Source organism: Panthera pardus, unplaced genomic scaffold (genome assembly GCF_024362965.1).
Source record: "Panthera pardus isolate Hobbes unplaced genomic scaffold, ASM2436296v1 HiC_scaffold_13, whole genome shotgun sequence".
NCBI lineage: Eukaryota > Metazoa > Chordata > Mammalia > Carnivora > Felidae > Panthera > Panthera pardus.
The window spans coordinates 51,555,093-51,699,271 of record NW_026526688.1 but is presented as its reverse complement, the minus strand read 5'-3'; the positions used below and the strand labels follow the sequence as shown (position 1 = coordinate 51,699,271).

Sequence of the window (144,179 nt, the reverse complement as noted above, 5' to 3'; positions counted from 1 at the left end):
ACCCTGAGCCAGCCCTGTGCCACCTTTGATGGGGAAAGGAGGAGAGGAGGGGTTACTCTACCTACTATGAGTTGTGCTTCATGTTTTGTATGCTTTAACTCATCAACCACCACAAAAGTTCTCCAGTGAGTATTAATATCCCTACTTTGAATTTCAGGAAATTTGGCTTTGTCCTAAGTCACATGTCCTAAGTGACTGAGCAGGATCCTAGCCTGGGTTCCCCTGGCTCCCAAGTCCTAGACCAACATCTCTCCAGCCCAGCTGCAAAATGGGGATGATTTTGTAGTCCACTTTCAGTACCATTGTGAAAATCGCATGAAGGAACTCATAAGAGTGAGTCTTTGAGCTCTAGAGCAATGTGCTGTGTGTAAGGGCTTCTCAGAATCCCTCATGTTGAGCCTGAGCAGAATGCAGTCCTTCTTTCAAATACAGCTGGTCTCAGTCACTGTAAAACAGGGGCTTCCTGGAGAAAATCAAACAGGCCAACAAGGAGCCAGAGGAAACCTTTGAGAGAATGGAATGTGGGGAGTTGGGTGCCCTTACCTGTTCCTGGGTAAAACTAGGTACTTGGTGTGCCATGGCCACTCAGTGGCAAAGACTCCTGTGTCCCGAATTACAACCTCCCAATTCTGGCTGGGCCCAAGTCCCTTCCTCACCTCATCCCGGGCACTTGGCCACTCATAGTACACAAAGGCACACACACACACACACACACACACACACACACACGCATATATGTGCACACACATGTATGCACACACACACGCACACACAAACACACATTCACACACAAACACATATGTGGGCATATACACGCACACCCATGGCAAGGGTTTTGGGGGAGAGGCTGGCTCCCCATCAGCCATCTGGGCATTCATGGGAAATCTTGCTTACCCTATGGTTTGTGTGGCCTCTATGGGTCAGAATTAACAGACTTTCTGGGTATCATTAATCCCTAAATGTACCAACCCCATATGTCCCTCCCTGCCACCAGCTAGGCTACTTTTCTCAATGTACTATCCATTTCCCAAAAGTGGCCCTGACCTCCATTCAGCCTGTTTCTATCACAGTCACAAATATCATTATCCTTGCACCCAGGCCTTACTGACTTACATGAATGTTAAGAGACCTTAAGAGACCTTAACCGAGAGTCTGTGGATGGCTCCCACATGCCAATGTGGGCTCCCATGATGCCAATGGGCTATATGCTTGAAGAGACAGCTGAGGTGGTGAGACATGCTTCTCTGAGGGTTCTGTTCTTCAATTTCAGATCCCACTGTCCTTTCTTTCTATTTATTGTTCTATTTCTCTTGCCACTTGACTATTCACAGAAACAGTGAGCTCCTGGAGATGATCTTAAAGAAAAAGGCACTCCAAATCCCACTGTTATGGGCTGAGCTGTGTTTCCCGAAAATTTGTATGTTGAAGTCCTAAGTCCCAACACCTCGGAATGTGACAATATGTGGAAATAGGGCATTTAAAGAGGTGATTAAATTAAGATAAGGCCATGTGGACGGGCCCTAATCCAAGATGACTGGTGTCCTTATAAGAAGAGGAGATCAGGACACACGCAGGACAGACTCACACAGAAAGGAGACCATGTGGGGACCCAGAGTGAACCCGGCCACCTGTAAGGAGAGAGGTCTCAGAAAAACCCAACCCTGCTGACCCTCAGATGTCCAGCCTCCAGAACTGTGAGGAAATAAATGTCTGTTGTTTAAGCCCCACAGTGGTACTTTGTTATGGCTGCCCAAGCAGATCAGTACACCCCAGAATGCACAGACGACTCAGGATGTGCACTCCATCATGTGAGGAACAAGACTGTTGAGGTGTGTGCTCAGCACTGTGCAGGCTTCTATGGGGAGCACAGAGGATGCTGTTGATCTGTGGACTTCATAAAGGTAGGGCCATTGTCTTTCTTGTGTCCTGTCACAGCCCCCAAATGCATGATTGGAAGTGAGGCTCTATCTTCTGAAAACTTCCTCTTCAACTGCAGAGTTGAGACCTAAATGTCAGAAACTGCTCAGGAGCACCAGGGACACAATCTCAGTCAGGAGAAATAATACATTGCAAAAGGGGGTTGTATTGTCACAGAGCACAGGGGTAAGAAATTCTTAGAGCCTTTCAGACAGGGGGTTGGAGGGTGTAAGTGTTGGCAGGTGGAAGGTGGAACAAGTGGGCTGTGAGTCCAAAGCCTATGCATTTTCTGAGCTGGTGCCAAGATGCAAGGAGAGAAGGTATGAAGGATGAGTGACCAGGTCAGAGAATAATGGATATAAATGTGCAGGGTGTTAAGAAGGAAGAGCAAGCAGAGTAAAAGGGTGAAGCCAAAGAGTCATTGAAGCTACAGATCTTAGTATGGAAGGAGCCCTAAGCTCCCTTGAGACTCTCTTTCATCTGCAGGCTTGCACCTCACAAGGGCAGCCAGCCTCAGTCTGAACATGTGTGAGGCAGAGCTCTGCTCCAGGAGTCCAGAGCCCTCACTTTGGGTACTGACTCTGCCCTGTGCTCCCCGTGTGGCCCTGAGCTCCCTGTGTGCCCTGTGCCCTGTGCTCCCCATGTGGCCCATGTACAGGGTGAGCCTCTGCTTCTTGGCCCCATGATGCCTGGTCTCAATGGTACACAGCACCCTCTGTCTTTCCCTGGCCTAGGCTGTGCTTTTAGTGATGAGGTTCACTGCTTTCCCAGGGCTCACTTCCAATATTGGGGACTGTCCTTTATTCACAGAAAGTAGACCTCCAGTAGTTCCCTCCCTAACCCAAATTCTGCCCTTTCCTTACTTAGAGTAAACTCTCCCCTCTGCTTTGTGACAGCCCCTAATATGCCAGAGAACCCTGATATGGCCCCCTAGTCTTCTCCAGGCTGGAAGTCCCATATCCACTCAATTGCCCTGCCCTTGACACAACTTCCAGGCCTTTCTTAGTTTGCAGCCCCTTCCTGCATCGCCATGTTTGGTCAGTGTTCCTTTGAAAGTGTGTGTGCTCTCCTCATGAGTTCTGTGATGGGTGACATGTCAGCGCTTTTTCAGGATAGCCCCAGTCCCTAATATCCCATCCTCATGTCCCAAAATTCTGGCACTTCAGTGTCTAAATGCGTGATCCCAAACTGCTTCTCTCCCTGGCCTTTACTGGAACCATGTGTTTATGTCTCCAACAATACTGGGGTGATGGGGTGGGGGTGCCAGGCCTGCTTGGGAGGCCCGTTGTTGCAGGAGAGCCCCCTTCTCCTGCTCTCCTAAGGGTTAACAGAGTCCCCAGCCAACAAGGTCAGGATAGGAAGCGGGCTCCAGGAAAGGGGAAGGATATCTTGCCTTTTTATCCGGGTTACAATGCTGAAAGTGAGCCAGTTGGGGGGAGGGGCTGGAGGCAAAAACAACCGCCCCCAAATAAAATTATGAATGGGCTGCCTCCACAACAATACTGAAGATGTGGGGTGGGGGGAGCTGCGGGTCTGTTGACAAGCAGCAAGGTCAGGGCCCCCCGCCAGGCACCGTAAACAAGGGCTCACAATGCCCTCCTTTCCTCCAAGAGCCAGCTCCTCTCCTGGCCCTGGTCCCCTGGGCCCCCAGCCTGCCCTGTCCCTCATCCTTGTAAGAGTCTGTCACTGAAAAGCCACTGCTACTTCCTCAGGGAAAGGCCCAGGCTTTTGTGAGCTCTTACTTCCTCCTCCTGTGGGAACCACTCCTGGGGCTATGACATCTGCTTCAAGGCGTCTTTCTCAGGGGGCCCAAGGTGGGAAAAGAGGAGGGGTGCTGGCTGTGGGGCAGGGGAGCTGCAACCTGTCTGGGGCTGGGATTGTCATCACAAGGCCTGGGGAGGGAGAACAATGAGGGGAGCCCCAGGCCCCCCCTCAGGGTAGATGCTGGTGCAAGCTTCCTCTTCCCACAAGCCTGCTCTTTTGTGTGTGTGTTTATTGGGGGGTCAGGGGAATTCTTTTGTTTGCTTTTGTTTCCCTTTTTTTTTTGTTTGGCCTTTGGCTAGCCCCAGGCTTGGGCTCTAGAGTGTGGAGGGGCAGTGATGCCAGCAGGCGAGACTGGAGAACTCTCTGAAGGAGCAGACAGGGAGTTGTCATAGGAATGGGGATAGCAGTGGCTTTTGTGGGGAGACTTTGTGAGGGGAAGTTTTAGGGCTTTGTGAGGCCAGGAGAGTAAGATGCTGGGACATGGTCACCAGATTTTTCATGCCAGATAGACCCAGCCTTTGAGCTGTACCTGTGAGGGCCTCTGCACAGTGTACCTGAGACCCTGGGCAAAGACCACACACAAGGTAAGTGCTTGATGACTGGTTGAAGGGCATGTGGAGGGATGCAGGGCCAAGAGCTCTATCTGCAGGGACATCTGGAAGTGTCATGGGGTCTGTGACTCAGTCACTCCTTGGTTCCATGCTTGGGTCCAGAGAAGCCCTGCCAACATCCTACTGCAAATGCCACCCTGCGTGCTCCCTGTGGCTGAGACAGATATATCTGTCTGTGGTAGATTTATCCCAGAGCACCCAAGGGAGCCCAGAGAAGTCACACCACTTGGGAGAGAAACTTCCTTGATTTTAATTATCTACAAGAGCTCCAGGGTGGGGCTCAGGGTGCTGAGAGTCTCAGCTATGACAGAAGAGCTCCATTTTCTAGAAAACTTCTAGCCACCATGAGATGGTGGCAGGAGTCAAAGGAACAATAGCTCCCAGCTGCTAAATTCAACTTAATTCCCCAATCAGAAGAACTTAGGCTGGCTTTCTACCACATACTGAAGTTTGTATAGATGTAATGTGGATACTCCCGTTCTCTTGAGCTCCTATTTGAGAGGACATACATAAATAATTAAGAAGGAAACAGCCCATGTTTGTCCTCAGGGAAAATTTGGAAGTTTTCCCAGGAATTATCTTTGAAAAACTGGAGTGTGAGACCTCAACTCCACTAGCTAAAGTGCCTGTGGCTCCTGGGAATGCCTAAGTTTCCTTCCAGAGCCATGATTCTTAGCCCTGGCTGCACAGTACAGTCATATGAGAGGAAAAACCAAATATTAGACAGCCACTCTGGAAAAGAGTTTGGTAGTTGTTTCTTATAGAATTGAACATGGAATCATCATGTGACCCAGGAATTGCACTCCCCCTGGACATTTATTCCAGAGAAATGAAAACAAAAACATGTAAATGAATGCTCCTAGTAGCTGTATCCATCATAGCCCCAAACTGGAAATGACTCAGATGACCTTTGATGGACAAATGGATAAACAAACTGTGGTACGTCCACACCATGGGATACTGGTCAGTGACACAGTGAGTTATCAACACAGGCAGCAACTTGGAGGGCCTCAAAATCATGCTGAGTAACAGAAGCCAATCTCAAAAGCCAATCTTTTTTTTTATTATAAAATTTATTGTCAAATTGGTTTCCATACAACACCCAGTGCTCATCCCAACAGGTGCCCTCCTCAATACCCGTCACCCACCCACCCCTCCCTCCCACCCCCCATAAACCCTCAGTTTGTTCTCAGTTTTTAGGAGTCTCTTATGTTTTGGCTCCCTCCCTCTCTAACCATCAAAAGCCAATGTCAATAGACTGCTTCATTCCATTTGTATCATTCTTGAAATATCCACACTATAGAGATGGAGAACAGATGCATGGTTGCCAGGGGAAGGAACAGCAGTGATAGGTGAGTCTGTAAAGGGATGGCACATGACAGCCTCCCAGGGAGGGAATGGCTCTGTATCTTGATGGTGGCGGTCACACAGATCTACACGTGGGGTGAGATTGCACTGAACCACACACACACACACACACACACACACACACACACACACATGTATGCATGTAAAGCTGGTGAAATCTGAAGAAGTTCTGTGGATTATACCAATGTCAACATATTAGATTTGATATTGTCCTGTAGTTAAATGATGTTATCACTGGAGAGTACTGGGTGAAGGGTACACAGGACCTCCTGAACATTGTTTTGCCACTTTCTGTGAATCTATAATTGTTTCCAAAATAAGAAATTAAAATCACAATAAAAAATGAAACATTCTGGGCTTCATCTCTACCATTGAGTCAGATGCTTGTCAAGCAGACACATAAGGCAAGGTCAAGACCCAACTAATATAAAAATCCACTATTTGTTTATTTCTTATAATGATGGTGAAAAGAAGAACAAGCAAAGGATGTCATCTCCTAGAGAGCCCTGTCCCACACACTGGAAGGAAAACATGGATACAAAAGAGGAGGGATGACTGCAACAAGGGATGTGGGGCAGTCTTGTATCAGCTCCTCCCAGGCTTCCATCCATGGACTATCACGACCTGCTCTGCCAAGACTCAGATATAGCTGAGTTTGACACCTTGCCTGCAGAGTACTGGGCCTGGGATATCTAGGGAAGCCCGGTTCCTCCCAGTTGAACAGTAGCCTTTGTATAGGACTCTCTAGAGCCTTTACTGTGCTAACATGCACCATGTAGCCCCAGGTTGGAGATGTAGTCAGAGGAATATCCCAAACCCATTTGAACACAGAGCATTTCATGAGACCCTTGGAACACTCTTTGGGAAATGTTTTCTGATGCCAATGACAAGATCTGTTGGAAAAGGGAGGGCTGACTCTGGACCTCAGGAGATGCCAGGCTCATGTGAAGAACAGACAGGGTCAGGTGGCCAGGTCAGGGGCAAGAGATAGGTAAAGGAAGACAAAATGTCATTTAGGAGATTTTTTTGGGATTTGGGACAAGTGACCTAAAAGCAACAGGGAGGCATCCCGTGTACTTTGGAGGAGGAGACTTCTTCTTCCCCCTGGGGTCTTGGGGACTATGGGACAAGGATTAGACAGAAAGTTTGGCTTAGAGGGGAGGTCAACTAAGGAAGAACCAGAAAAGGAGTGTAAATGTCACAACTGTTGAACATAGAGAATCTGTGAAAGAAGGGACAGCTCCGGGGTAGCTGCAGAGGCTTCCTCAGCTGAAGAGCTTCTAGATTTAACAGCTCAGACAGCATGAGGCCTGATTCCCAATCTGAACTAGAATCTTCCCTTCCTGGTAAGCCCTAGTCTCCTAGGAAGTCCCAGAAACCACGAACATCTGCCACCTAGTGGCTGAGAAAAATGCTGCATGACAATGGATTTGCATACTGCAGATGAACATTTCACAGATTTCATGTGGTTAATAGAATCTTATTTCATGCAAGGCATCTGCTGCACAATTATGAGTTGCTGATCTGTTCCAGATGATAGCATCAGTACATTTGGAAATGGCACTGCTTACTCCCAGACCTGTATATCCCCATTTGTCCTTCTGTGTTTAGGCCCTTGGATTCACAGGAATCCAAAACTCTTCAGGAGCAGGCAGACCAGGAGTCCATGTCCCAAGCCGTCCCACTAATTCTGGGGTTCACTCAACGGGGATCTCATGTCTTTATTGTCCTCCAAAGTCCTCTTAGGTGATGAATATATGCTCCCAGTACAGATGTCGGAGTTAGGGAAAGGCCTTCTTGGCTCTGGGCTCTCTTTTCTCCAAAAAAATTACCCAATTATAGTGGAACTATCAATCTATATTTCCACTGTGGAATGCCAGGAGACTTGAAGGTACTTCAAGTTTTTAGTTCCTGGGTTTTAGTTTCAGTTCTTTGCCAGTGTATTGGGAGACTTTCTTTGTAGTTAATCACTAGGACATATGACTCTTCTCCTTGGTTTTGCCACTGATGAAAGCACAGCATGAAATTCTGCCAGTGAGGAGACTTGCTTCTTCACCTGCCTAGCCGGACCTGGGGAGCACCTTCTTCAAGTACCCTTCACTGTGCCTTAAGCAACAATACTTCATTCATGCACCCATTCATTTGTTCATCCATGCTTTTATTGCATGCCTACCAGGAGTGGCGTGCTGAAGAAAGGATAGTAGTCCCAAACAAGGATAATCGGGTAGTGAACACAAACAAATTTATAAGCAGTTACAATTAGGGTGCTAGAAGCCACACTAGAGGTATGCGCAGTTATGGAGGCTTGGCACAAATGCACCCAACCAGTCTTGGTAGACTATACAGGGTTCCAAAGGGAGGTGACGTCCTAGATGACACTAAAAAATGAATAGCAGCCAGGCATGCAAAAAGCTGGGGAAGGAGAGAAAAGATTGTCAAGGCAAGCTCTTCCCAGTTGATCTGCAGAGTTAAAAAAGAATATGAACTCCCAAGAGCCTGATCTCATGGGTGAGAGTGCAGAGGCTGACCTGAGCATCATTCCTTATTTTCCTCTTGAAAGTATAGACAAGTCTTCAGGCAGGTCTTGGTGAAATTTGGAGACCTCACCTGAATGGTCCAAAGTCTTTAATGGCCTTGAACTTGAACATATCTCTTAAAGAATCTTATGGTCTGAGGGTAACACAAGAATTGGTAGGACACTTGGGACTTCTCCAGAAGATGGGGCTTCTGAAATGGAACAGATGGGAAATTGGGGAAGGTGGGTATTGATGGCTTCTCTAGTTCCAGTCTAAATGGGTTGATTAAAGATACAGGCTTCTGGATAAACTAGCTAAAGATCTCCTTGGAGAAATCTGTGCATGCAAGAATCTGAAGTGTGGGTCAGAACATTGGGTTTGGTAACCTAAGAATTTGACTCCCAATATGAGCTTCCTCCCCTAAATTTCATGACTTTTTCCCTCTGTTGGTCTTGGTTTCCTCATCTATAAAATTTGAAGATTGGCTTAAATAATCTTGAGGAACAACCCGTGGAACAACCTGGAACAATTTTTTATTATAAATCAATGACTTATCAATGTATTCTTTCCTCTGAAAATCATCCCTTTCCTCCCTCCCCAGAACAGCAAAGGCCTGGCCCAGGATACAATTGTCACACTCACAGGCCTCCTGCATGGTGTCTCTGACATCCATCCCCTTGCCAAGTGTTTCTGTTGTGAGCAAGTCATTGATACCCTACTGGGGGCTTCAGGTTCAAGAGCTGCAGCCAAGAACTTGTTGTCTCTCTAGTACACACACATTGCACTCCAAGAGGCTGTGAGTCTTACACTTCCCCCACTGGAAGAGCAGAGAGCCCAGGCCTTCAAAGGGTAACCTGGGACTCTGCACTGATGGGGGTGTGTAGCACTCTATGGGAGCAGACACCTGACCCCTGGGACATAGGATCAGTAGGAACTGTTCTGTACCACAGGACTGCTCCATGTGAAACCTAAGAGTCATTTCATGCTGGCCTCTCTGCTGGTCCCAACCTTCTGGCTCTGTGTATGGCCAGCATGTGGCATAATAGAGGAAGCTTATAGCCAAGGGCCAAGTCAGTCTGGGAAGAGAGTTCCTGTACCCAGATATTCCCAAGGGTAAGCCAGAGGGGCATGGAGTGGAATAACTCCAGGTAATCAGAAAAAGGCCAGAAAACAAGAGGACCATCCAACTAAAATCCCAGGCAGGCAGCTGGAATTAGGAGAGTGTACTAGAAGGATATGGAGGCCCCACTGGAGAGTAGTTGAAGAGAGGAACCAACTGCAATGTCTGGGGATCATTTGGATCCTTGTCTCCCAATCTGTAAATGAGGATAATGATTGGATATTAATGGGGATAAGTAACTGTAAATGGGATGGTGATTACAAGAGGTCAGCACTTGGAAGTATCTGTTAAATGGCTATGTGAGTTTCCTGTGGCTGCTGTAACAAATGACCACGTCTGGGTGGCTTTAAACAATGGAAATTTGTTCTCTCACAGTTTTGTAGACTGGCATCTGAAACCTGTTTCACTGGAACAAATGAATAAACAAACAAATAAGCGAAAAACAGAAACGGACTCATAAATACAGAGAATAAACTGATGTTTGCCAGAGGGGAGAGTGGTGGGGGGATGGGCAAAATAGGTGAAGGGGAGTGGGAGGTGTGTATATATATATATATATATCAAATTAAATCAGTATCACTGTGCTGAAATCAAGGTGTCAGAAGAGCTGTGCTCTCTCTGGAAGTTCTAGGACAAAATCTGTTCCTTGCCTCTTCCAGCTTCTGGTGCGGCTAGCATTCCTGGGTATGTGGTTTATGGCTCTAATCTTCAAGGCCAGTATCTTCTAAATCTCTCTCTGGTCTGTCTTCATATCCCCTTCTCTTCTGTGTTTGTCACGTATTCCCCTACCTCCTCCTGTAAAGACACTTAAGATTGCATGTAGGGGCCACTCTGATAATCCAGGGCAATCTTCCCACCTCAGGATCCTTACCTTATTCATATGTGAAAAGACTCATTTTCCAACTAAGATTACATTCACAGGATTCAGGATAAGGACCTGATATCTTTTGGAGCCATTACTCTCTTGACCACATAAGGATGATGATACTATGTGCTTGCAGAATTGTTGGGAGGGGTATATAAGGCCAGGTTCTTGAAAGTGCCCAGTACTATGCAGGGCACTGCATACTATAGATGGAACCCAGCAATTGCTCATTGGCTTCAAGATGAAGCTTGGGAGGTGCAGGGGCTGATCCACCCCTTAGAGCAGAACAAGGAGCACAAGAAGGAGCCCAGTGTTAGGATTAGGCCTGCACATCGGGTGGGATAGGAACTAGGGAAATAGTTGGTGCTATCAGTTGGTGCTACCTATGAGGCCAGTGCAGTGGTTCACTCCAGGCGGAGACAGATGGGGCTCTGAAAAGATGAGGGCATTATGAGTTCCTTAATAATGGCCTTGCCTGGCCATAAGACTTCATTTCGCAGCTTGGGATTTAAGCTAAACAAATGACCCCTTCTCTACAATCATGTCAGAGCTGTCAGGATTTCAGGTGGAATTCAGGTGCGGATTACATTTTGAATCAGGCCCTAAAGAACTTATAAAGCTAGCAGGTCTGGGCCTCCACTGGTAACCAAGATTATGGGCTGGGGAGGCCAACCTGACCTGCTTCCATTGGTGACCATGGGGCCAAATTCTTCAGTAAATGGTGACTCTTGGTTCTGGAAGTCTTTCTCATTATGAGCAATTGGGGGAGTGCTACCAGATGTTAAGCTGCTTTATTGGCTCTAAAGGTGTGGTATAAGGCCTAAAACTGAGGCTCAATGTTATGTGCTCCTGTTATGGATTGAATTTGTCCTCCCACCTGCCCCCAAATTCATATGTCGGAGCCCTAACCCTCACTGTGACTGCATTTGGAAAGAGGAAGTTTAAGGAGGTAATTAAGGTTAAATGAAGTCATTAGGATAGGGTCTTAACCCAACAGGATTGATGTCTTCATGAAAAGAGGAAGAGATACCAGAGGTATGTGTGCAGAGAGGAAAGGACATGTGAGGACACAGCAAAAAGGTGGCCATCTACAAGTTAGGAAGAAAGGTCTCACCAGAGACCAACCATACTGATCTTGGACTTCTAGCCTCCAGAACTATAAGAAAATAAATTTCTTGTATAAGCCAGCCAGTCAATGGTATTCCGCTTGAACAACACAATCCCATCCTCCTTCGAGAACCAGGGATCACACAACCCTCTTGTTGATACAAAGTCTGCCTCCCACAGCCCCTGATTGTTGATGCTGTTTCTGGTCAGTGTGGCCGATGTGGGTGTGGGGGGGTCTCCTTCTTCCCTGGGGTTGTGAGTCTATGTCAATCTCATCAGTTCAGTTTCAGTTGTTATGTAAGGCTTTCCCCATAACTCTGGGGTGGGAAACCCTCCTTCCCCAACAGAGTGAAGAGGAGATGATTAAAACAGGAGGTGGTTCACAAGCTAAGAGATGGGGGTCTGTGTGGGGGTGGGGTGCTCCAGCACTAGAGAAATTCCAGCATTTGTTTCCTCCTAGAGCTGGGGTGGGCAGCAGTCACTTGCTCTTAGGGGCCCTTTCTCAAGTTTCTCCAGGTTCAGGTAGGCTGTGGGGTCTGCTGTGCCAGCTGCAGGTGTGGCCTGACCACAGCTGGGATGAGACTCCTTTGGGCCTGGGCACCTAGCAGGGGCCAAGCTTCTGGCTGTGGGAACTTTGACCTTAGATTCAGAGGCTCCAGTGAGTAACTGTGGTGTTCAGAGTGGTTGATGTGCAGAGGTTGTCCTAACAAGATTTTGTTGGGACTTCCCTGGGTCAGGACAGAAGTTGTTGGGGTTTTTTTGTTTTGTTTTGTTTTTTGTTTTGGATCAGATTCTGTGCCTTCTATTAGGCCACAGGCCTGAATTCCTCTAGTCTTTAGGAAGAAGCTCTTGGAGATGGGTGGGAAAAGGGAGGAGATGGACCCAATAAAATTTCTCTCTGAGGAGTCAGAGAATTACACTGACCTTGTGGCAGGTCTCCATGAACAGAAGGAGGTTCTGGAACTTGAAATTAGCTGAGACCTAATTTCTTAATCCTGGCTGGGACCCTAGAATATGGCTTGCAGCTCTGGAGGTCTTGGGAAGTGTCAGGGCCTGTGGACACAGGTGAGCCCAGGTATGGGTTCACTGGGACAAATGGCCTCAAAATTCTGACATTTTAAATCTCAACCAGGAATTCCCACAGCAACCTACAGGGGGTGCCAATCACCCAGCTTGGATTCTGTACATTGTTGTCTTTCCTTTCAACCCTGAGAGAACGTGGAGGCATGGGATTTTTGATAGATTTCAAAAGAATTTGCTAAGAGTCCAGGAATTTTCCAAAAATGTAAGCTTCTCTGCTCCTAGTATCTGCCTTTATGTTGCATATATTACTTTATTGCATGTACCTGGTTGTGGGTGGTGGGTTGGCAGGGAGCAAGAAGATGCTAAACATCATGGAAATAGATTGAGGACCCATGGATGGAATCTAGTCAGTAAACACCTCAGCAGTGGCCAGGGCCTTTCCTGGATGCGTAGACTTGTTTCTTTAAAACCCTCCTGAAGTCACTCAAAATAGAAAGGCATTAGAGTCTGTTAACAGCTGGCTGTGCTTGTCAATGGGGAAGCAGGCTGGCCAGGTAAATTTGCGCCAGATTAGTTGTGCATTCTGTCTCTTTCAAGGAAAGTCAGAGGCAGTCTAGCTCACTCTCTTTCTTCCCTGTATTACAGAATTGCATCCTTCTCTATCCCGAACTCTAGATTACTTCCTTACCCCTCAACCCTTGTCCAGCCCATCATCAAGTCCCATCAATTTGGCTTCCAGACTATCTCCTGAGCCTATCAACCTCACTCCCTCACCTAGAGTGTTCTCCTCCCACTTCCCCCTATACCACTGACACCCCTCCAAGCTATCAGCCTCTCCTCAGTCCACATCACAGCACCTGGCTAACCCACAGGCATCTACCGTACTCTACTCCTGACACCAACCCCTCCTGCTATAGCCATACTGGCCTCCCCCGAAATAAAAATTCCATCACATCACCCTCTGCTTAACCCCATCAGTGGCTTCCTCTGGCTCATAAGAGGAGAGCAAAACTGACTATGCCTTCTTGGTCCTGCCTGCTCTGCCTCTGCCCAGCTGTCAAGCCTGGCCAGAACCATGCACATCCTTAAGTTCTTTCTCCATGGCCATCTGACCTCTTTCAGACTCCAGGACTCGCCATGTTCATCATGTTCCCTCTTGCTGAGCCTTTTGCACACATTGCTCTTTCCTTCAGTGTTCTCTGACTCATTCCCTTCTATCTCAGTTTCAATGTCACTCACGCAGGAAGGCTTCCAGGATATCCTACAGGGCAGATCCTCATCTTTTCTCCTCCCTGTCATCGGTTCTCTCTCCAGCATCACATTGATCGCAGCTGCAACCATTTTAAGATGACTCTCTTCCCCACACCCATACAAGCTGCACAGAGTAATGGCTGCTGCTTTTTTCTCACTAATTCCCCAACACCTAGCCTGTGGAAGCTTGCTCAGCAGACATCTGTTAAATGGGTGAAAGACAAAATGGAGGTTCTGAAGAACAAATAAAATGGGCAGTGTAGGCAGGGGTGAACATTTAGAGTGAAAGAGATTATAATTAGCACTTGTCTCTCTCTTAGATCCTTTTTAAAAAATAATTGTTGGTTTCTTTTCTGCATGATGCAGTGATACATATTAATCTTTTTTTCAATGTGTGCATCTCAGTTGGAGGATCTGGAGGCTGAGGGGATGCCACAGGAACAAAGACCATGAAACAAGGGCAGAAGGAGTTCTTAGAGCCCCGTTCCCTGAGGTGGGAGACCACATGCAATTCTGAACCAAAGACTGGCCAGCTCTGTAGGGCTTGCATTTTCCTAGGTGGTTCTCAGCAACCTCATGGGTATGGCCTAGGAGCATCAAGTTCAACTTGCTCCTGTGTGCCCTTGGACATGTTATGAGACCTATGTGTCTTATTTTCCTCATCTGTCAAATGGAGATCAATAGTAGGGTCATATGGAACTTTCAAAGAGATTTTATAGCACACATGGTATTTAAGAGTATATAATCTGTGTTCAACAAATATCTTTATTACATTAATCACTATCCAAAGGTTCATCAAAACAGGTTCCTGGACCCCTCTTTTGCAGTGGACCAAAACCAATAGAGTCACAATGTTGAAGAGACCTAATTCTCCTTATCAGTGCAACATGTTCCTTTTCTTGGTAATTGTGTGAAATTTCATGATTAGGCACGAAAAATGACCTCATTTTTACACTTTTAGGCTACTTTTACCACAAAGTACAAACATTATCAAAATGGAGAGGCTTTACTTGATTTTTCCATTCATTTGGACAGAAGTTCTTGAAGATTTTCAACTTGAGACTGTGCCTAAGGAATGTGTTTTCTGCCTGAAAAATAGCTCACATAGAAGAAAAAGAAAAGCACAAAATTTGCAGATGAAAGGCATGGGATCCAAAAGGCCCTTGTTTGCTAGCTTCCTGGATTCAGTTCTTGTAAAGTGGGAAAACAGCTTTGCTTTTTCAAGCCAATATTTGGTAGATTATAGTAGGAAGATGTTCCCTGGAGCCCCTCCAGTCATCACTGGCTTTGCCATTATTAACACTCTCATGATTTCACTCTTTCAAAGAAAGGGATTTCTCAAAAGTTCCAACTTCAGGGCATTAGTAAGTTAGAAATGAGGTCTCTGGTTTAAATTAAATAGTCCCTAGCCTTCGTACTAGGGAGCTTCTTCAGGAGTTTCTAATATATTTTCTTCTAACACAAGAAGATACTCTCTTTTGCACAACTCACATTAAGGCTTACTGAGGCAAGGCAGGAGAACGACGCTTTTTTCCCGGTAACCTCCAGCCATTTTCTCCAGTGCTCCACCCCTTGGTTGCTCCATTACCCAATTACCCAGTGCAGTGGTTCTGTCATTTAACTGTCCCTCTGGGTAAGAACATTTGAAAGCAGGGATTTTGCAAAGGTTCTGCTCCTGGAAGTTATTTGTTGGTACCTATCAAACAAACACATTGAATGAAAAGGGAATCTGGAATGCTTTATAGTGAGGATAGTTGGGGACTTGACCAGGACAAAGCAATATGCAACTGTTTGTTTGCTTCCTGAAAGGATGGGGTAGGGTCTTCTATCTGGTCACTGAGAGCCTCTGGGCCAGTGCAGGATGAAGAGACACTGCAATCATTCTTGGCAGTTCTCTTCAGCCCCTCTTGTTTGTGCCTTGGTCAGCATTACCAGGATAAGGAAGTGAAGGCCCTCTCTGCAGTTCCTGAGTCTTGAACAAGCAAGGCAAGCACAATCACAGGAGACCTTAGCCTCAGTCCTGGGACACATTGCCTTTAGTTCATGCCTTAGATTTGGTGCTTCTATTACTGCATCCATTGACTTGTGATGCTGCCAGTAATTCTGCCTCTCCCACCAGATGTTGAGTTCCCCCAAGATGGTAATCATGGACATCCTGTCACTTGGTTTCCCAGCTCAGAGAAAGGCACTCAACACTAGTTAGATCCAATAACACAATGAAGGTGTGAATGAATGGATGGATGAATGAGTGCATTTTAATGACAAAGGTATTTTTGTCTCACAAAGTCATTGTCTTATGAGGAAAGAAAGCAAATAAGAAAGAGATCAGTAAGAAGTCTTGTGTGCAGAATTGCTTCCTGTGCCTTTTAACCTTGAGTTATGAAGCATGACCTTTACTGCTTGTTGAGCACAGACTGCTTTTAAAGGATATCCTTCCACTGCCCTCCTAGAAGGAAGGGGAGATTAGATTAGGTTCTCAAAGCCCACCACTTTCAGGGCCTTCTTAACCTTCTCTGAAATAAGAAGACAATAAGGGAAGGTGACAGCAGTAGGGAATTTCCAAGCAGTCCCGGAGGGAGGCGGGGTCCATTTGGGCTGATGGGGTAGGAAAAACTCTTAGTGGAAGTAGCTGATTCATTAAGAGCCAACTGAATGTCAAAGAAGACAGGATAACTGAGAAAATACCTTTCCCTCGAGCTTTTCCTACACCCCCATGCAAATATGTGCACCTGTGTGTACCTATGTGTACACATGAATGCAAGCACACACAGACACACACACACACACACAAACACACACACATACACACACACACAATAAATATAAACATATCATGTCCTCTGGGAAGTAAACCATGTGGTAGACACAGGTATTTAATGGAAAGTTGCTTCTTCAGAATAGGTTAATACACTAAGAGCCCAAGAAAACATAGCCTAGGTAACAGGAATTTGGATATAACAAAGTCAACATCAACTATTCTCATGGAGGGGCAGGCTGAGAGGAGAAGGAAGAGCTGCATGGGCAAACCACAGGTAATCCTGATTTACAAAACGAGGAGGCAGAGGATGGGTTCCTGCACTTCAGCTTTCTCCAAAAGGGCTAACAAAATGGTATGAATTAAGAGTCCTGGAATCTGCATCTGTCTTGAGTTTCCCACCAAAAGTCCCAGGACCCCAAACCATTGTTGATGGTTAAACCAGAGCAGATATCTGCCACCAGTGGTGTCAAACCAGAGCCTGGGCTGAAACAGACCACACAGTGCCATGGATCTGAGGTGCACCCAAGCATTCATTGACTTCACAACATCTCAGTCTTGCATTTTAGGAGCTTGGGTTTCTCAGCCTCCACTTACGGCTTTATGTTAGGATTTTACTAGAGTGAATCTCTATGGGATAATGATGATCCTTTGCATATCTAAAATACCTTGTAGTTTATCAGGTGCTTGCTTTTGCTCTACCTCATTGCAAGTAGGCTGACAGTTAAACAGGGTGGGGTCATTACTTTCATCTTGTAGGCAAGAAAATTGCAGTTTAGAGAAATCACAGAGGAAAGGAATGCCTGGCCATGCTTCAGCTGCTTCATGGCCCTGAGAATTCTATCTTTTTCCTCACTGATCTGAGGTGTGTTTGCAATGTGTAAAGGCTCTGTATCAGGGGTTTCAAGGGACCCAGGGGTGAAGGAGTGTGTACCTGCTCTCATGAAGCTTTGAGCCTGGTCACCCATCTTGCTGTTGTAACAGCACAAAGAGCTGGGCCCTCTCTCTTCTGGGACCTTGTTCCTCAGGGCTGCAGCCACATTCTCATTGTCACACCCTGGATCCAGTCTTTTTTCAAAATGAGCCTCCTTTACATGGTTAAGCCAGGGATACCTAGAGCTACACAATAAATCTGAACATTCTTCTGAAACATCTTCTTAGAACACCAGTGTTTTTTAACAAGTAATTTAAAAATTTATTCTATGTCAAAACACAAAAGATATATTATGGAACAGAATGCAAAAATCACCTGAATTTTAAAGAAAACCTGAGGCTTCAGAAGCTCCTCATACTTGTGGAAGTCTTGTGGATAACAGAGTCCACCTGCTATCTCCACTGTGTCACTGTGGGCACTCTGGGGGAAACAGGCTACTTCTCTGCTTTCTCTCCCTTTTATCACATGCCTTAAACTGGAATGTGCTGGGTTTTCAAGACTCCTTGAGTTCACACAAACCCTGGTCCCACCCATAGAGCATCCTGACAGGCCTATGCTTTTGTCACTGGTTAGGAGACTCTTGGAAGATACTGAGTACTCCATCAGGTGGAGAGAAGCAGCCAGAAAGGGAGAGCAGAGCACTGACACTGACTTCAGGATGCCCCTGCTTGGCATTTCTAACATAGCCACTAACCAGCTGGAGGTCTAACTGTAGACTTCATTTCCCCATCTTTGAATGAGGGGCTTCTTTTGATTATCCACATGGTTACATCCACTGTTGAATTTGGCAGGGCTTGGTGAGCTCCTGTGTGACCTCAGAGTGCTGGGATGAAAGCTAGACATTGACTCAGGCCTCACCTTCGTTTTCCCTCCTTCCCAATGAGATGTTGTTACCCAGCCTTCAAGATCTTTCCAGCATTGCCTTCTCCATGTCCACAGCTCCTGATCCATTCAGGTTCTTCTCTTCTCCCTTCTGGACCATCACAACAGTCTCTCACTGGGCCCCCTTGCTCTGCTGCTGTCTTCCTCCACTTTCCATGCACTAGTTTCGGGAGGTGATCATGTCACTCCTGCTCAAGTCTTTCAATGGCTCCCCATGGCTGCTTCAGGGAATTTTTGAGACCCTAAAGGATATAACCACCCCTGGACCCTCCTCCATGCTCCTGCCTGGCTTCATCTCTTACCTGCTCACCTCAATCATAGCACTGTTATAGTGATGCAATCATCTGTTTACTTCCCTGTCTCTTCCTCCAGACCAGCAATCAGCAAACATGTTCTCTTAAGAGCCAGATAGTAAATACTTTCAGATTTGTTGGCCATGTGCTCTCTGTTACAGCTATTCAACTCTGCCTTTATAGCACAAAGCAGCTATGGACAATATGTAAACAAATTGACAAGGCTGTCTTCCAATAAAACTTTATTTATAGAAACAAGCAGTGGGCTGGATTCAGCCCCCAGGTTGTACCCACTCAGGGACCATCAATGGTCTGTTTAATGACTCTCTCATGGGCCCCAAGGTCCCCAGCACACTGTCTGGCCCATGTTGATGTTTCATAAAATATGTTTGTTGTTGTTGTTATTATTATTATTCTATGAGAGAGAGAGAGAGAGAGAGAGAGAGCGCAAAGGATAGGGACAGAGGGAAAGAGAGAGGGAGAGAGGAAAAAAAAAAACCCACGCAGGCCCCATGCTCAGTGCCAGAGCCTGCTAGGGTTTGATCCCATGACCCTGGAATCATGACCTGAGCTGAAATCAAGAGTCAGACGCTTAACTGACTGAGCAACGCAGCCACCCCATAATTTGAATGAACATATGACCAGGACAGCTGTGTGGAGGGAACAATAGGGCATGGCCTGTTTTTCCTGCAGATCCAAGTCTAACACTAGAGCATCGTCAGCAAGCTCAGGCTGCAGGGTTAGACTCTGCTGCCAGATGAGGGTTTCTGCTTCCAGCATTGGATCTCAGGAGGAGAAACCCCAGGCTTCATAGATTAGCACTGGGTAAGCTTAGAGTGAGATTCCTATCTCTATGGCATAGGGACAGGAAGGCCCCCAAATGACTCAGCCATAGAGTGAGGGAAGCCACTCACCAGCTCCCAGTATTGAGCAAGACCTCATGGGGCCAGGCTGTCTCAAAAATGTGTTAGCTATGACTGCTCTGGGCCCAGAGCTTCATGGTAGCCATTGGGAGAGTGGGAGAATCCAATGACTCCCAGAAAACTCCAACTATATGTGAGGCAAGAAAGCTCTTATTCCCTTTCACCCTTTAAAGCTGTATCTGTGGCTCTCTTGCTTCTGGGATACCTTGGGGCCTGTCCAAGCACTCATTTGGAGAAAGAAAGAACTTTCTTCCTTGACACCTGGTAGACCTTTTGTCTGAAGCCATCCTACCACCTGGTGGCAATATCTAGGAATTGCATCCCATCCTGGCCAATCCAGAGAATCCTTGTTGGCTGGGTTGCCCCACCTCCAAAGCCCTCTCCAACAACATAATAGGACTCCAATCATTCTGCAAACTCTGTGAAGCTCTATCTTGTAAAGATACCTAGCAGCATCAATAACGCTCTTTTCCCATGTAGTAGCCTGGCTCTGTCCCTCACCTCCTCTAGGTCTGAGCTCTCAGTGAAGTCCTCCCTAATAACTGCTGTGAAGGAACCCCATCCTCCTCCCCACTCCTCTCTACCTTCTTTCCTTTCCTACACTGTGCCGTCACATCCTGTAATTTTTGATAACATCTGTTTGTTTATTGCATCTGTCCACCCTACTAGAATGTAGGCTTTCTGAGGGTGTACATCTTATTCAAGTTTCTATCCCTGTGGCTAGAACAGCACTGACACACAAAGGCTCCCATTAAATGTTTGATGAATGAATACACAGTACCAAATACACACTAGTCCATGATTTTGCTTTCTTTGAACACTTGACTTCAGGTCTGTGAACTGTATTCCATTATGTGCTATCTTTACATAGCATTAAGTATGTAATCTCATATTTTCTCCTGGATTGCAAATTCTGGAGGATATTATGTTTGCATTTTCTAACTGAAACTGAAGCTCAATAAATAAATATTTATTATGAATATGGTCATGTTATTATCATTCATAATAATCCTTCACATTTATAATCTGTTTTATAGTTTCTACCCTTGATCTTCTCAACAATCTATGAAAGATTAAAAATAGGAATTACGAATCTTATTTTTATATAAGGAACTTAAGGCTCAGTAAGGTTAAATGACTTGCCCAAGATCACACAGCTCCTGAGTGGATGTGCTGGGACTTCTGACTCCAGACTGAACATCTGTTCCCTGTTTTTCTTGATTAGCATCCAAATGGAGAGACTGTCCCTGAGATGAGGCTGTTGGGAAAATGTGACATCACAATGTGGACAGAGGGGATCTGTACAAAGGGCCTGTGATCTGTAGAAAAGCTGATTCTCTAGCATTCCTTGCCTCTGCTGTATTAATATGCTATTGTAACAAAGTACCTGAGACTGGGAAGCTTAAACAACAGAAATTTATTTTCTCATAGTTATGGAGGTTCGAAGTCTGAGATCAAGGTGTCCACAGAGTTGGTTTCTCCTGAGGCCTCTCTCCTTGGCTTGTAGACAGCCACCTTCTCCCTGTGTCCTCACCTGGTCTTTCCTTTGTGTGTGTTCATGTCTTAATTTCTTTTATAAAGACACCAGTTATATTAGACTGGGGCCCACCCTAGTGACTTCATTTGACCTTAATTTCCTCTTTAAAGGCCCTATATCCAAATATAGTCACATTCTGAGGCCTTTCAACATATGAATTTGAAGGCACGCAATTCAGCCCATAATATTCCACCCCTGGTACTCACCTCCATCAGACAAATATCACCTTCTTTCTCCACAGGTCTGTGCACTCCTTGGAGAGTCTTTGGATATCTTCCTGCCTGTTCAGAATTGTGGCTGGTTGTCTGATTACTGGCTTGTGGCAGGACAAGATCCCAGGCTGCCAGTGGCTGAAAGGGTGGAAAACCCCATAAACCCAAGAGACCCCTGCAGGAAAATCAGCTGTTGTGAACTACGACCACTTTGCCTGCCAACAAATTAACATCCTGAGTAACAGAGTACTTTCCTTCTAAGAGGAAAGCCTTAGGGCCAACATCTAGAACTTTCTGTGCACATGCACAGAGGAGGCAAGCACTCAGAATTTAATTTTAGAGACCTAAGGAGCTCTCCAAATTTTTTCCAATTAACTGGCACCTGAAATTTGTTCAGCTTATTTTGGAGCAAACCTCTTTGTGACCCTGGACCTCAGTTTCTTAACCTATAAAGTGAGGGGCTTGGACTAGACCTAACAGTAAGATTTAAAAGGAAGGTTTGGGTCCCAGCTCCAATACCAGCTAACTGTATGACCTTGGTCAAGTCACTTAACCTCTCTGCAACTTAGTATCCACATCATAAATAAAGAGTAGGATCAGGTAATCTGGAATTCAGCACTGTTTCTAAAATTCTCTGTTTTAAAATATTTTCAAGCAGTTATAAACTTACAAAAACATAGGAAGTACAGTTATATAACAAAACCTTTTCCTTCCTGATCACATTTGAGATAAGTGTGTTTCCACAAACAAGGACATTTGCCTCTATAAGTACAACACAACTATCAGCACCAGGGGATTGGCATCGACACATTGCTATCATTGTAATCTTCAGACCTCGTTGACGTTTCACCAATTGGTTCAATAAGATCTTTCAAAGCAAAAAGACCCGTTCATAATGATGTGCTGCCTTAGGTTGTCACTTCTATTTAGTTGTATTCAGTCTGGGACAATACCTCCATTTTTTCCTTGATTTTCATGACCTTGATACTTCTGAAGATTGTAGTCCAGTTATTTTGTAGAATGTTCTTCATTGCCAGCCCCCCTTCACAGGGACACTTCACTTGGACTCTGACTTCCCACATCACTCATCCTGCTGCATGGACAGCCTGTTTCCCCCTCCAGGCTCTGATTATCACCTTTCCTTGAAGATATCCTCATTGCGTGGCTTTGGCTCCACCATCCCTGGCCAGGCACCTTTCCTTGTGTGTGTCCTCCTCACTGGTCTCCTGCAGCTCTGAGACTGTGGCTGTCCTGTCCCTGAATTGAGGACACAATAGGTACTCCATCACACATCATGGCTTCATGACCAAATAGTTCTTTGTGAAAGGGAAGATAGTAGCTTAGGACTTTAGTCATGAGTGTGTCCTCTGAGTGTGGATGATGCCTGCTAATTGGGAGTCAATAAGAAGGAAGAGAAGGACAAGGAGGTCCCAGGATTTAAGGGAGGGTTGGTAGTGGGGTCAGGAACAGAAAAACAAGGAAGCCGAGGGCACTAAGTCAGGTGTTGCACATTCCAGGGCTCGGGAAGAATGCCTATGAAGTTCACTTTTGGGGTCTAGAAAGAGAATCCCAGAAGAGCAGGATAGGTATGGGTCTCACTTTGGGAGGCTATCTCACATGGGGATTTGTTCCCAGGTGAGTGACAGAATAGTTCAGATTGTAAAACTATAAACAGGAGATGTGGGATGTGCAACTTAGTGAGGTCAAGACTCTGTGAAGCCAGAAGCATCGTCTTCAGGCACACACACACTGTCCACATGAGCTACTAGGAGCTGCCCCTGTAGAAGCTGCAAAGTCCCCAAGGAGCTGCACCCAGTGCTTGTGTTAAAGAGCTACAGGGAGGCTGATGTAGTTCAGCATGGGACTTTGTTCAAAGGTGTGTAAAGCTGACAAGAGCTGCCTGTAAGTGGTGAGTTCCCTGTCATTTGTGGCATTCAAGTGGAATAACTGCTTGCTGGGGTTGATATAAAGAACTTCAAGGGGACCCAAGTCCAGGCCAGGGATGGAGTGAGGGGAGGAGAGGAAACTCAGTAAGGACCCACTCCAATCTGAGATCTTATCATTCAGCTTGCCCTATGATGGGGGTTTGGTTCTACTGAGTGTTAACTGTGTGCCAGGCTTTGTGCATCACTTCATCTGCATCATTATTCCCTGGTATTGGCCTTATGCAGTCCATGTGACAATTCTTCCCATTTTATAGGCAAGGAATGTGGAGCTTAGATGCTCATGTTCTTGGGGATAAGCCCTAAACCTTGGCCAGTGTGATTCTGGACCTGACCCAATAGCGCAGGTCCACTGCCCACTACTATTCCCAAGGCCAACTCAGGACAAAGGAGCCCAGGCCTGCCAGCTCCCCTGGGGTGGGTCACACTGAGGTCTGGCTCTGCTCTCCACATCTGTGCCAGCAGCTGCTCACACAGCATCTGAGCCCCTGGGTGATCTGGGGACAGTGCTTTGGAAAGTTGCTCCGCAGGGAGGGGCAGCCCATTCACATACGCAAGCAGAGAGAAATGAGCCAAGAACCAAAGATAGAAAATGCCTCTTATTGGGCCTGTTCTGATGTAAAAATGCAGAACTCAGAATTAAACAGGCACTTTGCATTGCAGAGCAATAGTGCCTAATTAAGCTATTCTGGGGCCTAGGGGCACTTAGGAATTTTGTGAGTTTTTATTGCTCAAGACAATGAATAATACATGAGTCTGTACAGTCTCAATTCAAATGATGACTCATCAGTCACACCGAAGGCTTCCTTCCAATCCTGTCCACATTCTGATGTGATCTTCCTATACTTCAAAAACCCTAGGCTTCGCAGCCTGGGCTCCTCTATTTCTTGGTGATTAAAGTTTGGCTCTTTTGGAAAAATTCCTTTCAAAGGTGAAACATGGACCCTTGCTGGTCTGCAAACTACTTTTCCTGGTCCATGAAGAGATAAGCACAGAAATGGGGAGTAAATGCTTAGAAGCCTTTATAATAATTTAACAGAGTGACTTTGTGTGGGTGGAATCTAATAATGAAAGTTTGGGCTTGCATTTTATATGTTTGTTTTTTAGTTCATTTTTCTAGTAATTCAATTTTATTATGTTTTATGACAATATTCGTTTGCAATAAGTTAGCAATTTAAAATTTTTAAAAAAGCCCTTGTTCTTCTCCCACAGATGGTCTAAGAAGTGTGGGTCCAGGCCATGGTCCTTCCTGCTCATTGCAGACTCTGCATAGCACATGGTCAACTTCATGACTCTCAGTCCCAGTTACTGCAAGGTGGCAGGCAGCGGTTCAAGCACCTGGGGAGGAGGGCTGTGACTTGTATTCACTGTGAGGTTCTCGGTGCTGAGCACCAACTGTGTGGACCCTTAGCTCAAGACCACAGTTGATCTTCCTGGAGCCACAGTGTCCTCCTGGGGCTTGCAGACCAGTCACGGAATCAGGTCATCAAAGTTTAAAATCCTGACTTTGCCATGAAGTGATTGGTTGACCTTGGCCAAGTCACTTCTCTCTTTGGGTTTCAGGTTTCTCATTTGTAAAATGAAAAAAAAAATTCATTTCAAAAGCCCTTCCCATTCTTTCATTCTATGACTCCAACATCTCTTGGGAACCGCCACGATGTCCATTTTAAAACAAGAAAATCAAGGCCATACTTCTTAAAAATTTTTTTAATATTTATTTAATTTTGAGAGAGAGAGAGACAGAGTGTAAGCTGGTAAGGGGCAGAGAGAGAGGGAGGCACAGAATCCAAAGCAGGCTCCAGCCTCTGCACTGTCAGCACAGAGCCCTATGCAAGGCTCAAACCCATGAACCGAGAGATCATGACCTGAGCTGAAGTTGGATGCTCAACCAACTGAGCCATCCAATCAACCCTCAAAGCCATATTTCTAAATAAGTTCTCACAGCATATTGAAAGCAGTTTCTCAACCTGGACCCAGAAGAAGCACTGACATCCAACACTCAAATTTTCTTACACATCTATTAAGGTTTAATTTAATATAACAGCTGCATATATCTGAAGTGTATATTGTGGTGAATTATAACATATGCATTCACCTGTGAAGCTATCATCTCAACCAAAATACAGTTGATTCCTGAACAATACAGGGGTTAGATGTACCAAGCAGTTGAAAATCTGTGTATAACTTTGACTCTTCCAAAACTTAACTACTAGTAGTCTAATGTTGGAAGATTTATCGATAACATAAACAGTTGATTAACACACGTTATATGTATTATATATTGTATTCTCACCATAAAAATAGGCTAAAGAAAGGAAAATGTTATTAAAAAATTGTAAGGAAGACAAAATACATTTACAATTATATACTGTACAAAATCCTCATAAAGTGGACCCACATAGTTCAAACCCATGTTATTCAAGGGTTAAGTGTACTGATCATTTCCGTCTCTTCCAAAAGTTGTCTTATGCCCCTCCAAAATCCTCTATCCCCTTAACCTCTAGGCCCCAGGCAACCAATGATCTGCTTTCTGTCACCTCAGATGGTCGCATTTTCTAGAATTTTACATAAATAGAATCACATGGTACGTACATTTTTTTGCCTGTCTTTTGTCACTCAGCATAATGATTTTGAGATTTATCCATCTTGCTGTGTGCATCAATCTTTTTTATTGCATTATATGGATATACCACAACATTTTATCTGTTCAATAGTTGATGATAAATTTGGTTGATAAAATTTGGGTTGTTTCTAGCATTTGCTATTACGAATATTACTAAACATTCATATGGAAAGTCTGTGTGAACATGTGCTTTTATTTCTCTTGGATAAATACATAGGATTTGAATGGCTGGATCATAAGGTAGGTATATGTTAAACAATTTAAGAAATTACCCACTGTTTTTTTAGTGGGTTGTACCATTTTACAATTCCATCATATTTGTTGAGAATTCCAGTTGCTCTACACCCTTAACACTCAGTACTGCTGGTCTTAAATTGTAACTGTCTGGAAGATGCATAGTAGTGTCTCAGTGTGGTTTTAATTTGTACTTCCCTTATGACTAATCAAGTTGAACATCTTTTCATGTGCCTATTGATTATTTGTAAATCTTCTTTTGTCAAGTGTCTGTTAAATCTTTTCCCATTTTTAAACTGGTTAATTTGGTTGCAAGAATTCATTATATATTTTGGATAAAAGTCTTTTGTTTGACGTACATGTTGCAAGTATTTTCTCCCAGTCCCAACACTTGATCGTCAGTTTTTTGATCGTGTACAATTTCAAGGAGCTTTACAACTCTCTATAAGGTCATCCATGTGACTGAGGCCTAGTCATGGACCCAGGTGAAGAACATACGCTTTAAGTTTCCAGGCCTGGAAAAGGATGATGAGGCTGGTGTCAGTGGCAGAAATAGGCCCAGTGAAGGTGGAATACTTTTTGTGAGTAGGACAGTGTGCATAATTTCAGGTCTATTGAATTTTAGGAGATGATGATAAAGATAAGTGGAAAACTTCAGCAGAATATGGACAAATGAGATTCATACTGTCCCTACCAACTATCCAGAGAAACTATAGCCAAGGGAAGAGGTTTGGTAAAATCATCAAGGGAGATCTGGTGGACTCTGTTACATGAAATGCAGATCAAGTCTGTAGAGGACATGAAAAGAACAAGAGACCAAGGGCTGAAGAATGAGGGAGTGATTACCCCCAGCCAGAGAGAGGAAGAAGGGGAAACATGGGAGGCCTGATGAGAGCTCAAATTGTTGTATTTGACTTTTGTGATGTTGACCAGGGAGATGTGTGCACAAGCAGATTTGAACAAAATGAAAGATTTAAAGTGATATGCATAAGAAAGGGCTTCTAGATACCAGAGGAGGAGAAGAAGAGGGTAGGAAAGGAAGTTTGCCAACAGAGGAGAGGCAGAAATGAGAAGGAAGACCAAACAGTCCAAGGACTTGAAGAGGAGGAGAGATTAATTTGAGCAGTTTTTGTGAAATATGTATTTGTGGAAGAGACAGCTGATACCAGAGGATCCGTTGCAAGTTTTAATGTGTGCATATAGTGTTCTCTCTTCTTCATCTCCCTTTCAAGACAATTTCCAGTAAAGACCTCTGATGCACCTCAAAATTTTGGATGCACTCCAGAATTCTGAATGCAACAGTATGCTGAGGTTGGCCTCAAGGCAGCCCCTTTTTTTCAGGTTACAAAAAGCTTCAATGGTGGATGGTGAGTAGCTCTTGAATCAGGGCAGGGATCTTGTCTGTCTCTTTTTTGGGGAAATGTTGGCGCTTCATGTGTTCTCATCGAATGTTGGTTGTACATTATTGTAAAAAAGCCTATAGTCAGGTGTTATATATATTGCCTGGGGAATAAGTGTGGGGGAACCAGTTATTTCTAAAGAAAGCATTAAGCAGTTTGTCTCTGCCCCCCAACTCCATCTTTTCTTCTCCATGTGACCACATGCCTTTTGTTATGTAGATCATTTTGTCCTCTTGCTTTCCACACATTTGCTTATTACCCCCAAAAACCTAGCAAACAATTCCCATTGTTAACGATGCTCAGACACATGATGTCAGACTGCAAACAAATATCTTAAAACACAAAGACTTCTTTTTGGAGTGCTATAGGAATTGGAATATGTTAGCACACAGTAAGTTCATTGGTCTGAAGAACACCACGTGTGAATTACAGTCAGGGGGAAGAAAGGTTATTACCTTGGGAACTTGTCTTACTCTTCATCTTTCAGGTTTGTCTTCCTTAACCCTAGAATTGGTTAAATTTGCCATAGAACACTGGACTTCCCTTCAGTGAGATTTGCCACTCTTTTATTGCCTGTCCAATGTTGGCTTTCCCTACCAATAAAAGCTGCAAGAAGGCATTCACCAATGCTTACCTTAATCATGGTGATGTGCTCATACCTAGGGACACTATAGATGCTTAATAAATGTGTGTTAACTGAATAGTTTATTGACTGATGGCTTCTATGTTCCTGGTGGAAGAGCCACAGTCTAGAAAGGAATGAGAAGTCTCCTCCATCTCCCATTGCTCTTCCAGGAATCGAGGAAATGGCTTCCCACCCAATAAAGAGCTGAGGTTCTGCCTCAACATTATTTTCAAATGTAAAGTCATGAATTTTTACTCTGTAAGAGGCTTTTAGAGTTTTTCTAAAGATCCCTTTTACCAAGGAGGACACAAAGTTTAAACATACGCCTGAGAATGGTACCTGAACCCAGGTATCAGAGCCTCAGGGCAGAGTCCTCACCTTGAACAGTGTCCAGAAGCTGTGTGACCCCGTAGTTAAATCTGCCTCCATTTAGATCAGACTGTCTGCGTGTGAATACTAGCTCTACCACCTCTTACCTGCATGACGTTGGGCAAGTAACTCTACCTTTTTCAGCTTGGTTTCTTCAATCTGTAAACAAGGCATAACAATAATACCTACTGAGGACTGATGGGTATTGAAAAACATATAAAAGTATTTAAAAGTGCTTTTGGCATATAGGAAACACTATGCAAATATTATCTGTTATTAACAAAAAGGGTTGCGTGGTATTTCTTAGTCTGTTCAGAGCCACCCAATCCAATGATTGGAGGGGATGAAATCTGAGACATTCCTGATTTCAGTGGCAAGTGAGAGGTTGAATTAGGACTTAGGAAACTGAGGCTCATGGGGGTGTTTTCAGGGCTTAAGTATGGCTGTCCCTCAATAATCCTGATTCTTAGCACTTCACTCTGAGTGAATACCTTCTTTTCTCTGAGCCTCAGTTTCCTCATTTGAAGGGAGGAAATGGTCATCTCTGCCCTGCTACCTACAAGGGCAACAGAGATGGGTGAGAAGGTGATTTTAAACAGGAAAAATGAAAGTTTTCACAATCATTTTTCCAAACAAATTGTCAGGGGGAAAATACCAATGGAGTTTTGAGTCTAAAATACTCTTCCTGGAAGAAATTGCTGTGAATCTGCTTCTTAGGAAACCAGATGATATCGAGTGGCAAATTAACAGTTCATTTCATTGGCTACATCTGTGCCCAGGGTGGGCACTGCCAGCGGAGGTGGCAGAGTGCCCAGGCCAGTGACACCGACACTGGGCAGCCGGGAAGAGGCAGTGACATCTGTGTGCGGGCAGGAGCAGATGCATTTGTCAGGGTTTTGCTCTTTCTTTTCTAAATTCAGAATGTTTGGGGAGAGAACAAGAGAGAGGAATACTGATTTCCCCGCCAAGAAAGGATGATGGATAGCAGGAGATGGTGGAAAACATGGCCACTTCCTTCCCTCCACTCCCTATCCATCCCATCTCCAACTCTTCTGTGAAGGCTCTCTGCTTTCGTCTCTCTCCCTTGACCTCTGCTACCTCCCCAGGCTACTTCACTCCACTTCTCACTCTGTCTTTCCTCGCTCCCTAACCACAAATGCTGTCTGGGTTCAAAATTATACCACGTTGTTTCAAAAGGAGTTATTTCCCTTGCGTGTAATGGAATCTCTGCGACCAGAAAGGTGCCAACCCTAGTCCGAATCATTTGTGATGCCTGGCAGCAGAGTGCATTTTCCTGGGGGGCCAAATGGTCACAACTGTGCTGTGAGCAGCAATAGAGACTGGACAAGGGCAGAGACATATGGCTGGGAGGAAGGAAATGTGAGGGCTGGAGGCTGTTACTGGGGACAGTCCAAAAGATAAGAGACAGTGTAAAGAGAGAAAAGGCTGGGGTGCAGGGGGAGGGGTTCCTTAGAACAAGGGCTGGCCTGGATATCAAGAGCCAGGACTCTGAATTCCAGCACCGACAGCATCTACCTGACTTTGAAGAGCCACACCACCAATCTGTTGACCACTTAAGAGAATGAAAATCTACAGTAGGGTTTCTCAACCTTTGCACTATGGATATTGGGGACCCTATAAGTCTTTGTTGTAGGGCTTGTCTTGTGTGTTGCAGCATCCCTAGATAGATGCCAGTAGTATCCCAACTCCAGTTCCCAGTCGTGACAACTAAAATGGTCTCCAGATATTGCCAAGTGCTTCCTGAAGGCAGGGGCAGCAGTGGGTGGTGGTGGGGGTGAGGTATGTGCAAAGTCCCCATTAGGTTGAGAATCATGGAAAAAAAATTGTTTGGAAAGTACCCCAATTGGGCAATGGGCCTTTAACATTTTATCAACAAGTATTCAAATCCTGAATCAATGAAGAATACCTCTGAGATTTATGTTGACCTTAATTCTGCAGGTAACAAACAAAATGGAGACAGATTTGGTACTGAGCAGTACAGCTGGCTCATCATAAAGTAAGATGGGACAGCTGAGTACCCACTGCACACCATGACATATGCTTCAATCCATATGGATTGCACTGCTTAGGTTTTGTGGTTTTGTTTCGTTTTGTTTTCATTATAATGACAGATATTCTGGAGCTAATTGAGAAACTCCACTCATGAAGCATTGAATATTGAACTCATAAGATTGAAAATTAATTCAGGTAAACTGAGGCATAGAAAAGGAAAATGCTTAAGTAACCCCAGTTAGAACTAGCCTTGGGTTTCTGACACAGATATCAGCTTATGTGCTGAAGGAGGGAGGAATACATAGAAGAGGTTCTCAGAGCCCTGTGTCACACAAGCCAAACAAATTGAGATACCTGGTTTCCTATAGTCAAGAAAATGGTACAGGGAGAAAGAAAGAATCTGGATTTTAGGGGACATATCCACCATAAACTGCCTATCTCCAGACTTTCTTTACAACAAAGAATAAATGTTGTGTGTTTACTCACTGCTTTTTCAATTCCTGTATATCTTGGACAATTCTATAAATTAATCCAGTCACAGAAGCTCAGCTCAGTCTTTGATGCTGGTCTTCAAGATCTTGTTCAAATGTTACCTCCTCACCAGAAAGATTTCCTTGATCCTTGAAACCTAAGGCAGACTGACTATCCTCTTACTTCTCAGAGCCTTTGGTCAGTTTGTCTCTCACAGCAAATCTTCCCCATTGCACTATTATCCATATCCATAATTCAATTGTACCACTGTCTTTACATCTTACTTGTCAGCAAAAATCCAACTCTGGACCAGTTCAACTGTCTCCTCTCCTTTCCTTCTTCCTTCCTTCCTTCCTTCCTTCCTTCCTTCCTTCCTTCTTCCTTTTTCTTTGTCACTCCTTCCTCCCACTTTTCCCATTTCTCTCTTCTTTTTTCTTTTATTTAGTCATTTAATTAACAAATATCTAGTGAGTACCTGTTCTATTAAGTGCCAGGATGGGCTCTGAGTGTTCAGTGGTGAAAAAAACCCAACATGGTTTATGCCCTCATGGGCCTTCACTGAAGTTTACAGTCTAGTGAAGGTGATAATCAATAAGTAAGTGCAATACTACGATAACCATAAGAGGATATTTAACTGAAGAGTAACAAGGGGACCAAGTTAGATAGGACAGTTAGAGACATTTCCTTTAATAGGTGACATATCACAACTGAAGGGTGAGAAGTATCCAGTGATGCAAGGCAGGCAGAGAGGTGGAAGGAGGACATTCCAAGGGCCAAATGTCTTAAAAAACCAAGATGTAGGAAAAAGCTGACTGTGTTCAAGGGGTGGAAAGAAAACAATGTAGTTGGAGTAGTGTGGGTGAGTTGGAATAGAGGTGTAAGCTGATTCAGACCAGGCAGAGCAGGGATAGACATTGATGGAAAGAAGTTTGGACTATATGCTAAGCATATTTGGAAATCATCAGAAAGTTTTGAATTTGGGACTGACATAGTCTGATTTACATTAAAAAATATCACTCTGAGACTTTCAGAATTGTAGCATGAAAAGTATGACAAACCTTCTCCTTGAGTAAAACAACAATACAACTACTAAAAATTATGCTTTAAAATACAACTACTTAAAATTTGCACAAAATGGTCCTAAAGGAATACCATAAACGGAGAAAGTTACTCAAGGAAATATACTAAATATTGCTAAGAACCCTGAGAGTCTGTGACCTTTGAACCGTGACCTACTTATATTTCCTTCACACCTTCAGTGTGACAGGAGTTCTACTTCCAGAATATGCAGCCAAGAAGTTGGGGCTCCCTCTCTATTTAGCTCCCAGTCTAGGGCTATGGTTTCACACTGGGAAGGCAGGCCACTTGCATCTCCAATTCTCTGATCCCTACATTGCAGGAACTATTCTGGCTAGATGTGCTGAGAGGACTGGTGTCTCTTCTCCCACCCAGTCCTCACTCAGGGTGGAATCTCTACTCTAGGTGCAGTAGGCTGAGAACACTGGAACCCACCCCAGATCATTTGTAGGGCAAATTTTCCATTCTGGGAGGGGGAAGCCAAGGAACCAGAGACTACTATCTCCACCCAGAATCCTGCTTATAGAGCAGGGGTGTCACTCTTGGAGAAGCAAGCCACTGTCACCACCCCTCACTACCTTACAGTGTGGCACAGAGGTTCTGTCCAGAGAGGGGCAGGTGTTAAGAACAGTTCTGCCTGATAGGACTGACTTATTTGGAACAGAATTTAGGGAAGTTCTTGCCTAAGAACATCATTTAAAACAATGGATATCTTGGCTGTAAACAATTAAGGAGGCTATAATTACATGGTACTCATAGCAACAACTGAACCAGGGTACAGACCAGAAGTTTGACAGAACCAGAAAAAGAAACAGCAAGGAAGAGCCTTCTTGGAGTCAGAGCAGTTCAAACACTAGCAACATTCCACCTCTGCAAAAGGGATCTACTTTTGTTGAATGAGACTGTGGAACATTTTATATCCTAGAGTGTTGTCAAAAAACAATAGAGTAACCAGTTAGCAGTTCATGGAGGCTAATAGCTGAGTGTGATACTAACAGAGGCTCCAGGCAGACTATGCTCATGGTTAAGTCCACATCCTTTGAGCAGGGACATCAGAGGCTTTACACTATGGGGGAAACAGACTTCACTGAAGTAGTCCAACCAAGTCAATAAGAAACAAGCAGACAAGCAAACAACTGTAAGCCCTGGGATCAGTACCTAAAGTTGATATAACATATTGTCTAAAATGGCCAATTTTAAACAAAAAAATTGTCAGACATGCAAAGAAATAAGCAAGTATTATACATACACAAAAACAAAACAAGCAATAGAAACTACCTGTGAGAGGGCCCAGATGTCAGGCTTATCTGGTAAAGATTTCAAAGTAGCTATTATAAATATGTCCAAAAAGCCAAAAGAAATCATGTCTAAATAATTAAGGAAGGCATTAAGACAATATAACACCAAATACAACATATCAATAACAAAATAGAAATGTTTTAAAAGAATCAAATGGAAATTTTAGAGTTGAAAAGTAAAACAACCAAAATAGGAAATTCACTAGAAGGGCTCAACAGTAGATTTGAGCTGGCAGAAGAAATAATAGATAACTTCAAAATAGGTTGATAGAAAGTATAAAATCTGAAAAAAACAGAAAGAAATAATGAAGGAAAATAAACAGGGTCTCAGAGAAATGTGAAATTCCATTAAGGGCACCAGTATCAGAAGGAAAGGACAGAGAAAAATAAAAAGAAAAAGTATTCAAAAAATTAATAGTTTAAAATTACCAGCCACACCCAGACACATCACAGTTAAAACACTGAAAGTCAAAGGCAGAGAGAAAGCCTTGAAAGCAGCAAGAGAAAAATAACTCATTACACACAAGGAAAACTCACCAAAATTAATAACTTATTGTCAAAAACAACACAGGTCAGAAGACAGTGGGATGATATGTTAAAAGTGGCAGAAAAAATTGCTAACCAAGAGTCTTATATCCAGCAACTATCTTTCAAAAATGAAAACAAAATACTTGAAGTGAAAATGACAGAATTAAAAGGAAAAAAATTAGAACAATTTAACAATATAAGTTGAAGAATTAAATATCTCATATTAAATAGTAGCTAGAACAAATAGAAGATTGATGAAGATATAGAAGACTTTAGCAACACTATAAACCAATTAGATCTCACAACCATTTATTGAATACTCCACCCAATAATAGCAGAATACACAGTTTTCCCTACAGTTTCTACAAGAAACGCTCTCTAAGACAGACATATGAGATGAAACTAAGGCGTACTTACAGGGAAATTTATAACTTTAAATACTATGTATATTAATAATGAAGTAAGATCTCAAATCGGTTGTCTAAGTTTTTCCCTTAAGAAACTGTGAAAAGTGGAGCAAACTAAAACCAGAGAAAGAAAAGAAAAAGAAATAATAAATAGCAGATGAAAATGAATGAAACAGAGAATGGAAAAAAATTGGGAAAGCCATTCTTTGAAAAGATCAACAAAAATGACAGGACTTTAACAAGATTGACCAAGGAAAAAGGGAGAAGACTCAAATTTTAAAATCAAAAAGGAAAGATAAGACATCACTATTATCCTTATAGGAATAAAATGAAATATAAAAGAATCCTATAAACAACAATATTCCAAAAAATTAGATAACTTAGATGAAATTGAGAAATTACTAGAAAGACACAAACTACCAAAACTTACACAAGAAGACACACATAATCTGAACAGACCTATCACAAGTAAAAGATTGAAAGAGAAATCTTAAAAATTTCCACAAAGAAAAGAGCAGGCTCAGATGGCTTCACTGGTAAATTCCATCAAACATTTTTTAAAATCCAGATTAATTATTCACAAATTCTTCCAAAATTTAGAATCTCTCTAATTCATTCTATTAGGCCAGTGTTACCCTGATGCCCAAACTAGAAAAGATAGCAAAAACAGAAAAAAGTATGGAAAGAGCACAAATACATGAAGGTTAAATAACATGCTACTAAAAAATGAATAGGTCAACCAAGAAATCAAAAAGGAAATTGAAATTTACATGGAGGCTAATGAAAATGAAAACAGAAAGATCCAAAATCTTTGGAATGCAGCAAAAGCAGTTCTAAGAGGAAAGTTTATAGCAATACAGGTCTACCTCAAGAAGCAAGAAAATTTTCAAATAAACAACCTAACCTTACACCTAAGAGAGCTAGAAAAGAATAAAAAACAAAACCCAAAACAAGCATAAGGAAGGAAATAATAAAGATTGGAGAAGAAATAAATGAAATAGAAACTAAAAAAAACAAATAAAACAGATCATTGAAACCAAGAGATGATTCTTTAAAGATGAGCAAAATTGATAAACTTTTAGCCGGACTCATCAAAAGAGAGAGAGAGATTCAAATAAACAAAATCATAAATGGGAAAAAAGAAAAATAACAGCCAACACCACAGTAATACAAAGGATTATAAAAGAATATCATGAAAAAGTATATCCCAACAAATTGGACAACCTAGAAGAAATGGATAAATTCCTAGAAACATATAACCTCCCAAAACTGAGTCAGGAAGATATAGAAAACTTGAATAGACCAATTATCAGCAATGGAATTGAATATGTAATAAAAAAATTCCCAACAGACAAAACTCCAGGACCAGAGGTCTTCACAAGAAAATTCTACCAAACATTTAAAGAAGAGTTAATATCTATTCTTTTCTAACTATTCCAAAAACTAGAAGAGGAAGGAAAACCTCTGTATTCATTCTGTGAGGCCAGCATCACCCTAATTTCAAAACCAGATAAAGACACTACAAAACAAGAGAACTATAGGCCAATAACTCTGATGAACATGTATGCAAAAATCTTCAACAAAATATTAGCAAACTGAATCCAACAATACAATTAAAAAATTATTCACCACAATCAAATGAAATTTATTACTGGGATACAAGGGCAGTTCAATATTTGCAAATCAATGTGATACATGACATCAATAAGAGAAAGGATAAAAACCGTATAATAATTTCAATAGATGAATAAAAAGCATTTGACAAAGTACGTCAATTCATGATAAAAATCCTCAACACAGTGGGTTTGTAGGGAGCATTCTTCAATGTAACAAAGACTATATATGAAAAACCCACAGCTAACATCATACTCAATGGGGAAAAACAGAGCTTTTCCCCTAAGGTCAGGAGCAACACAAGGATGTCCACTCTCACAACTTTTATTCAATATAGAAGTCCTAGCCAGAAGGAAAAGGAAAAGGAAATAAAAGGCATACACACTGGTAAGGAAGAAGTAAAACTTTCATTATTTGCAGATGACATGATACTATATACAGAAAACCATAAACACTCCACCAAAAAATCTAATGGAACTGACAAATGAACTCAGTAATGTTGCAGTATATAAAATCAATGTACAGAAATTCGTGGCACTTAAATATCCATATAATGAAGCAGCAGAAACAGAAATTAAGAAAACAACCCAATTTACAAATTCAGCAAAATAATAAGATACCTAGAAATAAACTTAACAAAGGGGGTGAAAGACCTGTACTCTGAAAACTATAAAACATTGATGAAAGAAATTACAGATGACCCAAAGAAAAGGAAAGACATTCCATGCTCATGGATTGGAAGAACAAATATTGTTAAAACGTCCATGCTATCCAAAGCAATCCACAGATATAATGCAATCTGTATCTAAATATGAACAGCATTTTTCACAGAACTAGAACAAACAATACAAAAATTTACATGGAACTGCAAAAGAACTTGAATAGCTAAAGCAATCTTGAAAAAGAAAAACAAAACTGGAGGTATCACAATTCCAGATTTCAAGTTATACTACAAAGCTGTAATAATCAAAACAGTATGATACTGCCACAAAAATAGACACATCAATGAAACAGGACAGAAAACTCACAAATAAAACCATGATTATGTGGTCAATTAATCTTCAACAAAGGAGGCAAGAATATGCAATGGGAAAAACACAGTCTCTTCAACAGGTGGTGTTGGGAAAACTGAACAACTCTATGCAAAACAATGAAACTGGACCACATTCTTACACCATACAAAAACAAACTAAAAATGGATTAAGGACTTAAATGTGTTACCTGAAACATGAAAATCCTAGAAGAGAGTACAGGCAGTAATATCTCAGACATAGGCTATAACAACATTTTTCCAGATACATCTCCCAAGGCAAAGGAAATAAAAGCAAAAACAAACTATTGGGACTATAGCAAAATAAAAAGGTTCTGAACAGTAAATGAACTTACCAACAAAACTAAAAGACAACCTACTGAATGGGAGAAGATATTTGCAAATGACATACCTGATAAAGGGTTAGTATCCAAAATATATATAAAAAGCTTATACAACTCAACACCAAAAAAAAAAAAACACAAAAAACCCTAAATGATTTGATTAAAAATGGGCAGAAGACATGAACAGACATTTCTCCAAAGACATCCAGTGGTCAGCAGACATATGAAAAGATGCTCAACATCACTCATCACCAGAGAAATTCAAATCAGGACCACAATGAGATATCACCTCACACCTGTCAGAATGGCTAAAATCAAAAACATAAGGAACAAGTGTTAATGAGGATGTGGAGAAAAAGGAACCCTTGTACACTGTTGGTAAGAGTGCAAATTGGTGCAGCCACTGTGGAAAACAGTATTGGGTTTCCTCAAAAAAGGAAAAATAGAACTACCTTATGATCCAGTAATCACACTACTGGGTAGAACACAAAACACTAATTCGAAAGGATATATTCACCCCTATGTTTATTGCAGCATTATTTACAATAGCCAAATTATGGAAGCAGCCCAAGTGTCCATCAATAGATGAATGGTTAAGGAAGATGTGGTATAGGTACACAATGGAATATTATTTAGCCATAAAAAGACTGAAATCTTGGTACACCTGGTGGCTCAGTCAGTTGAGCATCAGTCTTCGGCTCCAGTCATGACCTCACAGGTTGTGAGTTCTAGCCCTGCACTGGGCTCACTGCTGTAAGCCCAGAGCCTGCTTCAGATCCTCTTTGGATCCTCTGTCCCCTCTCTCTCTGCCCACCCCCCCACCTCAAAAATAAGTAAAACATTTTGAAATCTTGCCATTTGCGACAATATGAATGGATCTGAGAGTATAATGCTAAGCAAAATAAACAAGTCACAGAAAAACAAATACCATTATGATTTCATTCATATGAGGAATTTAAGAAACAAAGGAAAAATAAGAAATAAACCTTAAATAGACTCTTCACTATAAAGAACAAACAGATGGTTACCAGAGGGGAGGTGGATGGGGGGGATGGGTGAAAAAGGTGATGGGGATTAAGAGTACACTCATCTTGATGAACACAGAGTAATATATAGAATTCTGGAATTACTGTATTGTATGCTTGCAACTAATATAATACTGCATGTTAACTTACTGAATTAAAATTAATTAAAACTTAAACATTTAAAAAAGAGATATTGCAAGTAAAGTAAATTACAGGCCATAATTCTTTATAAATATAAACACAAAAAGTCCTCAACAACATGCTAGAAAAACACATCAAAGAATACACAAAAAGATTATACACAAGTGGGATTTATCCCAGGAACGCATGTTTGTTTTAATATCTATCAATCAGTGTAATGCACTATATTAATAAAATAAAGGACAAAAACAAATCATTTAATAGACACAGGAAAAGCATTTGACAAAATTCAACACCCTTTCATAATGAAAACACTCAACACATTAGAAATAGAAGGGAACTTCCTTAATCTGATGAAAGACCTCTACTAAACCCTGTAGCTAACATCATATGTAATGGTAAAAGACTGGGTGCTTTTTCCCTAAGATCAGGAACAGAACATGGATGCTCATTCTTACCATTATATGCCTTTACCATTATATTCTCACTGGGGAAATTCAGAGATTATTCCTTTAATCTAGGAAATAAAAGTCACCCAGATTGGAAAGGAAAAGGAATAGCTATACTATTGGTAGATGACATGATCTTGTATATAGAAAATCCTAAGAAGTCCATTTAAACACTATTAGAACTAACAAACAAGCTTAGCAAGCTTACAAGATATACGATCAGTATACAAAAATCAATTGTATTTCTATATCCTAGAATGAACAATCTGAAAATAAAATTAAGAAAATAATTCTGGGGACACCTGGGTGGCTCAGTTGGTTAAGTGTCTGACTCTAGGTTTCAGCTCAGGTCATGATCTCACGGTTTGTGGGTTCAAGTCTCATGTCGAGCTTTGTGCTGACAGTGGGTTTGTGGGTTCAACCCCCATGTCAGGCTCTGTGCTGACAGTGCAGCAGCCTGCTTGGGATTCTTTCTCTCTCTCCCTCTCTCCCTGCTCCACCACCACTCGTTTTCTCTGTCTCTCTCAAAATAAATAAATAAACTTAAAAACAATTTAAAAAAAAAGAAAAGAATTCTGTTTAAAATAACACCAAAACATCAAATACTCAAGAATAAGTTTAACAAAGAAGTGCAAGAGTTGGTGAAAACTATAAAACATTGTTGAAATAAATGAAAGAAAATCTGAATAAATTGAGAGGCATACTATGTTCATAAAGCAGAGGACTTGATACTGTTAAGATGGCATTACTCTACCGCAGATTTCATATAAATCTCCCGCACACACAAAATCCCAGATGCCTTTTCTGCAGAAATTAACAAACGGATCCTTAAAGTCATATGGGAATGTAAGGTACTCAGACAGCCAAAACAATCTTGTAAAGGAAGAACAAAGTTGAGAGACTTACACTTGCTGATTTCAAAACATACTACAAAGGTATAGTAAGCAGGACAATATTGTACTGGCCTAAGGATAGATATATAGATCAATGAAATGAAACTGACAGCTCGAAATAAACGTTTACATTTGAGTTCAATTGATTTTTGACAAGGGTGCCAAGACAATTCAATAGGAAAAGAATAGGGTTTCAACAAATGATGACGGGATAACAGAAAGGAATGGAGTTAGACTCTTTCCTTATATCATACACAAAAATAAACTCAAACCAGGCTATAAATCTATATGTAAGAGCTAAACATATTAAACTCCTAAAAAGAAAATAAGAGTAAATCTCTGTGAACAGGGTTTAGGCAATGATTTCTTAGATACAACACAATGGTTTTTTAGACACAAAAGTGACTAAAGGAAAAAAATAGATAAGAAAATATTTTCAAATATCTTCAAATCATGCATCTTATAAGAGACTTGTAGAATATATAAAGAACTCTTACATCTCAATAATAGAAAAAAATTCATAGCTCAACTTAAAAATGAGGAAAGCATCTGAAAAGGCATTTCTCCAGAGAAGATATCTAAATGGGCAATAAGCACATGTGAAAATGCTCAATGTTATTTAGTCTCCAAGGAAATGAAAATCAAAACCATAGTGAGATACCACTTACATACACTAGGATGTAAGATTAAGAAGATGAGCAATAATAGTGTTGATGAAAATGTGGGAGAACAGGAACTCTAATACATTGCTGGTAACAATGTAAAATGGTGCAGTCACTTTGGAAAACAGTTTGGAAGTTCCTCAAAAAATTAAACATAGATTTGGTATATGACTCAGCTATTCCCCTCTTGGTATATACATAAAAGAAATGAAAATATATCCAAACATGAATTTGTCTATGAATGTTCTAGTAGTATTATTTGCAATAGCCAAAATGTGGAAACATCCTAAATATTCATCAATTTATGAGTAAACAAACTAAATGTAACATATCATGACAATGGAATATGATTCCACAATAAAAAGGAATAAAGTTCTGATACACGCAATAACATCATTAAACCTTGAAAACATTATGTTAAGTGAAAGAAGACAGTCACAAAAGAACACACATTTTATGATTCCATTTACAATAAATGCCAGAATAGAAAAGCCTATAGAGACAGATCCCATTTAGTAATTGCTGAGGGCTGAAAAGGGAAGGCAGCTGGGAATGGGGTGTGACTGCTATTGGGCATGTGGATTCTTTAAGGTTACAAAAATATTCTAAAATTGGATTGTGGTGATGGTTGCACAACTGTGTGGATATACTAAAAATCACTGATGTATACACTTTAAATAGGTGAACTGTGTGGTATGTAAATTATATCTTGATAAAGACATTTAAAAAATTCCTCCGGTATGTAGTAAATGAAAGGCTAGAGAGTAGAAACACAGAACACACACACACACACACACACACACACACACGCACACACACACCAGAGTGATCCAGGAAAGAAATAATGGCTTAGCTTAGGTTGGTGGTGGAGGTAGAAAGAAATGGAAAATTTGTTTTGGAAGAAATATCTAAAATATATGAAAATGGGTTTCACATGGGGAATGAGACATTCAAGAATGTTTCCCAGATTTTTGAGCAATTGAGTGAATAATGGTGTGCCATTTACCTACCTTGAGGAGACTGGAGGAAGTAACACATTTGGTGGGAGAGTAAAGTGTTCTATTTTAGTGTGGGATTTGAGATATTACTTAGGCACTTAAGTTCATGCACCTGGCCTTCTGAGTCCTGCTGAAAAAACTCAGACTCATTGGAATGAACCACCCCTACACACAGTTTCCTACTTCTACTAAGTGGTCAACGGTACCTGAATTTCTTCTCTCATTTGCCAATTTTCTATTCTAATCTCTGCAGTAGCTATTTCAAAACTTCCCATTCTCCTAAAACTTCCTATCCCACTCTCTTTCCCTTTACTCTTAAAGCTGTATCTTGGCTCTTACTTCACCAAAGATTAGAAGCCACTAGGTGAGAATTCCCTCAGCTTCTGGACACACTGGCTACCAACTCCTCTCCCCAGTGGCTCCTGAATACTACCTTTGAGCCCAGCAGTGTGCTGGGGCTTGTTCCTATTGACCTGTGAAAGTCATTTGTAAAAAAATATGCAAGAATTTTAAGACCTGGTTGCTTTAAAATCAGCCAATGTGGTAGTATTACATAACAGAAATCAGCATAAACAACAAATCAGTGCTTTTTCTTTTTTCAGAGGGACCGTTTGTTAAAATGCCACCTGTACTCTTGTTCCATCCATTATCCCCATTCCGATACCTACGGATACATTCATATGAGAATTTAAAAATATTCTCCAAAGGGGAAAATACTCTTTCATCTAAAATTTCCCTCTGTTATTTCTCTGTTTCTCTCCTGACCTTACCAATCAAGGTTCTTGTGTTGCCCGCCAACACGGTCTCCAGTTATTCACCTTCTAGCCATTCCTCAATCCACCACAATGTAGCTCTGTCCCCACCATGCCGTGAAAACTGACTTTCCCAAGGTCATGAATGACCTCCTTATTAAGTCCAATGGGCATTTTTCTAGTCCGTATATTCTCTGATCTCTCATCCACATTGGGAGGAAATGACAACTCCCTCCATCTAGCTGCTGGGACAGCACATTTTCCTGGCTCTCCTGTCACTTTCCTGGCCCTGGAGGCCACTTCTCAGTCCCCTTTACCAGGTTTTCTTCTACTGCTCATTCTTCAAATGTTAATTTTTCTCTAGGACTCTGGTCTTGCCCTTATTTATTTTCATTTATATTCTCCCTTGACAATATCTTTCACTCTATTCAATAGAGTCTGCAATCCAATCTTCTCTTTACTGTGGGGGTACCCTGGGAAAGGTGGATGCTCATGTCAAGTCCCCTTGTAAACAGAGTAATGCCAGACCTCTTGGAAAATACACGAGTGATATTTTCTAGTGGGATATTTTCTACTGAATGCATTTGGTAGGATGCACCTGTCTATCTAGATATAATTATAGTAAATAAACCTAGAATCTATAGGTATGATGCTCTGGAAAATATCATGTAAATCATGTACCTAAATGAATAGAAAATGGAGAAATTTCTTAATGAAATAGTTCTTTGTTGTGTAAGTAATGTTCCTACAGATATTATTTAGAGAACTTATATGTTAAATCCAGGCCAGAACTTATCTCATGGCAGCCAGAAAAGATCTGGAAAGCATCCTCAGATTGTCAAGCTTTGCCTGTGCCCTTCAATTACTTGTATCTTTGAAATTATCAGTAAAACTTGTAACTTGTTACTGGGTAAAAGATCTGAGTCATGAAACTGATTTGACAATCTTCCCTTTGTCATGGTTTCAATTGACTTTTTATGTGAGTGACTGTAAAATTTATTTTCTCCTATTCTGTGTTCTCACCTGAACTCCAAACCATATATCCAAATGCCTATTAAACATCTCTACTGGAGGTCCCACTGAGAGCTTAAATTCAACATATCAAAATATGAACTTGACATTTTATCTCTTCTCCTCCCTTTCCCCTTCCTGCCTTCCCACTCACCTTCAATCAGTGGAATGGGAACTTCAATTCCCCCAGATGCTCAAACAATAGCCTAACACAGAGCCAGCAAAGGGCCTGGGGCTGAAGATGCCTTTGCTTAGATTTAAAGTGCTGAAGGCTCCTACATCTTGTCTAGCTGGTTTGTCATGGTTTCCAGACTCAAATGGCACATGGGATTTTCCTATCTTATCAGCACCTGCAGTTCAGTGTCATGGGAAAACCCTTTGAGTTTAAAGTGTGCAGACTGGAAGAATTAATATTGTCAAAATGTCTGTTCAACTCAAAGTGATCTATAGGTTCAATGCAATCTGTATCAAGATTCCAATGGAGTTTTTCACAGAAATAGGAAAAACAACAATAAAATTCATATGGAACCAGAAAAAACAAAACAACAACCAGAAAATAGTCAAAGCAATCTTGAACAAGAACACAGCTACAGGCATCACATTCCTGACTTCAAACTATATTACAAGGTTATAATAATCAAGAGTATGGCACTTCCATAAAAACAGACACAGACCCCAAAGGAACTGAACAGAGAGCCAGAAACAAAACCATGCATAGACGGTGAACAAATTTTAGACAAAGGTGACAAAAATATATAATGGGGGAAAGGATAGTCTTTTCAATAAATGGTGTTGGGATTACTGGATATCTATATAAAAAGAATAAAATTAGACCCTTAAAGCATACATAAAAATCAACTCAAAATGGATTAAAGATTTAATCATAAGACTGATATTGTAAAACTTCTAGAAGAACACCTAAGGGAAAAGCAAAATTAAGCAAGTGGGACTACATCAAACTAAATGTTTCTGCAAAGCAAAGGAAACAATCAACAAAATGAAAAGGCAACCTAAGAATGGAAGAGAATATTTCCAAACCGTATATGCAATAAGAGGTTAATGTCCAAAATATATAAGGAACTCATACAACTCAATAGCAAGAAACCAAGTAACCCAGTTTAAAAATGGGCAGAACTGAGTAGACATCTTTCTAAGGAAGACATACAATTGGCCAACAGATATATGATAAGATGCTTAACTAGTCTTCTAGTCATCAGGGAAATACAAATCAAATACAATGAAATATCACCTCAGACCTGTTGGAGGGCTATTCTCTAAATGTCTAAAGAAAACAAGTGTTGGCAAGAATGTTGAGAAAAGGAAACCCTGTGCACTGTTGGTAGGAATGTAAACTGGTACAATAACTTTGGAAAATAGTATGGAGGCTCCTCAAAAAATTAAAAATGACCCAGCATCCACTTCTGGGTATATATATATATATATATACAAAGGAAATAAAATAACTATTTCAAAGAGATATCTTCATTCCCACGTTCATTGCAACACCTTTCACAATAGCTTAGATATGGAAACAACCTAAGTGTCGATTGACAGATAAATGAATTAAAAAATGTGGTATACAGTGGAATATCATTCATCATTTAAAAGGAAAGATATCTATTTGCAACAATATGGATGAACTTGGAGGACATTATGCTAAGTGAAATAATCCAGACAGGCAAATATCACATGATCTCACTTACATATGAAATCTAAAAACAAAAATTTTTAAGTCAAACTCTTAGAAACAGAGAGTAGAATGGTGGTTACCAGAAGCTGGGGTACAGGAGAAAGGAGAGGTATTGATTAAAGAATACAAATTTTCAGTCTCAAGATGAATAAGTTCTGGAGACCTAAATTAAAGCATGGTAACTATGGTTAATAACTATATATTTTACCCTTGAAATTTGCTTAGAGTGAATCTCAAGTATTCTCACCACACACACCAAGAGGTAACTATGGGAAGTGATGGCTATGTTCATTAGATTTTGGTGATAATTTCACAATGTGCACAAATGTCAAAATATCACATTGTCCACCTTAAATATATACAATTTTATCAAAAACGAATAAAAATATTTTTAAAATAATGTGCAAGAGTAAGGCTGGTCCCGTTTGTATCAGTCAGAACTCTTCTAGTTGTAAGACACAGAAATCAAACTTTAACAAAAAGAATTTCACGGGTTCATAATAAAAAGAAGTCTGTGCTCTCTTTTAGCATCTTGCAGTGCCAGGATGACGTGTGCAGCACACACACACACACACACATTGATAAAGGTATGTCATAGGAGCACAGAAACCAACAGAGAGTTCCCAGTGATTACAGCTGGATAATTTGAGCAACAAAATAAAAAAAAAAGTTTTGGATTAAACCCAAAGTAAAGAGTGAGTCCATATTGGTATATGTAAATGGCTAAATAAAATAGTATACAGGGTACAAAAGGCAAGTTTCCTGTGTAGATGAATTCCAAAAAAATACACTCTACATTATAGGAGGTGGAGTATAACTCCATATTCCTTAAGACTGGGCTATGTATTGCAACTGCTTTCAAAGAGTACAGTATGGAAAGGAGAGGATAAAGAGCAACTTTATAGTAAAAAGACCTGACAAACATTGCCTCAGCCAGGTAATCAAAGCCAAGATCAAGAGTCAAAAAATCGTGTTGATAGTATGCCCTCTTGTTATGATATGATAAAGATACACTTAATCTCTGTGATCTTCCTCCCGAAAATCCATAGCTCCAGTATAATCATGAGAAAAAGATAATACAAATTCCAATAGAATGACATTCAACAATGTACTTGACCAGTATGGCCAAGGTGCACAATATTACTAAAAGAGCTCATACTTTTAAAACAAAATATTCACATAGCACTGCATCAGAGGTTCCCAAACTTCCCCAGTTCATGGGCCCTTGGTGTCTTAGTAATTTTATTCACAGCACTCCTAGGCCAAAAGAAATACCTAATGACTGCACTTATTAAGTAGTTGGGTCCAAATAACTTAATAGTAGTAGCCTGCTCATTGTCCCACAGATGTCTCTGCTTCCACTTGTTTCCCTACAAGTTTGTAGTAGTGCCCTGGGGCACCTCAGTACAGTTTAGGAATTACAGTCTAAGGTTTCAAAATTCTGATGGGACATACATGACAATCATGTAGCACAACTAATCACAAGTCAGTTGACTGGATAATGTTTAAACTTATAGTCTCTGTATCAGGAGGAAGCATTGCATTGGTTGGTTAAATGTTAAATGGCAACATTGCTTCCACCTCATTTTCTTAGCAGCTCCCTTTACTATACTGAAGATAGTCCTCACTGTATTCCTTAGGGTTCTCTAGAGAAACAGAAACAAATGGAAATGCATACATATATAAAGAAAGAGAGAGAAAGATTAGTTATAAGGAAATGGCTCCTCTGACTTGGAGACTGGCAAGTCCAAATCTGCAGTGGGGTTGGCATGTTCAAGACCCAGGAGAGCTGATGCTACAGGTGAAGTCCAAAGGCAGTCTGCTGGTGAATCTCCCTTTGATCAGGGAGGTCAGTCTTTTTTTCTTTTTTTTTTTTTTCTGTTCAGACTCACCCACATCATGGAGGGAAATCCACTTACTCAAAGTTCACTAATTTAAATGTTAGTTTTATCCAAAATATCCTCAAAATTGGCACATAAAATTAATCAACAGAAGTCCACCCTTTATCACTCACATATATCTCCTTAAGTCAAACCTAGTCTCCAAATAAAGGCAACAAGTTCATACTTCCATCTAACATGGTACAACTATTCTACATACAATAGAAAATACACTAAGTCTTTCTCCAGAAGAGGATGTAATGTTTTTGTGATGTTTAGTTTTCTCTTGATATCATGTAATTAAGTGCTTTCATATAAAGTTCCATATAAAGTTAACTATACTTAAATACTATGATATAAAGTAAATACATCTTGTGTTACATAATAAGAGAAGAAGGAAGAAAACAAAGATATTTGTTTGATATATACATACACATTCATAACAAAATAAAGGAAAAATACTCATAAAATTACAGTTTTTATTTCTGTGACAGGTCACATGGTTATATCTGGTATTTATAACTACCTTCTTCCACTATCCATTCTGTAGTTCCTTTGCCATCAGCAGGAACTTCAGCTGGCCATGGTTCTTTACCTGGTGGTAAATCTTCATTCCTGAAAGGTTAGGGCCATCAGCAGTCTTGTCTAGATTGGGTTGTTTTGGTTTTCCATTAACCTTAATTTCATGGATTGCTGGGGTTCCAGACATACTCATCCTGACCTCCATTATGGAGTAGTAGTCCAATTTCCCCTTGGTAATCTGGATTAATTATCTTAGCCAGCACAGTAACACCCTTATTTGTCTGTTGATTCAGAGGTATCCATTTTGAGGAGTCCAAAATGGCCATATGTCAGTCTTAACTTCCAGTTCAATGAAATCATTGTTATGTCTCATGGTGGAAATATTCCTCCAGTTATAACTACAACCTCTATGTATAAGTTGTGGGGACAGGAAGCAAAAATTTTATTAGCAGGTGAGTTATGCCCCTTTTATTTCTAGCCCCATCCATGATGGAAGTAGTCCAATGTAATCAACCTGAGAGAAGTAGCTGGCTGATCACCCTGGTGCCATATTGGGAATATTATTGGTCTCTGTCATTGGTATGTTGAGCACTCAGCAGTGACCATAGCCAGGTTGGCCTTGGTGACTGGGAGTCCATGTTGCTAACCCCATGCATAATCTCTATCCCTGCCAACACAGCCACTTTGTTCATGAAGTCATTGGTAGATGATAAGGGTGGCTGAGGAAAGAAGCTGACTGGTATTCCCAGAAAAGGTCATCCTATCCTCTGGATTGTTAAAATCCTCCTCTGCCAAGGTCTCCTTTTGGTGAGCATTGACATAGAACATAAGTATCCTCACTTTTTCACTCATTCAGAAAGGTCTATCCACATGTCTCTTTTCCAGACTTCTTTGTCACCAATTTTCTCAACCATGTTCCTTCCAAGTCCCTGATTCTCCAGCCAAACCATTTCCCACAGCCATGAATCAGTATATAATTGCACATGTGGCCATTTATCCTTCTAAGAAAAATGAAGAACCAGGTGCACTGCTCAAAGTTCTGGGAGAATTTCTCTTCATCACTCTCCTTCAAAAAGGAGATATATCCCAAAAAGGAGCTATAATGCTACAGCTGTCTACTTTCAGATAGTGCCTGCATATCATGCAGAACCACCTGTAAGGCAAATCTGAGTTTCCCCTTCTTTGGTCAACTGATCATGGAGAACTCCTCATGAGGCCATAGGTACAGACTGGGAGAGAGAAGGTAGTGTGGCTGGGTTGGAGTGAACCATGGGCATTGGGGCACTTCTCGATATAACTTGTGTCTTCAAGGGCCACTTGAGTCCAATCTCATATATACTAATGTCCATTGGATTATGGAGTGCTACCGTATGTACATGCTCAATTTTATGGCTTGGTGTGACAGATTATACACAGTTCATGACGGGCAACTCAGGTCATATGTTAACTTGGTGATCCATGGTTAAATGTTCAGTATCTACAAGTCTCGGTATCAGGCCAAAACCTGCTTCTCAAAAGGAAAGTAGTTATCTACAAAGGATGACAGTACTTTGCTCCAAAACCCTAAATACCTGTGCTATAATTTACCTTTAAGGGCCTGCCACAGTCTTTCAACAGTGTCCCTATCTGCCACTGATATTTTAAGCACCATTGGACTTGCTGGATCATATGGCCCAAGTGTAGAGCAGTTTTATGGCAGGCTAGATCTGTTGCAGAGCCTTATCCTGTTTTGGGCTTCATTCAGCAGCTTTTTAGGTCAGTTGGTAAATAGGCCAGATTCCTCATTCCACCCAAATGAGTAATATGTTGCTTCCAAAACCCAATGAGGCCCACTAGGTTAAACCTCTTTCTTGGTTGTAAGAGGGGACAGATGCAGCAATTTATGCTTTACCTTATAAAGGATATCTCACCATATCCCACCCACTGAATCTCTAGAAATTTCACCAAGGTAGGAGGCACTTTAAATGGGTTAGATTTTTTTTCCTCACCCTCTAGCATGTAAAAGTCTTACCAGTAAGTCTAGAATAATTGTTACTTCTTGCTCACTGGGTCCAATTATCACAATGTCATCAATGTAATGGACTAGTGTGATATCTTGTGGAAGAGAAAAGGATCTTATGATCCAATATCCCTATGAATTAAATTATGACATAGGCCTAAAGAGTTTATATGCCCTTGAGGCAGGGCAGTGAAGGTATAATTCTGGCCTTGCCAGTAGAGAGCAAACGGCTTCTGGTGGACCTTATGGATAAGGATGGAGAAAAAGTCATTTTTCAGATCAATAGCTGCATAGCAGATACTAAGCAATGTGTTAATTTGATCAAGCAATTAAAGCACATCTGGTAGGGTCACTGCAATGGAGTCACCACCTTGTTAACCTTACAATAATCCTCTGTCATTCTCAAAGATCTATCAGTGTTCTGTTCAGGCCAGATAGAAAAGATGAATGAGGATATGGTGGGAATCACCACCCCTGCATCCTTTAAGTCTTTTATGGGGCACTAATATCTTCAGTCCCTCCAGGAATGCAGTATTGCTTTTGGTTTACTATTTTCCTAGGTAGAGGCAGTGCTAGTGGCTTCTTCGTCTTTTCCATCATAATATCTCTTACTCCACAGATCAGGGAACAATGTGAGATTCTGCCAGCTTCTCAGTATGTCTATTCCAAATATGCATTCCAGAACTGGGGAAACAACCACAGGGTGAATTCTGGGACCTATTGGGCCTCCTGTGAAATGAACCTGAGCTAAAACCCCATTGATCATATGACCTCCATAAGCCCTTACTCTGACTGGAGGGCTACAGTGATGTTTGGGCCTCCTGGAGTCAGTGTCAGTTCAGAGCCAGTGTCTAGTAGTCCCCCAAAGGGCTGATTATTTTCTCTTCCCCAGTGTACAGTTATCCTTGTAAAAAAGCTGTCTATCCCTTTGGGAAAGGCTGAGAAAATTAACAGTATAAATATTTGGTAATATACTAGGATCCTTCATCAAGGATACCAGCTTCCCTTTAATTTAAGAAGTTCTGGGTCTATAACTTGTTAAAGTCTGAGAATTGATTAAGGAGACACAACTGTCTGTTTTTATGATTCAAGTTAGACCTTTGTTCACTTGACCTAGAACTTCTCTGCTTATACAGAACAAGTAAGAATTTAGTAGGCTTCCTATCTATTTCACTTCTAGGTACACCATGATCAACTAGCTAACACTGCGGGTCTGTGCATGTCAGCCTGTTCTGATCACTGTGTTGACTCTGCTGTCTATTATGGTACCCATGCTCTCCTTTGCCTTGGGTAGTTGAGTGCCACCATTAGGTATCTGCCACCCCAGGTCCCAATTAATCTCATTATGGTTAGGCTTCCCAGTTGAGTGACTAAAGTTCCCCTGTATTTTAAGGACACTCATTTTTACCCCCTTTTTTTAAAAATTTATTTATTTTCAGAGAGAGAGAGAGAGAGAGAGAGAGAGAGAGCAGGGAATGCGCAGAGAGAGAGGGAGAATCCCAAGCAGGCTTTGCCCCGTCAGCACAGAGCCTGAGGCAGGGCTCAAACTCACAAACAGGAGATCATGACCTGAGCTGAAATCAAGAGTCAGACACAGCCAACTGAGCCACCTGGGCACCCCATTTTTATCCCTTTCTTGAGCAACCTTAATTATTTCTTAGGACCCTCTTTTTAAAAATCATATTTTTATTTTCTACCTTGGAACTGCTCTCTTGCATGACAGAAGGGTCTACTATCTTTCCCCCTTGCTTTCAGCTTGCTACCAATTTTCAGTTCCAGTTTATTCTTGAGTCAAATTAATGATGCTCATCTCACACTAGTCCTTCATTTACTCTTCTTTCCATGCTTGGAAAAACTTCACTTCTCCCTCAAGCTGTTTCAGTCTCTCTGAGGACACCTCTAGATCCTGCCAGCCTGTGAAGATGCCCCCTCTGCCCAGGTCCTTTCTAGCACTCAATTGGGAGGGGCAGGTGTGGGACTTTTAACTATTTTCCAAGAAGCTTCTTGAGGATGTGGTCCTGCCTTATGCTAAATCTTCCAACATCTGACACTGTGAGCTGTCAATCTAAGACTGAATTACTGAGTGTTGCTATGTGCCTCTTTCCTCTGGCTTTGGTCTCCTTTGGATTCTCTGGGCCACACTAAAGATACAGTGGCAATTTAGGAAATTCAAAACTTTAAATGGAAGGCTGGACCTTTTCCATCATCTACAGCATGGCTGATACTTCTTTAGAAATAGATTATGAGACAAAACACCTCCTAGTTCTATTTTCCCCCACTCTAACCCTGTTCTTCCAGTGGTCCCGAAGCAGCAATTTCTGGCCATATAATTTCTTCACAAGCTCCTAGGAGCCTGGGATTTGGTTGCCTTGGAGGCCAGCCAGCCAGAATGTCCACCATCAAAGGACATGTTCAGTACACAGTCCCCTTTTCCTGTTAATATCACCCTTATTTCTGTGTGGAGTGCCACCTGCACCCACTATCAGTGAACATAGTTCTGAATGGCTGGCCCTTTGCTGGCTCCTGGAATGGACTTGTGACTTGAGCCTCTCATCTTGGAGAGTGCCACTGTTGGCCACAGTAACTGGAATAGTGATGGACCATAGGCTTATAAGTCACAATAATTAGACCATAGACTTTTGCTGGAAGTATGATAAACAGTTTCTCTCTTTCTACTGGGGATGTTAAGTTAGTAGGATGCAAACTGGACATACTGGTTGTCATTATGGCCACCACTTGGAGGCTCTTTCTGATGGCTATAAATAAATAAATAGTCCCTGTCAACATCTGTTGAGCCCCTAGTTTCAGCCATGCCTGAAGCCAAACACCACTCTAGGTATTTTTCTCTTATGTACATCTGTAAATAACTGTTTTTGCCCTTAGATGGTTTGAGATAGATAACTCACCTGCAATGGAAAGAATCCTGACTAATGGGGGGACCCAAAGCCCACTCCCAAAACCAGTGATCCAGCCTATCTTTCTGGTCCTACTTTCTAATATCACTCTCAATTTCTGGCCCTTAGATCTAATCTCATAGCCAGTCCCTCTGCTGGTAGCACACTTTCACACACTTTCCTTGTAAGGAATAGCATCTGCTTTATTATCAGTAGAAAATGACCTAGAATAGCATATAGGACAGAAGAGAAATCAGGAGCCAGAATCTGGGGCTGCCTGTCTCTGGAAATTCTGCAGTGTGGGACCTCAGTCGTTTCCTATTGGGAGGAGATTGAATTTCCTCAGCATTAAAGGGCCTTCCCTCTATCTCGGTCACATTCTTGATCCAGAGGTTGTAATTTTCTAACAAGGTGTATATTCCTGGAGTGTTCTTCTGTCCACAGCTCCTGCCCCAGCTGATGATGCCTACCTGGTACCAGTTCTTGTCAGATTTTGTGGTGCACACCAGAGGCCCCCCACTGTCACCCTGTGGACAGAGAACACAGTTTAATAGTGAGTACAATTCTTGACTGTTCATTTGATACAGAGCATAGCTTATGAATTGAGAGAATGCACTGGTCTACCCTGCTCCTGGATGCCAAAGGAAATCTTGCCATTTTTGACCAATGCCCACCCCTTTCCTGGGTCCAAGGGAGCAGCATGCAGCTGTCAAGCTGGCTCTGGGAGTTGCAGGTGTAAATTATAGACAGTGGAGAGGATAACACTGAAGAGGGAGGAGGACAGAGAATTGATGAGAAAAATAATTGCATCCACAATGCAGTGAGAGGGGATGGAAGACAGAGAGAATGCTACACAGATGAAGAAGAAGAGTGAGGCCTTATCAAATCAGAAGCTCCACGAAGGGCTATAAAAGAAAGGAATGAAAATAGGATACAAGAAATATTATTAGAGTTGTGGAAATGAATTGAGTCTCCTTTGATGTACTTCCAGAGCCATGAAGGAGAATGATGTTCCTTTTTAATTCTCTGGTGTGGGTGTCTTCAGGGCACAAGTGAACTAAGCTTTTCTGAATGTGTGACCCCTCTGGTGTGGAATCCCATGGGTCCATGACTCACATGATTATATATAGAGAAAATATATACCAGGTCCCTAACATGTACCACACATATATATGGCTTCCTTTTATCCATTTTGATACATGGAAAATGAGGTTTAAGTGGGAATGAAGGCTTGATCAGGGGTACAGAGTAGCCCAACCAGAGTTAGAACGAGAACTTCCTGATCCCAAAGCACACTTTCTTTCCACCTTTCTACTTGCCTTTCATGGAAGTTGCTGAGTGGCTACAATCATTCAGGAGGCTTTTCTTCAGTGGAGACATAGCTTCCTTTACCAATGTCATAAACAGGTGACTAGAATGAATGGAATCTTATAACAAGCTCTAACAGGTGGAGGTGAAAGATTAATGTTTCCCAGGCATAATAAGTGAGGCACAGAGCTATCCACTTGACTTTTGTTTCTCATCAACCCCGCTACTCACATGAGGTGGGTATTTTGATGCCCATTTTATAATTCAAAAATTGGTCAGAATTTATCAAAAAGTGATCAATTTTTAACAAATCTTCACTGTGGAAAACTAATTGTCAGGCCTTCGGAATACAAGACCTTATGCTCTATGGAAGAGAGAAAAATGTAAACCAATGGGATAAACTGTGTTTGGACAGAAGTATGAACACAATATAAAAGCAGTACAAAGTGGGGAAGAAATTGATTCTGTTTATGGGAAGGTCTGTCAGGATAGACTTCAAAGCACTTAGTTTGAAGGATGAATAGGAATTTGACAAGAAGACTGTGTGTGGCAATGACTGGAGGGAAGTCAGACAGGAAGTAGCGGGACTAGTTAAGAGGACATGAAAATGATGAAGATCTGAACCATGGATGACTTTGGGGGTATAAATGATGAGGACTAGTTCCAAGGTCATAGGGTGTGGATAACAGAGATAAAGTGCAGAGGAAGATGAATAAATGTGTTCAAATGGAGTTTGGGTTGACTGAAGAACACATCCCCAAGCAGAGGGATATACAGAGAATTAACAAAGAGGTCAAGGTTCAAGGATACCCAGTAAATGTGGGTCAAAACCAAAACTGTCCTTTCCAGTACAAAACACTACCTCTAACACTTGTTTGGTTTTTGTGGGTGTGTGTTTTTCTTTGTGCTAGTTTTGTTTCAGTCATTGGGCAAGAACCAGATCAACAGGACTTCCACTCAAATAACTCCTTCCATAAATTTTGTTTTTATAACTTTCTTCATTTATGAAGGGATGAATTTATAAAAAATGTGACTAATATGTTGCCTTGGTTATTTGCTATTTTCTTACACAACATGGAGAGAACAGTCCTTGGGCAAGCAACTCTTTTAAGCCTCAGTTTCCACATTGTTCAAATGGAGATAATACCAACCACTTCTCGTGATTGTTAGCAGATGAAAATTTAGAATCTATAGATCACTTGGCACAGGGTAAATGCTACGTAGTAAGTGCCTTGAAGTGTATTAATATTGTTATTTTACCCTTATGTATTACAAACATTGCTTGTAGATTTAGGAAATAGAGATTGTCTTCACAGACTCCTGGGACCAAGAGGGACATCTATAAATACATGTCCTTTTATGCATAAACTTAATTTCTTTCTTTCTATTGGAAAGAAAAAGCAAAGATTGCTGCTGCATCACTGTCATCTTATTAACAATAGTTAAGTGACTAAGGGGGACTTTCTTCCAAGGACTAAGTCCGATAGCTAGGGAACTGTCTGGTAAGAAACATACTGACCACAGAAGCCTCTCAAGTTCACCACAGTGAGATAATTACACCATGTGATCACTCCTGTCTGTTTTGGGGTAGAACCAAATGACCTGACTTCCAGCATGGCCACATTACCACCTGGACTTCAGGCAAATCACTTAAATTCTAAATCCCTGTTTTCTCATCTGTTAAACAGAGATAGTGAGCACTGCCCAGCCCATGGTACAGGGTAATGGAAAAAATGAAATTATTGAATATGTGTAAAAGAGCTAGGAAGTTATTACACTGCTTTGGATCCATTCAGATAGTGAAGGGAATGATTGATGATTGAAATAAGCATGTTTTGTCATCTGTGAAACAGAGTCTTGATTAAATATTTCTATATATTCCTTTCCAGCTCTGAAAAGTCTGTGATTCTAAAAGTCAAAGATTCTGTGGAGTGAAATAAGACTTCTGTGAAAGTGTCATGCGTGATGAGCTCAAGATAACACAGGACAGTGAAACTACTCTTTATGATACTATAATGATGGATGTGTGTCATCATATTTTTCTCCTAACTTAGAGGATGGACAGCACCATAAATGAACCTTAAAATACGAACTTTGGGTGATAATGAAGTGTCAGTGTAGGTCCATCAGTTGTAACAAATGTACCCTGGTACTGGTGGGGATGTGGGTAGTACAAGAGGTTAAGCATATTGTGGGGACAGGGGGTAAATGGGAAATCCCTATACCTCCCTCTCAATTTGGCCATGAACCTAAAACTGCTCTAAAAAAATAAAGTAGTTGAAAACAAAAAAGCAGCTCAGGTCTAAATCCAAGTCAGTTTGGCAATCCCATGACCAGACTTCCCAACAGCCCAGCTGATTGCCAGCTCTTTATCTCCTCTCCACCTGCAGACTCTTAGCCTCCTTGAGGACCTCTCTCAGACGTCCCCTCCACTAGTGCTACCTTACTGATACATAGTCCCTGGCTTACTTGGAAAGTTCATCTATTTGACAAACATTTGTTGAGCATTTTCACGTGCCAAGCGCTGCACTAGGCACTGAGAATTTACACACGAATAAGACAACGTTTCTGCTGGAGCCAAGACATATAAGAAAACAGTGCATTTCTTTCTTTTAGTTTTTAAGTTTAACTATTTTAGAGAGAGTGTGAATGGGGCAGAGGGAGAGAGAAAGAGAGACTGAGAATCTTAAGCAGGCTCCACACTCAACGTGGAGCCTGATGTGGGGCTTGATCCCACAACCCAGGGATCATGACCTGAGCCGAAATCAAGAGTGATATGCTCAACCAACTGACCCACCAAGGCACCCCTAAAAATTATTTTTTAACTGAACTCTTTATTTTTCATAGTATAATCTTTGTAAGGGTATTACAAATAGGAAAAGTGTTGGGAAGAATAAATAAAAAATTCAGTTGTTTTTAATTATAACATTTAATTAAAATTTTTTAAATGTTTATTTATTTTGAGAGAGAGAGAGACAGAGCCTGAGTGAGGGAGGAGCAGAGAGAGAGGGAGACACAAAATCCTAAGCAGGCTCCAGGCTCCGAGCTGTCAGCACAGAGGCCAATCCTGGGCTCAAACTCATGAACCATGAGATCATGACCTGAGCCAAAGTCAGAAGCTTAACCTACTGAGCCACCCAGGCACCCCTGTAACATTTGATTTTAATTTGTATTTTAAGTATAGCATGATCTATTGCTATTATTTTGAACAGATTTAAATATTTTCATTATAAAATTATCATTTCCCTGAGTTATGTGATGGCATGTTTTTTTAGAAATTTGCTAAATTTAAAAGTATGATTTTCCTTTTAAAGGCAATTATTTTTAAACCATAGGGGACGGTCTGCCTGGTTTATCTATTTAAGTGATGATAATATTGTAGACTTTCAGAAAAATTTCCTTGACGCATCACTGTCAGCTTATTGTTAGCAATAGAAAGCTATCTGAACAGAGAGCAAGGCTTCTCACTTCACAATTTTAAAAACAAGGCCTAAAATGATAACAGCACACTCATTTATAACACTCTTAGGTAATAGATACTTAATTTTAGAAGCTTTCACTAAAGTATATGTTCATAGGAGAGGTATTATAGCAAAAATCCTAGACTCTAGATGGTAGATCCAGCCATTGAAGCAAAGGGTACCAAAAATGTCCTCAAAAATGACACTTGATTATTTTAAATTTTGTCATAGTTGGCTTTGGCCATTTGAATGTGGGATAATGTTGAATCAAAGAGATTGAAATAGGAGGTGGGAGTGCCCATGGGTCCTGATTCTTATATTCTTGGGTGAGCAGTGGGAGGGATTCCTGGGGTAAAAGCAAGTCTTTCATGCCTGGCACACACCTCCCTTGGTGATCTTGCTCTGTCCACTTCCCCAGACTCACCTTTTATGACTTTTGGCTTCTGAAATATTGGAAATTCCCTGAACATATGAGTTGTTTCAAGCCTTTGTGATTTTTCCCACATTCTCTCCAAATGCTCTACCTTTCCAATCTTATCTATTAAATGTTATTTCCCCTTTTCTATTGATATTGGAGTCCTTTTCCTCCTGCTTCACTATGAAATGGTTGCTGTCTGAGTCTGTGGCCTGGCTATGTTTCAAAATCTTTCTGTAACTGCTATTACTGGGAAGCTTTGTCTTCTCTTCATTATTTAATTTTGATATAGTTGTAGAATTATGTGCAGTTGTAAGAAATAATACAAAGAGATCCCATGTTTCCTCCAAAAATAACATCTTTACATGTTTCCTCCAATAATAACATCTTGCAAAAGTATAGTACATTAGCACAACCAGGATTTTGACATTGACACAGGGATCCCTCATGTTGCCCTTTTTGTGCTACATCCACTTCCCTCCAACCTGCAACCCTTTCTTAATCCGTGGCAACCACGAACCTGTTCTCAATTTCTATAATTTTGTCATTTCTACAATGTTATGTAAATGGAATCATTCAGTGTGGGACCTCTAGGGATTGGCTTGTTTCACACAGTATAAGTCTCGAGAGATCCATCGACATTGTTACATGTACCGATAGTTTCTTTTTGTCATAACTGACTGGTATTACATGGTATTGGTGTATCACAGTTTAACAGTCCACATCTTTAAAGACATTTGTTTTCCATTTTTGGCTATTATGAATGTTATAAACACTCCTGTACAGATTTTTATGCAAATATATGACTTCATTTCTCTGAACTAAGTGCCTAAGAGTGACATTTGCTGTGTTGTGTGGCAGGAGTGCATCCGGTTTTTTTTTTAAAGAAATTGCCAAACTGTTTTCCAGAGTGGTTGGATTATTTTAAATTCCCACCATCACTGTATGAGCGATCCAGTTCCTCTGCATTTTTGTCAGCATTTGAGGGTGTCACTGTTTTTTATTTTGGCCATTCTGAGAGGTATGTAGTGATATCTCATTGTAGTTTTAATTTGCATTTGCTTAGTGGCTAATGATATTAAACCTCTTTTCATGTTCTTATTTGCCACCTATATATCCTGTTTAGTGAAATGTCTGTTCATGTCTTTTGCCCATTTTCTAATTGGATTTTTTTTTCCTACTGTTTGAGAGTTTGAGAGTTCTCTATATATTCTAGGTAATTCCTTTGTTGTGTATTATCTCCCAATCTGTAGTTTTGTTTCCATCCTCTTGTAAGAGCAATCCAACCAGTCATAAGGGTTGACTAGCTTCAAGTTAACATACTCCTTACTTGCTGACCTAAGTCCCTTGATGTGTAGCAGAAATAATTTACTTTCTTTGAGATTTGCAGACCATGGATCTTGAGGAGTTAAAGGACTAGAACTTTCCCAGGCCACAGAGGCCAGCAATTCTGTTTGAAGTCTACTTGGCTTTCTGATTAGCTAATAGGTTTTTTAACATTTTTTGTTTTGTTGTTGTTGTTGTTGTTGTTGTTGTTTTAGGTCCTGCAAATGATTGTTTTTTTGGGTTTTTTTAGGTCACACAAATGATTTTACTAACCTCCCTTTGTGCATCTGTACACCTGGTCCTCTTTTGCAGAAAGAATGGAGTACTCCTGTACATCACAAAAAAAGAACCAGACCCCCTTGCACAACCTCCAAGCACTGAGATAACATCTATAGCTGGCATCATTGAGTCTGCACATGATCAAGAAACGTTGCCAGCCACTGCACTCCCTTTGCTGATTAACTACCCTCAAACCCTTCAAAAATCCCTGGGCCAGGTAGAAACCTTAGACTTGGCTTTTGGTCAAGAGTCCACCTTCCCCCTGGGTTGCTGGATAAAGCTCAAATTTCTTCCCAATCAAAAACTCGTCTCTTGAGTTATGGCCTTTCAAGTGACAGGGCAGCTGAACTTGGATTTGGTAAAACTCTTAATAGGGTCTTTCACAGAGAAAAAATATTTAATTTTGATGAGGTCCAGTTTATCAGTTTTTCCTTTTATGAATTGTTTTTGAAGTCACTCTATGTCTTAAAGATTTCCTGTGTTATATTTCTAAAAATGTTTATACTTTTACTATAAAACTATAGTTTTAGTGCATAATACACTTTGAGTTACATTTTAATTGAACTTATTCTAGGAATTAATGGTTCTCAATTTTAAAAAGATTTTTTACTCAGACTTTTGGCTTTATTTTTCTTTATTTCTTTATTTTCCTTATCCCAGGTTTATCAATAGATTAAATCCAACTCTCTATTCTAGTGATGACAGATCCTGCCTTGAGTATTAGGTTATAACACTCTGGTTCTCATTTAAATATTCAGTTTTAACAGGGCTCTTTGAGATTGGGAGCAGAGGAAGGGAAATAGCAACTCTTTGCCATTGGATTGGAGTGGAAGCCCAGCAGACCAGCGATCACAGCCAGAGGAGGAGCAGGAGTGTCCAGTTATACCTGGGTGGCACACCTGGGTGTGGTGGAAGCTCAAGTTCCTCAGGTGGCCTCCACTGACATCAAGAGAGGAAGAGGGTGGTTTGTTACTACTAGATGATAGTTAAAGCTAAGCTCCACTTAGCTTCCTCTGTAACCACGGTGGAGGGCAGGGGAAGGGAGGAAGTCGAGGTTGTCCACTTGACCTTGGTTGATGGGGTAGAGGGGCTATCAGTTTTTTTCCTGTTTTTTTTTTTTTTTTGTTGTTGTTGTTGTTGGAATACAATGTTTAATATTTATTGTCAAAAATGTTTCTGCCTTGCTAGGTTGCTTGTCTCCTGGTCCAAAGAGAGGGAAGTCTTTCTTGTTTTGTTAGTTTCATCTGTGATCATTGGTATTCTGGGTTGCAGGTTTGTCTAGCATCCAGTGTGGGATATATAAGAGGCAAAAAGAAAACCCAAGGAACACACTGTTGTGTCATTCCTTAAGCATTGGGATATCTAGTCAGTCCATCTCTACTTTTCAGTCTTTATTTTTGTTTTACAATATAATGTCCAGTACTTTTAGCTGTACTAAGTGGGAGAGATTGGGGTAAATGTGTCTACTCCATCTTGTCTGGAACCACAAGTTCCAATTCTTTTTGTTTGTTTGTTTTAAAATGTTTTAAATTGTCCAGAATGTGAAGAAAACACAAGGTTAATGTGACATGGATTTTGTCCCTCCTTTTGGTCCTCACAGTATTCACCACATGGGAGACTCCTAAACTCGGCATCATTGGGGCACCTGAGTGGTTCAGTCAGTTAAGCATCTGACTCCAGATTTCAGCTCCAGTCATGATCTCATTTGTGAGTTTGAGCCCTGTATTGGGCTCTGTGCTGACAATGTGGAGCCTACTTGGGATTTTGTCTCCCTCTCTGTCTGCCCCTCCCCCATTTGCTCTCTCTATCTCTCTCAAAGTAAATAAATAATCATTTAAAAAATAAAAAATAAACTCGGCATCATTGCTGCTGGAGGCCATTCTTTCTTACCTCAGAGCCCCTTCTCCATTCTCTTCTCCCTTGATTTCTTCAACCCTATCCAAGCAACTCCCTCCTAAGGCCCTATCTCAGAGCCTACCAGGGTTAAACAATAATAGATAATTCTGTAGATAAATACTCTCCCCTTCCATGAGACAGCTTTTCATTACTCCATAGAATATTTAACATCTGCATTCATAGTTTTATACCAGTGACCAGATCCATTGCCTAGCAAATTAGTAGGAGTAAGTGGGCTCATCAAGGTGATTATGAAGAAAGCATCTCCCAAGACAAAGAGAGCATCCTTAAGCTTTAAAGACAAAACCCATCATTCATCCTTAGAGCCATAAAAAACTAATTTCTGAGTTTTTCTCTATTTTTTCTAGCATCAATCAAAAATATTTTTCTTTTTACATTGTTGCGTTCATTTTATTAAAGCTAAGTCATCAGCTTTTAGTTCATTGACACCCACATGTATCATCCTAAATATTATACGTTTACTCAACTTCCTTCCCAGGAGATTATGGGTTCCTTTAGGTGAGAAACTATATCTCATTTATGGATAGATTCCCCAGGGCTTAATGTGCACAACAGTAGTTGCTAAATTAATGAAAATACAATAGTTCCTTATATGAATCTCAAATTCTGTTTTTTAAGAAGTCCAAGAAATGGAAAAATCTTGGAGTCCTATTTATGTAGTATATCTGTAGAAGAGCAGAAATATTTATGCAGTGTTGCTGCATACTGAATCATGGGCATGCACTAATATTCCAAAGACCTGGCAAAAAGTACTCCACAGTCCATGCCCATATTGCCCTGGCTGAGCCCTGATTCCTACACATTGTCCAGGCTCTTATTGTCTATTCTCAGTGAGGAAAGGATACCCCTGCATTGGCAGTCTTGAGATGACAGGACCCTATAGGATGAGGGTGGGGTTACCTCCTAATTACCTGGCAAGCATCAAAGCTCTCATTCTCATATCCAGCACACAGCATATTCTTGGTAAGTCTCGGAAATGCCTTTGAACATTTCTTCCAATCCATGATGATCATTGGCACTTTCATCAGATCAGTTTTCATAGAGTTTTTGTCATCTAGCCCACAGAGAAGGCACATTAGAAAACTCATTAGACAGCATCCCAGTGCTGATAATGCAACTAGATCACCCTGTGCCTCCCCGTGTCCCACCAGCCACTTGTCCACCTTCCACCACATCCTCCATTCTCCACTTCCTTCCAGTAATCCCATGCAGTTCACTCACTCTGCCACCCCAGGCTTTTCTAAACAATTCTCTATCTACTTGAATTATTCCTCTTATTCAATATCATATTCCTGCTTCTAAGCAGGCTTCCTGCTTGACTCCAACCAGCCTTACAGACTTGACTTCTTGGAACTGGCTATTGATCATTTTTTAGCATAATCCTGCCTCTTCAGCATGTGTACCTATTGCTACTTTTTTAATATGTGAGTATGGCACTTCCCCAACACAGGGCTGCTGAAAGTGGGTTTGCACTCCCAGTGAAAACGCTTTCAAGTCCTCCAGATGAGGGGTAGGTTGGTTAAGATTCTTTATAGGGGATTTGCCAAGGCCCTCTTTGGACTGCCAGCTTTCAGGAATTTGTCTGGACGTCTATCTCATTAACCCAGACCACACAGATTTCCAAATTATTCTCCTTATTGACTAGTTTTAATCTTAAAGGTACTCATCTGCAACCTCCTCACTTCTAACTCTCCAGTAGTGCCCAGAGCCCAGAAACAGTGCTACTCTAATTGTTCTATAGTTACCAAACTCCTGAAATACTTACCATCTTCCAGACCCCAGCTGGTTGCAAAGCTCCTTATGGACCTAGAGTCTTGTTCAGGCCTGAGACTATGCTGTACTGTTCTCATACCTTCCCTTACCTATTTTCTTTGGGGATAATCCAATGAGGCTTTCATAATCCCTTTCTACCCTGGTACAGTTTCTCCTATTTTGGCCAAGTAACAATGTAACAAGTAACAACAGATTCATTTCTAAGAATGGTTGGGCAACACTCCAGGACCATCAAAAGTCTGGGCCAGGGCAGGCATCTTAAATGCCCATAGGAACCAGGTGAGAAACATCAATGTGTGAATCAAGGGAGATGTGAGTGAATAAAAAGTGTAGGGGTCCCTGGCAAACCAGAGAGTTTAAATTCAGTTAAACAAACAAACAAGGCTGCTCTGTGCTGGCTGAATATGACCACACCCAGGGTTTGGCTTGGACCTAACATCTCAGCTTGGGGCTTTGAGGAGATGCTTCCTTGGCACTAGGAAGAGCTGATATTTGGCATCTATGAACCTCAGGTATGCAGGGATTTGCTCCAATCCAAGTCCTTGTCTCCTCCCTCCTTCCTTGGCCCTCTCTCCTTTCATGCTCCTGCCCATATCTTTTGATTTACTGTCCCATCCTCAGATGCCAACGATATGGCTTTTCCCCCAGAAACTCTCAAGAAATGCTGAGCAGTCACGTACCAGTGTTGGTCTGACCCCATCCTGCCACCCAGCATTTGTGCCACATGGAGGGGCTGAGCTTCCTGGGCAGGCAGATGGGCCCTTTCAAACCGCTGAAAGTGATGGGCAAGGCCAACAGCAGCAAGGCGATGTCATTGTCCATGTTGGCTCTTTGAAAGTCCTTGTGAAGAATTATGCTGGTAACCCTCTTTATTTCCAAGGATGGGCTTCTTAAGTCATTTGTTCCCAACACAACACTCAAGTCCATTGGACTGGTGGCACAGAACCAGACAGGGGGAGGTGGGAGGAGAAGAGAAGTCACAAGGTACAAAGAATTTGCTATGCCCAAACAACCTAATCCCATATGGCTCTAGGGGCCACTAGGACTTGTCCTCTTGGGGCTGTTGTTCAGAAGATGTGAGAATTTGAAAAAGGTAGAGGGAAGTGAAACAGCAAGGGTGGCAGACCACAGCCACATTGCTGCTCCAGCACAGTCCTAGAGATGTGAATGAGATACTCCTGCCTAATGCTACAGACAAAGTTCTTAGCTCTGGAGACTCCAAAGATACAGAAAAGGCCACTTGGCATAGATCAAACATGCTTCAGATAGGTAAGGTGTTATTACATTGATTTGTCTACCAGCAACTTAACAGACCCAGCACAGAATTTAATCTAGACCTACCATTGATTAAGCAGAAAGAATATTCAATAATAATTAAGGACTTCCCTCCAAGCAGAATGGCCAGAAACTTCCCAATAGCCAACCTTAAGTATATTATGGAAGCATATGCAACAAGTTTCCTTGGTTATGCCATGGTGAAACTTTCCCCTGTTTTTTATTAACTTTTAAAAGTCAATCTTCCTGTGTATCTTCAAACTTTCTTGGGGTAGTGTAGCAGATATAGCAGAAAGCATAAGCTCTGGAGCCAGAATTCAAATCCTATTTCTGTTTACTCTATGTGTATCTTCGGTGAGTCACTTAGCCTTATTGGATTTGTTTCCCTCTCTGTAAAATAATGTTGTTCATTCTACCTGCCTCAGAGGGCTGTTGTAAGATTGAATGAGTTAAAATGGGGTTATTCATCTACCTTCTTCAGGGTTGGTGTCTGAATGAATAAGTTAATGCAGGTAGTTTCTTAGCAAGTAACAGAATCATGATTACACTAGATTTACAGCCAGTCTCCTGGAGTGCAGAGAAAACTCCACAAGGCGCAAGTAAATAGGGTGTCAGCCCAGGATCTCAGACTTCCAGAATTAGGAGGATTTCTTCCTAGAAGGACTTAAATGTCCTAGAAGAGGTGAATGGACCAAGCCTTTTGATTCCACCAAACCACAAATTTTCCTGAAAAGGACAGTGTGTGACCTCATGGAAACCATAGTTATTAGTCCTAGGTGACCATGAGGAGGGCACAGCAGATGCCAGCCTCAGGTTCACTGTCTTATCTTCCATGGGTGGTAGTCACTCCTGTCTGATTCAGGACTGACCGGGTCTAGGATTTCCTTAAGAAATTGAGTCTTGTTGAGTGTGGGTGTGTCCTGGGGGTGAACATTGTCAGAAGCAATGGGCTCTTGATACTCACGATAGCTCTTCATAAAATAAGCAGTGAGCAGCAGTGACAATCCACCACTCGTTGATGATTGCGCCACCACAGAAATGTTCGTTTCTTGCCTGAATACTCACCTGCCATGGGAACTCACCCACCTCAGCCTCCATCCCCCCTATGATTCTGGAATACTGAGTTCCTTCCTCAAAAATGGGTCTTTTACCACATTCTGGTTGAATGAAAGAGACAAAAAGGGAAAAGATGCAACATTTGGTCAGTTTCCATAGAGGCTTATAAGTAGCTATCACTATACCCATTCTAGAGATGAGGAAACTGAGGCTGGCCCTGTGAAGCATCTCTAGGAAGATGAGTAAGCCAACAGATGGTTTATTTTGTTAAACAGAGTCTGGAACTTGGGTCAGAAGTGTTGGCTCTGTCCCCTCTTACAGCATTGTGATCTCAGGCAAGTCAACTCACTGAGCTTATTTCTGCTCTAGTCCAAGAGAAATCAGAGTAAAATACTTGGCCCAGAGCCATCCCTGGAGTGGTAGGCAGAATAATGCCCTCCCCGCCACTGTTGATGTCCATGTCTTAACGGACCACACCCTGGAACTTGTGACTATGTTACCTTCCAGGGCAAAGGGGATTTGGGAGATGGAATTAAAGTTGCTAATCTGATGACCTTAAAATAAGGTGGTTATTTATGGATAATGGTAGGGGGCCCAATGCAGTTACAAGGGTCCTTAACATGGTGGAAGGAAGCAAGAGAGAGATGTGACTGTGGAAGAAAAGCATGCAGAGATGCAACGTTGTTGGCTTTGAAGATGGAGGGTCCACAAGCCAAGGAATACAGATGACCTCTAGAAGCTGAAGCAAGCAAAAATCTCCCCTAAAGCCTCAGATTAGGAACAAAGTCCTGGTGACAGCTTGATCTTCACCTGGTGAGAACTGTGCTGGAGTTCTATCCTACAGAACTGTAAGATGAAACATGCATGTTGTTTAAACCACTAGGTTTGTGGTGGTTTGTTTCAGCAGCCACAGGAAACATACATGCAGGAAACCAGAAAGGTGGCCCAGAAAGGGCTGGGACCTACTGCAAGCCCTGAGCTGTGGTAGGTTAGAACATTTGTGTTCCAGGCAAAGCAGCTCCATGCCCCAGCAAGCTGAGAGCAAAGGCTGTGACTGCTTGTGCAGAGAAGAGAATTCACCTCTGGAGAGAATATGTGTCCAGCTCCTTGCCCCAGGAGGAGGAGATACTCCATTTATATTTGTTGACTTGAAGTTCCACCTTGTGTTCTGGAACAAGGAATGAGTTTGACTCTAAGGAGCCTTAGCTTTCCTCTTGTCTCTTTCTCGATGCCACTTTCCCAAATTTTCACTCAATGAACATTTTGAGGATTTTGTAGTGTAGGTTGGAGTGACCTGTAGTGGTCTGTTTTGTTTTGTTTTGTTTTGTTTAAAAAAAAAAAGCTAGAGTGAAAATTTAGCAATATGTGTCAAGAAACTTCAGCTGTCAGGAATCTATTAAGGCTCTTTGCAGAACTTTGTTTTTTAATTTTTTTTTACATTTATTTATTTTTGAGAGACAGAGAGAGACAGAGTGTGAGTAGGGGAGGGGCAGAGAGAAGGAGACAAGAATCCAAAGCAGTCTCCAGGCTCTGAGCAAGCTGTCAGCACAGAGCCCAATGCAGGACTCAAACCCACAAACTGTGAGATTATGACCCGAGCCGAAGTCAGACACTCAACCGACTGAGCCACCCAGGCACCCCTCTTTGTGGAACTTTTGAGTCTGTACTTCCTCTTTTATTTGCTAAACACACATAGAGTGCTTACCATATGTCACACACAGTTACACTCTACAAAGACCAATTTACTTAATTTTCATAACAATACTATGAGGTAGGTACTATTATTACCATCCTCATTTTACGGTTGAGACAGCTGAGGGACAGAGAGTTTAATTTGCCCAATGTGACACAGCTAATCATGGCCATACCCAGTTTTGAACCTAGAGAGTCTGCCTTCAGGCTTGGTTCTGTTAGCACTACTCAGTGCCATTCTTTGGAGTATTCTTCTCTCCTATGGTTGCATGGCTCACTTTGTTCAGGCCTTTGTTCAAGAATCACTTCTTTGGACAGGTCTTCCCAGCCCCTCCTGTCCTGGCCCTTCTTTATCTCCTACCCTGCATTATGTTCCTTCATTGCTCTATCATTGTGTTAAGTCAGACATTATTCATCCCTCTTTGCCTGATTATGACATCAGAACATAAGAAGCATCTAGGGAAGGAGACATGGAGGCCTTGTTGCTAGTGGAACTACAGCTGGCAGGCAGGAGACACTCAGCAATGGTGAATGATCCTCTAACTCAGTGGCTGCACTGCTAGGAACTTAACCTAAGGTAAGAATCTGCAATGCAGAAGTATAAAGATGTTCACTACAGTGATCTCTATAATGGCAAGAGATTGAAGACATCCTCAAGGTCATGACTAAGTAGGGCATATCCATTCAGCCATGAAAATTATGCTTATGAAGAGCTTTAAATGATGTGAGTCATGAGACAATGTTATGGGGGAAAGTCAGGATAAAAAAATCATATACAAACTTATGGTTTCAATCATGTGAACAAGCTGGCCTTATGCATGTAGGAAGAAATGTGTCACAGTACTAAGACTGACTATGAACTTCAGGTTTGATTGAATGATGGATGACTGCTATGGGTGCCAATTGTGTGACATCTCTGAAAAGCAGAATATGGCATTTGCTAAGAGGTAGACCCTGGGCTCCCACAGCCCAAGATCCAAATGGTGACTCTGTTGTTTACTGATTGAATGATTTGTAGGCAACTTAAAAACATTGCTTATACTCCCTTTCTTCATTCCTAAAGTGGACCTACCCTATAAAACAGATACACAGGGGTCCCTGGTGGCTCAGTCAGTTAAGCATCTGACTCAGTTTCAGCTCAGGCAATGACTTCACAGTTTGTGAGTTTGAGCCCCATGTGGGGCTTTGTGCTTACAGTGTGGAGTCTTGGGATTCTTTCTCTCTCTCCCTCTTTCTGCCTCTCCCTTGCTTGTACTGTCTCTGTCTCTCTCAAAATAAATAAACTAAAAAAAAAAAAAACAACCCAGATGCACAGATTAAATGAGATAATGGGTGTTAAAGTGCCCAACACAGTGATTGGCATACAGTAAATCCTCAAGCCACATTAGCTGTCAGAATTTCTCCTATCTTCTTGTACCAAAGTCTCCACAAGGCTGGCAGCTGGGCTCCATTCTCCATCTTTGTCCTGAGAACAACCAATATCACCAGTGTAGAATCGTGTGGACTTGTAGATTAATACCAGAGCACAAAACCCCTAAGCTGTGATGGAGACAGTGGTGAAATGGGTGAGAATCAGCTGCAACTGAACACACTGGCAGAAGGGTGCATTCTGTTGATTCTCTCCCAACACCATGCACCATCCCCCAATCATATTTCAGTCAACCCCAGGCTAGAATGAGGGAGGCCAGGTGAATAGGCTGTGTTCATTTCATGGGGTAGTGTGCAGAGAGGGAAATGTAAGCCTTGGAGTCAGATGGGTGCAAATCCCAGCTCTTTCACTTCCCCACTGTGTGACTTGGGACAAATCTTCAACCTTTGTAAGGCTCAGAGTTCCTAGCACATGCATGGGGATGAGAGTGGAGACCCCACTGTGGGGGTGTGTAAATTAAACATGGAGAATTACGTGACCCATAAAGGCAGCTAAGTAACCCTTCCTTCCAACCTCAGCCACCCTTGGAGAGAAAACCCATGAGGGAGCTGCCTACTGATAACAGAAGACCCTGGCCTCCTGCCCGCCTGCCCGCCTGCACACATGTGAGTGTGCCTAGCTATGCTTCTGCTCTGCATCTGCAGTTCATGGGAGCTCTGTAATACTCCCAACCCCCACACTCTTCTTCCTCAGATTTAGAGGTCTGATGTTCAGCTCATTCTGGGCATTTGCTTCTAGGTACTCCATTACTCATTCAGGGATAAATTCTAGGATTTCAAAACTGAAACTTAAGGTCAGACAGGTTGAACTTTGGGCTGAGGAAGAGAAGAGAAGAAAGGGAAGTATTTTCAGGAAGGGTTTGTGGGAAAACCTGAAGGAACTGCTGTTGTGCTCTTTTGGGCCAACCTCTTAGTGGCCAATTAGCGAATCAATGAACTCGCTAACCAGATCTGTACCTCAGCCCTTAATGCTCACCATTGACTGGATGAAAGTGATGTGAGCAGGGCCATTGTCATGCCCAGCCCCACCTGGGAGAGCTACTCTGACCACTGGGAGAAGGGTCCACATACCGAGATGTACACCCTTGGCTTGGGACATGAGCAGCAGAATTGATAACAGAAGCATGGCCCTTGACTTTGATGTTGGCATAGGAGGTGATGGAGGCCAGGGCTGAGGGAAATGATGCTGACAGATCCTCCCTTATTATAGCCAGTCCCTGGCTGGTGATGTCACAATGGGCTGTGAGTTTGAGAACTCAGTCAGGTCATGCAGCCTTCTCCTCCTGCCATTTTGTTTTCAAGGTGGTTGCACAGAAGGACCTCATCCTTGAAGCCTTCTTGTCTAAGCTTCCCTTCCTGCTGATCTGGGCAGGACCTGTCCCTCACTGAGTCCTTGGTAGGCACCTTGCTTTTGTCTCTGTCACTCCCACCCTTTTTAAAGCCTCAAATGCCTATTCCACAAAGCTCGTCATGTAAAGGGTTCTCTGTGAATCTGTGTATAAGACATCAGCAAGGGGTTGCCAGGCTGGATCTATAGATTGGGCAGAAGTTCCAGGAGGCCAAGAGGCCTCTCCCAGCACTAATGCTCTACCCAGTACATTTGCCCTTAAGGTTTTCTGCTCAGGCCTCTGATCTGAAGCTGCAGGTGTGACCCTCCCATGCTGGGTTCAGAGGCTCTGGCATCCCCTCATGCCCAGCCCAGCCGGTGACAATCCTTGCTCCCACCACTTTCTGAGTTGATTATGCATGGCCTCCAAATCTCCAGATATGCCCCTGTCCATTTCTAAAGATGGAAAGGTCAGATCTGAGGTGTAAATTCCTGGTCCATGGCTTCTCCTTATGTCAACACCTCAGTCATGGGATTTAGACCTTACTATTTTCCCCCTGAACTTTCAGCACACTTATTTGGGACTTTACCTAACCATCCTCAGTACTGCCTTTCTGGCCACTGGCCAGGCCCAGTGTTAGGAAGTGAATCTCACTAATTTCAGTTCCCAAAGTGACCACAGGTCATTTTCCAGACCACGATGTCTACTCTGTCTAGCCTGCTCCCTTGGTGTTCTTACTTCCAAAAAAAGGAATGATAGGGTCCACCAGTAAAGTTATAAAGCCCAAAATAAGATCACGTGACTTGGGTGGTGGCCCCTCTTTACTATACCCAGAATGTGGCTCCAGCTACTTCCTGAGGGGAGAAATTCCAGGACAAGTCACTCACTCCTCCTCTTGTCCTACCCTTGCAGGTAGCTGCTCCTCAGCATCTAGGTGTCCTTTCTGAGGGTGGGGCCAGGGCCTGTTTTGTGGCCATGGGATGGTGCATTCCCCATCTGTTCTTTATGATAATCTGCCTCTTCAAACAGAGGAGGCCTGATGAAGGGCTAACTTTTTTTTTTTTTTCTTTTACTTGCATATGGGTAAAGGTACCAAAGCATACCGGGTCACTGGGCCCTACTCACTGGGAAGCTCCTGCTTTCCCTCTGCTCTTTCTTTAGACTCAGCTTTCTTCCTCCCCTGGCCCTGCTACTCACACTGCTACTGAATGCTGGTGGTTTTCCCCTTTGCTCAGGTTCTGGGGATGTGGATGTAGAGGGGAGGAACCTGGACCCTTACTGCTAATCTCTACTTGTGGGGAGGCAAGGATGATGGGCACATCCCCTAAACTGCTGCTCATTTTCTACAAAAATATCTGGACACAAGCACAGCTCACCTCTAGGAAGATCCATTTCCTTCTGGGTCTATATCTTTCCTGTTAATATGACTTGGGCCCTGTTTCTTGTGAAATACTCATTCACTGCCCAGCATTTTTTCTCTTTTGTCAAGCCTTTTCACTATAACAGGAGATTACAAAATGCCTGAACTGATGGAGGGGAACAGGTGGGGACAGAGCCACTGTACACAGCCACATCTCCAGTGGGTACCATTCCTATAGATTACAATTGAAATACCTCCCCCTGAATTAGGCAAACATGGGGGCCCAGATGTGGAGAGAAACCTCAGTGCTCTATAAGGAATCTATAGAAGTCCAAAGAGAAAAGATGGCACATGGTGACATAGGTTACTTATGGGACTACTGCCTGGTTGATGCTTCAGAGGTTCCCAGGGTGGCATTATCATAGTAACTTTATTTACCCCAGTCCTGGCCAATAGATCACTGACTTTGATGTGCAGCCTGGGGAACTCATTCAATGCAGATTAGGGTTGTAAGATTCATCAAATAAAAATACGGGATGCCCACTTAATTTTGTTTGTTTGTTTATTTTTGAGAAAGACAGAGAGAGACAGAGCATGAGTGGGGGGGGGGGTGGTAGAGAGAGAGGAAGACACAGAATCTGAAGTACTCTCCAAGCTCTGAGCTGTCAGCACAGAGCCCGATGCAGAGCTTGAACTCACAAACCGCAGCTCATGACCTGAGCTGAAGTCAGATGCTTAACCATCTGAGTCACCCAGGTGCCCTAATTTTGAATTTCAGGTAAAGAATGTATTTCTAGTATATGTACCCCATGCAATGTTTGGGGCATACATGCACTAAAAAAAAGTCGTTTGTCTGAAATCTTAATGTATCTGGAGTTCTGTATTTTATCTGGTAACTCCAATGTTGATTTCCATGTTTCTTCCTTCAGATGCTAATCCAGTGGATTGGGAAGTGGTGGGGAGCCAGATCTAAGCATTTTAACAGTTGCTTCCAGATGATTCCAGTGTGAATCATCCTGAACCACATTGAGAAATGTCAATTAAGACTAAGATAGAGAGCTTCCTGGAGTCCCTGGGAAGCTGAGGCTGGAGTATGACTCCACCTGGGAGTTCTGGAAATGAGACAGTGGTTGACCAACAACTTAGGCTCTGGAGTGTGTACAGTTTGTGCAGTATGGATTGCACAGGGGACCCACCCATGGGCTTTCCTGGAGGAGGCAAGGGGACCCCCAAGGAAAGAGGCCGGGATATGCTACCAGGCCTAGGGGCTGCAGGAGAAAGGAGGCCAGCAGGGAGCCATGGAAGAGCCCATGAAAACACCACCCTAAGAGTCAGCAAGGAATGCCTCCTATGCCCAGAGGTCAGGAAGCTGATGTTTGGGCTAGCTCACCTTTATTTGCACACTCTCCCCAACTTTGATCCCTGCCAGGAGTGAAAGAGCAGCTCAAGATGGGGGAAGATGAGCAGAACCAGAGGTGAGTAAGGCCCATGTCCCTAACTGGACCCAGACTGGGAGAAGGAGACTTAACAGTCAGATTCAGCCTCTGGAGTGTGACAAGGGTTTATATATTCTAATGCCTAAATTGAAACTGGGTTTGGGACTCAAGTGCCTGTAGGACTATCATCTCTGAACAACCAGAATGTGTACCTAGAGCTTTTTTTTTTTTTTTTTAATCAGGGAAGAACAAATCATCCCTGCTGAATGGAGTTTTAAAAATGGTGGGGGACACAAATAAAGCTGTGGTTTGATCACAATTCATGCATTGCACTTGTTCAAACATAACAGTTGCATTACCCATTGTGTTCTTCAATTGCCTTTACAGTTGGCAGGAAAGGTCTGACTGAAGCTTCATGATTTCTCCATTTACACCAGTTTGCTGAACAGTGACTGTGGGGAACATACTCATCCATACAAGCATGGGCAAGTCACCTCAGTCAAGGAGGCTGATGTCTGGTATGACTGCCATGCTTCACCCACTGCCACCCACAGCCCCCAGCTCTTATGACAGATATGGCCAGTTGATCATAACTCCTCTCTGCTGAGCCAAGATTTGGTTACAATGTGGCCATTTAGGCAGCTGTTACCAGGTGATCAGACAAAACCCATTGTCATTGTTGGACTATGACCTTTATGGTTGCAAGAGCCTCACCAATATCCAGTAATGACATCGTTAGAGACTTTGGAGGATGTTATCTGGTCTCCTCTCTGATATCCATGCAGGGACTTGCATCCCCTAAAAATTGTGCCTCCATTTATATTGTGCTATATAATTCAGGAAGTGGTCTGCATGTTATACTAGAAAGTGATTTCAGTAAAAGGCAAAAGATTTATGCGATCTGAAGAGAAACCAGAGTATTCAGATGGCCAACAGGCACATGAAAAGATGTTCAATGTCACTCCTCATCAGGGAAATACAACTCAAAACCACACTCAGATACCACCTCATGCCAGCCAGAGTGGCTAAAATGAACAAATCATGAGACTATAGATGCTGGAGAGGCTGTGGAGAAATGGGAACCCTCTTGCACTGTTGGTGGGAATGCAAACTGGTGCAGGCCCTCTGGAAAAGAGTGTGGAAGTTCCTCAAAAAATTAAAAATAGATCTACCCTATGACCCAGCAATAACAATGCTAGGAATTTACCCAAGGGATACAGGAGTGCTAATGAATAGGGGCACTTGTACCTCAATGTTTATAGCAGCACTGCCAACAATAGCCAAATTATGGAAAGAGCTTAAATGTCCATCAACTGATGAATGGATAAAGAAATTGTGGTTTATATACACAATGGAATACTACTTGGCAATGAGAAAGAGTGAAATATGGCCTTTTGTAGCAACGTGGATGGAACTGGAGAGTGTTATGCTAAGTGAAATAAGTCATACAGAGAAAGACAGATACCATATGTTTTCCCTCTTATGTGGATCCTGAGAAACTTAACAGAAGACCATGGGGGAGGGGAAGGAAGAAAAAAAGGTTAGAGAGAGAGCCAAAACATAAGAGACTCTTAAAAACTGAGAATAAACTGAGGGTTGATGGGGGGTGGGAGGGAGAGGAACGTGGGTGATGGGCATTGAGGAGCGCACCTGTTGGGATGAGCACTGGGTGTTGTATGGAAACCAGTTTGACAATAAATTTCATATTAAAGAAAGAAAGTGATTTCAGAAGTCAGATGTAATTAGCTTCAAATCCTGCCTCCTCCACTTCTATAAAGGGTCTTGGGCAAGTTCTTTCTCCTCTCAGAGTTTTCCTTATTTCTACACAGGGTATAAGAGGACCTATCTATTAGGTTTGACAGGATCGGGCTACGGTCACAATGTGTCTTAGTCACTTCTGGCTGCTATAACAAATACAGTTGACCCTTGAACAATACGGGGTTAGGGACACAGACCTGCCTTGCAGCCAAAAATCCCCATATAACTTTGACTCTTTAAAAACTTAACTACTAATAATGTCCTGTCCACTGAAAGCCTTACCAATAACATAAACAGTTGATTAACACATATTTTGTATGTTATGTATATTATATACTGTATTCTTATAATAAAGTAAGCTAGAGAAAAAAATCTTACTAAGAAAGTCATAAGGAAGAGAATATATGTTGACAGTGCAGTACTATATTTATTAATATTGTAAGTTTACATCATCTGTTTACAAGATGAATTATTTGTCAGTGCCTACATCAACACTGTCTTATATGATATAAAACATTGTAAATATTATAAATATTACTAACACTAGACATCAAAAATGAAAATATAAGGTGAAAAATAAATTCATATTTCTTTAAAGGTATAATGATCCATGCATTGAAGCAGCAATATGATTGCTTTGTAGCCTAGTATAATTGATATGATTGTATCATGGTAGCCTTGCTTATACACTAATGAGTGAATTGTTTTAAATTTTTTATGGCAAGTAGTATTCTAGTAATATTCATAATGCAGTATTAGTAACATTGTTACAGTTTTTTAAAAACCACTTACCTGTGATGATATGCAGTTTCTCCAATTATGAGAGAGGAATACTGTACAGAAATGTAATTTTTTGAAGCAAAGTTTTAAAACAGTAACAAAGTTAACACATGATTAATCTATATTAAATATCACTCACCTTATGCCTATGTAGGAGAAGCTATACACTTCCATACAAGTATTGCACACAATGTTCTAGACAATGAATACTTAGGCAATGATGATGAACAAAACAAAATGTCTTGTACAGATTTTGCCTTACAGCTATTAGATTTTCACACACACACACACACACACACACACACACACACAGACACACACACACCACTGAAGGTTTATTAACTATATGGCATGATGATTATTTACTATTCATTAAGTGGAAGTAGATCATCATAGAGGTCTTCATCCTCATTGTTTTTCATATTGAATAGGCTGAGGAGGAAAAGGAGGAGGGTTTGGTCTTGCTGTCCCCGGGGGCGATAGAGGCAGGAGAGGTGGAGGAGGTGGAAGGGAGACAGGAGACACAGGCACACTTGGTATAACTTTATGGAAATACAACATAATTTCTGTCTGACTTTTTTGCTATTTTTCCCCCTCTGAAAATGTTTCTATATTGTACCAATACTTTTTTTCCACCACTTGCTTTAGTTTCAGTGGCTGTGCCATGGAGGGGTCCATGTTGAAAAAGAGTCAAAAGCAGTCTTCAATAATAAGAATGCTTCTGCCAGATTGTCTAGCTCTGCTTCTTCTACATCTTCTTCCTCATCATCTGGCACTGGTTCAGAAGCACCCATCTCCATCAAGTTGTCTTCTGTTGATTCCTCTAGTGTGGTGTCAATTAGCTCTTGAATTTCTCCAAGACCCATATCTTAAAACCCTTCACACCTCACTTTTTTTTTTTCCATATCCACAATCTCTTCCATGATTTCCTTGATTGGTTGTGCTGTAAATCCTGTAAAGTCATGCACAACATGTGGACAGTTTTCTCCAGCAGGAATTTATTGTTTTAGGCTTGATGGATTTCATGGCTTTTCCTATAACAATGATAGCATCTTCAATGGTGTAATTCCGTCAGACCTTCATGATGTTCTATCAGGATTCTCTTTCTTTGATAATCATTTACACAGAGTACCATGTGTAATGAGTCTTAAAGATCCTTATGACCTCCTGATCTAGGGGCTAAAATACAGATGTGTTTGATGATAAGATCACTTCTAGGCCTTTGGTGTTGAGCTCATGGGCCTCTGTATGGTTAGGAGCATTTCCAGTCTCAAAAGAACTTTAAAAGGCAGTCCCTTACTGGCGAGGTATTTTCTGTCTTCAAGAACAAAGCATCGATGGAACCAATCCAGAAAAAAGGTTTTTGTTGTCTAGTCCTTCTTGTTATACAACCAAAAAACTGGAAGCTGGTGTTCATCTTTTCCCTGCAAGACTCAGGGTTAGCAACTTATATAGATAATAGCAGTCCTGATTATAAACCCAACGTTGACATAAAACAGTAGAGCTAGACTATCCTCCCTGCCTTAAATACTGGTGCTTGCTCTTCCTCCATAGTAATAAATGTCCTTTGTGGCTCCCCCAACTCCCCGAATGGGGCAATTTCATCCGCATGAAAAAATCTGTTCAGGTGGGTGTCCTTTTTTTAATTTTATGTTTTATTTTTAAAAATTTACATCCAAATTAATTAGCATATAGTGCAACAATGATGCCAGGAGTAGATTCCTTAATGCCCCTTACCCATTTAGCCCATCCCTCCTCCCAAAACCCCTCCCGTAACCCTCAGTTTGTTCTCCATATTTATGAGTCTCTTTTGTTTTGTTCCCCTCCCTGTTTTTATATTATTTTTGTTTCCCTTCCCTTACGTTCATCTGTTTTGTCTCGTAAAGTCCTCGTATGAGTGAAGTCATATGATATTTGTCTTTCTCTGACTAATTTCACTTAGCATAATACCCTCCAGTTCCATCCACGTAGTTGCAAATGGCAAGATTTCATTCTTTTTGATTGCCGAGTAATACTCTATTATATATATATATATATATATATATATATACCACATCTTCTTTATCCATACATCCATCGATGGACACTTGGGCTCTTTCCATACTTTGGCTATTGTTGATAGTGCTGCTATAAACACGGGAGTGCATGTGCCCCTTCAGAACAGCACACCGGTATCCCGTGGATAAATGCTTAGGAGTGCAACTGCTGGTGGTAAGATAGTTCTATTTTTAGTTTTTTGAGGAAACTCCATACTGTTTTCCAGACTGGCTGCACCAGCTTGCATTCCCACCAACAATGCAAAAGAGATCCTCTTTCTCCGCATCCTCACCAACATCTGTTGTTGCCTGAGTTGTTCATGTTAGCCATTCTGAAGGTATAAGGTGGTATCTCATTGTGATTTTGATTTGTATTTGCCTGATGATGAGTGATGTTGAGCATTTTTTCATGTGTCGGTTGGCTATCTGGATGTCTGCTTTGGAGAAGTGTCTATTCATGTCTTTTGCCCATTTCTTCCCTGGATTATTTGTTTTTTGGGTGTTGAATTTTATAGGTTCTTTGTAGATTTTGGATACAGACCTGTTATCTGATATGTCGTTTGCAAATATCTTCTCCCATTCTGTCGGTTGCCTTTTAGTTTTGCTGATTGTTTCCTTCGCTGTGCAGAAGCTTTTTATTTTGATGAGATCCCAGTAGTTCATTTTTGCTTTTGTTTCCCTTGCCTCTAGAGACATGTTGAGTAAGAAGTTGCTGAGGGCAAGATCAAAGAGATTTTTGCCTGCTTTCTCCTCGAGGATTTTGATGGCTTCCTGTCTTACATTGAGGTCTTTCATCCATTTTGAGTTTATTTTTGTGTATGGTGTAAGAAAGTGGTCCAGGTTCATTCTTCTGCATGTCGCTGTCCAGTTTTCCCAGCACCACTTGCTGAAGAGACTGTCTTTATTCCATTGGATATTCTTTCCTGCTTTGTCAAAGATTAGTTGTCCATACGTTTGTGGGTCCATTTCTGGGTTTTCTATTCTGTTCCATTGATCTGAGTGTCTGTTCTTGTGCCAGTACCATACTGTCTTGATGATTACAGCTTTGTAGTATAGCTTGATGTCTGGGATTGTGATGCCTCCTGCTTTGGTTTTCTTTTTCAAGATTGCTTTGGTTATTTGGGGCTTTTCTTGTTCCATACAATTTTTAGGATTATTTGTTCTAGCTCTGTGAAGAACACTGGTGTTATTTTGATAGAGATGGCATTGAATACGTAGATTGCTTTGGGTAGTACCAACATTTTAACAATATTTGTTCTTCCTATCCAGGAGCATGGAATCCTTTTCCATTTTTTTTGTGTCTTCTTCAGTTTCTTTCATAAGCTTTCTATAGTTTTCACTGTATAGATTTTTTACCTCTTTGGTTAGATTTATTCCTAGGTATTTTATGGTTTTTTGTGCAACTGTAACTGGGATCGATTCCTTGATTTCTCTTTCTGTCGCTTTATTGTTGGTGTATAGGAATGCAACCGATTTCTGTGCATTAATTTTATATCCTGCAACTTTGCTGAATTCATGAATCAATTCTAGCAGTTTTTTGGTGGTATCATTTGGGTTTTCCATATAGAGTATCATGTCATCTGTGAAGAGTGAAAGTTTGACCTCCTCCTGGCCAATTTGGATGCTTTTTATTTCTTAGTGTTGTCTGACTGCAGAGTCTAAAGACTTCCAATATTATGTTGAATAACAGTGGTGAGAGTGGACATCCCTGTCTTGTTCCTGACCTTAGGGGGAAAGCTCTCAGTTTTTCCCCATTGAGGATGATATTAACATTGGGTCGTTCACATATGGCTTTTCTGATCTTGAGGTATGCTCCTTCTACCCCTACTTTCTTGAGGTTTTTATCAAGAAACAATGCTGTATTTTGTCAAATGCTTTCTCTGCATCTTTGGAGAGGATCATATGGTTCTTTTCCTTTCTTTTATTGATGTGATGAATCATGTTAATTGTTTTGCAGATATTGAACCAGCCCCGCATCCCAGGTATAAATCCTGCTTGGTCGTGGTGAATAATTTTTTTAATGTATTGTTGGATCCGGTTGGCTAATATCTTGTTGAGGATTTTTGCATTCATGTTCATCAGGGAAATTGGTCTATAGTTCTCCTTTGTAGTGTGATCTCTGCCTGGTTTTGGAATCATAGAAAGAGTTTGGAAGTTTTCCTTCCATTTCTATTTTTTGGAACAGCTTCAAGAGAATAGGTGTTACCTCTTCCTTAAATGTTAGGTAGCATTCCCCTGGAAAGCCATCTGGCCCTGGACTCTTGGTTTTTGGCAGATTTTTGATTACCAATTCGATTTCCTTACTGGTTATGGGTCTGTTCAAATTTTCTATTTCTTCCTGTTTCAGTTTTGGTAGTGTATATGTATCTAGGAATTTGTTCATTTCTTCCATATTGCCCATTTTATTGGCATATTATTGCTCATAATATTCTCTTATTATTGTTTTTATTTCTGCTTTTTGGTTGTGATCTCTCCTCTTTCATTCTTGATTTTATTTATGTTGGTCTTTCCTTTCTCTTTTTATCAAACTGGCTAGTGGTTTATCAATTTTGTTAATTCTTTCAAAGAACCAGCTTCTGGTTTCATTGATCTGTTCTACTGTTTTTTTGGTTTCGATAGCATTAATTTCTGCTCTAATCTTTATTATTTCCTGTCTTCTACTGGTTTGGGGTTTTATTTGCTGTTCTTTTACCACTTCCCTAAGGTGTGAGGTTAGGTTGTGTGTCCGAGAATTTTCTTCCTTCTTTAGGAAGGCCTGGATTGCTATATATTTTCCTCTTATGACCGCCTTTGCTGCGTCCCCAAGGTTTTGGGTTGTGATGTTATAATTCTCATTGACTTCCATATACTTTTTAATTTCCTCTTTAACTGCTTGGTTACCCCATTCATTCTTTAGTAGGATGTTCTTCAATCTCCAAGTATTTTTACCTCTCCAAAATTTTTCTTGTGGTTGATTTCAAGTTTCATAGTGTCGTGGTCTGAAAATATGCACAGTGCGATCTCGATCTTTTTGTACTTATTTAGGGCTGTTTTGTGTCCCAGTATATGGTCTATTCTGGAGAACGTTCCAGGTGCACTGGAGAAGAATATATATTCTACTGCTCTAGGATGAAATATTCTGAATATATCTGTAAGTCCATCTGGTCCAGTGTGTCATTCCAAGCCATTGTTTCCTTGTTGATTTTTTGATTAGATGATCTGTCCATTGCTGTGAGTGGGGTGTTGAAGTCTCCTACTATTATGGTATTACTATCGATGAGTTTCTTTATGTTTGTGATTAGTTGATTTATATATTTGGGTGTTTTCACATTTGGCACATAAATGTTTACAATTGTTAGGTCTTCTTGGTGGATAGACCCCTTGATCTTGTTTTCTTACCCATTCTGTTACCCTATATCTTTTGAGTGGAGCATTGAGTCCATTGACGTTTTGAGTGAGTACTGAAAGATATGAATTTATTGCCATTATGATGCTTGTAGAGTTGGAGTTTCTGGTGGTGTTCTCTTGTCCTTTCTAATCCTTGTTGCATATATATATATATATATATATATAATTTTCAATCTTTTCTCCTCTCAGAGAGTCCTCCTTAAAATTTCTTGTAGGGATGGTTTAGTGGTCACAAACTCCTTTAATTTTTGTTCGTCTGGGAAACTTTTTATCTCTCCTTCTATTTTGAATGATATCCTGCTGGGTAAAGAATTCTTGGCTGCATATTTTTCTGATCCAGCACACTGAATATATCCTGCTACTCCTTTCTGGCCTGCCAAGTTTCTGTGGATAGGTCTGCTGCAAACCTGATCTGTCTTCCCTTGTAGGTTAGGGCCTTTTTTCCCTTGTTGCTTTCATGATTCTCTCCTTGTCTGAGTATTTTGTGAATTTGACTATGATATGCCTTGTTGATGGTCGGGTTTTGATAAATCTAATGGGGGTCCTCCGTGCTTCCTGGATTCTAATGTTTATGTCTCTCCCCAGGTTAGGAAAGTTTCCCACTATGATTTGCTCACATAAGCCTTCTATGCCTATTTCTGTCTCCTCCTCTTCTGGGACCCCTATGATTCTGATGTTGTCCCTTTTTAATGAGTCACTGATTTCTCTAATTCTTAAATAGTGCTCTTTTGCCTTAATCTCCCTCTTTTTTCTGCTTCATTATTCTCTATAAGTTTGTTCTCTATATCGTTGAATCTCTGTTCTGCCTCAGCCTTCCTTGACACCACGGCATCCATCCATGATTGCAGCTCAGTTATAGCATTTTTTAATTTCATTCTGGCTATTTTTCACTTCTTTTATCTCCGCAGAAAGGGATTCTAACCTATTTTCAACTCCAACTAGTATTCTTATTCTCGCGATTCTAAATTTTGGTTCAGATATCATGCTTGTATCTGTGTTGGTTAAATCCCTGGCTGTCGTTTCTTCATGCTCTTTCTTTTGGGGTGAATTCCTTCATTTTGTCATTTTGAGCAGAAAAAAGGTATTAATGAGGTAGAAAAATTAAAATAAAAAATTTAAAATTAAAAAATATTAAAATTTAAAAATTAAACACACACACAAACATAAATCGAATAAATGATGCTGGATCCTGGGTGTTTTGGTGTGGGTGTTGAAAATGGCTTGACAGATTAGAGAAAAAAAGGGAGGGGATGAAAAAAGGAAATTGTTTGAGACTTTGAAAAAGTGAATACACTGAAGTATACTAAAATGAGATGATGGGAGTAAAGTAGAATTTGAAAAAATTTACACAAAAGTAAAGAATATAGTATCAAAAAATTAAAGAAAAATATTTTTATCAGAAATTGAAAATAAAAATGAATTTTTTGTTTCTATATTCAAGAAAAGGAAAAGAAACAAAAAAAGAGGAAAAAAATAAAAAATAAAAAGGCAATTTTTTGAAAATTTGAAAAGGTGAATACACTGAAGTAGACTAAAATAAAATGATGGACGTAAAATAGAATTTGAAAAAAATTACACAAAAGTAAAGAATATAGTAGAAAAAATTAAAGAAAAATATTTTACTAGAAATTGAAAATAAAAATGAATTTTTTCTTTTTCTATATTCAGGAAAAGAGACAAAAAAGAGAAAAAAAAGAAAAAAGAAATCATTTGAGAATTTGAAAAAGTGAATACACTGTAGTAGACTAAAATAAAATGATGGAAGTAAAATAGAATTTGAAAAAATTTACACAAAAGTAAAAAATACAGTAAAAAAATTAAAGAAAAATATTTTTAATAAAAATTGAAAATAACAATGAATTTTTTCTTTTTGTGTATTCAAGAAAAAGAAAAGAAGTAAAAAAGAGAAAAAAAAAAAGAAAATCGAATAGATGGACTTGCTAACAGATTGAAACAGGACTGAAATTACTTCGTTTTCCCCTAGAAGACAGACTATGAAGTGCTTTATAGTCCGTAAACTAAGTAGAAGGTGAGACTTGTGTTCTTGAAGAGCGAGGTTGGCCCAGTTGGGCGGGGCTCAGTGCAATGGCTCTGTTCTTTACTAGATGGCACTGCTAGCCTACTGGGGTGGATTGTTGTGAGGCTTGCAGGTGCGTATGCGCATGCGTGGGAGTGGTGAAAATGATGTCACCCATGTACCCAGTCTGTTCTGGATCGGCAATCGTGCACCCATCCTCTGTCTTCAGCTCTCGTCCACTCCCCCCTTTTTCACTCTCCATGACCAAGCCCCAGGCAATACCTGTCTCCCAAGTTTTGTCTCAGATGCGGCTGCCTTCCCTGGCCCCTTACTTCTGAAAGACTGCGGCTTTGACCCGTTCCACCCCTCTGTGGAAGGGTCTCACCGAGCAATGGCCAAATGAGCAATGGCCGAACATTGGCTGTACCCACAAAAGCTTGCTGGAGCCTTCTGCTGCCGGTGCCCCGAGACTGTGTCAGGTGCCATCCTGCCCCAGAAAAAGTTCAAGAGATTGTGTAGCAGCAGCATTTCAGGGATTATGGAAAATCACAGCACACAGCTGGCACCAGGCTTCACCCTTAACGACCCTTTTCCAGCACCAGCAATTGTAGCCGTTTTCTGGGCTCTTCTGGGACCAGGTGGCTTCAATAGTCTCTACCAAATGTCCATCCAGCAGTGGAACCGCTTTTCCCCGTGTGGCCCGAGAACCTCCCAGACCCCACTCTGTTCCTGGGGATTCACCCTTCCCACCAGAGCACTGCCAGGTATCTAGCTGTGGAGTTGCAGCCTTTGCACTTCCCTTGTTTACAGTCTTAATGGAATTCCAACCCTCTCCTTTCTCCTTTCTCCCTTTTTAGTTTAGTCCCTGCGGCTATTTCCAATTTATTACTTTCTCTCCAGCTGCTTTTGGGGAGGGGTGCTTTTCCTGTGTTCTCCCCCTGGTCTCCATCCTCTCTCCACCCGCAGAAGCACCTCCCTTCCCGCAGCTTCCCACTCCCCAAGTTCACTTGTCAGCGCCGCATACCTGGTGAATTCTGTGGTTCAGGTTGTGCAGATTGTTGTGTTAATCCTCCAATCCTCCAATAGGTGTGCAGGATGGTTTAGTGTTGGTCTGGCTGTATTACATGGATGCGAGACACACAAAAAACTTCCATGCTGTTCCGCCATCTTGGCTCCTTCTGGTAGGTGTCCTTTTCTTAATGCCATCTAGGAACTCATCTGCTGCTTCTTGGTCAGCAGAAGCTGCTCTCCTGTTATCTTGACATTTTTTAATCTAAACCTCTTTTTAAAATTATCAAACTATCCTTTGTTGGCATTAAATTCACCAGCTTTAGATCCTTCGCCTTCCTTTTGCTTTGTTGTTATATAATGACATTGCTTTTCCTGAAATCATATTAGAGGCTAGAGGCATGCCTTTCTTATAGTAATCTTGCACCCATATGAAAGCTGCATTTTTAATATGAGATAAAAAGGCACTTTGCAAAAAGTTCAAGGTTTTTGCACCTGCTGGCATAGCTGCAGTGATGTCTTCATGGATTTCCTTTTCTTTTTGTTACAAACGTCCTTATGCTGGATTCATTTATCTTGGAAATGGCGGGCAACCACAGCTGCACATGTCAGCGTATGATACATTTGAAAGAAACTTTTTCTTGTAATGTCATGACTTTTTTTCTGCTTCTTGGGATCACTATCAGTATCACTAGTAACACTTCATATGGGTGTATAGTGTTACTCAAGGTTTACAGTATTGCACTAAACATAATGAAAAATACACAAGAACCATGAGAGATCACTTTTTACTGCAATATACAATTTACTGGAAAGACAACAGCTTACATGGAAATAATTGGCATCACAGCATTTTAAGTGGATACTCCCAACGCTGGAGCTCACTGCAATAGCAATGGGAGATGGTTATGAAATTATTACAGTAGTACAGTATACAGTATGGTTAATTTTATGCAGTTATGATTTAATACTGCATTTTTATGTTTACTTATTATTTCTTATTTGACTGTGAATTGTTCCATGTATGGTCTATAATTTTTGTGTGCCTATGCTTTGACAAATTTTAACCTTTTTTAAGAAATATGTGTGTATTTTATAGCAGTAAATGAGAAAATAATCTAGTATATAAATATATTTTGTGCATTTGTGGCACACCAAATTTTTAAATTTTTTTGATATTTCTAGGCTATGCAATTTGTCTGTTTTTCCAAATTTTTGCAAATCTCCAAAAATTTTTCCACAGAATTTATTGGAAAAAATATGTGTAAATGGACTTGTGCAGTTAAAAGTCCATGTTATTCAAGGCCTACATGTGCCCTAGACTGAGTGACTTAATCAACAGATATTTATATCTCATAGTTCTGGAAGTTGGAAATCCAAACTCAGGGTGCCAGTATGGTTGGTTCTTAGGGCTCTCTTCATGGTTTTCAAACAGCTGCCTTTTCAGTGGGTCCTCACATGGCAAGTGAGAGATCTCTCCCTGTCTCTTATAAAGACACTAATCCAATTCACGAGGACTCCACCCTCATGACCTAATTATCTTTCAAAGGCCCACCTCCAAATCCTGTCACATTGGAGTTAGGTCTCAACAAATGAATTTGGAGGGGGATACACACATGCAGTCCACAACTGCATTGTAATGCATCCCAAAGATACTTGCTGTGATGATGCAGTAGTGTTCTGGAGTCCAGTTTACAAGTTAATCACCAACTTTGCATTTTTGGTCAGGGGAAGATCATGATCATTGTCCTAGGTATACAGTCTCTGAGGTCATCTTTACATCTAACCCTCTCGGATTCTGAGTGAGGTACCTGGTGTTGTGGAAGGATAAGGCACTGGCTGGTTCTGATGGCTTCCTGCATGTCAAGGTTTTGCATTTCCCATCACATTTAATCTGGAGAACAACTCTGTAAACTAGACCAAGTTATCTCCTTTCCTCATTTCACAGTGAAGAAAGCAACCTAGGACAAGTTAAGGAACCAGACCAGATCACAAGTTACTGGATCTAGGGGTTAATTTTATGTGTTAACTTGATTGGATCATGGAGTGCCCAGATATTTAGTTAAACATTATTTCTGAGTGTGTCTGTGAGGGTGTTTTCAGATGAGATTAGCATTTGAATTTGTCCATAGAATAAAGAAGATGGCCCTTCCCAATGTGGGCAGACATTTTCCAATCACTTGAAGGCCTGAATAGAACAAAAAGGTGGAAGAGGGGAAATTTTTCTCTCTGCTTGATTATGTGAGCTGTGACATCAGCCTTCGGCCCTCCGACTTACACAATTAACCCTCTGGATCTCAGGCTTTTAGAGTTGGAGTAGAACTTACATCACCATTTTTCTTGTTTCTCAGGCATTTGGACTTGGACTAGAACTACACCATTGGCCTTCTGGCTCTCTGGTTTCATACTACATCACTGGCTTTTTTGGGTCTCCAGTTTGCAGATGGCAGATAATGGGACTTCTTAGCCTACATAATTGCATGAGCCAATTCCTTATAATAATAAATCATTACATGTTTGATATATAATAGCCTATTGGTTCTGTTTACCTGAATAATGCTGACTAATTACTCTAAATATTCCAGGATCCAAACCCAGTTCTTCCCAGCTCCAAGTCCATTACTACTCCACATTGTGCTTTTAGACATATAACCATAGTTAATTTTCACATTATTTTGGCTCATCCTCTGGAAAAACCCATGAGGAGAGAGGAAAAAAACTTTGACTTGTTCAAGATAATACAACTCATCAGGGAAAAGCACACCATTCCCATGTCAAACTACCTTGAGTGGGAGGCCAGCCTTTGTTCTCAGGGCATTCATTCATTCATTCATTCATTCATTCCAACTATTTATTGTCTAATATGTACCAAGCAATTCTCTAACAACTAGGGATGTAGGAGTAAATACAAAATGAGAAGCCCTTGCCCTCACTAAGGTTATAGTCTAGTGGAAGAGAAAGAAATTAAATAAATCCTGAAGATATAGACTCTATCAGATGATCATAAGTACTATAGGAAAATAAAGCAGGGAAAGAGTATAGGGAGTGCAGATTGGGAAGGTAGCAGGTGTTTTTAACAGAGTGTTTGGGGAGGTCTAACTGACAAGGTGACAGAAGAGACCTTAAGGAATGAGGGAGCAAGACTTGTACATAATTGGAAAGCCTTCTAGGTAGCTAGGGAGACTTGTATGTAACTGGGGATTCTTGTAGGTAACTGAGGAATATTGTTGTAATCTTGTAATATAATAAGAAATATATGTTGTGGTCTTCATCTGGGTCCCTGGCCAGAACCCTTAAAATCTTTGTAATTTATTAAGTCTAAGAACAATAGAAGCATCTTTGTTTTAATATGTGGTTCTCGTCGTGGCCCCTAAAGTAGCTCTCAGGTGATAAAGAAGGAGTGTCTCTTTTTTTATCCATAACAAGCCTTTTTCAACCACACCTGAGTTTATGTTAATATGGTGACTTGAAAAACCCCTTAGGATAGAGAACTGATCTCCTGATTAGAAGATCTCCTGATTAGAAGGTTAGAACTTACAGCCCCAGAGCTGGAGATTGAATTAATCACCAGTGGCCAGTGATTTAGTCAATCATGCCTACATAAAAACCTTAACTGAAGGAGCTCAGAGAACATCTGGGTTGGTGAACATATGATGGTGCTGGAACAGGGGCATACCTAGAGAGGGCCTGAAAACTCCATGTCCCTTCCCATACCTTGTTCTATGTATCTTTTCCATTCGGTTATTCCTGAGTTGTATTCTTTATAATAAATTAGTAATAGTGAGTAAAGCACTTTACTGAGTTCTGTGAGCTATTCTAGCAAATTATTGAAACTGAGGTGGGGGGTCGTAGAAACTCCTGATTTATATATAGAGGGTCAGTAAGAAGTGTAAGTGACAACCTAGATTTGTGATTGGCATCTGAAGTGGATGCAGTGTTGTGGGACTGGCCCTTAACCTGTGGGGTCTGCACTAACTCCAGGTAGTTAGTTGTCAGAATTGAGTTCAACTGTAGAACACCCATTCAATATCCACTAAAAACTGGAGAAGTGCTTGATGTGGAAAAACCCACACATCTGTTATCAGAACTGTTGTGAGAATAAAGGAAAATAGGAGTTCTTATTTTACTTGTAGACAACAGCTACTTTAGGCAGTTGGCACTTCCTTATTTAACCTCTCATATAGTCATTCTTTAAATTCTTTACAAAGACTGTTGTACCTGGGAAGAGATAGTGTGGTAGCTATAGAGTAAGTCAGAGTAGAGGGAGAGCATTTTGAGACTGTAGTTTATTTAGAAGGTTTTAAGGTGGAAATGACTTGAACACATTTAAATGGGGATGAGAAAGACGTGGAAGAGAAAAGGAGCATGAGGACGAGGAAGTGAGTATATAGTTGATAATATCAGATTCCTAAGGATGTGGGAGGATGGCGAGGTTCAGAGGACACGTGGAGGGGTTATCTTTAATCAGGAGGCATTGCTCCTCTTTGGAACATTCTAGTCCTATTTTGCACAGTAAACACCCTCTTCTTATTTTCCTATAGTACTTCGGACAATTGCCAGTCTCCTTTTCCAGCTCTGCTTCCTCTGTATGATGGTAAATGTGGGCAGTTCTTCCAGGCTCAGACCTAGGCCCTCTTTGCTTTTCTCTCCACACCTTCTGAGTGGACAATCTCATTCATTCCGGTGATTTCAATAGATGGATGACTTTCCAACTGACACTTCTACCCCTAATTTTCAAATCTGTACTTGTACCTGCCTGTTCATCCTGTATAGCTCATTGATCACATTACTTTTATATTCAACCTCTTTAGTATCTCTCAATTGCATCTGTTTCTTGGTAACTCCACTGTTACAGGCTGAACTGTGTCCCTCTTAAAATTTGTATGTTGACGTCCCAGCCCCCAGTACCTCAGAATGTAACCATATTTGGAGGTAAGGTTTTTTAAAGAGATGATTAAGTTAAAATTAGGTCTAATCCAATATGACTTGTGTTCTTATAAACAGAGGAAGATGGTTACCAGTGGGGACATAGGTGGGGGATGGTTGAAAGAGGTGATGGGGATTAAGGAGTGTACTTGTGATGAGCACTGGATCATGTCTAAAAGTGTTGAATTGCTATATAGTACACCTGAAACTAATATAACACTGTATGTTAACTACACTGGAATTAAAATAAAATTTTTTCAAAAAGAGGGAGAGATACCAGGAGGACATGTCCACAGAGAGAAGACCATGTGAAGAGGCAGCAAGAGGGTGGCCATCTGCACACCAAGGGGAGATGCCTGGAACAGATTCTTCCATTATCGCCCTCAGAAGGAAACCAATCCTGGTGACAAACTTGACCTGGGACTTCCCAGCCTCCAGAACTGAGAAATTTCTGCTGTTTAAGCCACCCAGTAAAAAAAAAAAAAAAAAAAAAAAAAGCCACCCAGTATGTGATATTTTGTTATGGTAACTTTGGCATGCTAATACACCCACCCTCTTTACTATTTTAGGCCACCACCATCTTTCATCTGCATTTCTGGAGCCACTTCTTAAATTTTATTCTCTTTTCTAGTTTCATCCTCTCTAAAATAATCTCTGTGTTATACTCAGAGTAATCTTTTCATGCATATGTGACTATATGACATACTTTCACTCCACCACTCTCCCCATTAATGTCACAAGACAGTTAAATATTCTAAAAAGTCAGAGCGGGCTTTGAGATAAAACATATGAAAACTTACCTAAGGAAGTTTTGATGCCAAAGCAAATGGTAGACTATGTGGCTCCTCAAGAGGCTCAGAGTCAAAAGTGGGAAGGGAGTGTGCAGATTAAAGTTTGCCTAACATGGTATCTCTTTATTCCCCACTGCACAGGGAATACAGGGAAGGATTGGTCACACAGATTCATTAAGCCAGGCTTTCCTGCATCCCCTGTTTCCTCTCTAACCCCAGGCTTACTATGATGTCACCCAGGACCAGCTTGGCCATGTATTTGTGATGGCCCCAACTGAAACAGTTGCAGCTGGCACTTTATCAGCTTTGGCTAGAGGCATAGGTTGAGCAATTCTGGACTGGAATGAAAAGAAGATGCTCCAGCTTCTAATTCCACTGCTCATGGCACTCAAGGGGCATGCGCAAGAAGAGTCAGGTCTGTGCCAGGCTAACAGAGCAGAGGACGGAGAGAGGCCTGCAACCTCTTACCTGGTTCCTGTAGAGTTGATGTAGAATTCTGAGGGAAGGTTGAGTTAGAGCAAATGGCTCAGGAAATGAGGAGATCACAACTGATTAATCAAAGTAGATATTCTGGGCTGAGTGAATAATGCCATTTAAAATGATCCCCCAGGATCTGGAAATATAGGAGACTTGGAGTAACATTAGCAATTGCCTCTGCTTCTCCAGTCCCCACTCCCCTCTTTGTAAATGTATTAAGCACCTTTCTGAGCCCAGCATAGTGCTGGGACCACTATGGAATAAGTGGAATAAGTGGAATAAAGACCTTATTAATTTAGACAACCCATATTAGATTATGTAATCTCATAAAGTGGGAAAAGTTATAGGACTATTATTATAAGAACAAGTGAATGAATGCAGCATTTTCAAGTATGTTCTGTAGACCCCTTGTCCTATTAGAAGCTTATGGTTAGACAAGATTTAGAAATGTTCTCTTCATTACTTTTTCTGTAGAGTCACAGTGGATACTCACAAAGTAAAAGTTATGAGAAATCTCACTGTAAAGAAAATAGAACAATTTTATTTAATCTGGTATTTCTGAAATGTATCTGGTCACAAGACCACCCTTTACATTTGTAAACATTGTATTTGTAACATTTTCCTTATTTGTAACATTTTTGATTTATTCTTTTGAGAATTACCAGTTCCTATAGTTTTCTCATTTTTCCTACTTGAATGGGTGTTGTAAACTGGTTTGTAGGAACTTAAAAAAAAAATTTTAATGACATTAGCCCTATGTCTCTTATGTGTGCTGCAAAACATTTTCTCCTAATTCTTCAACACTCTTCAAACTCTATTTTGGACAAAATGTAAAAGTTTTAAATTTATGTAAAAGTTCATCAATATTTTTACTTATGGTTCTTAGCTTTTATTTGATGTGCTAGAAAGATCTTCTCATCCCAGATTATAAACACAATCAGACCTGTAGAATAATGTGAGCTCTGAAGTTAGATTGTCTGCAACTAATTACATTTCCTCCACATACTTGCTATGTCATCTCAGAATGAATTACTAAATATCTTTGTATTCATTTCTCCATCTGTAAAATGGTAATATTAAGGTTACTGTGAGGGTTAAATATGCATAAAGTTCTGAGGACAGTGCCAGGCACCTTGTAAATACTGAAAATTTGTTAGCTGCCATTATTCCAGCATTTATATGATTTTGTCTTAAATTAACGTTTTCCTCATCCCAAGTTGATAAAGATATTTTCCTATGTTATTTTCTAGAAGCTTATTATTCATATGTTACATTTAGATATGCAACCCATTTAGTTTCAAATTTTATGTACAAACAAGGTAGAGTTCAAGATTTTTTTTTAAAAGAAAGTAACCTACAAAGGAACCCTCATTCATCTATCTTCAGATTTCTCAGCAGAAAATCTACAGGCCAGGAGAGAGTGGAACAACATGTTCAAAGTGTTGAAAGATAAAACTTGCCAGCCAGGAATACTTTATCCAGCAAGGTATCCCTCAGATATGAAAGAGAAATAAAGCCTTTGTCAGACAAACAAAAGCTGAGAGAGTACACCATCACTAGATCTGTCTTGTAAGAAATGCTGAAAAGAGTCCTCCAGGATGAAATGAAAAAAACAAAAATGCTAATCAGTGACATAAAAGCAAATGAAAGTATACAATACTCTAGCAAAGGTGAAAAACAAACAGTCAGAATTAGGAAACTGGCACTCTATATTAGAATGCAGTGTTAATTATATTGTAAAGGCTAAAGGAAAAGAGCATTAAAAATAACTATAGCTACTATAATTTCTCAATGAATTCACAGAATAAGAAAAGGTAAATTGTGACATTAAAAATATAACATTAAAGGGGTAAGAAGGTAGAACTTTTATAGCCAAATGAAGATTAGGTGCTATCAACATTTTTTATATGAAGTGTTTTATGTAAGCCACATAGTAACCACAAACTAAAGACCTAGAGTAGAGCCACAAAACATAAAAAAAGGGGAGACTGACCAAATCCCCAGGGAAAACCACCACTTTACAAAGATAGACAGAAACAGGGGAAAAGATACAATGGAGATACAAAACAACCAAAAGGCAAATGATATGATGGCAGTAGTATGTCTTTACATGTCAACAGTCACTCTAAATATGAAATGAATTAAATTAATTAATGGAAAGGCACAGAATGTCTGGATGGATTAAAAAAAAAAAAGAAGACTTAACTATATGCTGCCTACAGGAAACTCATTTTATCTCTAAAGACACACCTAGACTCAAAGTAAAGGGATGGAAAAAGAGATTTCATGCAAGTGGAAAACAAAAGAAAAGTGAAGGTAGCCATACTTGCATTAGACAAAATATACCTTAGGCCAAAAGAGATAACAAGAGATAAAGAAGGGTATTATATAATGATTAAAAAGTATAAGTCAGGCAGAGAAAGACAGATACCATATGTTTTCACTCGTATATGAATCTTGAGAAACTTAACAGAGACCATGGGGGAGTGGAAGGGGGAAAAAGTTACAGAGAGGGAGGGAGGCAAACCATAAGAGACTCTTAAATACTGAGAACAAACTGAAGGTTGATGGGAGTGGGGGAGAGGGGAAAGTGTGTGATGGGCATTAAGGAGGGCACTTGTTGGGATGAGCACTGGGTGCTGTATGGAAACCAATTTGACAATGAATTATATTTAATTAAGAAAAAAGAAGAATAAAGAAATAAAAATAAATAAAAATAAAAAGTCAATACATCAAGAAATATAGCAATAGTAAATATACATGCACCCACCATTGCAGCACTGGAATATATTAAACAAATGCTAATGGATACAAAGAGAGAAATAGACATGTAATTAACAATAGGAGAATTTAACATCCTACTGTCAACAATGGATAGGACACCCAGACAAAATCAAAAGAAAACATTGGAAGTGAATCATAATCCAGAACAAATAAACTTAATAGACATATATAGAATGTTTTATCAAACATCAGCAGAACACATATTTTTCCGGAGTGCACAGGGGACCTTCTATAGCATAGATTATATGGTAAAACACAAAAAAAATCTTAGAAGTTTTAAGAACATTGAAATAATATCAACTACCTTTTCTGACCACAATGGAATGAAGTTAGAAATGAAGAAAAGGAAAGATGGAAAATCTACAAATATGTGGAAACTAAACAGTGCACTTCTGAACAACCAATGGGTTAAAGAAGAAATCAAAAGAGAAAATTTAAAATCTCAAAACAAATAAAAATGGAAATGCAATGTATCAGGGCACCTGGGTGGCTCAGTCATGATCTTTGGCTCAGGTCATGATCTTGTGGCTCCTGAGTTCGAGCCCCATGTTAGATTCTGTGCTGACAGCTCAGGTCTTGGAGACTGCTTCAGATTCTGTGTCTCCCTCTCAAAGGAGGGAGGGAGAGAGAGAGAGAGAGAGAGAGAGAGAGAGAGAGAGAGAATCTTAAGCAGACTCCACGTTCAGTGCACAGCCTGATGTAGGGCTCGATCCCATGACCCTGGGATCATGACCTGGGTTAAAATCAAGAGTCAGACATTTAACCAACTGAGCCACCCAAGCACCCTTAGTAAGCTAATATTTAAAAGCCAATTAAGAATACCATAAAATGTAACCTAAATAATATTTGGAATTAACAGAACATACATCTTAAAACAGTTGACTGTTAAAACTTCCATACGAAATAAAAAATAAAATTAAAAAAAAAACTTTAATACGAGAGTAGTAGGTTTCTATTTTTTAAATATTTTCTGGATTTCAATAAGAACTTATAAAGCATACTGACATGTTTTGATGAAAATACTTTAGTTTGAATTTTACATTGAATCACATTTAGATGTTTCAACAACTCTGTAAGGAATTTTTAGATAATTTTAATCCATTCCCAGTGGTTATTAACACACAATAGAATCTAGACTCTTAATAATATAAAGTTTTAGCATAAAATTACAAATTTAAGTATGAATTTTACACACATATTTAGGTCATGTATTTGGTGGCCTCTACAACTAACATGAAAAACAAGAAGTGACTTTCAGAGGTACTTATTGGGGAATAAGCACCCAACAAGGTCCTCAAGTATGGGACATGGCTTTGCTTAAGTTACATCAGCTGAACTCACTAGACACAGGGACATAATACGTTTTATTTAATTTATGAGGGCCATTTTTACCTCAGTTAAATTTCATCTGAAAAAAATTATTTAAAACTCTAGTTGTATTATTTCATTATATTCCCAAACTGATTTCACAAGGCCAGTGTATTCTAATACCAAAGCCAGATAAGGATGATATAAGAGAAAAAAAAAACTTCTGACCAATATCCCTAATGAATTTAGATATACAAATTTTCAACAAAATATTAGCAAACCAAAATCAATACCACATTAAAAGGATACACCATGATCAAGTGGTACTTATCCCTGGGATGAAAGCAAGGTTCACAAATCAATACATGTGATGCACATTAATTGAATGAAAGATAAAAATCTCAATAGATGCAGAAATAGCATTTGACAAAACACATGATCATTTCATTATACAAATGCTCAACATATTGGGTATGGAAGGAACATTCCTCCACATGATAAAGGCCATATATGACAAACCCACTGCTAATATTATACTCAATGGAGTATGGAGAAAAATTGAAAGCTTTTCCTCTTAAGACCAGGAACAAGACAAAGGTACCCATTCTCACTTACTCAACAAGGCACTGGAAGTTCTAGCCAGAAAAATCAGGCAATAAAATAAAACAAAAGGCTTGCAAACTAAAAAGGAAAAAGTAAAATTGTCTTGTTTGCAGATGATGTAGTCTTATATATAGAAAATACATATATTCCACCAAAAAAACAATCAATGAATTCAGTAAACTTTCAGGATACAAGATCAACACACAGAAATCAGTTGCATTTCCATAGACAAACAATAATATATCTGAGAATGAAATAAAATAATCCCATTCACAGTAGCATCAAAAATAGGAATATATTTAACCAAAAAGGTGAATTATCTCTATGCTGAAAACTATGGCTTTGATGAAAAAAATTGAAGACACAAACAAATGGAAAAATAGCCCATTTTTATGGATCAGAATTAATATTGTTAAAATTTCCATACTACTCAAAATCATCTATGGAAGCAATGTAATCTCTATCAAAATTCCAACATTTTTCTCAGAAATAGGAAAAATCTTAAAATTTGTATGGAATCACCAAAGACCCTGAATAGCTAAAGCAATTCTGAGAAAGAATAAACTTGGAGACATCACACAAAGCTATAGTGAATAAAATCAGACACAAAGACCAGTGGGAAAAAATTGACAGCCCAAAAATAAACTCTCACATACATAGTCAACTAATATTTGACACGGAGCCAAGAATACTCAGTGGGGAAAAACAGTCTCTTAAATAAATGGTTCTGGGAAAACTAGATGATTACATGAATGAATACCTTATACCACACACCAAAATTCCCTTGAAATGGATTAAAGACTTAAACATCAATAAAACTCTTATAAGAAAACAAAGGGGAAAAGTTCTGTGACATTGGTCTTCACAAAAATTTTTTGGTTGTGACCCCCAAAACACAAGCAATAAAAGGAAACATTAATAAGAGGAACTATAGCAAGCTAAAATGCTTCAGCCAAAGAAAAAGTCAACAAACTAAAAGACAACCTACTGAATGGGAGAAAATGTTTGCAAATCAAATACCCAGTAAGGGCTTAATATCCAAAATATATAAAGAATATAAATATATAATTTAATAGCCAAATTTTTTTGTTTAAAAAATGGAGAGAGGGACTGAACAGACATTTTCCCAAAGAAGACATACAAATGGTTAACTAGACACATGAAACATGAATAGATACATTGACATTACTAATCATCAGGAGAATGCAAATCAAAACCACAATTAGATATCACCTCACACCTGCTAAAATAGCTTTTATCAAAAAGACAAGAGAGAACAAGTATTCGCAAGGATGTAGAAAAAAGGGAACCCTTGTGCACTGTTGGAAGGAATGTAAATTAATGCAGCCACTATGGAAAACAGAATGGAGTTTTCTTTAAAAATTGTAAATAGAGGTGCTGTATGATCCAGCAATCCCACTTCTGGGTATATATCCAAAGGAAATTAAAACAGGATCTCAAAGAGATGTCTGTATTTTGATGTTCATTTCAGCATTATTCACAATATCTAAATTATGGAAACAACTTAAGTGTCTTTCAATGGATGAATGGATAATTATTCAGCCATGAGAAATAAGGAAATACTGCCATTTGCAACAATATGAATGGACCCTGAGGCATTATGCTGAGTGAAATAATTCAGATAGAGGAGGACAAATACTTTATGATCTCACTTATATATGGAATCTGGAAAAAACAAGCTCATAGAAACAGAGTAGAATTGTAGTTACCAGTGGCCTAGGGTGAGAGAAATGGGGAAAGGTTGGTCAAAGGATACATATTTCCAGTTAGAAGATGAATAAATTCTGGGGACATAATGTATAACATGGTGATTATAGTTAATAATACTGTATTATATACTTGGAAGTTGCTGAGAGGGGAGTTCTTAAATGTTCTGACTACAAAAAAGAAATGGTAATAATGGGACGTGGTGGAGATGTTAACGCTATGGTGGTAATCATTTTGCAATATATAAATGTATCAAATCAGCACACTGTTCATCTTAAACTTACACACTGTTATATGTCAGTTATATCTTAATTAACCTGTAAAACAAAAATTATCCTCAGTAGAAAGTACTAGAAAGATACTGCAGAAGGAAGGCAATTTTTCCTGGTTCTGTCTGGCATGCTTCTGTTTGCTTTTCCTTGCTCCTACAATATGACTGTTGGAGGGAGAGGACATCCAATAGTGCTTGGCTCCTGCCATGGGTCCTTCTATAAGCTTGACCCTGTCCCCTGTTTAGTGATCTGCTGTTATATCAATGGCCCCCAAAATGGCTTTTGTCTACTAGACCATAGATTGTTTATTTCTTCATATCAAGCTGATACCCATTAGCTCAAAGCCTGCTGGTCCCAAACTTAATTTTTTACACATCCATTTATTTTCAACATAACTAAGCAGTTTAGATGTTTAGAGCCTGCCTGTCTTGCATACCCCATGAAACTGCATCCAATATCTGCTAGTCACAGATATGATAAAGCCTGTGATTATAAACACCCCACACCACTGCTGCCCTTCATTGCTCTCTGACTCAGAGACTCCCATTTGTGCCGCTGAGCAATATTACCTAGATGTTAAGCTCCTTCTCTGATCTCTTTCACCTGGGAGTTCCCTTGTTCTCCTCCCCTTCTGGATGGTAGCTCTCATACCTTAGCCTCTGGATGGTCTCAGGCTGTTAATGGGCTTCTACTGCATGCAAACCTGTTCAAATAAAGCATGTGTGTGCTACTGCCACCTTGTGGTCATATCTTTTTCTTTGATCAGCTCCCCCAATCCTTCCAATCTCCTACACCCCCTCACAGCAGCAATTCCAACATAGACATTGACACCCCTGGCTGATGAACAGTCTCTTGACACCTAAGTTCCCACCTGCTCTTGTCTACTTGTTACTAGAAGGGACGTTCCAGCCTCACTCCAGCTGTACTTCAGAGGGGTGTTTCCTGCTTTAATAGCAATAGGGACTTAAAAACTATTTTCCCTTGGGCTGCAAACACACATTCTCTAGTGATTTCTGAACCCCAACCTTGGGGAGGAGCTCCCCTGCCAAGTTGAGTCCTTTCACTCTCCCCTAACTTTATGGTATTCTTGGAGTCCTCTTGGCCCTTTGTAGTTATTCCTCTGGCATAGTTTAAAATTCTTGATATTAACTCTTCTTTTTCCAATTCTGCATGGTTGCAATCTCCTGAATGGATCCTGCATATCTTTAGCCATTTCATATTGTCACCTCAACCCCTTAACAGCTCTAATGAATCTCCACCCTGACTTCTCCAGGTCTCACGGCTATTTTTGAATGTGAGGGACAGACATTGGAGGTGTGTTTTGTTAGTGTTTTCTGAGACCTGTCCCCTCTGTGCCTGCTCACTTATTTCACTCAACTTTAGCACTAGTCTAAGCTAGGAAGATGCTGGGAATATTAGATAGAAAGGATTTCTCAGTGTTCATTATGTACAAATGGCTCTTCCATTTCTCTCTCAAAGTTCAATGTGGCCACCGACCTGCCTTTTCAAACTCATCATTGTTACGATTCCATGAATTGTTTGAAGTCCAGGAAGGTGAGTTCCCATGGCAAGTGAGTATCCAGATCTCACGGAAACACCTCTGTGGAGGCTCAATCATAACATCAGTGGTGGGTTTTGACAGCTGCACATTGCTTCCCAAGAACCCTGTAAGTTTCTGAAGCGTTGTCTTAATTTACATCAAATCTTCTCTACCTTTTGTCTGGGCCGGGTAGCTTAACGGGTTAGTGCACAAGGCTTATGAACTCAGTTTGTTCCCATTGGCTTTGTACCAGAAAGTATCTTCTCTACACCCACTTTCTCCTTCTAAGTGAGCCATATCCAAAGGTTGACTTCTAGTTGTAGCTATGCACCCAGTAATGGAAAATAAGTACAAGTCTTCCCTTCTGCCCGCCACATGTGTAGACAATACACTGTATTTGTTCATTGTACACACACTCATGAACACCTACCATTGTGCTATTCCAAGTGTTGGTGATATAGTGGTAAACAAGACAGTCAAACTCTTTGTTGTCAAGGAATTCACATTCTATTATCTACCTATTCATTCCATTTCCTTGAGCCAGGAAATTTCCCTGGGCTGATTATTCACTAGCTCAGAGTCTGGGCTGCTGACTCCTGCCACTCTTGTCTCTAGCCACTCTCTAGGCCACTGCACATCCACTGCTTTGGATTTTTCAGTATTCAGTTGTAAATTGTACTGTTGATAAATTTGTCTACAAGTGTGAAATACAGTGTAAGTATTATTATAATTTGGAGTTATTATATTCATTTTTTAGGTTAGAAATAGCATTGGGAAATGTTACTGTGGTCATGGGAACCAGAATATTCAGCGACGTCCGCTTGGAGAGAAAGCAAGTGCAGAAGATAATTATTCACAAAGATTATAAACCACCCCACCTTGACAGTGATCTCTCCCTGCTCCTGCTTGCCACACCAGTAAAATTCACTAACTTCAAAATGCCCATCTGCCTGCAGAAGAAGGAAAGGATCTGGGACAGATGTTGGATGGCAGAGTGGGTGACAGCTTATGAATATGGTATGCGCCTTCCCTTAAAAATCCATAGAAAGCTTACATTTAGGTTTCCCTGGGCTAGAAAGCATGTTGCTCTGGAAGATTTTGGCCTCACTACTCTAACTTTGCGATCTTGAGCTAGCTAGCTCCTTCACCTTACTCACCTTTACCTTTTCTCATCTGTATAATGACAGCAATGTCACCCTCACATCCATTATGTGGATTAAATTAGATGCAATTGTACTTGTAAGGTCCCTAATGAAAGCCTGGAATATAGAAGAATCTCAAAACATGAGAGTTATCATTTTTTGGAGCCCAGAGGCCTTTAGAAAACCAGTTTGGATTCTTCCTCCATGGACTATTTTACAATGTGAACTTCCCCATATGTTTATCATTTGATGAAGTCCATGTTGACCATCATCCTGAGATAACTGAGCCAGTGATTCCCCAACCAATCTTTGTCATCAATGACTCCACTCCTTTCCCAGGTCACAAGGCTGGCCAAACAGGGAGAAACTCTGGGAGGGTGGGAGTAGGATGGGGGGAAGACCAGAAGTTCCTCTAGAATTAGTTGTTTACCTTCCACAAGTTGGCTCTTACAGGTGTGTCATTTTCCTGGTTCCTCCACTGGCCTGGCAGAGACATTGGACAACACTAAGAAACTGGGCTATTCTGAATCTCTGCACAAGGACCAAACATGGCTGTGGGGAGATGGGGGGGGCATGGAGAAAACTCATCCTATGTTTTTATGGCAGGAGCTGGTGCTAGGGGGGTTAGTAGGCTGTTCCAGAGGAAATGAGTTTCCCAAAAGGAATAAATATAAGCATAAATGAAGAATTCACTTATTGGATTGAGTGGAGCATTCCATTAGGTCACCTTTAAGGCCTTCCTACATTGTGATTTGCTAAGTGTTTGCATCATTCCATGACTTCAACCCTGATCATTCATAGGCTTGTCACCTTCAGTGGTTGATTTGGCACTCATTCTCACACTAGCTTCCTCATTTCCCAGACCAACATGACAACTTAAACATGTACCTGCAGAAGATGAGAGTGCTGCATATTAGCTGGAGAGAATGCAGCAAGAGGGTAGATCATCTCTCCAGGAACATGGTTTGTGCTTGGAAGGAACCAGGCACCAAAGGCAATTGCCAGGTACTTGGCCCCTGCCTCAGCCCCATCCTCCATATGCCCCTCCACTTTCTAGGTTCTCAGGAGAAAGCCCAGGAGTGAAGCCCCTAACCCATGCCACTAGGACCCTCTTATCCTGCCCTCTTGCTAGAGCTACTGTTGATTCCTTGCAGACTGTACCTTGTTCATTCTCTCATTCTCAGGGAGACAGTGGGGCACCTATGGTCTGTACTATCCATGGAACCCAGAGGCTCTTCCAAGTGGGTGTCTTCAGTTGGGGCATAAGATCTGGCTTCAGGGGGAGGCCTGGTATGTTTGTGTCTGTGACTCAATTTATTCCATGGATCCAGGAAGAGACAGAAAAGGAGAGAAAAGCCTACACCATCTCAGGAGCCTGGAGAAGCTCCCTGCCTCATGTTCCACAGTACCCCTTACTGTTGGGTTTGGGTTCTCAAATGTTGCTTGTGACCATATTTACTCGTGATAAATCAAATCACTAGGCTTTAGACCAACCCTCACTTCTCCTCCTCCTTTCTTCCCTCCCATCTTTACATAAGCATCAATGGAGCATAGACTATGAGTTAGCTTCTATGCTAGACCCTGGAAGTTAGACATTCAGCTCTCCCAAATATCACAAATCTAATGAATAAAGACAAAATACAACACTAAAAAGAGGTCTTTCATCACCCCAACATTTTGTGTTGTTAAGTAACTTCTTTTACTTCTCTTATGGAACACAATATAACCTAGCTAATGACCAGCTTTAATTCTGTCAGCTCAGTGCTTTACATAGACCCCCAACACAGAGAGCTCCCCATCTGAGGTACAAATGCTTTCATCTACTGGGCCATTTATGAAGGAAGGTCTATGGTAGAGTAATGATCAGGGGTTTCTTGTCCTGTTTGGAGTTGAAAGTGGGATGATTATGACTTGGGACTTAAAGACCACACCTTTCTTTCCCTCCCCTTAATATATGCAAATAAAAAGTTAGCATAATGAAGTGGCTTGGAGGAATCAGCAAAATCATCCCTTTCCATAGACATGGATAACTGAATAAGGGCCACTCTTGAGTAGCCAAAGTCATTACTCATAAAATGAGAAAGGATAAAAATTCAAGGCAAGAAAGTCAGAGAAAACAGAATAGCTTGTGTGGCCAGATTATAATACAAAGTATAAGAATTTGTTTTTAGAAAATTGTGAGACAATGTTTAAAGATCAGGGCTATAAAGTGAAATCAGGGACGAGTAATAGGGTCTTTTCTAGGTCCTTCCTTGGTTAAGTCTACCTGGCATAGACATGATCAGAATTAGCAGATGCAAAGAAGACAATCAACCACATGCAGTCCCACTGGAGTCCATAAGGAGAAACACATTAGTTCATTCAGATACCTTGTGAATACTGAACATGTATCAGGCACTGGAAAGGTATAAGGATGTAAATGATGTAAAGTTGATGTGTTCAAATGTGTATGAGTCACAATCATATGGCCACATCCAAATTTATGAATATTTTAAAGGGTCTCATAGTGATTAGTTTCATGGGATATTATTATTTTACTAAGAGTTCTCCAGAAAAATAGAAAAAAATTGTGTGTAGGGCAGGGGAGGGAGAAAACTAGAGCTTTATTTAAGAAACTGGGTGGGGGGAGAGCGCCTGGGTGGCTCAGTTGGTTAAGCATGTGACTTCGGCTCAGGTCATGATCGCAGGCATGTGAGTTCGAGCCCTGGGTACCACTTGTGAGTTCAAGCCCCACTTCAGGCTCTGTCAGCACAGAGTCTGTGTCTCCCTCTCTCTCTGCCCCTTCCCCTTCACACTCTGCCTCTCTCTCTCTAAAAAATAAATAAACACTAAAGAAAAAGAAAGATATTGGGGGACACCTGTTTGGCTCAGTTGGTTGGGCATCCATCCCTTGATTATAGCTCAGGTCAGTATCCCAGTGTAGTGGGATTGAGCCCACATCAGGCTCTGTGCTACATGTGGAGCCTACTTAAGATTCTCTCTCTATCTCTGTCTGTCTCTCTCTCTCTGACTCTCTCCTCTCTTCCTCCTCCCCTGCCCCTCTCCCCTGCTCTCTCTCTCTCTCTCTCTCTCTCAAATAAGTGAATAGAATAGAATAGAATAGAATAGAATAGAATAGAATAGAATAAATTGGCACATGCAATTATGGGGGCTGGTAAGTCTGAACTCTGTATGGGAGACCAGAAGACTAGAGGCCCAGGGAAAGATTGATGCTGCAGTCAGGAGTCTGAGGAAAGTCTGGAGGAATAATTCCTTTCTCCTCAGGGGACCTAAGTATTTTCTCTTAACTGATTAGATGAGTCCCATCCACATTATGTAAGGTAATCTGTTTTACTCAAAGTCTACTGATTTCAATGTTAATCAGATCTTTAAAAAACCAAAAACCTCCACATCAACATCTAGACTTGTGCTTTACCAAACAACTAGATACTATAAGGTACCCAAGTTGACAGATGAAATCATCACATTGATAAAGTGTCATCTCTTAGAGCTGCTGAGAAAAACATAATATAGGCTACTTCTCTTTGCAGTTCAACAAAATGTAACTCACACCAAATATTAAATGATAAAAAAGAAGGAATCTGAAATGCTCTTATAATACTAAAACACCACACTTCTTGATGCCATTTATCCTACAGATGGAGGGACTTGTGAGATCTTCTCTGTCATGCCATTGAGAGATACTTCCCTGTTCTGTTTCTAGTCTTCTCAGGCTATTATGCTTTCCCTGGAAGGTCCTTGGGGTTTGCATCTATGAGGTTACTCTTAATTTTGCTGCTTATATATTAGGACAGTGTTTCAGATACCCACTAGAATTAACCTGGATGTCTGGTAAAAATGCAGATTCCTGGACTTTATCTCAGGTTTACAAAATTAGGAGCTCTAGGGGTAAGGTTCAGGGCATATTCATTAAGAAGTTCTCTGAGTCATTCTTTTGAAATTTTTGTTTTTATTTTATTTTTATTATTATTTTTTATTTTAGAGAGAGAGTATGCGTGGGAAGGGGAGAGGGGAAGAGAGACAGAAAGAGAGAGAGAGAGAGAGAGGGAGGGAGGGAAGGAGGGAGAGAGAGAGAGAGAGAGAGAGAGAGTCTTAAGCAAGCAGGCTCCATGCTCAGTGCAGAGCCCAACACAGGGCTCAATCCCATGATCCTGGGACTATCACCTGAGCAGAAGTCAAGAGTCAGATGCTCAATTTATTGAGCCACCCAGGCACCTCAATTCTTCAAAAACATTTATTTTATTTTATTTTTAATTTTTTAAAATTTACATCCAAATTAGTTAGCATATAGAGCAACAATGATTTCAGGAGTAGATTCCTTAGTGCCCCTTACCCATTTAGCCCATCCCCCTCCTACAACCCCTCCTGTAACCCTCAGTTTGTTCTCCATATTTATGAATCTCTTCTGTTTTTTCCCCCTCCCTGTTTTTATATTATTTTTGTTTCCCTTCCCTTATGTTCATCTGTTTTGTCTCTTAAAGTCCTCGTATGAGTGAAGTCATATGATATTTGTCTTTCTCTGACTAATTTCACTTAGCATAATACCCTCCAGTTCCATCCACATAGTTGCAAATGGCAAGATTTCATTCTTTTTGATTGCCAAGTAATACTCCATTGTGTGTGTGTATATATATATATATATATATATATATATATATATATATCACATCTTCTTTATCCATTCATACATCGATGGACATTTGGGCTCTTTCCATACTTTGGCTATTGTTGATAGTGCTGCTATAAACAGGGGGGTGCATGTGCCCCTTCAAAACAGCACACTTGTATCCCGTGGATAAATGCCTAGGAGTGCAATTGCTGGTGGTAGGGTAGTTCTATTTTTAGTTTTTTGAGGAACCTCCATACTGTTTTCCAGACTGGCTGCACCAGCTTGCATTCCCACCAACAATGCAAAAGAGATCCTCTTTCTCCGCATCCTCCCCAACATCTGTTGCTGCTTGAGTTCTTAATGTTAGCCATTCTGACAGGTGTAAGGTGATATCTCATGGTGGTTTTGATTTGTATTTCCCTGATGATGAGTGATGTTGAGCATTTTTTCATGTGTTGGTTGGCCATCTGGATGTCTTCCTTGGAGAAGTGTCTATTCATGTCTTTTGTCCATTTCTTCACTGGATTATTTGTTTTTTGGGTGTTGAGTTTGATAAGATCTTTATAGATTTTGGATACAGACCCATTATCTGATATGTCATTTGCAAATATCTTCTCCCATTCTGTCGGTTGCCTTTTAGTTTTGCTGATTGTTTCCTTCGCTGTGCAGAAGCTTTTTATTTTGGTGAGGTCCCAGCAGTTCATTTTTGCTTTTGTTTCCCTTGCTTCCGGAGACGTGTTGAGTAATAAGTTGCTGCGGGCAAGATCAAAGAGGTTTTTGCCTGCTTTCTCCTTGAGGATTTTGATGGCTTCCTGTCTTACATTGAGGTCTTTTATCCATTTTGAGTTTATTTTTGTGTATGGTGTAAGAAAATGGTCCAGGTTCATTCTTCTGCGTGTTGCTGTCCAGTTTCCCCAGCACCACTTGCTGAAGAGACTGTCTTTATTCCATTGGATATTCTTTCCTGCTTTGTCAAAGATTAGTTGTCCATACGTTTGTGGGTTCATTTCTGGGTTTTCTATTCTGTTCCATTGATCTGAGTGTCTGTTCTTGTGCCAGTACCATACTGTCTTGATGATTACAGCTTTGTAGTACAGCTTGATGTCTGGGATTGTGATGCCTCCCGCTTTCGTTTTCTTTTTCAAGATTGCTTTGGTTATTTGGGGTCTTTTCTGGTTCCATACCAATTTTAAGATTATTTGTTCTAGCTCTGTGAAGAATGCTTGTGTTATTTTGATAGGGATGGCATTGAATACATAGATTGCTTTGGGTAGTACCAACATTTAAACAATATTTGTTCTTCCTATCCAGGAGCATGGAATCTTTTTCCTTTTTTTTTTTTGTGTCTTCTTCAGTTTCTTTCATAAGCTTTCTATAGTTTTCAGTGTATAGATTTTTCACCTCTTTGGTTAGATTTATTCCTAGGTATTTTATGATTTTCTTGTGCAACTGTAACTGGGATCGATTCCTTGATTTCTCTTTCTGTCGCTTCATTGTTGGTGTATAGGAATGCAACCGATTTCTGTGCATTAATTTTATATCCTGCAACTTTGCTGAATTCATGAATCAATTCTAGCAGTTTTTTGGTGGCATCTTTTGGGTTTTCCATATAGAGTATCATGTCATCTGTGAAGAGTGAAAGTTTGACCTCCTCCTGGCCAATTTGGATGCCTTTTATTTCTTTGTGTTGTCTTGTTGCAGAGGCTAAAACTTCCAATACTATGTTGAATAACAGTGGTGAGGGTAGACATCCCTGTCTTGTTCCTGACCTTAGGGGGAAAGCTCTCAGTTTTTCCCCATTGAGGATGATATTCTCATTGGGTCGTTCATATATGGCTTTTCTGATCTCGAGGTATGCTCCTTCTACCCCTACTTTCTTGAGGGTCTTTATCAAGAAACAATGCTTTATTTTGTCAAATGCTTTCTCTGAATCTTTGGAGAGGATCATATGGTTCTTGTCCTTTCTATTATTGATGTGATGAATCACGTTAATTGTTTTGCAGCTATTGAACCAGATCTGCATCTCAGGTATAAATCCTGCTTGGTTGTGGTGAATAATTTATTTATTTATTTATCTATTTTTGGGACAGAGAGAGACAGAGCATGAATGGGGGAGGGGCAGAGAGAGAGGGAGACACAGAATCAGAAACAGGCTCCAGGCTCCGAGCCATCAGCCCAGAGCCTGACGCGGGGCTCGAACTCACGGACCGCGAGATCGTGACCTGGCTGAAGTCGGACGCTTAACCGACTGCGCCACCCAGGCGCCCCTAATTTTTTTAATGTATTGTTGGATCTGGTTGGCTAGTATCTTGTTGAGGATTTTTGCATCCATGTTCATTAAGGAAATTGGTCTATAGTTCTCCTTTGTAGTGGAATCTCTGTCTGGTTTTGGAGCCAAGGTAATGCTGGCTTCATAGAAAGAGTTTGGAAGTTTTCCTTCCATTTCTATTTTCTGGAACAGCTTCAAGAGAATAGGTGTTACTTCTTCCTTAAATGTTAGGTAGAATTCCCCTGGAAAGCCATCTGGCCCTGGACTCTTGTTTTTCGGCAGATTTTTGATTATGAATTCAATTTCCTTACTGGTTATGGGTCTGTTCAAATTTTCTATTTCTTCCTGTTTCAGTTTTGGTAGTGTATATGTATCTAGGAATTTTTCTATTTCTTCCAGATTGCCCATTTTGCTGGCATATAATTGCTCATAACATTCTCTTATTATTGTTTTTATTTCTGCTGTGTTGGTTGTGATCTTTCCTCTTTCATTGTTGATTTTATTTATTTTGGTCCTTTGCTTTTTCTTTTTGATCAAACTGGCTAGTGGTTTATCAACTTTGTTAATTCTTTCAAAGGACCAGCTTCTGGTTTCATTGATCTGGTCTACATTTTTTTTTTTTCGTTTGTTTCAATAGCATTAATTTCTGCTCTAATCTTTATTGTTTCCTGTCTTCTCCTGGTTTGGGTTTTATTTGCTGTTCTTTTTCTACCTCCTTAAGGCATAAGGTTAGGTTGTGTATCTGAGATCTTTCTTCCTTCTTTAGGAAGGCCTAGATTGCTATATACTTTCCTCTTATGCCCACCTTTGCTGTGTCCCAGAGGTTTTGGCTGTGTTATCATTTTCATTGGTTTCCATATACTTTTTAATTTCCTCTTTAACTGCTTGGTTACCCCATTCATTCTTTAATAGGATGTTCTTCAGTCTCCAAGTATTTTTTACCTTTCCAAATTTTTTCTTGTGGTTTATTTCGAGTTTCATAGTGTTGTGGTCTGAAAATATGCATGGTATGATCTCGATCTTCTTGTACTTACTTAGGGCTGTTTTGTGTCTCAGTATATGGTCTATTCTGGAGAACATCCTGTGTTCACTGGAGAAGAATGTATATTCTGCTGCTTTAGGGTGAAATATTCTGAATATATCTGTAAGTCCATCTGGTCCAGTGTGTCATTCCAAGCCATTGTTTCCTTGTTGATTTTTTGATTAGATGATCTGTCCATTGCTGCCAGTGGGGTGTTGAAGTCTCCTACTATTATGGTGTTACTATTGATGAGTTTCTTTATGTTTGTGATTAGTTGATTTATTATATATTTGGGTGCTTTCACATTTGGTGCATAAATGTTTACAATTGTCATGTCTTCTTGGTGGCTATACCCCTTGATTATCATATAATGCCTTTCTGCATCTCTTGATACAGTCATTATTTTAAAGTCTAGATTGTCTGATATAAGGATGGCTACTCTGGCTTTCTTTTGTTGACCATTAGCATTGTAGATGGTTTTCCGTCCCCTCATTTTTGATCTGAAGGTGTCGTTAGGTCTAAAGTGGGTGTCTTGTAAACAGCATATAGATGGGTCTTGTTTATTATCCATTGTGTTACCCTATGTCTTTTGAGTGGAGCATTGAGTCCACTGATGTTTAGAGTGAGTACTGAAAGATATGAACTTATTGCCAGTATGATGCTTGTAGAGTTGGAATATTTGGTGGTGTTCTCTGGTCCTTTCTAATCTTTGTTTCTTTTGGTATGTATGTATGTATGTATTTCTATATACATATATCTTTTTTTCATCTTTTCTCCCCTCAGAGAGTCCCCCTTAAAATTTCTTGTTGGGATGGTTTAGTGGTCACAAACTCCTTTAATTTTTGTTCGTCTGGGAAACTTTTTATCTCTCCTTCTATTTTGAATGACATCCTTGCTGGATAAAGAATTCTTGGCTGCATATTTTTCTGATCCAGCACACTGAATATATCCTGCCACTCCTTTCTGGCCTGCCAAGTTTCTGTGGATAGGTCTGCTGCAAACCTGATCTGTCTTCCCTTGTAGGTTAGGGACTTTTTTTCCCTTGTTGCTTTCATGATTCTCTCCTTGCCTGAGTATTTTGTGAATTTGACTATGATATGCCTTGTTGATGGTTGGGTTTTGTTGAATCTAATGGGGGTCCTTTATGCTTCCTGGATTTTGATGTTTGTGTCTTTCCCCAGGTTAGGAACATTTCCCGCTATGATTTGCTCACATAACCCTTCTACGCCTATTTCTGTCTCTTCCTCTTCTGGGACCCCTCTGATTCTGATGTTGTTCCTTTTTAATGAGGAACTGATTTCTTTAATTCTTAAATCGTGCTCTTTTGCCTTAATCTCCCTCTTTTTTTCTGCTTCATTATTCTCTATAAGTTTGTCCTATGGCTGATTCTCTGTTCTGCCTCAGCCATCCTTGCCACCACAGCATCCATCCGTGTTTGCAGCCCAGTTATAGCATTTTTTTTTAAATTTTTTTTAACGTTTATTTATTTTTGAGACAGAGAGAGACAGAGCATGAACGGGGGGTGGGGGGGCAGAGAGAGAGGGAGACACAGAATCAGAAGCAGGCTCCAGGCTCTGAGCCATCAGCCCAGAGCCCAATGCGGGGCTCGAACCCACGGACCATGAGATCGTGACCTGGGCCGAAGTCGGACGTCTAACCGACTAAGCCACCCAGGCGCCCCAGTTATAGCATTTTTAACTTCATTCTGGCTATTTTTTACTTCTTTTATCTCTGCAGAAAGCGATTCTAATCTATTTTCAACTTCAGCTAGTAGTCCTATTCTTGTGATTCTAAATTCTGGTTCAGACATCTTGCTTGTATCTATGTTGGTTAAATCTCTGGCTGTCGTTTCTTCATGCTCTTTCTTTTGGGGTGAATTCCTTCATTTTGCCATTTTGTACAGAGAAAAGGAATTAATGAGGTAGAAAAATTAAAATAAAAAAATTTAAATTAAAAAAACATTAAAATTAAAAAATTAAACACACACACACACAAATTGAATAAATGATGCTAGATCCTACATGTGTTTTGGTGTGGGTGTTGAAAGTGGCTTGACAGATTAGAGAAAAAAAGGGAGTGGATGAAAAAAAAGGAAATCGTTGGAGACTTTGAAAACAATGTACACTGAAGTATACTAAAATGAGATGATGGGAGTAAAATAGAATTTGAAAAAATTTACACAAAAGTAAAGAATATAGTATCAAAAAATTAAAGAAAAATATTTGTAATAGAAATTGAAAATAAAAATGAATTTTTTCTTTTTCTATATTCAAGAAAAAGAAAAGAAACTAAAAAGAGAAAAAAAGAAAAAGAAAAAAGAAAAAAAGGAAATCGTTTGAAAATTTGAAAAGTGAATACACTGTAGTAGACTAAAATAAAATGATGGACGTAAAATAGAATTTGAAAAAATTTACACAAAAGTAAAAAATACAGTAAAAAAATTGTAAATAAATAAATAAATAAATAAATTTAGTAAAATTTTTTTACTAAAGTAAAATTTGCTAAAGTTTACTAAAATTTACTGAAATTTTACTAAAGTAAAATTTATTTACTAAATTTATTTAGTAAATAAATAAATAAATAAAATTATTTATTTAAAATAAAAATGAATTTTTATTCTGTGTATTCAAGAAAAGAAGTGAAAAAGAGAAAGAAAAAAAAAAGAAAATCAAATAGATGGACCTGCTAACAGATTGAAATAGGACTGAAATTCCTTCGTTTTCCCCTTGAAGTCAGACTATGAAGTGCTTTATAGTCCGTAAACTAAATAGGTGGTGAGACTTGTCTTCATGAAGAGCGAGGTTGGCCCAGTTGGGCAGGGCTCAGTGCAATGGCTCTGTTCTTTACTAGATGGCACTGCTAGCCTACTGGGGTGGATTGTTGTGAGGCTCACAGGTGCATATGCGCATGCGTGGGAGTGGTGAAAATGATGTCACCCATGTACCCAGTCTGTTCTGGATAGCAATCGCGTACCTTTCCTCTGTCTTTAGCTCTCTTCCACTCCCCCCTTTTTCACTCTTCATGACCAAGCCCCAGGCAATACCTCTCTCCTGAGTTTTGTCTCATATGCGGCTGCCTTCCCTGGCCCCTTACTTCCAAAGGACTGTGGCTTTGACCTGTTCTACCCCTCTGTGGGAGGGTCTCACCGAGCAATGGCTGAATGAACAATGGCCAAGTGTCGGCTGCACCCAGGAAAGCTTGCGGGACCCTGCTGCTGCAAGTGCCCTGAGACTGTGGCCAGGTGCCAGCCTGCCCTGGAAGAAGTTCATGAGACAGTGTAGCAGCAGCGTTTCAGGGATTATGGGAAATCACAACACACATCTGACACCAGGCTTCACCCTTAATGACTTTGTTCCAGCACCAGTCTGGATGTTCTCTGGGGTCTGCTGGGACCAGGTAGCTTCAACAGTCTCTACCAAATGTCCTTCCAGCAGTGGAACCGCTTTTCCCTGTGTGGCCCGAGAAACTCCCAGACCCCACTCTGTTCCTGGGGATTCGCCCTTCCCACCAGAGCACCGCCAGGTTTTGAGCTGTGGAGTTGCAGCCTTTGTGCTCCCCTTGTTTATAATCTTAATGGAATTTCAACCCTCTCTTTCTCCTTTCTCCCTTTTTAGTTTAGTCCCTGCGGCTGTTTTGAATTTTCTACTTTCTCTCCAGCTGCTTTTGGGTAGGGGTGCTTTTTCTGTATTCTTCCCCTGGTCTCCCTCCTCTCCACCCACAAAAGTGGCTCCTTGCCTGCCCCGGCTTCTCTCTCCCCAAGTTCACCTCTCTGCGCCATGTACCTGCTGAATTCTGTGGTTCAGGTTGCGCAGATTGTTGTGTAATCCTCCAATCAGTGTTCTAGGTATGCAGGATGGTTTAATGTTGGTCTGGCCCTATTTAATGTACAGAAGACACACAAAAAACTTCCAAGCTGTTCCGCCATCTTGGCTTCTCCTATTATTGTTGAGTTTTAAGTGTACTTTGTATATTTTGGCTATCTGTCTTTTATCAGATGTTTGTTTTGCAAAGATGTCTACTTCCCCTCCCCCAGGCTGTGAGTTGTTTCATTCTCTTAACAGTGTCTTTTGCATTAGTTTTTAATCTTACTCAAGTCCATTTTAATCAATATTTTTTCTCACAGATCATGCTTTTGGTGTACCTTAAATGTAATCACTGAACCCAAGGTCACCTAGGATTTCTTATATTTTATCTTCTAGGAATGTTAAAATTTTGCATTTTACATTGATGCTTATGATCCATTTTGAGATAATTTTTGTGAGAGGCATAAAGTCTGTGTCTAGATTCAGTTTTTTGGTATTTTTGATATTTTTGTATTTTTTGAATGTCCAGTGTTTCCAGCAACATTTGTTGAAAAGACTCTCTTTTCTTCATTAAATTCTGTTTGCTCCTTTTTCAATACTAGTTGACTGTATTTGCATAGATCTATTTCTGTTCCATTGGTCTATTTGTCTACTCTTCTGTCAATACTACACTGTGCTGATTACTGTAGCTTTGCAGTAAGTCTTAAGTCCAGTAGTCTCCATTTTTCAACTTTGTGTATTGCCTTTCCAATTAAATTTTAGAAACAGATTGTCAATATTTACAAAAGAACTTCCTTGGATTTTGATTTGAATTGTGTTGAATCTATAGATTAAGTTGGGAAGAACTGAAATTTTGACACTATTGAATCTTGCTATCCACATATAGGGGATATCTCTTCATTTTATATATTTTATGTTTCTTTGATTTCTTTAATCAGAGTTGTGTAGTTTCAAAGGTTGAATTTGAATGTTAAACTAACTTTGCATTCCTAGGCTAAACTCCAATTGACTGTGTTTATTTTCCTTTTTATATATTGTTTGATTCAATTAACTAAAATCTTGCTTAAGATTTTTACATCTATGCTGGTGAGGGATATTGATCTGAAGTTTTCTTGTAATTGTCTAATTTTGATACCAGGGTAGTGCTGACCCTCATATAGAACGAGTTGGGAAATAATCCCCCCTTTTCAACTTTCTAGTAGAGTTTGTATTGAATTGGTATTATTTCTTCCATAAATGTTTTGTAGACTTCACCAGTGGGGTCATCTGGACTTGGCAGTTTCTTTGTTGTAAGATTTTTAAGCACAAATTTCATTTCTTTAATAGATATAGAGCTATTCAGATTATATATTTATTCTTGAGTGAGTTTTGGCAGTTTGGTAATTTGTATTTTTCAAAGAATTTGTCTATTTCCATCTAAGTTGTCAAATTTCTTGGCATAAAGTGTTTTCATAATGTTATCTTTTAAATATCTGTATGACCTTTATTTTCCTTTTAACATATGTCTTTTTAACATAAGATGTTGGTGATTTGTGCCATCTGTCTCTCTCTCTTTTTTCCTGATCAGTCTGACTATAGGTATATCAATTTTATTGATCTCACAGAATCAGGCTTTGGTTTACTCATTTTCTCTACTATTTTTCTATTTCATTTTTGATATCATATTTATTATTTCCTAGTTTTTACTTTTATGGATTTTCACTTGCTTGTTTCTAATTTTATAAATTGGAAGCTGAGTTCACTGGTTTGAGACTTTTGTCACTCTCTAATATAAAGATTTAGTACTATAGGTTTCCCCTAAATAATGTTTTAGCATGTTTCCCCAAATTTTAATATGTTGTAGTTTCATTTTCAGTCAGTTCAAAATGCATTCTATTTTTTCTTTTGGTTTATTCTTTGACTTGTGAGTTATGTAGAAGTGTGTTATGTGGTTTCTAAGTATTGGGCTATTTTCCAGATATTATTGTGTTATTGATTTCTAATTTAATTCCACTGTGGTCATAGCACATACATTTTGTATAACTTCAATTATTTAAAATTCATTGATACTATTTTTATAATCCAGAATATAGTCTATGTTGACAAATGCTCTGGGGTGATTGGGGGGAAAATGTATTTTGTCACTGGCCAACTGACCAAGTTGGTTGATCATATAGTTAATGCCTTTCATATAGAAATTTTTCTTCTGTCTACGTATTTTACCAATTATTGAGACAGGAGTATTGCAATCTGTGACTAAAATTTTCTATTTCTTCTTGCAATTCTATCAGTTTTTGTTTTGGATCTCTTAAAGTTGTTAGATGCACAGGGTTTATGACTGTTATTCCCTCTTAATTGGTCACTTTTTAATTATGAAATAACTTTTACTCTGGCTAAATTCTTTGCTCTAAAATCTACTTTCTCTAATAGTAATATAGCCACTCTATCTGTATTTTGACTAGTTTTAGAATGGTATAACTTTTCCCATTCTTTTACTTTTAATCAATTTCTGTCTTTATATTTGAAGTGACTTAATTGTAAACAGGATATAGTTGGGTGTCACTGTTTTACCCAAATTTGGCCACATTTACATTTTAATTGATGTATTTAAACCATTTATATTTAATGTGAATAATGATATGATTGGTTTAAGTCTAGCATCTTGCTATGTGTTTTCTATTTGCACAATTTGTTTTTCCTTTCTTTGTCCTTTTTAAAATGCTTCTTTTGAGTTAATTAAGTATTTATTATGATCCCATTGTATTATCTTTCTTTGATCACTAGCTAGAACTCTTTTTTAAAAATTTTATTTTAGTGACTGATTTAATGTTTATAGTAGGAGTTGGCAAACTATGGCCTGTGGGTCTGTTTCTGTAAATCAACTATTACTGGAAGGCATCCACACCCATTCATTTACATTGCATATGGCTCCTTTCAAGCTAAAACAGTGAAAGTGGGGCATTTGTGATAAATACTATATGGCCCACAAGTCTAAACTATTTACTATCTGCTCTTTAAAGAAAAATTTGCTACCCTGGCTTACAGTATCCATCTTTAACTTATGGCAGACTACTGTTATATAATATAACAATTCATATTTAGTATAAAAATCCTTATAATAGTACACTTCTTCCCCTCACCTTTAACCCCTATTCTATTGTTGTCATACAATTTGCTTATTTATGTTATAAACCAGAGAGGGAGGGAGAGAGAGAGAGAGACAGAATGGTTTCTAATTCTGTTTAAATAGTTATCTTTTAAAGAGAGAAAAATACAAAATCATGCGCTATCATTTAGCAGTATTCACAGTAGCTGATATTTGAGAACAATCAGTTTATTGCTTTAATGGAGTCAAAATGTAGGGATGAACATACTTTCTTCTTAGCTTCTTTGCTTCAGTCTTTCCTCATCTATGCCCACCCTCATCATTGATAAGATGGGGGTGAAGGTACTTTCTGGAAAAACTTTACTTTCCTTATCTATGGCATTCGATGGGATGAGGGTGGGGATATTTTCTGGAAAGAACTTCAGACTGTGCTCAGGGTTTACTCCTGGGTAACTTTAAATCTTCTTTTGTAATGGGAGATAAGTAGACAGTTCTAAATCTCATGTAAGAATGGTTGTGCTACATGTATATGAATAAATCATTTTGCAGTATGAAGTCTTCTGTATACTAAGAGAGGCACAGGTATCATGTATTAAAGGCCAGGAAGGAGAGAGACTTTCCTGAAGTATGTGTTGCTTTCAGGATAGGTGGAATATGAAAATGGACATTATTTGGGGGATGATATTTAAGAAGATGACCCAAAAGGAAATATTAGGGTTTTGTAGAAGCTGTAGCTTCTCTAAGAGAGGCTTATTCATACTTTATTATGTCATTAAATAGGGGAGCTCTTAAGTTGAAGTAATGGATCTTTATTTAAATTGGATAACAGACATTTGCCCAAATGTTTTATTTTATACACATTTCTCAAAGGCTTATGATATCCTAAACCTTTTCTTAACTCAAACTTTTTGACAGTAACTCTGAATATTCCTGGTGTAGCCCACAAATCCCATATCTCCACTGCTGTCTCCATTTCGTTTACCAGGCTTGACCACACTGATCTTTTCATTCTTTTAATGGGCTATGTTCTTTTTCTCCTCCAGAGCCTTTCCACAAGCTTGTCCTTTGCCTGAAGCATTCTTTACACCAGTCTTCCCTATGCTAACTCCTACTTATTAGCCAGGTCTCATTTCAAACTTCACTTCTTCAGAGAGAACCTCCCTGCCCACTCAGTATAAAATAATTTCCCTCCTACCCTTAGTTCTTTTATACACTCTCATGCTTGTTGTGTCAGACTGAATTATTGGCCCTGTCCTTCATCCCTTCCTGTGTCAATACCTTTTTCACTTACCAGGGGGAAAGTGAATACTCTGGGGGAAAGAAGAATACTCAGATCTTTCAAAGACTGTTGGATAAGTCATCGGAGATGATACTGTTACTAGGGACCCAAAATGTCATTATGGCCTCCCTGTTATAGTCCTGGCCAAGTCTGAGTCAAAGTGGGTATAACAGATTTATGGACCCCAACCAATAGATTCATTTTCCTGGTTTCTGGGTGCAAACAAAAGTGGTTGTACTTAATAGCCAGCAGAATCCTTCTATTCATTCTCTGGAACCTTTATTTATAGTTTTAAAAAAACCTGATAATACCCCTATTGATCAAGATAGTTGCCATAGTTTGGGCTCCCTAGGACACAGACTATGAGACTATGCAAGAGATTTATTAGGGAGTGCATTCAAGATAAACACCAGCAGAAGGAAGGAAGCAGGAACAGATAAAGGAAAACTTGGGCTGTGATACAATTTCAGCGAAGGCTTCAGCAACTCCATGAGGTCCTCTGAAGCTGGGATCACCTTCCACAGTTTTCCAGGTGAGGAAGCTGGAATTTTATATGCCCTGCATTGATCAGTCATTCAATGTGGGGTTCCTTTGGAAAATAATCATGACCTTGGGTGAAGAGGCTCTGTTCAGCCACAGCAATTCCCAAAGAGACTTGACAGTCGAGGAAATAAGTCAAAGAGATTCCTGAAGGGGGAATTTGAGCATCACATCACAATGTCCACTACGGTAGTTAACGAGAAGTAGTACTGCATCCTAGGTGGAATTGCCAATATCAGTGCCTTTCAGTTCACAGATACGGTCTCTGCAGAAATCCAGATGAATCATGGCAGACAATGATGTACTGCCATACATTTTATCAATTGGCAGCCCCAATTGAGCTGTTATGCCTCATGTGGCATCGTTATTACATTGTACATAGTATGCAGTTATTGATCTGGAAAATGCCTTCTTTGCCATTTCCTCTGAGAAGGAAGATTAAAATTGGTTTGCATTGACTCCAGGTCCAGAAGTATAGTAGCTCATATCCACTGTCTTGGCCCAAGACCATGTTAATTGTCTTGCTCTCTGTCACAAATAAAGTATCACATTAACCTACTATATTGATGTCATCTTGCTTATCAGACCTGGGAAATAGGAAGTAGAAAGTACTTTGAATGCCCAGATGAGACATATCACTCCAGAGGATGAAAGATAAAGATTCAGTGGCCTGATACATTGGTAAAGCTTTTAGGGGTCCAATGATCTGGACATCCTCGGGGAATCCACTCTAAGAGAAGGGACAACCTATTGCACTGTACACCTCCTATCACTGCTCCTATCACCAGCAGTTGGTGGGTCCTCCTTAGATTTTGTAGATAGCATATAATATAGTTGAAAATAATGATCCAACCCATTTATCAGTGCCTCAAAAGGTTTTCAGTTGATTGTGGGGCTCAAAGCAAGGGAAGATATTGCATTGAGTTCAAGATGCAGTACAAACTGACCTGTCACTTTGGTCATATGGTCAATAGATCCAATGGCCCTGGATCCAATTTTGAATGGCCCTGAAGGCTCATTTTCTTCCTGTTTTGGGGAGCTCAACAGAGACCTGGGTTAGTAGGTCTGAGTTAGCTCAATGAGGAAGAAGCTAACTCTTTAATGGGCTACTAAACTCCTAAAACTCCTCTTTTCAAACAAGGTCACTTTTCAACCCATGAAGCTTCCAATGTTACATAATCCCAGAGATGTTCCTTGCTTTCCCCCATTCTGTAAAAATGTAGATAATTATGGTCATGGAACTCCTCTCTCCTGGAACACTAACCATACTATTTACTGTGTCCAGCCTAAAGTAATGAGGGTTCAGGGGATTGTATGTATTCTAATACTTCTCCACTATAAGTTCCCCACCCCAGTCTAGTATCTGTGTGTGCTCATGTTACTACGGTAGATATGGACATTGTAGGGAGTCTCTGTCAAGCCAGAACAGGAGAATTGTAGACTGTTATGGATCTGAAGCAATTTGCCTCTTGCAGCAGAGAATTTGTAAAACAATTCCTGCTGTGCTACGGAGTCCTAGTAGAGAGTGAGCACCTAGCCTTGGACACCAAGTAAGTACGAGACAAGAACTTCCTATCGTAACCTACCAATTCACATGGTTTGGCAGACCAGAAACACTCCATCTTCTGATGAAACTTCAGGATTGAGCTCAAACAAGTCTAAGTAACATGAACAGGTTACTTGTGTCTTTATGTCACCTACCTCTGTTGCAACAAAACTGCTCTCTCAACTTATATATTGACTTAATAAGAAGCCCTATGCCAGATGATGACAGAGGAAAAACCCTCAGTCCTCATTCCACAGAGGGCCCTGAAGATGGACTTAGGCTGCAATACAGACCTGCTCAGGGCTGGCCTTGACGTGACAAGGAGGGGAAATAACCCTGTGGGCAGAGCTTTGAATAGTACACTTGGTCATCTCCTTTGTATGGAGAAATAGTGTTAAGTAAGGCCTCTTGGGCAGTGGTGAATAGCTTAGCTTGCTGGTCAAGGGCTTGGAAAAGGCAAGATTGAAATACCTAAGGTAAAAAGGTCTAGGTCTAAAAAGGTCTAGGTCTAAAAAGGAGGTGGATGGACCTGAGGAGAAACTTTTGTGCTTCACATAAATGCGCACTAGAGAGTATTCACTGCAGTGGAGATTCTAATCAATACAGGGAATCAATGCCTATGATGGTATCCTGAGTAACCCACAGTATGGAGTATCGTGGCCTAGAACACACACATGCGTGTATGTGTGCACACACACACGTGCAAACACACACACACACACACACACCTGAAGCTAAAGTTTCATGAAATGTTACATATCTTTCCTATATGCTAGTTACCCCCCACTAAGTTGATACCATGACTCAATAATAGGATGTGAAATGTGAATCACCATTTGAAAAACACTGATGGAAATCAATCCTAACCTTCCTTTTACATTTAAGGAAACTGAGCTCCAAAGAAGGCAAGGCTTGTGGTGCCTGGGTGGCTCAGTCAGTTAAGCGTCCAACTGTGGCTCAGGTCATGATCTCACAGCTTGTGAGTTCAAGTCCTGCGTCAGGCTCTGTGCTGACAGCTCAGAGCCTGTGCTGACAGCTCAGAGCCTGGAGCCTGGTTTGGATTCTGAGTCTCATTCTCTCTATTTCTGCCCCTCCCCCACTTGTGCTCTGTCTCTGTCTCAAAAACAAAGGCAAAGTTTTGTTAAACATCATTAGCAAATGCAGGACTAAAATTCATGTTTCCTGACTCTCAGATCAATTTCATTTTTTGGCATCTTTCTCACATTTGTTAAAGGAAATAAAAAAGAAACATTTTTGAGGTGATAAGGGCTACAAGAAAATTTGAAAAAATTTCTTTTTAGCAAACATCTAAAAATGAAGGCTAAAATTCAACAAACATCCTTCAAAGTGCATACCGATCCCATAAGAAAGTAAGGAAAAGTTTAGGAAGTCAAACACAAAACAGAAGGAGTCCAGAGTTGTTATCCAGAATTAAAGGCCAACAAGAGGTCTAGAGAATTACATTATATGAACAGGTTGCATAAATCTAGACTCTTGAATTTTAATGGTCCTGTGGGGGATAAAGACTTGAGCTTTTGGAAGGTAAGTTGTATGAACTGAGAACCATTTGCAAAGAAAGGACACTTACAGCGACACTTAAAGAATGGACACTTATAAGCTCAGGGAAAGTGTAGGCTAGGAAAACAAAAAAACTCCTCTGGCAAAAGATTGTTCTTTGTTTTAGCTTCAGTAACAGATGGGGAAGGGTTATCAGAGAAATGGTAAACATGACCCTATCCTCGTAAGTGTGTTACAGCTCCAAGTTAACTTTGTACATAGCCCAGAAAATACCAAAGTGAAAAATTAAAGTGGTCCCAGTTGTGTGTATCCCAGGAAATCTCTCAGAAAGAAGAACGACTCTCCTCTAGAGACTTGTATGTTCAGCATAGGTAGGGCTGCCAGATAAGATGCATGTCACAGGGGCGCCTGGGTGGCGCAGTCGGTTAAGCGTCCGACTTCAGCCAGGTCACGATCTCGCGGTCCGTGAGTTCGAGCCCCGCGTCAGGCTCTGGGCTGATGGCTCGGAGCCTGGAGCCCGTTTCCGATTCTGTGTCTCCCTCTCTCTCTCTGCCCCTCCCCCATTCATGCTCTGTCTCTCTCTGTCCCAAAAATAAATAAAAAACGTTGAAAAAAAATTAAAAAAAAAAAGATGCATGTCACAAAGTTAAATTTGAATTTCAGATAAACCATGAAAAAATGTTTCAGTATGCAGCATGACATATCTGAGAAATACACACAAAAGTATTAGTTGTTTATCTGAAAATCAAACTTAACTAGGTATCTTGTTTTTTCCCCCTAAACTGGCAGCTCTAATCAGAGTTCCTTACAGATGCCCACAGATTAAGTTTAGCCAGTCATGAGTTCAAAATGCAAAGTTGCTGAACTCATATAGGAAACAAGCCACCATGAGAAAGAGCAGGAAAAACAGAAGATTGTATACCTAAAGCCTTCAGATATTTAAGTTATTAGATAATGAATATAAATAATTACATTACAAAAAGGAAGGAATTGAAAACTTGAGACTACAAACAAAATACTACAAAAAATGGCCAGGCAAAATCAAAAAAGAATCAAATAGAATTTATGGAAATAAGTAGAATCAGTTGGGGCACCTTATTGGTTAAGCATCTGACTTTGGCTCAGGTCATGATCTCATGGTTTGAGAGGTCAAGCCCTACATTGGGTTCTGCACTGGTGGTGCGGAACCTGCTTGGGATTCTCTCTCTCCTCCTTCCCCACTTCCCCACTTGTGCTGTCTCGCTCATTCTCTTAAAATAAACAGACTTTAAAAAAAGTAAAAAGAAAAAAGAAATAGAATCAGTAAACCAGTAGATGGATCTAAAGAAATTATGTGGAATGCTAAAAAACCAAAACAACACATGAGAAATGTGAGAAAAAAGTTACAAAACAAGGAGGATAAAGTGAAAGGCTCTAACATATGGCTACTGAAGTTTTCAGAAGAAGAGAATAGAAAAGATGGAGAAAGGGAAATAGTTGATGAATCAAATGACCAAGAATTTTCTGTAATTGATGAAAGAAATTAATCCACCAATTCAGGAAAGCTCAAACCTGCAGCAGAATTTATAGACAAACACATTTTAGTGAAATGGCAAAATAACAGAGAGAGAGAAAATCTTAAAATCAGCACAGACAAGAGAAAATGTACTTATAAAAATACAGCAAACCGGTAGACTTCTCAACAGCAACAATGGAAGCCTAAAGATAATGGAATCACCAATGTGCTGAGAGAAAATAACCACCATATTTAAATTGTTGACACCAAAAAGTATTTAAATTGTTGACAACCAAAATCATTAATGTAAAACAGATTTTAAAAATGGTTTATCATTAATAGATCTTCACTAATATTTTTTAATATTTAAAAACATATAATTTAAAACTTAGAAGGTATTTATGTAGGTATATCTACAGCATCACAGTGTGTAATAAAAAATTAGAGAAAAACATAAATGCTCATCATCAGAGGCACAAATAACTAAGTTTTAGTATAGCCATACAACAGAATACCATTTAGGTGATAACATACAGGAACTAGACTTAAACTGATCAACATAGTTTACAATCACAGGCAAAAGCAAGGTGCAGAAGAATATACTAACTATGATAACCCTTTCTATACATTTTTGAAATATCCAAGACATGACAATTGCTTAGTATATATTCAGATATAGAAAAATTATAAATTCAAGGGAAATATAAATACACAGTTCAGGCCATTTACTATGACTGGAGGAGATGGAGAGACCCACGGAGACCTTCAAGTGGGTTCATAGTGTTTTTGTTCTTAAAGTGTGAAGTATACATGATGTTTATTATATTATTATTTGTCCCATTTTTGTCTTAAATACCTTACCATAATTTATAAAAGTAAATGAAAAGGAGAAAAGAAGGACATTTGAAGTGTTTATAATCTCTTCTCATTTTGAAAGCAAAATGCATATGGAATGGTAAAACTAGTACTTATGAGAGATGGTTAAAGAGAAAATAAGGATAAGAGAACAAAACAGTGTGGGGTAAAGGTAGCAGATAGAAACTCACTACGAAAGCAGGTTTAGTTATGGGGTTGTTTCTCCAATCATCCCATGATTTTATAAGCAGAAGTCATGGGTCTCTTGCTACTTTTCAGGCCACATCTTTGTGGCTCTGACCTGAGACCAAGAGACTGGTGCTGCAGCCAGTAATTGGGAAGAAGCAGAAAACAGCTTCCTCTTTCACCTGCCCAGCTGTCTTGTAGCTCTGAGGCTAAAGACAAGGAGGGAATGAAGAGTTAGGCCACTGTAAAAACTAGACTCTACTGGAGTCCAGTTTCAGCTGCCACTGCAACTGCCTTCCTTCTGCATCTCAAGTATTAGCAAGTGTACCTCATTGGACCTTGAATCACATCGAAACTGTCAGTGCAAGGGAGCTGGGAATAGCAATTCATAGGCTTCCAGATCTCATGACACAGAAAAATGGAGATTTAGGCTTTAGGGAACTGAATTTCAAATGCTACTAGACACTATATCTAGTAAACCCACACCACTTTGGTTTCTCAGCATACACATGCAACCTTCTACTATGTTAAAAATTCTAGAAAATAAGAATAAAAACAATAGCAGTCTTTTGCTAAGCATAATACAAATATGCTTCATATAAACAAAAGCAATCTGATCCTTTTCCCCAAAGTGGGAAGCAAAATCTCATAAATCACGTCATCCATCTCTGGGTGATAATCATTTCTCCTTTAGAAATTCCCACTTATGTCTTTGTGTCACTTTGGATCTGCCAAGAAGCAGATGCTAATGCAGAATTATATGTGAAAGGGATTTATTGGGGAAAGTACCTAGGAAGAATAAAAAGCGAGGAAGTGACAGTAGGCAGGATGTCTTCAAACCCCCTTGCAGGTCTGAGAAAGTCTTGATAAAATTGATGGGAGATCTTGAGCAAAGATTGCCACATTGAGTAGTAGTAATGGACCTGATCTAGTATCCTCTGCATGTCACTCTCAGCCATTGCCTGGGTGCAGCCCAAAACAAGGGTGTTCTCATCCTGACTGCCATGATGGATTCAAAGGAGTAGCAGCTGAGAGCTGTTATCAACTACACTCCCTGCACCACTTTCTCTCAAAGCAGATCTGAATGGTGCACCTCCTTGGCCATCCCAATCTTGTTTCTAAAGACTAAATAATAAATTTAATGATCACCAACACCTGGAAAAGGAACGAAAAAAGGGAAATAGGCATATACAAATATGAAAATCTAGGCAGCTACTACAGTTCTTGAGTATACAACCTGGGCCATAGCCAGTATGTGTGAATTCCTTCATCCAACTTGAATGAAGCTCAGCTGATAGTGGTTCTTTGCTTGGTGGTGTAACCCAAATTTTCATTTCTGAGCTCTTGGTGGTTTTGCCGGTATTGAGTTGCTATAGTTTTCCATTTCTCCTTTTGGATAATGAAATTCTAAGAGCATCTCTGAAGGATTTCACAGACTCCTCCTTGTCTAAACTCTACTTGCAATAAAGTTCTTCTCTTGATAGTCGGGGTCGATCATTTCAGTCTACACATTAACTCTTTCTTTGTCTCTTGGTTCAATGACATGGAGAGCCCCACACAGCCAGGTAGCAGTCTCAATTCACAGGTCAATAGATCCACTGTGTCCCCTGGAAGCAGAAGCACTCCTCCTTTGAGAATAAGGTTTCTAAGCCTTCAAAGCTCTACGTTGTGTGAAACAAAGTACATTTTTTGAATGGATCATTAGGTGGCTAGTGATTGGAGTCAGGCCCATTTTTATCCTTTGATTTACACACCCATGTTTTCTAGCCATAGGAGAATTGGTGCAATCTGTTGAAACTAGTTTTTAATATATACTATACCTTGTAAAAGAGCACTCCAACCTCATACGTTGTTAGATCTCAGCAGGCTCACTTATGGAAACTTCAGTAAGCCATTCCGCTGTTTTGGCAGGCATGCTGCTTCTGGGTGGTGGGATTCATGTTAAGATCAGTGAATCTCACAGGCATCGCTTCTGTTGCATTATAACCAGTTGGTCAGAAGTTATGCCAAATGAAAAACCATATGCTGAATAACTAAGCATTTAGTAAGTCATGTGTGATGGGGTGGCAGAAATATGTGGTCAAGGTGGGTACATCCAAATACAAAAATAAATTTCTATTACTATGATAAAAAATCGCTGCCTATTCCACAGAAGAAGGGGCCAAGTGTAGTCAATCTTCCCCAGTGGTTCATGTGTCACAGCATCTTCAGCCTGCAGATGATGGTCACAACAAGGTATTATGAAGATGCTGATGCTTCTCATGGGAATTATTTTTCAATGCCTAATTAAACACAGAATCCTCAGGACTCATATAAGGGATAGAGTTAGAGGATGGCTAATCAGGTCACACTTAATAAATCCATTCTGATATTCTTATCCAAGGCTTTCAATATTTTTTCTTTTATATTCTGCAAAGGATTTTCCACTTCATACAGGCCATTATTTGTCCAAGGTTTTAGTTTTCCAACCAAACAGCCAGAACCATTCCAGCTGCTTCAGCTAACTCATTTGAATATAGAATTTCTCTCAAGTTCATCTAGACTGGTAAATTTGATCCAATAACATTTTACTTTATCCCTCTCCTAACCTCTTTAGAATCCATTCTCACATATAATCCTCAGGTTTCTACAGATATACATTAGCAGAATGTTGCAGGTTTTTTTTTAATATTTTGAGAGAGAGAGACAGAATGTGAGCAGGGGATTGGCAGAGAGAGAGGGAGACAGAAACAGGCTCCAGGTTCTGAACTGTTAGCACAGAACCCGACATGAGGCTTGAACTCGCGAACCATGAGACCATGTCCTGAACTGAAGTCAGAGGCTTAACTGACTGAGCCACCCAGGAGCCCATAGTTCTTTTAGTGCATACTATGTTCTGGGTTAGATTTGAACTTATCCCCTATAAAGTCTACTGGGATGATTCTACTTTTGGTTATGACCAAAAGGGGTAGGAGTGGGTTGTAGAGAATCAGCATTACATGGACAAAGAATTATTTCAGCTAAGTCATTACGAGCTTCAAAAGGCCTTCCCAGAAGGGCGTGGAGGTGCTGCCTCTGATAGAAAGGCATGCTCAGTGGGATCTGGGGTTTTAAAGTACACTGATTTATCTTTATGCATCCAAATATCCCATGGCAAATTTTGTGGTCATCTTCTTTACCAATTAATCACTTTTCACATGAGCATCTAAAAAAGTTGTGAATTCAAGTTGTATTGTAATTCTGCCACCTACAGGACTTACTCTGTATCATATTTTTGATACAATAGATAAGAGATTCTTTTAGGGCAATTTTTTTTTTTTTTCTGTAAGCCATCCATTGGATTCCATTACACTAACCCTTGCACTTCTCTCTTCCACCAGAGCATTCTATCACAAAATTCACTTGGTCTCTTTGAATAGGTAACTGATTCCAGGAATGACAAGTAATGACTTGAGAAACTGTTCTGACATTGCATACCATGGACTTCCTGAATCCCACTTTCTGCTAGTGACGAGGTCATTATTGCATTCAAATCAAACCAGGCCTTGACAATGCATCTTGGATTTCCATCTTTGTAGCTGAACTTCCTGGAACCACTTCGAGTACCAAATGCTGCATCTGTCAAGATTCTATGAGGAAAACAGAAAACACTATCTCAAGCAGAAAGGGATTTAGGACATAGACATAGATGTTTAGAGAACAATTAAAAGGGCTTGAGTGCAAACATCAGGAAAAACAGTTGTTTGCTTTCCAGAGCTTAGCAGACTTCAAAAATCATGGGAAATTGCTGTTCCCCCAAATCAATGATTTTACTATTCTCTTCAGCATTAGAGTGACAATTTTCATGAGGATACCCAAAGATGATGGCAAAAACCTCACAACTATCATCTGCTAAAATCTGCATGCCTGTACGCAGCTGCTATGAGAAAATTATGGTTTCTCCCTGTTTTCTGCCTCCTGAAATTTGGCTAAGGATCCAAATTTGAAAGCTGCTGGAGTTCTCAGACGTGTTACCCCAAGGTTTCAGCCTCTATAATTTTTGGGAGAGTTTAGAAAGGCAGAGATGATGCTAAATATCAATATGCAATATCTGGCATATCCTCTACTGAATGTGGAAAGCAAGAAGAGTAATTCCCTTAGACAATTGCTATGAGTGTTAAATGAGATAATATAACACTGGCAAAGTCCTGAGCACAGTATATTATACATGAAAAAGCTTAATGAGCAGCTTGATATCTTTATGAGCCCTAAAATAAGAATGCCCTTATAGCTTTCGATTCTGCTTTCTGGGATAAAGCACTAGATGACTCTGTATAGTTATTTTCCATTTGTACCCCATTTCCCTACTGCAGATCTAATGACTGTCCTTCCCTGGGTCCTGGTAGGCTGATTTCTAGGCACTGAGTCACTTGGGATAGTAAAAGTCACTTGGCTTGCCCTTAGCAATGGGAGATACTGGCAGGAAGTGAGAGGGTTAGGGGTATTTCCTCCCTCTCCCTTCCCATTGAGACATTGTGTTGCCAGTGGCAGAGACCCTCCTTGACTCAGTTCCTGCTCTGTGCCCCTCCTCCACACCTGCTATTCTCACTGGATTCCAGTAAGTATACCTTCTCTCCTTGCCCCTGTGACTCACTGCTGTTACCTGTCTCTTGAACGCTTTCTACATGTGGGTCCTTTAAGATGCCCATAACTCTTTCTTAGTTCCTTCACTAAGTACCTTCATTTGAACCTTCTGAGTGGAGTTCTGTTTCCTTCTGGGACTCTTCCTAACTGATATGCTCAGGGTTATCTCCCTTAATAGCTGGCCTGTGGTTTTAGAGCCAAAAAAGGGCTGGAAGGAAATTCAGAAAGTTATTACAATGCTCAGTGGAAAGTCTGGCAGTGGAATGATGCAGAACACAAAGACTTCACCCACCCTTTTTGACAGATGTAAGGACTTCACCTCCAAAATACCAATGAGCTATCAGCAAACAGGCAGTTTTCCTCGTGGAAAAACAAGTCTGAGGACCCACCGTGCACCCTTGTCCAAAATGGGAGTCAGTGTAACAGGGTCGAGTCTCTTTAACCTTGTGCCCAGATGCTCCAAGAAGTCTGTAACAAGAAAGAATCAGGGCACAGCTGAAATCCAAAAGGGAAAGGAAACAGGCTAAGATCCATGGGGAACAATGTCTATTTCTTAATCTGTCTCCTGCCCCAAATAGCTCTGCTCTCCTCCCCCACTTGTGTTTATGTGTCTGTTTCTTCCCCTGGCAGCAGATGCCACCAGGCCTTAAAGTAGGTCACAGAGGACGGTGACAAGCCGACACAGGCCCTCAGGCCATGTCCTCCCCTGACCTCACTCCCAGGTTCCTGGGTCTGGAGACCCACATAAGCCTGTGCTCTCCAAGGCATCCTGACAGAGTCCATGCTCCCTAGAACCACAGCGAGTCAGTGTTCCTCCTTCCAGTTGTGAGTGGGCAGGGGGCCTGTTCAGGACTGGCAGCAGAGGGGACAGCACTGAGTTGGGCTGTAGCCCTCCCCGCCTCATCCTGCCCCTGCCCTTTCATCCCCTCCAACCGCAGCCCTGCTTTACCGCCCTCAGGGATGCCCATTCTTCCCAGGGCAGCCAGAGAGCCCCATGTCCCTGCTGTTTACCCTGAGAAGCACTGGGGTCCCTTTCACATAGACCCACAGGTTCCAAACCAGGGCTCCTAGCATGTACCAGGGGCAGCAGTGGTGGGATGGGTAGAGTGCACAAATTAGAGTCAGGAAACCAGATTTCAAACCCCAGTCACCTGAGGCACAGGCCAGTGAGAGCGTGCCCAGAATAACCCAGCTGGGAAGCCACAGGTCCCAGGCCTGCAAGGACCCACTGCACACCCCAAGCCACATGTGCCTGCCTCCCTCACAGCCCAGCCTCCCATCCCTCCTTGGGACCCTCTCTGCCCGGCATCCAGTCCTCATGTTGTCTTTCTCTCTACAGGTTCTTTCAGAGCATGGCTATGGCTGATCACTACTGACATCCAGGAGGTACAAACTACTGGGAGGATTACCACCAGCAGTACCTGAGCAAGAACACCAATGGGTACTGTGGCCTTGGGGGCAATGGAGTCCTGTCTGCTCTGTGTTATGGGCTCAGAATTTATATGCTGGAACCCTGGCTTCCAGTGTGGCTGTTATTTGATGATGGGTCCCACTAAGTAAGACTAGTAATTACAAGTAATAGTAAAGAACTGATTAAGGTTAAATGAGGTAATAAGAGTGGAGCCTTGATGTGGTATGATTAGTGTTTTTTAAAATGTTTGCTTTTGAGAGAGAGTATGAGAGAGGAGGAGAGCAGAGGATATGAAGCAGGCTCTGCACTGACAGCAGTGAGCCTGATGCAGGGCTCGAGCTCATGAACCATGAGATCATGACAGCCAAAGTCAATGCTCAACCAACTGAGCACCCCAGGTGCCCCAGTATTAGTGTTTTTATGAGAAGAGACACTGGAATATGTGCTCCTGCTCTCTCCCTTTTCTCTCTCTGAATCTCTCCCTCTCTCCATAAACAGTCACTGAGGAATGCCAGCTGAGGACACTGTGAGAAGTTGGCCATGTGCAAGCCAGGAAGAGGGCCCTCACCAGGAACAGAATAATCTGGCACCTTGATCTCAGACTTCTAGCCTCTAAAACTGTGAGAAAATAGATTTCTGTTGCATAAGCCACCCAGTCTGTGGCATTTTGTTATGGCGGCCTGAACAGACTAATACAGTATTAACAAAAATCATTTCCCACCACAGGGCTGGCCCTTGAGATCACAGCAGAAACGCTTTCAACAAACTGGGCGTCTTTTGTGGTTCACATCAGTGGCTTTTCGAAGTGTACAAAGTATAAAGTCATTTTTAAAAGTCTGATTTAAAAGTATAATTTATATTTATTTAGTAATTTCACTTTTTTAAGGTGTATGGTATTAAGAATCCTGACAAATACAGGGGCACCTAGGTGGCTCAGTAGGCTGAGTGTGCGACTCTTGATTTTAGCTCAGGTCAAGATCTCGTGGTTCATGAGTTCGAGCCCAACATCGGGCTTTGCACTGACAGCACAGAACCTGCTTGAGATTCTCTCCCTCTCTGCCCTTCCCAGACTCTCTCTCTCTCTTTCTCTCACAAAATAAAGGAATAAAACTTAAAAAAAAATGAAGAATCCTGGGTGCCTGGGTGGCTCAGTCAGTTAAACATCAGACTTCGGCTCAGGTCATGATCTGACATGCTGACAGCTCAGAGCTTGGAGCCTGCTTCAGATTCAGTGTCTCCCTCTCTCTCTGTCCCTACCCTACTTTCACCCTGTCTCTCTCTCAAAATAAATAAACACTAAGAAAATTTTTAAATTAAGAATCCTGACAAATACAAATGTCTGTGTAATCATTACCACAATGCAGACATAGAAACTTCCTACCCGCCCCCCAAATGTTCCCCGTGCTCCTGGGAACCCATCCTCTTCCCCAAACCTCAGCTCCTGGCAACAACTGATGTATTCTTTGTGCCTGTTGTTTGTCTTTTTAGAATGCCATCTAAATGGCATCATACCAAATGCAGTTGCTTTTCCACTTAGCATAATGTATTTGAGATTCGTGTTGCTGCATGTATCTATATTTGTTCCGCCATGGTTGATGAGTAGTGCTTTTGTCTGGATGTACCACTGTTTATCCATTCACCCAATGATGGACATGTAGGTTGTTACCAGTTTTTAGCAATTATGAATAAAGTCACTATAAACATTGTGAGATTTTAGTGTGGACGCATGTCTTCATACAAAGGTGTTTTGATAAAAGTGTGAATTCATTCATTGATGTGCTGGGAGATTTGGGGATTCTTTAGGGTCCGAATGAAGATAATGCATATGCTGTGTTTCCCATTCTGGACTCTGGGGCCAGCCATGGAAGCATTGTGGTTAAGCTAGGCAGGATTGTGAGTGACACTGGAAATTCTTTATCTCTGCTCTCTTCCACCTCATATGAACACATGCTTTCCAGTGCCCCCAAATTATGCATTTACAGCCTTAGTGAAACTCAACTTCACGCTGTTTTCCAAAGCACAGCAATGAGGAAGCTTCCCCATTTCAGCCCCCTTCCTGGCATAGAAAAATATGAGCTAAGTGGGTGAATTCTGATGCTTTGCTTACAGCTATGAGAAGTATCGGAAATGCTTGTTGTGTGAAAAGTTTATACACAATAACATGAACTAACTTCTTAATATTTCATCTGCCTTTTGCTTATTCTGACAGGATATTTCCAAGAGTTTTAAAGATAAATTTTAAAGCCTCAAAACAGCTAGGAAAAGAATGTCCCCATAGTCACTTCCCCTGAAATGAAAATCCATTATGTATAGAATTTTGGAAAATGTTTATCTCTATCGCTGCCTTGCAGGTCTTTAGGAATAATGCTGTCCCCCACATACCTGTCACATCCATGGTGATCACTCATGAGAATTCAGTGGCTGTTGATTCAGATTTGAGCTTTGTTCAATAAATTAACCTCTGTCTCCTGCTTAAACTTGTACATTATTCCAACTCAATATTTTAGTTTGGACCTTTTGAAATTGCCAATATTTTGGAGCTAGAAAAACAGCAATTATATATGTTTTGACTTAAAAGTTCCTATAGGTCCCACACACCTTCATATGTTTGCAAATGTTTTCTGCCCATGTAGAATGCCATCATTACTTTCCTAGGACTGCCATAAAAAAGTACCACAAACTGGGTGGTTTAGAACAACAGAAATTGTTCTGGAGCTCTAGAGGCCAGAAGTCCAAAATCAAGGTATCAGGAGGCCATACTCCCTTGGAGGCAGTAGTTCCTTGAATTGTGGCAGTCTAAATCCAATCTTCATGTGGCATTCTCCCTCCCTCCCTCCCTTCCTCTCTCTCTCTCTCTCTCTCTGTATCCAAATTTTCCCTTTTCATAAGGACACCAGTCATATTGCATTAGGGGCCAACCCTGCTCCAGGAAGACATCATCTTAACTAAGTGTATCTGCAATGACCCTATTTCCAAATAAAGGCACAATCTGAGGTACTAAGGTTTAGGACTTTAAAAGAAGAATTTTTGAAGGACACATTCTATCCATAACAAATGCCTCTCTGCCCTTCTCTAAAACCGTTTCTCTTTGTAGATTGACTTGGCCCAGACAGAGCCTATTTCGTCTAGAGAATCTTCCCTAATAACCTCTTTCTCCCGCCCACCACATACACATGCTCCTCCCAGACTGGGTTGGGTGCCCCTCCATAGCTCACGGTGATACACTTACTCCACTGTGTTGTTGTCTTTGGTCACAGGTCTCTCCCAGTTGGGCATGTGTTTCTACGAGACAGAACAAATAATGTTCATTTTTGCATCATCCTCTAAGCCTGGCATGTGGAACGTGTCCCATAAAGTGCTAGCTAACCTACTGAACAAATGAATAGACTGCATCAACAAAAACCACCCTGCAGCTGATCTATGCATGGATCTGTACTTTATGTATGTCTTGCTTATAGACACTGCTGGTTAATGTTCCTCCCTTTGCTGGAAGCCAGTAGAGATGCAATTAGTAGAGATGACATTAGTAGAGATGAAATTAGTAGAGAATTAAAACCATGGGCTTGGTGTTTGCCAAGCCCAGTGCCAGGATACACACATTATCTCATTAATCCTCCCAACAATATAACAATGCATTATTATCTCCATTTTTCAGAGGAGTAATCTGAGGCTCAAAGTTCAGTAGCTCCCCTAAGGTCCCACTGGTAATGTGAGCTCTCTTCTTTAGGAGTCCTTTAGTTATCGTTGCTCTGCTGTATCATCTGGGCTGTTTGGACCAGAAGCCTTGAATCCTTTCTCCTGGGGAGTGCCTTTAGCTCTCCTGTCCTGATGCATTAGTGGATCTGAGAGAATCTGAGATGCCTCAACTTGCAGGAGCCCAACTGGTGTGAAGTTCTCCCACTATCCTGCCTCTGGCCCCCAGTTCCACACTGACCTCCACATCCCAGAGAAGTGGCTCACAGAAATCATCAGGTCCTGGATGCATGATGCCACTTGGTTGCCTTGTCTGGACCATGACTGTTCTACCCGGTGCTCAATTGTGACCTCAATGGTCAGGTTGGGCTGTCAGATAGCAGGCACAGAGAGCAAAGCCCAGACTCAATCCCTCTGAACTGAATTGGCACAGTATCACTTGAAGGCTTTCCATTGGCTTGAGTAAAGACCAGTGCTGATGACAGGATGGAGGGATGGAAGAGCAGTACTTCTGCTGCTGGTCAACCTGCTGCTTCCCTGGGCACACAGCTCCCCAGCATGTAGGTTTCTCATGGTGTTCTTGTGTCTGTGCCTCACCAGGACCCTTACACTTTGGTGGGGGTGGGGGCAAGAGAATCACCTGGGCAACTTGTTCGAAAGGTCAAGTTCTAGGATGCTGGTTCCACAATTCCGGGTGGGATCCAGGGAACTGCACTTTTAATAAGCCCCTTAGGTGCAGGGGGCACCTGGACCAGACTTTCAGATCATTGCTCCCAGAACACCTTCAACTTTAAAGTTACATGTGGAGGAGCCTGGTGAGTGTGTGTGTGTGTGCGCGCACGCTTGTGCATATTTTATGTCTACATTAGGTCCCAGAGTTTTCCATAGTGAATGGTTAATGTAAGAAAACCCTTTGAGAGGGGTAACCAGCCATCAAGCTGGAGATACCAGCTAGCCAAATCCTGCACCTTTAAGACCACAAGTCAGGTTGCTTTCTCTTTGAAAGCATTCTAAAGCATCATGTGGAGCCTAACTTGCCTAATGCAAAACAGTACCATGATATAACTATAGCAAAGGCAGTGTATTAATAGCTACTATGGATTCATCTCTCTGGGTCCTGAGAATTTCTGGAGACTTGTGTTCTGTTCAGTCAGTTGTTGGCTGACAAATATTAAACCTCTACCATGTGCCAGGAGTTGTTTTAGGAGTTCAGTTTAATTTTTTTAATGTTTATTTATTTTTGACAGAGAGAGAGAGAGAGCATGAGTGGGGAAGGGGAGGAGAGAGGGAGACACAGAATCTGAAACAGGCTCCAGGCTCCGAGCTGTCAGCACAGAGCCTGACATGGGGCTTGAACTCACAGACAGTGAGATCATGACCTGAGCCGAAGTTGGACACTTAACTGCCTGAGCCACCCAGGTGCCCCCAGGAGCTCAGTTTATAACAGAGAATGACATACTTGTTTCCTTCCTTCCTGCAGTTTTACTATGTAGTGTGGAGAAGGACATATTAAACATATAAAATGAGTAAATAAGTAAGTTAATTTTAGTTCCTGCTAAATGGTATGAAGCATGAAAATAGGCTTATATGATGGAAGGCCTCTGGTGGTTGTTGAGATTGTTCTAGTGGTCACAGAAAGCCTTCCTGAGATGATAAGATTTGGGTCAAGACCCATCTGATGAGAAGGAGACATATTTCCAAGCAGATGTAACAGCAAGTGCAAAGGCCCTGTGCAGTGAATGAACTCAGTATGTTTTGAAGGCACACAGACCCGTGTAACTGGGGCAAAGTGAATGGGAAGGGGGCACTGAAGAGAAATGGGTTCAGAGGGGTTGGTGGGGCCCAGATCATGCTAAGCCTCATAAAGGCAGAATAAGGACTTTGGATTTTATTCTGGTTACAATGGGAAGTCATCAGAGAGTCTATACAGGAAAGTTAGAAATGAGAGGTACTTAAGGAAGAGACACTGTCTGCTGCAGAGGATAGAGTGTGCAGGGGCAGGCCTTGGGTTAGTGAGCATGAGGGGATGATGGCCTGGATTGGTTTATAGTGGCAGGCATGAAGGGAAATGATTGGTTTCTGGATATCTTTTGGTAGTCCTGAATGGACTGGCTGATGCATTGGATGTCAGAAGACAAAGAAGAGGTCAAGGATAGCTGCTAGATGATATTCTCATCTAAGCAAATGGATGCATATAGGTACTTTTTACTGAACTGTGGATGGCTTATGGGAAAGCAGATTTGGACAGGGGTGAGGTAAGTATTTCAGTTTGGGCCACATCAAGTTTAAGATGTCTCTTAGATATTCTTATGAGACATTGAGTAGGACAGTTGGTTAAAAGAGTTGAGGGCTCAGTGGAGAGGTCTGAGGGGTCAAATGTGAGATATTCTGGATAAAGATGATATTTGAAGTTATGGCTGGGAGAAGATACTCTAGCTAAAGTGCAAAAAAAGATAAGTGGTTTGAAGATTAAGCCTTGGGTTTTGGAAGGACAGGAGGATTCAGCAAAAGAGGTGACCCCAGATTTGATTAAGCATCTTGGGCAAAATGCAGAACTCTTTCTCCTTGACCCAGAGTGGAATGATGCCAAATGCCATCCCTCTAAATCAATGTTACATGAAATGTTACATTAACACAGCAGCAGGCTATGTTAATACTTACCTTTGTATTAAAGATGAGAATATTGAAGCTTAGAGATGTTAAATCAGTAGCTGTAAGTCACACAGCCAGCAAACAATGAAGCCAACTCAGAACTTCTGACTCCAAAACCCTACCTCCATCCCTCTGCACCAGGTGCTCTGCCAGCTTGGACAGAGCCAGGAACTTTTCATGCTAAGAACACAGTGCTTTATGCTGATGAGTTCTGTCTCTCCAGTAATTCTCTTTCTCTCATAGTCAACAACATATCAATGGAATCTTTAGGGAGAAAGACTATTTTTGAGATACCCTGATAGTACAGGCAGAGAGAAAACACTGGAGTAAAAAGCTAAAATGAAACTTTCTTATCTTAGTCTGTTTGGTCACATCTCTGGGTCTGGATCAACCAGTCATGTGGGAAAAATCTAGGATCTAAAGTGATTTCATTCAGGTGGGACTTGCAAGGATATATTTCTGAACACCCCCACCAGGAATTTTGCTCTGTGGTGCTGACAGACCCCAAAATTCATTTAGTTCTTTATCAACAAAAAATATCAATTACTTGGGATCCCAGGGACTTTCCTAAAATTCACAACCACAGGTCTCCTATTTTCCAAGTCAGTCTGAATTCTAGGTAATTTTCAACAAAGTTGAGCCATTAGCATATGAAAATATGGGAAAATTTCTGCATTTGCCTGAGACTTATCATGTAATTACATTGATATTTCAGTTTGCATGACCAATGTCAGCCTGACATCAATATCAATAAAGCATTTAAAATGTAACCGAAATAATATATTAAGGAAAAATTAAGAATAAGATGGCTAAAATGTATGGTTTAGAAGAATTTAAGTAAAGATGACATTTTTACCTAATGTAATTCAAGTAAAAGTATTTCCCTGTCACCATTTTGAACTATAAAAGTACAGTGTTTTAGAACTGGAAAGAATCCTAGAGACAATTTTATTGAATCTTCTCATTTTATTTTTTTAAGTTTTTATTTAAATTCCAGTTACTTAACATACAATGTAATATTAGTTTCAGGTGTACAAAAAATATAGTAATTCAACATTTCCATACAACACTCAGTGCTCATCACAACAAGTACAGTCTACAGGTAGCCTGTTTCACTATAGAGAAATTCCACAAAGTTCATTTTTATATTAAAGAATTTACAAATATCCAATACAAAGAATATGCAATTGGGCTCCCAGGGGCTCTCCTGAATTTCACATCCACAGGTCTCAGATGGTCCTTGTCAGCCTCAAATCTGCATAATTACCAACAAAGTAGAATATAACAATATGGAGGAATTTTTCTACTTCTGTAAGATTTTTTAAACCACCCTGTTGTTTCCACCCACTGATGCTGCATCTGAACAAGTCTAATGCCTCATCTTTAAGAAAACCCTGCAAGAGTCTGAAGGCCCATCTGAGTCTTCTTTCTTTTTATGTTCCTTCTAAGTCTTCTCAATATGTTGGCCACACACCTCTGTATATACTCCATTTGTTAATGTCATTCTTGCACCTTGTGGCCCCAGACTAACAACCATCCAAATGCTATCATCTATGAGATAGAGAGCTTAGCAGTTGTATCATGTTGTCAGCATCTTACGGTTGATATGTTCTTATGAAAACTTCCAAGCCAAGTCTCCCTTCACAATCTAGAGATTTGGATCTATTATTTTTCTATTTGGGTTTGTAATACTTTCTTTATATCTATTCTTCATTGAGTTTGATATTGATGGTTCATGTCCAGTATTCAGATCTAGCCAGATAATTTTCAATCTCAATTCTGTAATCTTTAATATTGGTTCTTTCTCAGTTTCACGCCATGCATTTTTGTGCACTTTCTCCCCCAAGTTTAAGATGATTTTTTGCCCATTTAAATTTTAAAGGTATCTATTAATGCTAGCCTGGTTTGGTATCCTACTGCCAATCCGACGCTCTCAGACCTTCAGCAAAAACTATTGATAGGTCATAGACCTCTTTTCCATTGAGCTTAGCTGCACCTTTAGACTTGTTTTACATAGAGTACTGCAGATTGGTAGTTATTGTCCACCAATCAGACTTAGCTCTCCAGGTAAAACCTTCTCTCCATGTACTCCAGAAAGCTTCCCTTGCAGGTGCATACAGAATTGAAGATCAATGCTTTAGAAATAGTGTCTCAACCTGTTTGATGTTCACCTTAGCAATCATCAAACTACATACCATTATTTTAGCCAAATAGTATTCTTGAATAATTGAGCATAGGTTTTGTTGAAATATAGACATACCATGAAAGCTGTGAGCAAGAAGAATAGATAATTAGGCTTTAGATCTAGATGAAAGTTTCACAAATGTTTTATTTCTGTTGTTAGTGTTCTGTGTGGAAGGGAGAGTGTCAGAAAAGAAAGCTATACTGAGGGTAGTTTATGTAATCTTGAAAGGCAAGAAAGATTTCTAACAGGACATTATAACTGAGTTAAAATGTGAGGGACACACAGGAATTAAATAGGCAAAGAGGAGCAAGACAGATGAGAGAGTAGCCTGTCTTTCTGGCAGAGGCATTGAGAAAAGCCTGAGATAGGAAGGAGCAGGGCTCTTCTGGGGAGCTGAAGGGCCAGGAAAGTTGGAGGAGAGAAACCCAAAGGCAGAGATAAGCAGTGGCAGTGGTGGTGATTGGCAACAGTGGTGATGTGCACTGGTTGTGGTAATGAGCAGTATGAAGAGAGGGACAGGGGACATGTGGTGGTGGGGTTGTATGGTGTGCTGTGTGATGGCCAGGTTGTGTGGTGGTGGGGTTGTGTGGTGTGGTGACCTGTGATGTGGGGACATGTGATGGGGATATGTAGTGGTGGGGTTGTATGGTGGCAGGGTTGTATGGTTATGGTGATGTTTGGTGATGGTAACATATGGATGGTAGTGATGTGTGGTGTGGAGATGGTTTTAAATTCATAATGTGAATAACCTTTCATATTATACTTGCCTGGGGAAATTTTTGAATGTCACTGTCTTTTCTCCCCATGCATAAGCATGGTTAATACTTTGAAGGCAGTTTGCCTAATAGTAATGAAAACAGACTTTGGAGCCAGAGTGCCTCGGTTCAAATCTTAGCTCAGTTATATATTAGCTGTTGGGTCTTGGCCAGATGTGCTAACCCTTACACTTGCCTTTATTGTCTCACCTTTAAAATGGGGCAAGAATAATTTCAGTTATCTCATGGAGTTCGTGTTAAATTAAATTGTTTCAGGCAAAATAGAATGGTGCCTGGCAAATAGTAAGTGCTCAACAGTTTAGATTTTATATTTACTTTTCTCATTACTCAAATGACATTTGAAAAACACCAAATGATGTCAAAACAATCCTATCACATAGGAAATGCCAAAATTTTTATTCCTTTCTAGGTTCAGTTGGAATCCTTAGAATTAAAAGCACGTGAAAAATGGTGCCACTAATCACAGTAAGAAATGCAAGAGAGCAATCAGTTAGGAAGGGAAGGGCTAATCAGTTTCCCTTTGCCTGTAGAATTTCTGGTGTCCATGTCATCGAGGTATAGAAGCCATGAAAATATGAGTCTAGAGCTGAGGAGAAGGATTTTATGGTCTATGCCAAGATACCACACCAATGCCCTATTTTTCAGAGGATGCTGAGGCCTAAGTTTGAATAAACGAATGTTTCTGTCTGGGCTTCCTTACTGAGATGCAATAGCAAGATTCAGGTCCAAGGTCTGTGATTGTGTCTCCCTCCTCACAAGCCCTCAGAGGGAGACCCTTCCAAAAATCAATGCTACAATGAAGGAAACAGCCATTGCTTCCCATAAGCACATTATTATAATTGCAATGCCTTTGGTAGGCATAAGAGACATAATTTTTGTTTGATGAATCTCCCATCTGATGTTAACTTGGCTAAGCCATTGCTAACTGTGTGTTGGGGAGGCAAGAAGAAAGGGGCCATTGTACTCACATTTCTTCCAAACCAACCAACTTTGACGGGCCCTAGATCTCTTGTCCCTCTTCCTTCTTTCTGCTTTTAGGGACATGTGGCCAAAGAACAAGTACCAAACCTGAGAAGTCAGAAATTTTGGAAATCACAGGTGGCGTATCTGCAGACATAATAGATTTTCCATGGCAGGTGAGGATTCTTTACCAAGGGAGACATCTTTGTGGAGGATCAATCCTCAGCGAGTGGTGGATTTTAACCGCAGCCCATTGCTTCATAAACAGAAATAAGTAAGTATTGCCAACAGATTTTTTTTAACCAATGTGGTAGAATACTTGTCCTTACATGCTCATTATTCTCCTGGAACCTCCATCTAGGTTTGTCAGTTACAGAACAAAATACCAGGAGGCTAAATATATGCCTGTGTGGTTGAATATCACACTTTTCAGGTGGGATAGACAATGATTTCCTCCTAGGATATTCTACACCTTATTGTGTGAGACTCAAATGGCAGAACAGATGTTCCTTGGACTTCCTAGCATCTTGTCAAGTGCACGTTGTTCTGATCCAAAACTCTGGAAAGTACTTTCCTAAGCATTTTATGCCACCTGGGAGAAAGTAGGCTAACAATAACCACAGAGTCAGAGAATCCTAGAAAGGATTGGTCCCCAAGGGCAGGGCACCAGGCCTGTTTGCATGACAGAAGCTCCTGAGACGCTGTCTTACCTTAAGTCTATACATCAATATGTTTGAGAAATTTCCCAGATGTTTGTTAATAGCTAGTTTACCCCTTCTTGCAAATAAAGATCAAGTTCCTCAATTACTTGTGCATAGTATGACTTCCAGATATTTGTTAATAAAATCTACAAGTGAAGTTGCCCAAGAAACCATCAAGTCAAAAGCTGGTTGGCAACAGTGCAAGAATGGAGCTCAAGTCAGTCTTCTTTTGCCTGGTCAGGGCCCAAGTACATGGCTCCGGCTGCCTCCACCCCTCCAGCTCTCAGGATCACAGCCTTGCATTGGTGGAATTATTTTCTTTTAAGGCTCACCTTTTTTTGCCCTTCCATAACTTACCTTTTTTTCTCCTTCTTTTGTTTTGAGATAAAATCTGGCTTGGAGATTATACATGGTGAAAGAAACATTGATACCAAGAACTTGACAAGGATGAAAGTGGACAAGTCAATTATTCACCCTTATTTTGACAGCTGGTTCTTGGATAATGACATTGCTTTGCTCTTACTCAAATCTCCATTTAAATTGGGTGTCAAGGAAGTACCCATCTGCCTGTCAGAGGTTAATGACATACAGAAATGGAGAAACTGCTGGGTGACTGGATGGGGCATTACCAGTGAGTTACTATAGCCCAACCCAATGGGAGGTGGCACTCTGGTTGATGTAGGCAATGAGAAAGAAAACTCTGGAGGCTCTTCTAGCTCTGGGAAGTCTGTCTGGTGGATTTGGAAACTTCAGTTTCTCATTTAAGAACCCATGATGAACCTTCTCCTCCGTCAACATGTGAATCATCTTTCCTTGGCCTTCCTGGGCTCCTATACCAAGTTTTATGTCCATATTATAGACCACAAACCCTAAACAGGGCCTCAGTAATAACCCAGGGAGAAGTGTTCAGAATCCAAGGATGACTTGGGAGAATTTTGAGGAACATATTAATGGGCAAAGGGGTGGCAAAATTGACTAGGCTGCAAGAAGTCCACACTAATGTCAGCAGAGCAACTCTGTTCTGGTTGATGGGGTCAGTTCTGCTCCCCTGTGAAAAGTGCTTGCTGGCCCAAATATTTGAAAACCACAGATCCAGGCCAAGAAGAAGGGGATAAAATGAATATAAATTTGTTCTTATAGAGTTAATCTGTAACCTACTCCCACCACTTTGCCCTGCCAACCCATAAAATGGTGCCCTTTTGTCATTATTCTTGGTAAATGTGTCCAAAATCAAAAGAACAGAAGAAAAATCTTAGCGCCATTCTTCTAAGTAGGCACACAGATGGCAGTACACTGATTCCCACATGGTCCCAAAGCTTGGAGCTGTTTTAGAATTCCTCATTGGGAATTACCCTTGGAAGCTTTCCATGAAATTCAAAAAAGGCCACCTTCTTAGAGTTCTTCATGCTTTATTCAGCACATATTCATTGAACCTCTTCTATGACCCAGGCAGTGTTCTAGGCTCTGGGAATTCAGCAATATACAAAAAGGGAAATGTTCTCATCTTCAGGGTGTGAACATTCTAGGTGTTAGGTTCATCTCTTCCATGTTGAAGGCCCTGACATGATTCAAATCCATCTTTATGATCCATAGACCCCTGGACAGAATTTGTCATAATGGGTCCTATTTACGTGCTTATGGATTTAAATGAAATACCTTTTTAGGACTGTACCTGGAGTTGGCACTTTCTGCAGAAGAGTGCACTCAGGCTGAGATCCAATAAAGACCCAGCTGTGAGGAGCTCTAGATTCAGAGAAGATAAGCTTGAGAGTCTCCTGAATGCCTCTCAATTCTCTCCTCACTAATTCCATATCTGGGTAGTTCTCTGGGTCACACAGTAGCTCCTTTGCCATTGAGCTGAAAAGACATGATGGTGGGTGGCTGTTTGACCTCAACCCAAAGGGACCACTTTGAGCTCAGGGTCCTTTCCCCATCTGCTTCTTCTTTGTGTCAGTTCCTATGCAAGATATGACTTCACAGCTGCAAAAAGTCAACATCAAGCTGGTCAAATGGGAAACATGCTCCCATAAGGTGCCTATACTCACCAGGAACATGCTGTGTGCTGGGAGCCCTCAAGGTGGGAAGGACGCCTGCCAGGTAATGGAGCTTGTCCCTTGCTTGGAGAAGGGTCGCTACAGAGGGCTGGCCAATATTTTCAGGATAATTGGCTCCCCTCTTCCTCTTCTGGATGAGTTTCCTAAAGCTACCATAACAAATTACCACAAACAGGGTGGATTCAAACAATAGAAATATACTGTCTCACAGTTTTGGAAGCTGGAGTTCCAAAATCAAGGCATTGGTAGAGTCATATTCCCCCTGGAGGCTCTAGGGAAGGATATTTCTTTGCCTCTTCTTGCTTCTGGTAGTTTCCAGCAATCAGGGGCATTCCTTAGCTTGCAGGTGCATCATTCCAGTTACTACCCCCATCTTCACATGGACTTCTCCCTTGTATGTGTATCTCTTGTTTTCTTATAAGGATTTCAGTTGTCGGATTAGGACCCACCATAATCCAGTAGAACTTCATCTTAATTTAACTAATTACATTTGCAAAAGCCCTATTTCCAAATAAGCTCACATTCTGACGTTCCATATGGACATAAATTTGGGAGGGATGCTATTCAGCCCTGTACAGATGCTCTGTAACCAAAGGGAGACTCTGTGGGATAGTGATTAGGGGTGGAGGGTCCCCTAGTTCCCCCCTCTCAGCTCCTCTACTTATTGCTTGTGACTTCCCTCTGTGCCTGTGCTTTTTCAGATTTGTTCATCTGCAAAATGGAATATTAAGAGTTTCTACCTTTTAGGACTAGTGTGAAACTTAAGTGAGTCAATGCACAAAAGCACTTAAAATGATGCAGAGCAGAAGATGGTCATACTAAATGTTATAAATATAATTTTCTTCATCACCATCTCTTTAAATTTTTTTTAATCTTTATTTTTGAGAGAGAGAGACACACAGTGTGAGTGGGGGAGGAGCGTAGCAAGAGGGAGACACAAACTCCAAAGCAGGGTCCAGGCTCCGAGCTGTCAGCACAGAGCCCGATGTGGGGCTCGAACCCATGAACCGTGAGATCATGACCTGAGCCGAAGTCATGACCTGAGCCGAAGTTGGACACTTAACCTACTGAACTACCCAGGCGCCCCTTTCCATCACCATCTCTTATGCATGTTCAGTGCTTAGTAGCACATTAACCACTTCCACAAATACACGAAAGGGTTGCAAAGTAGCCGTAGGAGGCAGGCCTATTTCAGATGGGGAAACTGAGGATCAGGGAAGCTGACAGCCTTGCAGAGGACACAGGAACAAGTTAAATGTCAGACTCAAAATTCTAATGAAGGCACACTGTCTTCTGAGATTGAAGCCATCTTTTGGTTTCCAGTGGAAACAGGACACCAAATCTAGCAGCCCAGCCTGGTCATGCACAGATTTGGCTGGTTCAATGGCCACAGAAATGCAAGGAGCTACCATTGAGTACAGGGTTGCCATATATCATGGTGCACAGGGCTTCACAGCTGTCATTTCCTCCCATACATACAGCTGTATTGCAGGAAAGATAGCTATTATCACCAGCATAAAAGCTGAGCCTTAAAATGCTGAAGAAAATTTTCACATTCCCTCAGCTAAATTTTCTCCCTGGAGTTTCAATCAAGATCTGTTTGGCTCCAGAAATTTACGATCTTAACTGTATTGCTGTTCTGCCTGACATCTTTCACATAGATCCCCTCATATCCACAGAAGGGATTATAATTCTTTATTTTAGCAATAGGTCATGGGACTTAGCAATGACTTCAAGGAATTTGGTAAAGAACAGTTTGGTTCAAAGTTAAGTTGATGGGCACAGCAATTTGTTCATGATAACAATCTGGTTTAAAAAATCAAATAAACCCATATCATTTTTTTTGTTTTGGATTTGGACTTTTGGCATATTGTTGAATGGTACTTCTTTTCAACATTTGGGGTGTCACTTAACATTTTCAAAAATAAATCTTTGTAAGCTGTGAAACAATATGTGCCACCCAAACCTATTCTGTAAAATAATAATGATGTATTCATATTTGGATATTCAAGGATGTGGAAAATTATATTTGACTAAGGGGTTGCCTCTGTATGGCTGGAATGAGAAATGTTTATTTAACTCATTTGGAATTGTACAAATTAGAAGTACAGTGAAGAGGAAGTTTACATCTTAAACTTGTTCTCCTGTTCACTCTCCAGAGAAACCATTTTTACAGTGTTGCCTTCTTTCCTGAAATATTATTTTTATAGGTTTCAATGTTAATTTATTTTTTAGAGAAAGAGAGAGAGAGGGAGGGAGAGTGCAAGTGGGAAGGGACAGAGAGAGAGGGAGACACAGAATCCAAAGTAGGAGCTACACTCTGAGCTGTCAGCACAGAGCCTGACACAAGGCTTGAACTCATGAACCATGAAACATGATCTGAGCCAAAGTTGGATGTTTAACTGACTCAGCCACCCAGGCACCTCCTGAAATATTCTTTTTATATACAATCATATGTGTGTGTTTATATATAAATTTATTTATTTGTATAATTATGACTATTCTTCATGTTCTTCTTCCATACCTGAGATTTCTAATTTTTTAGATGAAGATACATAATTTTCAGTAGAATTTAATAAGTCACAGAGATGGAAAGTATAGCATAGGGAATATAGTGAATAGTGCTGCAATAACGTTAAATGGTGACAGAGGGTAACTACACTTATCACGGCATTGTGTAACACATATAATCATCGAATCACTATGGTGTGCACCTGAAACTAATATGACATTGTATGTCAACTATATTTAAACAATAAAAGTTTAAATTTAAAAAATGGACCCAAAGATTTGAAGGCATTGAAAGATTATGTATTCTTCAAGTTTCATGTCAATGATGTCTGTTCCCCTTACTTGTGCTTATTTGGCAATCTTTTTTGTGACATTTTAAAATTTGTAAATTGTTTAAAATGTAATGCTTTGAACCACATTTTATATCATATGTGTTTTATATATATCAGTTTACTTGCCTGCTGTCTTCAACCAATGATCTATTATGAGGCACAATAGACTTTTGTGTTTGTTTTTTACTTTTTGCTATTATGAACAATACAGAAAAACCAAAATAGGTTGGCTGAAAATAGATGTAAAGTAAAAAGGTATGGGGGAAATTGGAAGAATTCTGAAAAACAACAAAAGTGCTTAGAGGCAAAATGGATTAGAAAACCAGTTCTTGGTACATCAAAATGAACCCATATGACTAGATGATAATGATGATGATGGATACTGATTTTTGTAAATAAAATTGTCATTCATTACCATTGCTTTTGATCAAATTGTTTGCAACTTTGACAGTCATGCAGCTGGGAAGCATAGTCATGTGGCTGGATAGTGTAAACTGTTCCCTTGTCAAAAGACCATAAGTGCTTTTTGCCTTATGCCAGTTGCCCACACCTCAATAGGCTATAGAAGTTATTCGCTACTGTCCCTTCCACTCCCAAACAACTTTTCTCTCATAGGGTGACAGTGGGAGTCCTCTGGTTTGCCAGAAAAACAACCACCAAAGCATATGGTACCAACTAGGCATTGTCAGCTGGGGAGTGGGCTGTGGCCGGAAGAAACTGCCTGGAGTGTACACGAAGGTGTCTAATTATCTGTCATGGATTGACACAGAGACCGCGATGTCAGGAAAGCCCTATGTGCATGAGCCAGACTCCGGGTACAGTTTGCTTCTCTCACCTTGGGCCATCTTGTTACTGTATTTTGTGATACTTCTACTACCCCGTGATTAAACACTGTATTGCCTCAAAACCAAGTGTCCTCAGGGCACTTGGGTGGCTCAGTTTCTTAAGCGTCTGACTCTTGATTTTGGCTCAGGTCATGATCTCACATTTTGTGAGTTTGAGCCCTGCATTGGGCTCTCTGTGCTGATAGCATGGAACCTGCTTGGGATTCTCTGTCTTCCCTCTCTCTGCCTCTACCCCACTCATGCTCTCTCTCTCTCTTTCCAAATAAATACATAACCTTAAAATAAAAAAAAATTAAAAAAACAAGTGTCCTCAGTTTGTGAAGTAAGGTCAAGGGTGGGGTCCAGAGGGTTCTCATACTATTAGTTGTTCCTGAAATAGTCATATACCTATAGGAGTGCTTACAGTGTACCTGGGATCTACTACATGGCCTATTATTCCCCTGGAACTTGGAGGCAGTTTACCAATTTCAGCTTGAGGCCTCTTCAGAAGTTTGGATGCAGCACCTTTGCATGGAAAGGGGCATGCCAAGGGTCTCTGAAACATTCTATTCTTCTCTCTCCTACAAACAGGTATCCTTCCACAGATTCTTTCATTTTCCAAAAGGAGTAGACAGCTCCCCATTTTTTTTTTTTTTTTTTTTTTTTTGCTCTAGAAATAAGGAACATTCCA

The 144,179-nt window shown here is 40.6% G+C and overlaps 3 protein-coding genes and 1 long non-coding RNA gene across 8 annotated transcripts; 2 read left to right on the top strand and 2 right to left on the bottom strand.

Annotated features, from left to right (window-relative positions):
- Positions 1-52,147: 52,147 nt before the first annotated feature.
- PRSS55 (serine protease 55) lies at positions 52,148-69,107 on the bottom strand. 2 transcript variants are annotated; one of them, XM_019440913.2, is made up of 5 exons: positions 68,972-69,107; positions 64,689-64,881; positions 63,130-63,380; positions 61,588-61,730; positions 52,148-52,497 (listed from the first exon to the last, which is right to left on the bottom strand). In XM_019440913.2, exons 1-5 carry the CDS (start codon positions 69,048-69,050, stop codon positions 52,195-52,197), a joined length of 969 nt encoding a protein of 322 aa, XP_019296458.1. In that variant the 5' UTR covers positions 69,051-69,107; the 3' UTR covers positions 52,148-52,194. The 2 variants fall into 2 exon arrangements, with proteins under 2 accessions (XP_019296458.1, XP_053757076.1); XM_053901101.1 differs by having other exon boundaries at positions 68,877-68,989.
- Positions 69,108-97,373: 28,266 nt separating this feature from the next.
- On the top strand, positions 97,374-126,993 carry PRSS51 (serine protease 51). 3 transcript variants are annotated; one of them, XM_053901098.1, is made up of 4 exons: positions 97,374-97,453; positions 98,197-98,456; positions 99,444-99,586; positions 99,766-100,068. In XM_053901098.1, exons 2-4 carry the CDS (start codon positions 98,231-98,233, stop codon positions 100,060-100,062), a joined length of 666 nt encoding a protein of 221 aa, XP_053757073.1. In that variant the 5' UTR covers positions 97,374-97,453; positions 98,197-98,230; the 3' UTR covers positions 100,063-100,068. The 3 variants fall into 3 exon arrangements, with proteins under 3 accessions (XP_053757073.1, XP_053757074.1, XP_019296456.2); XM_053901099.1 differs by lacking the exon at positions 99,766-100,068 and adding an exon at positions 126,729-126,993 and having other exon boundaries at positions 97,380-97,566; XM_019440911.2 differs by having other exon boundaries at positions 97,380-97,566.
- Positions 119,797-130,084, bottom strand: LOC128776521 (uncharacterized). 2 transcript variants are annotated; one of them, XR_008421615.1, is made up of 3 exons: positions 130,030-130,084; positions 125,682-125,857; positions 119,797-124,395 (listed from the first exon to the last, which is right to left on the bottom strand). It is a non-coding gene; the product is annotated as an uncharacterized LOC128776521 (long non-coding RNA). The 2 variants fall into 2 exon arrangements; XR_008421616.1 differs by lacking the exon at positions 130,030-130,084 and having other exon boundaries at positions 125,779-126,124.
- A 799-nt stretch (positions 130,085-130,883) lies between these two features.
- On the top strand, positions 130,884-143,732 carry LOC109262374 (serine protease 52-like). The gene is made up of 5 exons (XM_053901100.1): positions 130,884-131,053; positions 137,145-137,340; positions 138,145-138,398; positions 139,722-139,864; positions 143,280-143,732. Exons 1-5 carry the CDS (start codon positions 130,972-130,974, stop codon positions 143,550-143,552), a joined length of 948 nt encoding a protein of 315 aa, XP_053757075.1. The 5' UTR covers positions 130,884-130,971; the 3' UTR covers positions 143,553-143,732.
- The last annotated feature ends 447 nt before the right edge of the window (positions 143,733-144,179 follow it).

Excerpts from the sequence above, each read along its gene's own strand:
- PRSS51 (XM_053901098.1), top strand. The coding sequence starts at position 98,231 with ATGGGAACCAGAATATTCAGCGACGTCCGCTTGGAGAGAAAGCAAGTG. Across the intron at positions 98,457-99,443 it reads GGTGACAGCTTATGAATATG|ACCAACATGACAACTTAAAC; the intron begins GTATGCGCCTTC and ends CTCATTTCCCAG. Across the intron at positions 99,587-99,765 it reads GCACCAAAGGCAATTGCCAG|GGAGACAGTGGGGCACCTAT; the intron begins GTACTTGGCCCC and ends TCTCATTCTCAG.
- PRSS55 (XM_019440913.2), bottom strand. The coding sequence starts at position 69,050 with ATGCCAACATCAAAGTCAAGGGCCATGCTTCTGTTATCAATTCTGCTG. Across the intron at positions 63,381-64,688 it reads TTATTTTATGAAGAGCTATC|TCCAATGGACTTGAGTGTTG; the intron begins GTGAGTATCAAG and ends CTGTGCCACCAG. Across the intron at positions 52,498-61,587 it reads AGAGCTTTGATGCTTGCCAG|GGTGACAGTGGGGGGCCTCT; the intron begins GTAATTAGGAGG and ends CTCTGTCCACAG.
- LOC109262374 (XM_053901100.1), top strand. The coding sequence starts at position 130,972 with ATGACAGGATGGAGGGATGGAAGAGCAGTACTTCTGCTGCTGGTCAAC. Across the intron at positions 131,054-137,144 it reads GGCACACAGCTCCCCAGCAT|GGACATGTGGCCAAAGAACA; the intron begins GTAGGTTTCTCA and ends TTCTGCTTTTAG. Across the intron at positions 137,341-138,144 it reads TGCTTCATAAACAGAAATAA|TTTTGAGATAAAATCTGGCT; the intron begins GTAAGTATTGCC and ends CTCCTTCTTTTG.